Source organism: Trichosurus vulpecula, chromosome 1 (genome assembly GCF_011100635.1).
Source record: "Trichosurus vulpecula isolate mTriVul1 chromosome 1, mTriVul1.pri, whole genome shotgun sequence".
Classification (NCBI taxonomy): Eukaryota; Metazoa; Chordata; class Mammalia; order Diprotodontia; family Phalangeridae; genus Trichosurus; species Trichosurus vulpecula.
Genome location: NC_050573.1, coordinates 67,693,098 through 67,837,276, shown reverse-complemented (window position 1 = coordinate 67,837,276; position 144,179 = coordinate 67,693,098). Strand labels below are relative to the sequence as shown.

At 42.3% G+C, this 144,179-nt stretch overlaps 3 protein-coding genes across 3 annotated transcripts; 1 reads left to right on the top strand and 2 right to left on the bottom strand.

Annotated features, from left to right (window-relative positions):
- The first annotated feature begins 31,157 nt into the window (after nt 1-31,157).
- Nucleotides 31,158-48,772, top strand: MFSD12 (major facilitator superfamily domain containing 12). The gene is made up of 10 exons (XM_036742528.1): nt 31,158-31,707; nt 41,835-42,045; nt 43,150-43,288; nt 43,972-44,160; nt 44,425-44,517; nt 44,876-44,968; nt 45,689-45,859; nt 45,968-46,062; nt 46,287-46,417; nt 47,198-48,772. Exons 1-10 carry the CDS (start codon nt 31,443-31,445, stop codon nt 47,275-47,277), a joined length of 1,467 nt encoding a protein of 488 aa, XP_036598423.1. The 5' UTR covers nt 31,158-31,442; the 3' UTR covers nt 47,278-48,772.
- Nucleotides 48,773-49,473: 701 nt separating this feature from the next.
- On the bottom strand, nt 49,474-53,243 carry C1H19orf71 (chromosome 1 C19orf71 homolog). Its single transcript, XM_036737546.1, has 4 exons — nt 53,161-53,243; nt 50,430-50,659; nt 49,957-50,082; nt 49,474-49,649 (listed from the first exon to the last, which is right to left on the bottom strand). The coding sequence occupies exons 1-4, from the start codon at nt 53,241-53,243 to the stop codon at nt 49,474-49,476; spliced, it is 615 nt and encodes a 204-aa protein (XP_036593441.1).
- Nucleotides 53,244-69,686: 16,443 nt separating this feature from the next.
- FZR1 (fizzy and cell division cycle 20 related 1) lies at nt 69,687-141,905 on the bottom strand. The gene is made up of 14 exons (XM_036759323.1): nt 141,684-141,905; nt 107,630-107,773; nt 100,914-101,039; nt 100,432-100,495; nt 100,117-100,244; nt 97,902-97,984; nt 92,769-92,952; nt 91,133-91,198; nt 89,678-89,780; nt 85,206-85,390; nt 82,757-82,990; nt 81,727-81,831; nt 78,578-78,670; nt 69,687-73,292 (listed from the first exon to the last, which is right to left on the bottom strand). The coding sequence occupies exons 2-14, from the start codon at nt 107,696-107,698 to the stop codon at nt 73,251-73,253; spliced, it is 1,482 nt and encodes a 493-aa protein (XP_036615218.1). The 5' UTR covers nt 107,699-107,773; nt 141,684-141,905; the 3' UTR covers nt 69,687-73,250.
- Nucleotides 141,906-144,179: the final 2,274 nt, after the last annotated feature.

The window sequence follows — 144,179 nt, the reverse complement described above, 5'->3', positions numbered from 1 at the left end:
ATTTATGTGCACTTAAGGTTTAATAAACTATTATTTTCACAACAAAAAAAATTATCATGCTATTGAAGTATTACATACACTAATAATGGTGTTATTGTCATTTTTTTGGTAAAAAAATTTTTACACTTAAATACAAAATGAGAAAAGAAAAAAATCACCACATACAAAGCCGATGTACAATATAAAATAATACATCTCCATTTCAAGAAAACCTATATAGTAAAGAGCCATAAGGTTTGAGCTAATTCATTATTTGACATGGTTATTGGCAAAGTAAATTTAAAATTGTGTTAAGACCAATGTCATAGAAGATTTTTAGCAGAGAAGAGGATCTCTCCAAGTGACCTGAACCAGAGAAGAGCTGCTCTGAGACCACACCCAAACCACAAGACTGCATCAGATGTTTCCAGAGGAACAGAAGGCTGAACAGTATGAGACTTAAGAAACGCACAATTTTATTACAGTTTCCTTTTTCCTTTTGCACTTTTTTTCTGTAAGGCCTACTTGTCAAAGCCATTCTCTGTCTCATTTCTTACTTAGCCTTAATCACTGAATGGGCGTCTTCTCCAAACTGAGCCCTCTGAAAGACCTTAGCTTAAAAAGGCCAAGGTCCCCCACTGGGTTATTGCTGTTGACCTTTAATGATTCTGGCTTTTGTTTGTATGGGGCAGATAAAGTGGGATGTTTTTGTATTTCTCAGCACTGAGACCATTGGGAGCCATTGATTTGTATCTGATGTGATATTGGCGGTGGGGAACTTCTCCACCCAGCCTAGGTGAGGTCAGGGCCTGGAGGGCCCTGAACAGGATGTATAAGCTCAGAGGTTAGCGTTCTCTCTAGGAGCTCTGAGCCCCAGCAGGAGTGTCCTGTGACTCTGGGCCAGCCATTCTAATGAGCTCCCCAGCTGTACACCCAGATATTGAAAACTACAAATTGTATTTGGTTTGTAATTCAGGGTGCTGGCTTTTTCCCCTGAACTAGGTGGATGTTGTTTGTATGTTGGATTAGAGTGAGATTGTTAACCCCTTGATGTTGCTTTCCTTGAGTAAAGCAGATCAAAAGGACCTGTGTTGGCAGCTTTCTGGGTGCTGGTTGTTGGTGGATCTTACACCCCCACGGAAGCTGCTAGCCGGATTGTTGAAACACTGGGCCATCTCCAGTCGTGATCTATATCTTGCCACTGGACCTGGAGGAGAAAGTGAGGCTGGTGGCTCTGCACAGCCCTCCTTCACTTTAGTCCAATTCACTTGCATGTCATGGCATCATGTCTCTGAGGCCATGGTCCTCTTCAAGAACGAAGGACAAACAACAACTTGTCGGTTTCCTTTTGTTCTCTGATGTGCACTTTTTACTTTATTTTTTCCTCTCTGTACCCTTCCCTGCCCTAAAGAAGGCTACAGTTATCATGGATATAGATAGATAGATAGAGATATAGAGATAGAGGTAGATAGAGATATCTGTAAACATAGACATATACACACACGCATATATGACTGTACTATGCTTATTTCCTCCTGTCATGTTTCTCTGAAGGTGGATAGCATCTTTCTTCATAAGTCCAAGCCTTTCCGTGTTTTTCTAAATTAACCAGGCTCATCATTTCCTATGCCACAGCAATATTCCTTTCTGTATTCAGACAGTATCTTCCTTCATAGGATCTTTGAGGTTAATTTTGGTATTTATAATAGAATTATTTGGTTGCTCAAAGTTGTTCTTAAAACAAAATTGCTGTTACTGTATGCAGTGTTCTCTTGGTTCTGCTCATTTCGCTCTTTGTTATTTCATGGTCTCTCCATACTTCTTCTAAATTCATTGAGCTCATCATTTATTTTTTTTTATAAATTTATTTTTTATTTTTAGCTTACAGCATTCAGTTCCACAAGTTTTTGGGTTCCAAATTTCCCCTCCCTTCCTCTCCTCCCCCCTTCCCCCACCCAAAGGTGGCACATAATCCAACGTAGGTTCTACGTATACCTTCACGTGGAACTTATTTACACAAGAGTCCAGTTGTAAAGAAGAATTATAACCAATGGAATGAATCATGACAAAGAAGAAATGAAATCAAAAAAGAAGGAAAAAAAAGAGAGCAAATCGTTTGCCTCAATCTGCATTCAGACTCATAATTCTTTCTCTGGATGGGCATAGCTTTTTCTATCATGAGTCTTTTGAAGCTGTCTTTGAACCTTGCATTGATGAGAGGAGTCAAGTCTATCAAAGTTAGTCCTTACAGATACCATGTGTCTGTCACTGTACAATGATCTCCTGGTACTGTTCCCCTCACTCAGCATCAGTTCATATAGGTCTTTCCAGGTTATAATGAAGTCCATCTGTTCCTCATTTCTTATTGCACAATAGTTTTCCATTACATTCATATACCACAGCTTGTTTAGCCATTCCCCAATTGATGGGCATCCCCTTGATTTCCAGTTCTTTGCTACCATAAAAAGAGCTGCTATAAATATTTTTGTACATATGGGTCTATTTGCCACTTGCATGATCTCTTTGGGAGATAGCCCTAGAAGTGGCATTACTGGGTCAAAGGGTATGCACATTTTTATAGCACTTTGGGCATAGTTCCAAATTGCTCTCCAGAATGGCTGGATCAGTTCACAACTCCACCAACAATGTAACAATGTTTCAATTTTCCCACATCCTCTCCAGCATTTATCATTTTCCTGTTTTGTCATGTTAGCCAATCTGACAGGAAAGATGTGGTACCTAAGAGTTGTTTTGATTTGCATTTCTCTAATCAATAGTGATTTAGAGCATTTTTTCATATGACTATAGATATCTTTAATTTCTTCCTCTGAAAACTGCCTGTTCATATCCTTTGACCATTTCTCAATTGGGGAATGACTTGTATTCCTATAAATTTGGCTCAGTTCCCTGTATATTTTAGAGATGAGGCCTTTATCAGAGACACTGGTTGTGAAGATTTTTTCCCAGTTTTCTGCTTCCCTCCTAATCTTTGTTGCATTGGCTTTGTTTATACAAAGAGCTCATCATTTCTTATAGCGGAGTAATATTCCATCATGAACATATACCACAATTTGTTTAGCCATTCCCCAACTGACAAGCATCCTCACAATTCCCAGTTCTTTGCCACCACAAAGAAAGCTTCTATAAACATTTTAGAACATGTAGGTTCTTTTCCATTTTTCCTAATCCTTTTGAGAAATAGACCTAGTAGTGTGGTATGACTGGGTCAAAGGGTATAGGTAGTTTAATAAATCTTTAGGCATAATTCCAAATCTCTCTCCAAAATGGTTGGATCAGCTCACAGATCCACCAATTAATCAAGGTCTCACATCCCCTCCAACATTTGTCAGTTTCCCCTTCTATCGTTTTAGCCAATCTGATAGGGGTAATATGATATCTGATAGAGGCAATGATATCTCAATATAGTAGGGTTAATATGATATATTTTTATTTGCATGTCTCTAATCAATAATGATTTAGGGCATTTTTTCATATTACTATAAATTGTTTTGATTTCTTCATCAGAAAACTGCCTATTCATATCCTTTGACCATTTATCAATTGGGCAATGACTCATATTCTTATAGTTTTGACAAAGTTCTTTATATATTTGAGATAGGAAACCTTTAAAGATCTGAGGAATTAGCTATAAAAAAATTTTCCCCAGTTTTCTTCTTTCCTTCTGATCTTGGCTATATTTGTTGTTGTTCAGTCATATCAGACTCTTCTTGACCTCATTTGGAGTTTTCTTGGCAGAGATGCTGGAGTGGTTTGCCATTTCCTTTTCCAGCTCATTTTATAGATGAAGAAACTGAGGCAAGTGGGTTAAGTGACTTACCCAGGGTCACACAGCTAGCAAATGTCTGAGGAAGGATTTGAACTCTGGTCTTCCTGACTTCAGACCTAGCACTCTATTCACTGAGCTGTTTAGCTGCCCCAAATTTTGATTTCTTTTATGTGTCGTTAGAGACAGTGCCAAGATGGTGGAGAAAAGGCAGGGACTTGACCGAGCTTTCCCTTAAAACTCTTCAAAGAACTTTAAATAATGCCTCAAAACAAATTCTGGAGTGACAGAACCCACAAAAAGATGGAGTGAAATAAATTTCCAGCCCAAGACAGCTTAGAAGATTGACTGGAAAGGTCCATTGCAACTTGGTGAGGGTGGAGCTTAGTCCAGGGCAGGCCAGACCCCCGCAAATCAGCAGTAGGCCTTGGGGACAATTGAATCAGTGGCAGCAGTGGCAATTTCTGGACCTGTCAGCCCACAGACAACTAACTGGTCAGGAGATTACAAGGGTCCTTTTGCTGGCACCAAGGGCAGGACTCTGTTGCATTCCCCATACTTGGATATGGGTTGAAATTCTGGGACTCTTTCCTCTCTGAAAGGTAATTAAGTGCCTCTAAGTGTACCCCAGTATTGAAATACTTATAAACAGCCCTAGCAGTATATATACTAGCTCAAGAAATTTTTGATGATCGCTGTTACAATTCATTTCTAATGAAAATGTAAAAAAAAAGATGCTGCTAAAACCATATTGTACATTTAATTAAATCAAGATGGTTAATGAGATGAACTTTCACTGCTGCTCTATGTACCAATAATTTAAAGGCCACCCCCTTGTAGTTGTTTTAAGGTATATTACCAAAGGGATTGAGATGGAGGTGTCACATGTTCAAATAACTTTTTTTAGCAAATACTCATTAAGCACCATTCAGAATCTTTCTGCACTTTCATGTTGAGCACAAAAGGATAGTGAGCTTTTATCAAAATTTATTTAAATCTACACTTGACAGTGGCTGGGGTATTAAATTATACATACAAAGCTCCTGAATCATTTCTTTCCTGTACCCTTTTAGGGTTGGAGTCTACTGCAGTTTAACATAATGCAATAATAAAACATTTTGATCAGTATCAAAACTTTGATTATGCCAGGGATGACACATGCCTGTTGTAGCTGACAGCATGGGTCAGTAAGTTCTTCATTGAGTGCTTTACAATAGTTGAAAATCAAGCCCATGTAAGATATTGTGTTAGACTGTGGGATTCAGATTTAAATCATCAGCCCTCTTTTTATATATTTTATATTTATATATATATTTATTATATATTTATATATTTGAGCAAAACTCTAAAGAGCCCCGCAAGTCATTCTCCCAGATATAACCTGCACATTTTCAGAATTTCAGTGAGATCCCTTCCCTTACTCCTTCTGAACCTTAGGGCAACCCCTTTTGGAAAGTTTTCCCTTTTACCCTTTGGGGTTGTCTCTGGGTACCAGAGAGCCCCCCCTTTCACCCCACGCTGACTCCCTCACCATCAAGATGTCTCTTCTGGCCCAATGCTGGGGACTCACTCAAAACTTGAGACCTTACCCATCTTGTTTCTGGGTCATTTTCTAGTGATCCACCTCCAAACTGGTCTATTCTGCAGCTGGAACCTAGAAATTCAATCTATTGGAAAAGATAGCTGTGTAAGGACGTCCCACAGCCCAGGTAGAAAGTACCCTACCAAGTCCTCATGACCAATCTGTTGACAACTGGATACATCTGTCTCATCTAAAGAGGGCCCCAACTCCCAAGTGCACAGCCCAGCCCACTACTGGTGATTTCCAGCTCCATCTGACCGGAATGCAGATGACTGTAGTAGTGTTATGCCAGAAGCGAGTGAGACATGCCACAGAGTATAAGTTTTGAATGGAGAAGTTTATTAGCCGGCGGCCATTGGGGTCTTCCCAAATCAATGGCCACGTTTAAAGGGAGAGGGTAGTTTTTATAGAGAGTACAGGATTCAGTGCTTAATTATCTCTTGAAATGTCATTTTGCAGACTCGGCACACCTGTACCTTTTATGACCATGATCAAAGGAAACTCCTTGATAGATTGTAGATACAACATATCAGACAGCTGACTAAGTGTCAATTGGAATTACAACCCAGGATCTCTGTGTCCAGTTTGCCATACATCCCACAACATGACTCATGAGATAAGAGCTAAGAACAGTCACATAATTCATAAGAATATCTGGGGCTGAGGCTTTCATCCTTCAAGGCCATACTCCATACTCCCAGAACAGTCATGGGAGGGGGGGTGTCAAGGACACCCACTGAACGCCAAACGGCAGGAACTAAGTCTGATTTTCTTACACAAACTGGGGTTTGCAGTTAGGGGCTGGGGGCAGGGTTTTTTTAGCAATAGCTGGCTACTCAGGTATCACAGTAGGAGATGGTTTCAGAAACCAGACAGCTACATGAGAAGTCTGAGCTCCAAGATATGATGGGCTGATTAAATGGACAGTAGGAGTGAGTTCCCCTTCCCCTTCTCTTTGTCTGGGACAAGATTTTCAAATAATAGAGATATCTTTAGGAGAAACAAAGTAAATTTATTTTACAAACCTTGCAAGATTTGGGCACACCTCCATAATGGAGGAGGCCAGGTAAAAGGGAACCTCCCTTAATTTATACTCTTAATGAAAAGATTCCCACCCACCTCTATCCCTTCTCACCATTGGCTGAGAGGTGGGCTTACAGTCTAGGCACAAAAACTAGACAGAGGACCAAGGCTGATCCAGTCCATTCAGGTTTTCCCTATGGGAACTCAACTGCCTGGGTGGTGTCTGAAAGTCTAGGAGAAGAAATGGGGTGGGGGTGGGGGAGAGACCTTCCCGGAGCAGAGAACAAATAGCCCACAGGAAGTTCATTATCTTCTAACATGGGGGGGGGGGGGAAGGGCACGCCCACAGCTCCAGGCCCTGACCTTCCAGAATCACAAGGCCAAATCCCAAAACCTCTCCTACTCCATTAGACATACATACCCTGTGAAGTCTTCACAATTATCCATCCCATTCATCTTCTTTCCCACATGCTATTGTTCTTTTCAAGGCCTGCTTGCCCCTAACAGCTCCTATCAATGGGCAAGTCAATCTCTTTACCTTTTCCCTTCGCACTATCCCCATCATAGTGAGCCTCATAGTTAAAAGCCCTTGCTGATCCTACCACTTTCCCCCTTGGTGGACCGTTTTTTCGTTGGCTTGCTTTTAGTCTTGGGAATGTCCACCCTCTTCTTCAGAGACTACTGGCTCTGCTTGTCTGTACCTTGCTCCTTTTGGGAGGCAGGAAATTAAGTGTTGCCTCTGCATGCCTTCTCATATTGGGGTCCTCGTTACTGATACTTTCATGCTACAGCAGCTCATAGAACTGCTCAATGCCTACCTTGGAGGAAATGTTGAATACATATGACTATGAATGGACCTTGACTGATCTCGGAGCTCCAAATTGCCAGAGGGCAATCGAAACCAGTTGAAAAAAAAAAAAAGAAAGGAGCCACTGTTAGCACTCCCCAGACTCCCCACCCCACCCCACCCCCTTCTCTAAGGATTTTCTGTTGTTATGTAAAACAACAGCTTCCCAAGGCTATGCCTCCCATGACACCCTCCCTCCCCCCTGAAATGTATTTAACCCTGTACCCGCCAGGCATTCCAGTACTTTGGTGCTATGTGGTGGCCCTGAACTGGAATTTCCTTGCCTCTTTTAAAGATCCTAGTTTTTTGCAATTTTGGTAGTATTATTTCAGGTTGACAAGTGATTTGCCATTTCCTTCTCCAGCTCATTTTACAGGTGAGGAAATTGAGGCAAACAGGGTTAAGTGACTTGCCCAGAGTCACACAGCTAGTCTGGCCAGATTTGTACTCAGGATGATATGTCTTCCTAACTCTAGGCTCAGCTCTCTATGCACTGTGCCACGTAGCAGCCCTCATCACACAGTAATTTGGTCTTTTGTCTGTGGCCTACCCTGAGCAGTAAGCAATGGTCCTATATCTTATTTGAGCTTTTTCCTTCCTCCAGTATAGCTGAAAGTATAGGCATTCTTTCGGAATCCTCAGCATTTCTTGACAGCCTTAGTTCATTCTGAGGTTATACTTCATTCCTTCCTGGCTATTCCCAAACTACGCTGCCTTCAAGGTAACCTGATCTCCCCCCACCCACCCACCCTGCTTCCGACTCTAGTCTCCCTTTATGTATTATTGCCTTTCCCTATTAGATTATAAGCTCCTTGAGGACAAGCACTGCCTTGCTTGTTTGTATTTGTTATCCTCAGTCTTAGCACAGTGGCAGGTACACAGTAAGTGATTAATAGTTGTCTTTTTCACTTGTTCATCCATTCAAGAACTCTGAGGAATCACAGGAGCACAGATCTTCTGAGTGACCTGAGAGAGAATGAGACCGTGAGACTGGTGCTTTGGGCACATGCCACTGCTGCTGCTCAGGGGTGAAACCCCGTGAAAAGAGCATATCTGAGCCTACCAGGTTGGGGCTCCACCTGAACTATAACAACATTGATACATATTATTATAGCTTCCCCAAAGCAGAGACGAGACCAAGTGTCTCTTTGTAGTCTACATTCCAAATCATTCTAAAGAGTGTAATACAAGGAAAATTAGGAACCCCTGAGTAACGCCTAGCTACTGACGAGCCCCCTAGGATCCGGTGACTCCTTCCTGGAATGTCAATAGATAGGACCATCCCCACTGAGAGATAACCTGGCAGATCCTGTCTAGCAGATATCCCTGAGACTCCTTGGTTCCTTCCTGGAATGTCAATAGATAGGACCATCCCACTGAGAGATAACCTGGCAGATCCTGTCTAGCAGATATCCCTGAGACTCCTTGGTTCCTTCCTGGAATGTCAATAGATAGGACCATCCCACTGAGAGATAACTTGATAGACCCTTCCTGGGAGATATCCCTGGGACTCTGGGACTCCACCAAGGAATGTAAATGAGATTATCCCACTAGTACGATAACCTGACTGAATCTTTTGATCAGCCAGGACCTTTGTTCCTCTTCCCCCCTACTCTGTACCCCCATATCCTATATAAGCCAAGCCATCACCCCAACACATTTGCCATTGATTTGTGGTGCCGTACCCCGATGGCCGCCGGCTAATAAATTCTCCACTTAAAACTTATACTCTGTGGTGTGTCTCGCTCGCTTCTAGTACAACATTTTGGAAGCCCCAGCGAGATGCTGCGGTATTTCGTGTTACCGCCCTGGAGACACACACAGAATTCCGGACCTCAACAGGGAGTCTCTGCCCCCGATCCACCTTCTTTCACTTCAGAGGGCCGGCTCCTGGGGATTTCTTTTCCTAGGACTCTGATGTGGAGTGATGGTCTCGGAGAATGGACTCTTTGCTGACCTGTCCCTTTTCGGCCTACGGAGAATTCTGGTTTTGTAGACCTCTAGAGGTAAGGTTTTCTGGTTTGGTTTCTGGTTTGGGGCTAGCCATTTGGGTCTCTGATACCATGCTAAACCCTGACGAGGCTGTGGTACAGAGCTAGGAAGCTGGGACGCCACCCTTCCTATTGGGGTGTGGGAAGATTGGGGTGTTTTCCTTGAAGAGGGAACCTGGTTTATTTTCTTTCCTCTGAGGGGACCTGCTTAGCCCCAGTTAACTCATGCCATTGGTTATATGTTTTGTGTTGGGTGTGGGAAGATTGGGGTGTTTTCCTTGAAGAGGGAACCTGGTATTTTCTTCCCTCTGAGGGGACCTGCTTAGCCTCAGTTAACCCATGCTACCGGGTCTGTTTGGGTATGGGAAGATTGGGGGTGTTTTCCTTGAAGAGGAAACCTGGTTTATCTTCTTTCCTCTGAGGGGACCTGTTTAGCCTCCAATTAGCCCATGCTGTTGGTCTCTGTTTTGTGTTGGAGGTGTGAGAGAGATTGGGGGTTGTATCTTTGAGGAGGAAATCTTTCCTCTGAGGGGGCCTGCTTAGCCTTCAGTTCGATCCACACCGTGAACTTTGTTGTGTTTTGAGTTCGTCTCTGTTAGCGTGTCTGTGTCAATTGTGAAATGTCTATGTTTTGTTAAAAAAATCTGAAACATAGGCAGCCAGAGATATCAGGCTGCCACCAGGAAAAAAAAAAGACTCGCTTCCTTGTGGCTCCTGTTTGGCCAGCGTGGAACCACGGGGAATGGGTTAAAATTTGGCAAATTCTGGGTTTTAAATTGTTAAAAAGTTTGGAAATTGGTTAGTTGAATTTGGGAAGAAAGAACTCCTGAAATTGTAAATCCATTCCAGGAGCTCACTCTTGCTGGAAACATCTCCTCCCAATGAATGCCTTCTGGCTAAAACCTCAGTTAAAGTCTTCAGTGGGACTCTCGCATTTGTCCCAGTCCCTGATTCCCTTAGATTCAAGTACAAAAGAGGTTTTTGGGAGTGAGCAAGGGGGTGAAGTTTTACTTGAATTACAATCATTGAGATCTTTTCACTAGGGCTGCAGTAAAAGAGCAGTTAAATCAAACTCCTCTCCCCCCAGATCAGATTAGAAGAGAATGCTGGAGAACTGTAGGGAAAAACTTAAATCGCCTTCCCCACCGGGCAATGAGGAGAGGGATAGAAATTCACAGACTGACAGTTAGTCCTGTGCCCCTGGGTACCTTTGTAGCCCGTCCTTGTGGTAAAGTTTAAAAGGTGAATTTGTGAAAGAGAGAGATAGAAAACCTGTATAAGGAATTTAGGGGGTGGTAGAGTAGCAGCTTGAGATTACCTGAGTAACTCAGGTAATTTTACCTCAGTAACTCCTGAGTCAGGAGTCCATGTGCTCCTCTTGGCTGCCATGTGCTGCTCCTGGTCTCACCCTTCCCCCACCCTCCACACTGAAAGGTTATCAGAGCTGAAGCTAAAAGGAAACTTGTAAAGAAATAGGGCTGGTTAGTTAGTGCTTGGAAGGGTAGGCTCCTTGCCCTCAAGGGGCTGCCAGGCCCCACCTAGGGAGGAGCCCTTTAGAAAACTAAAAGGGATTTTTTTCCTGCTCTTATCTTCCTTGGGAGTCCGAAAAAAAAATCCTTTTAGGCATTTTTGTATAAGATGAAGCTTGGAAAAGTGGGTGCAAAATTAAGTTTCTCTTTCTTTCATAAGTTCATTCATGGCCAGGCAAAAGTTCCTATACCTGGGCCAGAGGTAGTGGTGCTGAAGGATATATAGCTAAATAAAGTGTATTTGGGATGTTAATGTATTAATATATGTGATACATGTATTTATATATTAATACATTAATATATAATACCAAAAGTAATAAGCTGAATAATTTCTATGTGTGGAAGTCTGGAAATGCAATAGATGTCATCTGAAAATTATTGTTTCTGTATTTCTAAACTTGCATTGTGTTCCCAAAATTCTCTTAGATTGTGAAATTTGAGAAGACCATTGTGTGGTAAGAAATGATATTATAGCAATTTTAATCTGATTTTGATATATGTGAATTGGGTTTTTTTTAAAGGGATGTGATAAAATTTGGAACTGTTATATGTGGTTATAACAAGTAATTAATAATACTAATATTTAACCATGAGAACAGACTTTCTGTGTGAAAAAAAGTTTTCTATTATGAGAATATATCTGGTGATTTAAAGTTATGCTTTCAAATAATGATATGAAAGATTCTCTGTGCAAGGAGATTTAGAAATGTGATCACCTAAATTGATAAAAGGGTTGTTTCAAGTTTTAAAATGCATAATTATGTTTAGGGCACTGGTACATTTCTAAATTGTGTAATTTGACAAACAGATGTATCAGCAATATTGAAAAATGTGGTAATCTTTTACAATGCAGAGAGTATTGGGCCTTAGAAATTAAAATGTTACCACTAGTGGTTATGAATCAGATTTGATTTGCTTATCCAACTCAGTTATGATCACTAGATTGGTAATTAATTGGAATCTGTTTCAAGTCTTAGATAAGTGCTTATAGTGTACTTATTTCTAAGTTAGTTATTATATACAAATTGGTTAATATCGCATTACCTGTGCTGTTAGAGAATAATTTCTCTTATAATCTGGATGTTGTTAGATTAAGAATCGTAGTTAATTAAGAAATTGAGGTTATTAACTGAAACAAGAACTTTTGAAACCATCTAGTCATGAATTCTTATCAATCTTGTGTGACTTTTCTGTGTAGAGGAATTCTTATGGAAAAAGCTTTTTTAAGTCCTGGTAAACCTTATTATTGTGATAAGGCTAATTAATTGAGTATATAATTTATAGAAATTAAGTGTCCTCCCATTATAACACTTTTTGATTAAGGAACTTTGTAATGTCTAGGAATTCTGTGCAACATTTGAGAGTGAGGACATTTGGCACCAACTTAGTTAATGAATTCCAGCATTTAAGGGTTAATTTGCTTTAAGGAAAAAGGAAATGTCTATCATTTTAAACCTTCTAAATAATTGTGTTCAGGAAAGTTTAGCGAGCATGCCTTTTAACATCTGGATAAAAAAAAAATCCTTATTAGAATTATTAGAATTGATGCTTATCTATAGAAGCGCCCATTCAATGTCTTATTCAAGTTTTTTTTTGAGTAAGGAGGTTCCAAAAGACACTCTGAATTCCTTACTCCTCCCCGCCCTTAGTTTAGATAAGAAGAAAAGAATTTCACCTTAGCCCACCTGTCAGAAGGGAAGGAAAGGAGAGGGGCAGCAATAAGAGGACAGTAGGGGCCTAGAAGCCTCCAACCTGGCTTTTTAAAAAAAACTGGTAAGATTAGACTAAGACTTGAGATGGGTTTGGCCTAGTAGGTTAATTAGTGAAGTCTGCCAACTGATGGAGAAGAACCCACCTTCAGGGGGAGATGAGATGGCAGATCTTTTTAATAAGTGTTCCTTCTTTTAGAATGAGTTATCACGAAAAACAAATCCCCTTTTTTTGTGTCTTTGTGGTTTAAGAAGCTGGAATGGGATTCCAGTATACACAGTTATGACAATGAAAGTACTAACTTATGAGTTGTTTTGTCTTATGGTTGAAATGTAAAGAAGACTTAGTACTAGGTTTGAAAGATTTGGAAAGGTGAATTAAGGTTGAGGGAAAATAGGAAAGGCAGATAAGAAAGTTTGGGGACAAATGGGAGTTAGCTAAGCCTCTCCTGTCCTGAGAATGATAGTTTTAGATGGTCAAAGTAAGTTGGAGATGAGTTTGAGGAAGTATTTAGAAGATGGAAAAGTTATGTAGCTTGATTTGATAATTGTTAGCTCAATAAAATTTGGGTAGTCTTATCTGAAGGATATTTATTTGCTATTTAAGATTTTATGGGACTACAATTTAATATTGTCTTAAGCTCTGATTACAGGACTAGGTCACGTGAAGCCGGTAATGGCATGGCAGGCGTTACAAGCTGAGAATTTTTTAGGTGGGTCTGCCTGGGAGCAGTCGTGAAGACGACCTTGGACACAGCCTAGGTAGGATCTTCCTGACTTTATTTCCCAACTCTGCTATTTCCTTTCTGAAAAGGAAAGTCCCCACCTGGTTACTCCTAAGCCCTGCTTTCAGCACCTGGTGACTATAAGATTGGCTATCAGATATGACTCGTGCCTGGAATCAAACAGAGCTAAGGAAGTTCTTTCCTTCTGTTAAGTTATATGACACAGTCCCTCGTTTCTTTCATAGCAAATTTAAATTGTCAAGAAGTTTTGTAAGCACTATGCTAAATCTGTTAGGTAATAGATAGATGGATATTGAAATATCTCTGAGTTATTATAATAGGATACAGGTATGAATAGCTTACAATTTTAACTTAGGTTCATGACCAATAAGACATTGAAATAATATAGGGATAACATCCTCCGAAAGGGGAAAATGATTAGGCAAAGCAAATAAGGCAAAGATGTAATGTGATAAACTAATAAAAGGAAGGGATAGCGAATTTTGAAAAAAGGCAATTGATTGATTCCCCTAAGAATTATGTACAGATGTGTATGATTGGCTCTAAAAAATTTATCAATTCTGGAAATTCGAGCTGTTAAGTGTGTTTTGGTAATAAGATCTTAAATTTGGATGCTAATACAAGAAAATTGTATAAGATAATGGTACAAGTGAAAATATATCCCCTTTGTAAAGTATCTGTAAGTTATAGTAAGTTAAAATTGTCTGAGAATTTCTAGATCTGAACCAGAGAAGCAGAACTCTCTTTTACTATCAAGGGACCAGATAACTACAATCAGGCATCTGGGATTTTAAAATACTGCTTTAAATGAACATTGTGAGGAGTGGACATCTGGGCCTATAGAAGACCTCGCCCTGCGGTTCCAAGAGCCTGGGAGGGACAGCACCGGACGCAGACGGCTTTCTCACAGGATCCGGAACCAGAACCTGAGCAAAGACCTGTTTTTTTTCCCTTCTGCGTCCTTGTGTTCCCAAGACTGTTTTTCCTGAACTTTTATTATGTTCCCTCTGCTTACTTAGAATTAGTTTACAATTCCTGCCCGTCCCTAGGGATGTCCAAATACAGAAAAGGGAAAACCTGACTCCACCTAGATAGGGATTTTAAAACTTCACCTTGTGGAAAATAGAGTTTTTTCCATACCTTTAATTGGTCTTTAGGCGAAACTTTCAGTTTGCCTTTGACCAAAAAAAAAAAAAGGGGGAAATGTGGGATGTTTTATACCATTTTTAAATTTCTGGAGTGCAGTACCCGGGGAGGCTCCTTGGACTCTCCTTGAGTCTTCCAACTAGGTCTGGCCTTCCCCTGGGGCCAACGACCTAGCGTTCCTTTTATTGTCACCCCTGCTTTGCGTTTTTGGTTGGCCTCCTAATTTTATTGCTATGCCCCATCAGGTCGTTCCTTTTTTCAAGGATTTGAAATTCCCATGAAGAAAAAAAGTGGGGAATGTAATACAAGGAAAATTAGGAACCCCTGAGTAACGCCTAGCTACTGACGAGCCCCCTAGGATCCGGTGACTCCTTCCTGGAATGTCAATAGATAGGACCATCCCCACTGAGAGATAACCTGGCAGATCCTGTCTAGCAGATATCCCTGAGACTCCTTGGTTCCTTCCTGGAATGTCAATAGATAGGACCATCCCACTGAGAGATAACCTGGCAGATCCTGTCTAGCAGATATCCCTGAGACTCCTTGGTTCCTTCCTGGAATGTCAATAGATAGGACCATCCCACTGAGAGATAACTTGATAGACCCTTCCTGGGAGATATCCCTGGGACTCTGGGACTCCACCAAGGAATGTAAATGAGATTATCCCACTAGTACGATAACCTGACTGAATCTTTTGATCAGCCAGGACCTTTGTTCCTCTTCCCCCCTACTCTGTACCCCCATATCCTATATAAGCCAAGCCATCACCCCAACACATTTGCCATTGATTTGTGGTGCCGTACCCCGATGGCCGCCGGCTAATAAATTCTCCACTTAAAACTTATACTCTGTGGTGTGTCTCGCTCGCTTCTAGTACAACAAGAGAAAGAGCCAACAGTTTTTCTGGAGAGAGAAGGCTTGGTAAGTGAGCAGGAGTTAACCAGATCTAAGCAAGCATCCTCAGGCAATTTTCCTTCCATCATATCTTCAGAGGCAGGGTTAATGAAGTCCATTCCCAGAGGAAGACTGTGAAGTTGTTGACCAAGGAGAAAAGTCTAGTCCACTGGGATGCCTGCTGGGAAGGGCTGGGAGACAGTGGCTCCACCCGAGTGAGGGTGAGGAGAGAGAGGGGATGAGGGGGGAGAAGAAAGAGGAGAGAGAGGCTGTTTCTCCTTCTCAGCCAAACACCTTCAATCCCCTACAAGAATCAGAAATTCAGGCCAGGAACAAACTTTTGTTCTTTGTTGGAGCTAACCATAGGAGTTAGTTTCTTAGAAGTCCTACTAAAGCCACGAAGGGCAGGCTCCTATCTCTATGAGAACAAACACAAAGTTAGACACAGAATCACTCAGACCTTCTCCCCCCTTTTTCCTTTGTCCTGAAAATAGAACTTAGAGCAGAGGCAACAGATAACATCTTGTTTCTCCTCCAGTAATCACCCTGGAGGCCCTGAATCAGAGCTAGAGAGCATTCCTAACATAAATCAAAGATGGGACTTTTTCCTTTACAAATGGAGAAGTCTAGAAAGCCATCTTTGGAGCTAGTATATCATGCCTCCAATCTGAATGCAGACTTGGAAGACCAATACATCCTTCTCATATCTAGTGAGTTGTAAAAAAAAATAAAAATAAATAAATCTCATTAGAACACATATGCCTTGGGTATGGATTTTCTCCTTTACCCCCCTCTCCTTCCCTCCCTGTAGACATTGGTTTATCACATTTTGCTACCAAATGTAAAAACTAAAAAAGGAACTCAGAAGCTTGTGGAACTGAGTGTTGTAAACTAAAAATAAATTAATTTTAAATTTAAAAAAAGGTTTTTTTTTTAAAAATGAAAAAGGTAGGAGAGATTAAGTTTCCTCATTTTAAAACTCCTTCAACTCACACAAATAAATCCCATTCAAATTGCTACAGTGCTACAACAATGCAAACTGAAAGAACAAAATCTACAAAACAAGATATATAAAAAATGTTGCAAAATTACAGAAAGACCATATGAGAGAAAAATTCCCCACTCATTTGCAGGGATGGGGGTCAATGGGTGTGGAACATTGCATTTAATGTTGGGTTTTTTTCCAATATGTTGATTAGCTTTGCTGTATTTTTTTATCCTCTTCTTTTTCTTTTAAAAAACTCTTTATTCGAAGAGATATCTTTCTGGGAGAGAAAAGAGGGAGGGATATGGGGGAAATTTAAGAAGTGTAAAAAATAAAAAAGATTAATTAAAATGTATTATTAAAAAATTGCTGCAACAAATGGCTCTAATTTAGTTGTTAGCTCCCTGTTAGTTGATTTCACCCTGTCTTTTCTAATCCAAAGGCCATCATTCTTGACGGGAGAAAACTAAAACAAGACTTGAGCAGTTCTGTCTTCTCTCTGTGGTCCACCCTGAGCCGTGGGCAATGCTTCTAGACCTACCCCTTTCCTCCAAGATAACTCAGAGAACAGTTTTTGTCCTTAGCATTCTTTGTCAACATCGGCTCATTCTTAGCCTCGACACTCCTGACCCTATTCTGAAATAACCGTGACATGCTCCTGTCTTCATGCTCTATTACCAGACCTTCATTCTCTCTCCTATACTTTGGAGGAAAAAAAAATTAGATTGGCTGATGAGTTCCCTATAAATCTGCATCGGTCTATTTCAACAACTCAAACATTTTGCTACTTTATTAAAAATAATGTTTCCCTTTTCATCCTCAGAATTTCATTCTTCAAAGTTCTCTTACAGAATTTTGGGCCATGAGACCCTATCAATCCTTTGAACCCTTTGAAATCTACTCTCCAAAAATCTTAGCTACTTCTCCGATTATCTCTATCTTTCCTGTTTCACGTATTGCAAGATGGGGTGGGCTCAGCTCTTTCCACCTTGGGTTCCTGTCATTTTCACTTCAAAAGTCAGTTCATCCTTGTCATTCAGGATCAAGCAGGTCCAAAATATCCATTTCCCTGTTGCTTTCTCCACCTTTTGAAGGACAAAGTTGTTAAGGCAACCAAGACACTTTTCTGGCTTGCGTTTAATTTAGTTTTGGGCAGATAAGGGGCTCTAGAAAATTTTAGATTATCGAAGTCTCCCATCACTATGATATGGTACTTTGGTGCTAAACCTGTGATCTTTTTTCTCAAACTTCTCATATATTTCCTACTTCTAAGTGGTCTGTGATAAGTTCCAATGACAATATGACTTCTTTTTTCAACGATATTTTTAAAAAACATTTTTATTTAAAGTTTTGAGTTCCAAATTCTACCCCTCCCTCCCTTCCTCCCCTCCCCCCTCCCTGAGATGGTAAGCAATAAGATATAGGTTATACATGTGCGATTATGTAAAACATTTCTATACTAGTCATTTTGTACAAGAAAACTTGAATAAAAAAATGAAAGAAAGTGAAAAATAACATGCTTCAGTCTGTAGTCAGACAACATCATTTCGTTCTCTGGAGGTGGACAAGTATGCTTCATCATTAGTCCCTTGGGATAGTCTTGGATCATTGCATTGCTGAGAATAGCCATCATTCACAATTCTTTATCAAATGACAATGATGTTACTGTGTACAACATTCTCCTGGTTCTGTTCACTTCACTATGCATCAGTTCGTGTAAGTTTTTACAGGTTTTTCTGAAATCATCCTGCTTGCCATTTCTTATAGCACAAAAAATTCCATTACAATCACATACCACAGCTTGTTTAGCCATTTCCCAGTTGATGGGCATCCCTTTGATTTCCAATCCTTAGCCACCCAGAAAGAGCTGCTATAAATATTTTTGTACAAATAGGTCCTTTTTCCTTTTTTTTGATGTCTTTGGGATATAGACTTAGCACTGGTATTGCTGGATCAAAGGATATGCACAGTTTTATAGCCCTTCAGGCATAATTCCACATTGCTCTCCAGAATGGTTGAATTGGTTCACAACTCCACCAACAATGCACTAATGTCCCAGTTTTCTCACATTCCCTCCAACATCCAACATTTTCCTTTTTTGTCATATTAGCCAATCTGATAGGTGTGAAGTATTGTTGTTTTAAGTTGCATTTCTCTACTCAATAGTGATTTAGAGCATTTTTTCATATGACCATAGATAGCTTTGATTTCTTTGTCTGAAAACTGCCTGTTCATACCCCTTGACCATTTATCCATTGGAGAATGACTTGTATCTTTATAAATTTGATTCAATTCTCAATATATGTGAGAAATGAGGCCTTTATCAGAGATATTTAGTACAAAAATTTCCCCCAGTTTTCTGCTTTCTTTATAATTTTAGTTGCATTGGTTTTGTTTGTGCAAAAACTTTTTAATTTTATATAAATAAAATTATCTATTTTACATTTTGTAATGTTCTCTATACCTTCTTGGGTCTTGAATTCTTCCCTTAGCCATAAATCTGACAGCTAAACTATTTCATGCTCTCTGAATTTACTTATGGTATCACCTCTTATGTGTAAATCATATAGCCACTTTGACCTTATTTTGGTATACAGTGTGAGATATCCTAGTTTCCACCATACTGTTTTCCATATGGCCATTTCCAGTTTTCCCAGTGGTTTTTGTCAAATATCGAGGTTTTTGTTCCAAAAGCTTAGATCTTTGGGTTTATTACATACTAGATTATAATGGTCATTTACTACAAGGTAATTTGTATCTAATCTATTCTGCTGATCCACCACTCTATTTCTTAGCTAGCACCAGATTGTTTTGATAATTACTGCTTTATAATACAGTTTGAGATCAGGTATGGCTAGACCACCTTCTTTCATATTTTTTTTCATTGATTCCCTTGAGCTTTTGTTCTTCCCGATGAATTTTGTTATTATTTTTTCTAACTCTGTAAAAAAAATTTTTTTAATACTTTGATTGGTATGCCACTAAGTAAAAAGATTAATTTAGGTAGAATTATCATTTTTATTATATTGGCTCGACCCAGGTATGAGCAATTGATCTTTTTCCAATTGTTTAGATCTGACTTTATTTGAGTGAAAAGTGTTTTGTAATTATGTTCATATAGTTCCTGGGTTTATCTTGGCAGGGAGACTCCCAAGTGTTTTATATTGTCTACGGTTATTTTAAATGTAGTTTCTCTTTCTATCTCTTACTGCTGGACTTTATTGGTAACTTATAGAAATGCTGATGATTTATGTGGGCTTATTTTGTATCCTACAACTTTGTTAAAGTTGTTAATAATTTCACATAGTCTTTTAGTTGATTCTCTAGGATTCCCTAAGCATACCATCATATCATCTGCAAAGAGTGATAGTTTTGTTTCCTTGTTGCCTATTCTAATTCCTTTAATTTTTTTTCTTCTCTTTGCTTTAGCTAACATTTCTAGTATAATGTTAAATATATTAAATAAACAGCATCCTTGCTTCTCCCCTGATTGTATTGGGGAGGCTTCTCACTTATACTCATTACAAACAATACCCGCTGATGGTTTTAAACAAACATTATTTATCATTTTAAGGTAAGATCCATTTATTCCTATGTTCTCTAGTGTTTTTAATAGGAATGGGTGCTATATTTTGTCAAAGGCTTTTTCTGCATCTATTGAGATAATCATATGATTTCTGTTGGTTTTGTTATTGACATGGTCAATTATGCTGATACTTTTCCTTATATTGAACCAGCCCTGCATTCCTGGTAAAAATCTCACCTGGCCATAGCATATGATCCCTGTGATATATTGCTATAATTTCTTTCTTAGTGTTTTATTTAAATTTTTTTTTTGCATCAACATTCATTAGGGAAATTGGTCTATAATTTTCTTTCTCTGTTTTGGGTCTTCCTGGTTTCAGTATCAGCACCATATTTATGATGTAAAAAGAATTTGGTAGGACTCCTTCACCTATTTTTTCAGATAGTTCATGTAGTATTGGGATTAATTGTTCTCTAAATGTTTGGTAGAGTTCCCTTGTGAATCCACCTGGTCCTGGGGGTTTTTTCTTAGGAAGTTCATTGATGGCTTACTCAATTTATTTTTCTAAGATTGGGTTATTTAAGTATTTTATTTCTTCTTCTGTTAATCTGGGTAATTTATATTTTTGTAGATATTTATCCATTTCATTTAGATTGTCAAATTTATTGGCATATAATTGGACAAAATAGCTCCTGACAATTGTTTTAATTTTCTCTTCACTGGTGGTGAATTTGCTCCTTTCATTTTTCATACAAGTAATTTGGTTTTCTTCTTTCCTTTTTGTAATCAAATTAATCAATGGTTTGTCCATTTTATTGGTTTTTTTCCTGTAAAACCAGCTTCTAGTTTTATTTATTGGTTCAGTGGTTTTCTTACTTTCAATTGTATTAATCTCTTCTTTGATTTTCAGGATTTCCAATTTGGTGTTTAATTGGGGATTTTTAATCTGTTCTTTTTCTTTTTTGTTTGTTTTTTTTTAATTTGCATGCCCAATTCATTAATCTACTTTTTTCTGTATTTTATTGCTATAAGCAATTAGAGATATAAATTTTCCCCTAAGTACTGCTTTGGCTGCATCCCATAAATTTCAGTATGTTGTGTCATTGTTGTCATTTTCTTTAATGAAATTATCAATTGTTTCTATGATTTGTTCTTTGACCCACTTATTTTTTAGGATTATTTAATTTCCAATTAATTTTTAATCTCTTTTCATTGTTCATTATTGAATGTAATTTTTATTGCATTATGATCTGAGAAGGCTGAACTTACTATTCCTGTTTTTCTGCATTTGATTGTGAGATTTTTATGTCCCAATGTGTGGTCAGTTTTTGTGTAGGTGCCATGTACTGCTGAGAAAAAAGGTATATTCCTTTCTTTTCCCATTCAGTTTTCTCCAGAGATCTATCACACCTAACTTTTCCAGAATTTTATTCATCTCCTTAACTTCTTCCTTGTTTATTTATTTATTTTTTTGGTAGATTTATCTAATTCTGAGAGGGGAACATTGAGGTCCCCCACTAGTATAGTTTTATTATCTATTTCCTCCTATAACTCATTCAACTTTTCCTTCAAAAATTTAGATGCTATACCTTTGGTGCATAAATGTTTAGTATTGATATGACCTCATTGTTTATGGATACTTTCAGCAAGATATAGTTTTCTTCCTTATCTCTTTTAATTAGATCTACTTTTGTTTTTCCTTTGTCTGAGATCATGATTGCTATCCCTGCTTTCTTTGCTTCAGTCTTGCATAACCTAGGTCCCTTTACCTCATCAATCTTATACCTCACTCCTTAACCTAAGCCTCTTTAGACCAGTGATACCTAGTCTCCTATCTGTTCCATGAACAAAACATTCCACATCTGAGCTCCAGGCATTTTCTCTGGCTGTCCTTCATGCCTGAAATGCTCTCCCTCCTACATTCCACCTACTGACCTCTCTGGCTAAGTCCCTGAAAACCCCTCATATTTTATGGGAAGCCTTTCTCAACCCTTCAATTCCAGTGTCTTCCTTCTGTTAATTATGTCATATTTATCTTGTATATAGCTTGCTTTGTATATATTTATTTTCATATTCTCTCCCCCATTAGATTGAAAGTTTCTTGAGAACAGGGGCTGGCTTTTGCCTCTTTTTGTAACCCCAGTCCCTACCACAGTGCCTGGCACCTAGTAGGCACTTAATAAACTTTTGTTTATTGACTGATTTTCACAAGACTATGTCTTCTTAATAAATAATCCTTATTATCCCCTTCTAACTATTCTATTCTTTTTAAAAAAAAACATACCTTTTGAGAGTTGTATTCCATTCAGGGGTCCCTTCTCAAATCTCAGAGAACCCAGTTTGCTTCCTTGTACAAGGATCTTCTAGTTCAGAGCTGTCAAACATGAAGCCCTCAGGCCCCCAACATCCCCCAATGTCCCCTAATATCCAGGAACCAGAATACATCTAATCAGGAAATATTTAACAACACTAAATGAAATACAATAAAACACAGATAATGTTACATTTTAAGGTTAAGTCAATATGTAGCCCACAGGAATCCTTATGTACAGATAAGTTGTTTTAGTTTTAGCTCACCTGCTTATTTCTCAAACTCAGTGCATTTAGTATAAACATCTGAGACCACAGGTTTTATTGCAGACTCCTTTCTTGAATATTATCTTCTGTGGATTTTAGGATGTTTCTACTTTTTTGTAGCTAGTGACTTTCTATGGTAAACTAGTTTGGTAGACATGTGTAAGCAGTTTTTTCCTCTTCCCCTTCTTTTTCAGTTTAAAGCAAGACTCCAGGCAAATATATCTTTACTAGCTCTTGTTAGGTGTATTCCATTCCTGGCCAAAAGCTTATCATTCTTATTTTCCTTTTAGCCATGGTCAAAAAATCCAAAACCTCTTCTCAGACATAATTTGCTTAACTAGCTCTTCCCTTTCCAATTTTGCCCTTCTCTTTTTAACTCCTAGACTTGAATCAGCAGCAGTGATTAAAATACAGGTTGCCAAACTCTTTCCCAAGACAATTTTCTTTCCTCCTTTTTTTTGTGTCTTATTTTCCAATTAATTGTCTTTTTTTTTTAAATAACTTTCTTGCACTGCTTTCATTTCTTTCCCAATTTTTCTTTTACCACTGTTATTTGATTTTTAAAATCTTTTTTTCTCTTTAACCTCTTTCAGGAATTTTTGCTGGGCTTGTTCCAATTTGAATTTTTCTTTGAGACTTTGCTTATAGATGTTTTCACATTGTTATCTTCTTCTGAGTTTGTGTCTTGCTCTTCCCTGTTACCATAGTACCTTTTAATGGTGAGGTTCTTTTTCGGTTGTTATTTGCTCATTTTTACAGCCTATTTCTTGACTTTGAACTTTATGTTGAAGTTGGGCTTTGCTCACCCTGGGGGTGGGGTGGGATGCTGATCCAAGTTTCAGGCTTTCTCCTCCTTCCTCACTTCCCCCCCCACCCCATGCTGTTTTCACATCTAGTTCTGGGGGTCTGTAAATCTTTGGTGCTTCCAAGGTGGTGTGATCCAGGAGGAGGTGTGGTTACTGCTGTCCTGGTCTATACTCTGGTCTTTACCTGAGAAAGGACTCTGATCCCTTGCAGCCAAAAATGCTATTGCTCCCCAGGGCCCCTGCTCCCTTGTGACTGTAAGCATTCCTTTCCACCTTGCAACTGCATACAGGTAGTATTGTAACCAAACAGCACCTGGTCCTGCGCCAGTGCTAGTATGAGGATCCCTTGTAATCTCTTTCTGACCTGCTGTCTAATCCCCTTGCTGTGTCTCTAGGCTGAGAGCTCTACAAGCTGCTGCCACCACTGCTGCTGCTACAGCTGCCCCCAAGACTTAGAGCTAGTGTTGCTGCCAAGTATGCTCCTGACCAGCCCCAACTCCAGTGTCACAGACCTCTCTCCTTTTGACCTCCTAAGTTGTCTTGGGTTGGAAAAAGGTTTCAACCCAACCTTTTGCTAGCTGTGCCAGAGTTTGATTTGAGGCGATATGTTAAAGTTGTTTGGAGGGGAATGTTGGGAGAGCTCTGCTATAAAGCTTCCTCTACCCCACCATTTTGGCTTTTCTACGACTTCTTAATTCTTGGCAATACTTTCTGAATTTCTTCCCCATGCATGATATTCCATCTCTTACCTCAATGCCTTTGCAAAGTGTTCCCCTTATCCAGAATCCACTACCTCCATCTACCTCTGCCTCATTGTGTTCTTAAAGCTTCCTTCAAAGCATAGCACAGGACCAAAGTCCTATAAGATGCTTTTACTCTTTTTTTAAATTAAATTTTATTTTATTTTCTGATATAAATTCTCTCCCACCTCCCCCTGCCACCAGTTCAGAAAGTGAGAAAAATAAAAGCCCTGTTACAAACACATATAGTCAAGTAAATCGAATTCCTGAATTGGTCATGTCCATAAAAGCATTTGTCTCTGTCTGCACTGAGTCCATCCTTGCTTTATCAGGAGGTGGGCAGTGTAAGTTTAATTCTCCTCCCCACCCCTAGGAAAAAACGTAAGCTCCTTGAGGCAGGGAGCATTTCCTTTTTGGTTTTGGATCTAGCATAGTGTAGGCACTTCATAAGTGTTTGCTAAATTGAATCCAGTTCTGGCAGTATCATTTGTGTCCTTATGAATCACCAAAAGTGGGTAGTAGTCATCTGGTCTGGGAAGTCTTCTTAGGTGGCTCTCTGTATTGCCCCAGGGAGACAGTAGATCTCTCTTTCCCATTCACATCAGGTCCGTTCTGCGTTCTAAGATCCCTTCTATCTCGGACATGTCCTGTTCTATGTCCTTTGGGCCCAACAGACTGAGGTTGAAAGGTTTCAGAATCCATGTGTGTGAAGCCCCAAAGCAGGAGGGATGGATGGAGCAGAGATGACAGGGTTCTACAGATTCTGGAACTCAAACAGGATCTGATGGTAGGAGAATAATCCTGGCATCCTGGTTCCTCCAGAAGGGTTCAGGATGGGAGTAGAAGCAGGCCATTGGAGGGTCAGAGAAATCCCTAGGTGAGACTCTCACACAGGGTACATGTTGGATTGCATCCCACCTGACCTAGGAAGAAGCATGCCTCTCATTCTCAACTACTTCTGGGGGCTGCCGAGGACAGAGGCCTGGGCTGAGCAGTAGAGGACAGAACCAGGGGCCTTTTCTGACATCAATTTAAGGCTAAGCTTTAAAAGTCTTTTGATTGCCTGATTCCCTCCCCATTTGATTGTTCCAGTTCAGCCAATGGAGCCTCCTGATCTTACCCTACCCTCCAATGAAGTCCTTGCCCTTTATATACTAGACTTTCCAGCTAGGCACATTTCTGAGATCACAGCTCCTACCCCCTCTTCAAAATCTCATCTCCTTCCCTCAACAAAATCTCAACTACTTTTTAGCTAATGTTTATATTGCATCTACTATGTGCCAAAAACTGAGTGCTTTACAATTAGCCTCTCATTTGATCCTCACAGCAACCCTGGGAGGTGGGTGCTATTATTATCCTCATTTTACAGAGGAGGAAACTGAAGCAAATAGAGTTTTTTGTGACTTGCCCAATATCACACAATTAGTAAGTGTCTGGTTGTTGTGTTTGTCCTTCATTCTCAAAGAGGACCATGACATCAGGGAAATGATGACATGACTTGCAGTTGACTTTGATTTGAGGGAGGGAGGGCTGTGCAAGGTCACCAGCCTCACTTTCCCCTCCAGAGCCATCTAGGTTCAGTGGCCTGATATTCACCAGCCATCAAAATAAAGTGAGAACCTGAAAAGACCTTAGCCTGAAAGCACCAGGGTCTTGCAATGTATCCTGGGCCATCTCCAATGGTTCCCTCCCAGTCTGATTTTTTTTTTTTGAGTTTTGATTAAAGGGGCCATCCCTGGATTAACTTCTTAAAGAGGCCTGCTCACAGTGAGAAACTGAAAAGACCTTAGTAAGTGTCTAAGGTCGAATTTGAACTCAGGTATTCTTCACTCTAGTCCTGTTACTCCAGCCACTGTACTACCTAGCTATCAGAAACCTCCCTGCTTAGCTCCTCTAGCCCAATCTGTCTCAATGAGCCTGCACAGACTACAGCTGGCCTTGGAATAGCTTTTGTTCTCCAAACGTTTCTCAACCAGGCTGGCAAGGGCAGGGTTTCTTCTCCTCTATCTCCCACAGAGACCTTTCTATGGTTAATGACAGATCATAGAAGTCATCAGTTCCAATCCTCTGATTTTATGGATGAAGAAAAGGAGGCCTTGAAAAGTTAAGTGATGTGTCCAGAGTAGCTCCTAAGTGTCCAAGGCAGGCTGGGAACACAGGTATTCCTGATTCTAGGCCAGGTACTCTATCCCCTCCTTTTACCAACTCTGCTCCCAACCTGAAGCCTTGTGGACAGCTGGGGTGCTAGGGCCAGTCTCCTGGTGGGGGATGGAGTCATGCTCAGGGACACAGCCAATCCGGGATACACAGGGGTGCACTGCCATGCAAGGACCAGCACACAGATACTTGAGGAGACATAGACAGGGACGCGTACAGAGACATACTCAGATCCTGATGCGTGCAAAACATCCCATGGTCTTAGAAGATTCTATGCTCTAGGTCCCTCTTCCAGCTTCAGTGTTCTCAGTTCTATGTCCCTTCAGGTCTGGCAGACTGAAATGATGACAATAATGATATTAAAAATTAGCATTTACGTAGCTCTTAGGGTTTACAAAGTGTTTCTGTGCATGATCTCATTGGAGCCTCATGACAGCCCTGTGAGAGAGGTGCTTTTATTATCCCCATTTTAGAGACGATGACACTGGGGCTGACAGTGACTCAATGACTTGCCTATGGTCATATGACTAACAAGTGTCTGAGGCCGGAGCTGATCTTCCTGACTCCAGGTCCAACATCTTATCCACGCCAGTTCAGAATATACAGTATATGTGTAAAACCCTCAAAGGCAGGAGATAAACGGAGCGGAGATTTGTCTTCTAAATACTGCCTTTTGTGGCAGAAGTCCATGTGTATCTGCCTCAGCATCTGAATGTCTCTTTTGGAGTGTCTCTATGTACGTGTTTGTGTGACCACGCATCCCTGTGTGCCTTTGAGCATGACTCCATTCCATACCAAGAGGGTAACCTTGGCATCCAAGCGCCTTCAGAAAGGTTCTAACAGAACCAGACCACTGAGCACAAGAGAGGCAGGGACAGCAACTATCTTTTGATTTGACTTTATGAAACTCTTGAAGTTTCCTGTCTCCTGGAAGTTGGGTACAAGACAGGCTTTCATCAGGGTCTCCATTACACTCCCCACCCCTACAATCAGACTCCAACCCATTCCCTGAAGCAATTCCTCAGATCTAAGGCAATTTCCATCTGATCTGGGCAACCTCTTACTCCAGCAGGATTTGGGTCTGAGGGGCCCGGAAGATCAAGAGAACTTGTGGCTAAGATCTGAGGAGTGGGGGTGGCAGTGGTGGAGGGGGGGAGCAGGGGAAAGATTGGTAGGAAGAGTCTATGGGATATTTGATCTTCTATGGGAAGCTACTGAGATCAGGTGTCAGGAAAGAACCCAGCTACCCAGCCAGCCTCAGGCAGAGAGGGGAAAAGGAATGAGCCAATAGGGAGGGATATTTAGAATATCAGACATCTTCAATGTCCCCAGTTTCTTCCTTCCTCTGCACCCACATTTGCTTGTCCCTGTGAAGACCAGAATACCTAGCTTCCACTTCTGGCACTCCCACTGACCTGGGGGAGGCCACTTACCCTTTTTGCACTCCAGCTTTCTCATTACTAGATAGTCCCTTCCATCTCCAACATTTGTGTTCTAAGATACACCCGAGCTCTGACATTGTGTGGTCTATGTTCTAAATTTCCTTCTAGCTCTGCCTCTCCGTTCTTGATACCCAAGCTTCTCTCCCTTTCTACTTTCCAAAGTCTTCTCTGGACCAGTCGTATCTTATCTTCACCACACCATCTAGGAGGGAAGAAGGAGGAGCAGGAATGATTACTTTCATGTTACAGATAATAAACAGAGGCTTTAGTTTTAGTGCCCTGAACATAGCAAGCACATAATAAATGCTCCTCAGTGGATTCATTATTAAAAGGTTAGAGCTGAATTATGTTCCTAACTCCTCACTGAGTGACCTTTGGCAAATTCCTATCATTTTCTGTTGCAGATCATGCCCAGGACTAGAGCAGCAGGACAAAGGCAGGATGTGGAGTCAGAGGTCCCAGATTTGGATCTCAGCCTTGCCACTCATTGCCTCTGTTACCTTGGGCAATCACATGATTTTCTGGACTTCATTTTCCTAGCCTGTAAAATGAGAAGATAGGATTAAATGACCTCTAAGGGCCCTTCCAGCTCAGAATCTATGATCTTAAGATGGGCTGGAAAAGGGCAGTATCCTGTCATATATGGATGTTAGTGTTCTAAGCATTACATTTTAGGAAAGACATTCAAAAGTTGAAAAGCACCCAGCGGATGTCAACCAGGCTAGTAAGACCATATAGGACAAAAGATCAGCTGAGGAACTGGGGAATAGTCTGGAAAAGAGAGAAGGAATAGATATAATAGCCGTGTGGAACGAGTGAAGACCTCCCATAAAAAGGACAAATTGAATAAATAGGAATAAGTAAGATAGTAAGGCCTCTCACGAAATTTAAACTTCAGCTTTCTACTTAAGTTTTTCTGTAAGACAAGTTAGTGAGTGTGGGAAGACAAGTTAGTGACCGTAGGACCCCTGAGAATAAGGATAGGACACAGGATGCTCACTTCCTGTGTATTGGCCCCAGGATAAGGGACCCTTGGCTTGGGAGAAGAATGGATGAAAAGCCGGAAAGCCAGGGGCAATGTAGACGTGCAAGACCAGTTAGGTCTAAGAATGATGGGAGACAAAATGTAAGGGTGCTGGGGGATATCCATCACAGATGTAAGAGTGATGGGAGGCATCCTTTGCAGAAGCACAGAAGCAAGGGTGGTGGGAAAGGCTAGTCTGCCACAGGTGTGAAGATGAGGTAACCAACAACTGGCTTCTGACTGTCACAGATAACCAAACCATTTGTTCATCGTCATTGTCATTAAGATAGATTTATCACTTCAGATTGATGGGAGAATGGGATAAGAATGGTGGGAAGGTTATGTCCGTCACTTGCTTGCCAAAAGTAATTAAAACTTTGTTCTTTGCCATTGTCCCTGGCATAGATTTATCGCGTCCAGATTGTACCCTCAAAGCTTACGTCCTCAAGCTGGAGGAAAGAGGTTGGGAGGGGGAATTGCAGTTAGGGGCTTATATAAACACCCCAATTCTCTGTGTCCAGTGCACTCTAACACTGAGAGGTAACTAGAGTTGCCCTTTCCCGTGGGATTGTAATAAATTTTCCTTTCTACTTTCACCTTGAGACGCCTCTGTTTTTAATTCTTTGATTCGTAAATTTGTATAACACACATAGCTGCCTTCAAGTATTCCAAAGTCAGTCTCATTGAAGAGGTTGCATTTGTACCCAGAAGATACCACTGAGAACAATGGTTGCAAGTTGAAGAGAGGCCAATTCAAGATGGAAGGGGAGGGAGCCAAGGAACCAGCATTTATTATGCATCTGCTATGTTGCAGGCACTGGGCTAAGCATGCTACAAGTATTATCTCACTTGATCCTCAGAACGTCGCTGACAGGTGCTATTATTATCCCTGTTTTACAGACGAGGAAACTGAGACAGATGGAGGTGCAGTGGCTTGCCCAGAATCACACAGCCAGCGTCTGGATCAGAACTCAGCTAGCGTTGCTAAGGGTGAGAGGTTGTTCAGTTCAGGAGGTAGTGTGTTTCTCCTACTTCAGAGCTTCAAGTAGCGGCAGAGCGAGTTGGAAATACTGTAAAAATGGAATCTTGTTCAGTTACTGGTTCGACTGGATGATCTGAGATTCCTTTTAGTACTGAGAGATTCGACTTCCTGATTTCTGACCCTCGAGTTCTCTCCCTTAGTAATCACAAAGTCGTGGCCATGGGACGTGGAGATCCCATTCGATTTGCACAGCATAATTCCAGGTTTTAAAAATACAGTCTCTGCTAGGGGTATTGGGGTAGGTACCAAGTTCTTAATAAATGCTTGTAGATCAGGTGATTGTGGACCAGAAACAAAACGATTAGGAAAGTAAAGGTCCCTTCCAGGGTCCTTCCTGATCGAACTGGCCTTTCTTTTCCCTCCCCAAAATAATCTCCCATCTCTAGTCCCCACCCTGGCCTGGAGCTTCGGCCCCACACTCCTTTCTTGGTCAATCACTGCTACCCCATTCCTAAAGAGACAGAGAGAGGTTTAAAGATGCCAGGCTCAACTGAACGAGGTTAACAATGTAAGCGTCCACTGGGATCCCCGCGAGATTCTAGGTGCTAGGGCACAAAGATACAGTGTGAGTGTCCTGCGTGGGGTGGAGGGTGTGCTTTGCACAAAGCCAATGCTTGTTGGAGAGCGTTTAATAAATATGTGGCTGTGGAGTGAATGCATTTGTTTGTTTCTGTGTCTCGTCGCTTTTCCAGGTGCGCGTCCTTCGTAGAAGGATCTGTCTGCTCCAGAGTCTGGGGGGGTCGGGTCTGAGGCTGACCCTGGCTCCTCTTGTCCTTGGGCGTCAGTCCACGCATCCCTCCTGTGCTTCCCAGAAGGCGTCCTCCGCGGAGGTGGGGGGAGAGGAAGCAGAGGAAAGAGGAGGAGAGGACGGGAGGTGGGGACAGGAGGAGGTGGGGGACAGGAGGAGGAGGGGGAAGGGGAAGAGAAGGAGGGGAGGTAGGAAAGAAGGGGAAAGGGGAGAGGGATGAGGGGGATGGGGGAGAGAGCGGAGGGAGGCCGGGGCGCGGTCTGCACCGCTAATGCCCCGGGGCCCTGGAAAAGCCGGGGAGCTTGGAGAGGCACCAGCTAACCGCGCGGTCCCAATAAAGCATCCCAGCGCGAGCCTGGGCGTGGCTGAGTCAGCAGCGGGGTTCCCTCCTCCCTCCGCCGCTTCACAGCCCCGGACGGAGGATGGCATCTCCAGCGGCGGCCCCAGCCCGAGCCAACCCACCGCGACAGCAGCGACGCAGGATTCTGGGACCCAGCTGGGCTGGGGAGGAGCCTGGGGGCGGGGCTAACCTCCTCAGGTCCCGCCCCCTGACCTCCTAGGCGGCCTCCCGGCTCCCGAATCTGGCGCCTATTGGCCAAGGCGCCCGCCAATCGCTGGGAATCCCCTGTACTCCCTAAGCCCCGGGCGGCAGGCACAGTTCAGTCTCGAGGACCCGGGCCCGGGCTGCTACAAGTGGAATCGGCGAGGAAGCTGGCAGCTGGCTCCGAGCTCGCAGACTGGGCTCCTCCGTGCGAGCCAGGGTGGAGGCTGGCTCGGCAGGCAGGGTGTCGGCGGGCTGGGTGTAGCCGAGGAGCTCCCACGCGTGTCCACGAAAGGCAAGGGTCCCACTCCGGACAGCCAGCCCGCCCCCGGGAAGGGGCACAGCTCCTAGCCGGTCCCGCCCTGGAGCGGATGACTGGGGCCGTGTGAGCCGCGAGGCGCATTCGTGGACTGACAGCCCCCGAAGTGACCTGTTTGGAGAGGGGCCGGTCCGGAGAGACCGGTTCGGAGAGTGACCAGTCCAAAGCGAGGCCGGGCGAGAGCGATCAGACCGGGAAAGGGGCGGTCCTACAGAGGGAGGGCGGCCGAGCAGCGGGACTCCGCCCGGACAGCGCCTGGCCCGCCGGCCGGGCCGAGCTTGGTGGCGGGCGGGCGGGCCGAGCCCATGGCGGAGCCGGCGCTGCCGCTGGTGACTCGGCTCAGCTATGCCGTGGGCCACTTCCTGAACGACCTGTGCGCCTCCATGTGGTTCACGTACCTGCTGCTGTACCTGCACTCGGTGCAGGGCTACAGCTCTTGGGGCGCCGGCGTCCTACTGCTGCTGGGCCAGCTGGCCGACGGCGTGTGCACGCCCCTCGTGGGCTACGAGGCTGACCACTCCGGGGGCTGCTGCGGGGGCTACGGGCCCCGAAAGTCCTGGCACCTGGTCGGTAAGGACCCCAGCCCCCTGCTCCGCCCTCATATCCCCCCGGGGGTCCCCTAGTCCTTCCCGATTACCCCTTTTCTAGAGGGGGCGCATGGGTAGGTGCATTCCCCTTCTCCCCCGGACCTCCTCTCACTAGTGGCCCTGCCTGGGGCTTCTCTCCCTCCAGCTTAGCGTGTGCCTCCCCCCTCTCTTTCTGCCGCTTCCCCATCTTCAGTATTTCCAGTTTCCCAAGACTTAAAGCATCTGCAGAAGGGATTCTTGTCGGGAGAGTCCCCGAGTGATAGGATGTGAGGAGGCCAGCCTGAACTTCGCAGGCCAATCAGTGATGCAAGTTTGCTGACACCTGTCTGTCTGTGTTTATGTTTTGGAAGGGGTGACTGGCAGACTGTGTGTATGTGTGTGTGTGTGTGTGTGTGTGTGTGTGTGTGTGTCCAACCCACGAGTCTAGGACAGAGATGACACTCCTAAGCCAGAGAGTTGTGAAAATTACTGTCCCGTTGATCCTTCTGGGAGGTCATCCCAGCTGAAAGAGCATTGGGAGGAGCCACAGGGGCTGTAGTGCCTGCTACCTCCTTCTGTCATTTCTCCCATTTGGGGAAGAGGTATATCTTTCATAGCCTAGCGTCATGAGGGACATTTAGTCATTGACTGCAGTGGTGGAAGAGGAGGAGGAGGAGGAGGGATAGTTAGGTTCTGTTTCAGGAAGCTTGGCAAGAGGCCAGAGTGCTGGAGTTGTGGTGAAGGCAAAAGTTCAAGAAACCAAGAGGAACCTGAGTGTTGTGGGGTTGGTGACGGGTAAGAAGGTGGTAATCCTTCTGGTTGGCTCTCTGCCTTGACTCTGAATGCTGAGGGGTTATCCTGATAAGACCCAGACCTGAGCCTCCACCCATTTGAACTTCTCTCTCCCCACCTCAGATCTGAGGGGCAGCCATATAGGATGTTATTTATTTTCCTCTGTTCTCTCTCCAGCCCTTTCTTGAATCCATGTAATATTCTATAATGTTGAGAATCTTGTACAATTCAGGCTGACATTTTTATGGAATCCAGACACCATTCTAGAATTTGGGTGGTATTCTGATAATTGGGCAGGTTCCTAGAAGTCAGGTGGTGTACCCCCTTGCCCTATAGGGCAAGGACCAAAGGAGTCAGGAAGGGAAGATCCCTGCTGGGGCCTCCTATGGTCTCCCCCATCCAACCCTCTCACTTCTACCTTCTAGTCCTATCTCATGCTGTTTCATCACTGTTGGGAAAGGCTACTTGCTGTCCAAGGGTTAGATTAGTGTCTCTGAAGGCAGGGTGGAGTTAATTCTTCTGTACTGACCAGGTATCTGCCCGATTCTGTAATGCTATAGCAAAACGCTGCTGGTCCTGGAGTCAGGAGACTAGGTTCATAGCCTTATCCTCCAGTTTACTAGCTGGTTGACTTTGAAATGCTCTTCCCCCTCTCCAGAGGGTTGCCATAATCCTTGTAGTTCCTGCCTCTCCCTGGAAGGAGAAATGATCTTCCTTTCCCACCCAGTCAGGGAGTCAAGGACCAGGTCATCAGGAGGAGGTTCAGGTCGCCTCTCTTCCTTTCCTTCCTTCCTCTAAGTTTGTAGGAAAGGCCAGTGATGTCAGCCAACTTCTCCGTTTAGCACCAGTTCATTTCTGAAAAGTCATAGACTGGTTATTTCAAATATTTTCTCCTAAACATCTTTCCATCCCTTTTCTCTCACTTGACTTTCTCCACCTCCCCTGCTGATTATTTTCCCTTTGACAGACAGGAAAACCAAGTATCCAACTTGGGGAGATGCCTTGTTCAAGGTCACATAGCAAATAAGCAGCTGAACATGAAATTGAAGCCCCGTGTTTGGTTTGGGGTGCCATATTTTAGAAGGGCATCAATAAACTGGAGAGTCTTAAGGATGAGGCAGAAAGGCTTTGAATTAGAGCATAGAGTTAAAAGAACTGGCTATATTTAGCCTGGGTGAAAGAAGACCCCAGTATGATAGGGTTCAGGAGTTTGAGGGACCATGAGTAGAAAAGAGCTCAGACCCGTCCTCTTTTGCAGCAGAGGACACCATGGATGGAGCTTTCAGACAAATTCAGGCTTGATGTAAGGAAAGCCTTGCTAACAATTGGAGATGTTCAGAGGAGGGATGAGTTAGCCTCAGGAAGTGATGGCGTGTCCCCTTCCCCAGAGCTCCTTAAGCTAAGGGTTGGATGGCCACTTTTTGCCACCTGAGCTACAGAGGAGATGCTCGTGCAGAACCTCCTTTGAGGTTCCTTGTGCCATTATGAGGTAGACCCAGAAGGCCTTCTGGAAAGGGGGAGGGGGTGACCTAGGAAAGGACGGGTTTGCACAACCTGGGGGCGGGGAGGATTAAGGTTATCTTGGGTCTTGCCCTCAGCATAGCCAGCCCCAAGTGCAAGAAGTGACTAGTGCCCAAGAGCTGGGCAGATCTCCATTTCTGGAGATAAACTTTACAACTGATTTGGTTGATATCTAGAATCTGGGTCAGCTCTTCCTTCCCTTTCATTCTTAGCTCCCATTCACACACACACGCACACACACACACACACACACACACACACTCTCACCCCTTCCCTCCTCAGCTCATCCCATTTCCCTCTTCCTCCCACTCTGGCTGAGTGGGGTGTGCTCTCCATTTGGCCACCTCATTCATTCACTGGCCACCTTTTTCATTCATTCCCCAATCTGATTGACTCATTCATTCAACAAACATTTATGTGCTAAATTCTACGCTAGGTGCTAGAGTCCTGCCTAATTGAGCTGCTGCTGTCTGAGAACTCACAAAAGACCCCAAAGCAAATGTTGTGTAAAATGATGCGTTATGGCTAAGTACATTAAAGAGGGGAAGAACAAGATGCTATTTAAAGTCCAGAAGGAAGAGCTCATTACCAACTGTGGGAGGTCAGGGGAGCTTTAAAAATGGGAAGGAAGACTACAAAAGAAGGCCAAGGAGCTGAGGTGTAATTAGTATGCGTCCATTATATCTGTTCCCAGGATAATGGCATTTAGGACACCCTCATAGTGCTGGAATTACATCTGTAGTGTGGAAACAACTGCATTTTGCACCTAGTTGGCCAGACGAGTTGCAGGAAGCTATACCAAATTTCCTCCCTGGCTGCTACAATCTGGAGGAACTCCTTACAATCCTGCCTCCACTCCTTACAAGCCTGCCTCCACCAGTCAAGTTACTGCTTACTGAGATCTTCTCTTCACCCGCTTCTAACTGAATTGCTGCAAGCAACATAGTGTCTAGCTAAGTCTCTGGGAATGAGGGTGCTCCAGTTCCAAGACCAAGCATTTAGGTTGGCTGGGTAGAGGTGGGGACGGGGATGGGGATGGTGACAGGGATGCCCAGAGTCTGGGCGCAGCACAGAAGGTGTGAAGGGAAGTAATTGGAGAAAGCTGTGGAGAGTAGAGGGTCTTGAATGCCAGGCACAGGAGGCCAACTATTCCAGAAGCAAATGAGAACTGCTGGAAGAAAGACCTTTTAAGATATTATTAACCAGGGACTGGATAAGAATGGGAATAATGATAAAGGCACTCTGTTAAATTTTAGTGAACTTTATTAAATGGGTTGGAGTTTCCTTATCACCCATTTCTCCCTACATTTAAACAACTCCTTAAGGTTTCCAAAACACTATTTACCCTTGTCTCACTGATAACTCAAGGTGGGGAACAAATGTGGTTTGGGGCTGGATGTTGGGGAATTTGAGGGGGTGACAGGATATAGGATTTAGAGCTGGGAGGAGGCTTAGAAATCTAATCCAGCCCTCCTGATTTACCAAAAAAGGTAGGAAAGAGCACAACTAGGCTGGGAACCCAAGTCTGTTGACTCCAAATCCAGCCCTCATTTCCCCTTGTATCACAGTGCTCCAGTAAGAAAGGCCAGGACTAGAGAGAACATTGAGAGCCCCACCAAGGGTGCAAACATGAAAGGTCTGCCATAGACCTGAGGAGTGAGGTCAGGAGGAAGAGCAGGACTGGGGAAAAGATGAGCATGGTTTCAGTTGCATTGAGTTTGAGGTACTGGTGGGGGACATCCAGGTAGCCATGTCCTTGGCCAAGGCCATCACATGGCCACACTCTTCCGTGATTCCTTGGCTTTGAGTACTTGTTGAAACTTGAGGCATTTCCCAGGTAAAGTGACTGCTTCCTCCCCATAACACTCCCATACTCCCTCGCTCTCTCCTCCCTCTTTCCCTTCTCCCTCCTCACCTCTCTCTTTCTCTCTTCTCTTCTCTTTTTTTCTCTCTCCACTCCTTCTTTCCTCCCTCCCTCTCTCCCTCCTTCTCTCTCCTCTGTCTCTCTCATCCTCTCTCTCTCTTGTCTCTCTCTCCTCCCTCTCTCCTTTTTGTCTCTGTCTCTCCTCCCTCTCTCCTCTGTCCTCTTTGTCTCTCCTCTCACTTCTCTATTTGTCTCTGTCTCTCTCGCTTCCTCCTGTTTCTCTCTGTCTCTGCCCCTCTCCCTCCCTCTGTTTCCTCCCTCTCTCCTCTCTCTCTCCTCTTCCCTCTCTCCTTTTTGTCTCTCTTCTCTCTCTCTCTCTCTCCTCTCTGTTTCTGTCTCTCCTTTTTGTCTCTGTGTCTCCCATTTGTCTTTGTCTCCTTTCTGTTTCTCTCTTGCTCTCTCCTCTCTCTTTCCTCTGTTTCTGTCTCCCTCTCCTTCCCTCCCTCTCTCTCTCCTGTCTCTCTCCTCTTCCTCTCTCCTCTCTGTTTTTCTGTCTCCTCCCTCTCTTGTCTCTCTCCTCCTTCCTTTTACCTCTTTGTCTCTGTCTCTCCTTCCTCTCTCTTCTCTGTTTCTGTCTCTTTCCTCCCTCTCTGTCTGTCTCTATCTCTCCTCCCTCTCTCCTCTGTCTCTCCTTCCTTCCCTCTCTCCTCTGTCTATCTGTCTCTCTTTCCCTCTCTTTCTCTCTCCTCTCTGTCTCCCTCCTCCTTCTCTCTGTCTCTATCTCTCTCCTCCCTCTCTCCTCTGTCTGTCTCTCCTTCCTTCCCTCTCTCCTCTCTGTCTCTCTCTTCCCTCTCTCTCTCTTCTTCCTCTCTTCTCTGTCTCTCTTTCCCTTCCTCTCTCTCTCCTCTGTGTCTCTCCTCCCTCCCTCCTCTGTTTCTGTCTGTCTGTCTGTCTCTCTTTCTCTCCCTCTCTCCTCTGTTTCTGTCTGTCTGTCTCTCTTTCCCTCCCTCTCTCTCCTCTTTCCTCTCTCCTCTCTGTCTCCTTCCTCTCTCCTTTCTGTCTCTCTCTCCTTCCCTCCCTCTTTCCTCTCCCTTCTCTCCTCTCTGTTTCTCCCTCTCTTTGTTTCTGTCTCTCCTCTGCCTCTGTCTCTCTCCTCCCTCTATCTCTGTCTCTCCCTATCTCCTCCTCCTCTCTGTCTCTGTTGTGCTCTCTCCCCTCCCTCTCTCCTGTTTCTGTCTGTCTGTCTGTCTTTCTTTCCCTCCCCATCTCTCTCCTCTCTGTCTCCTTCCTCTCTCCTCTGTCTCTCTCTCCTCCCTCTGTCTCTGTCTCCCTCTCCTCTCTGTCTCTCTTGTGCTCTCTCTTCTCCCTCTCTCCTCTGTTTCTGTCTGTCTATCTCTCTTTCCCTCCCTCTCTCTCTCCTCTTCCCTCCCTCCTCTCTGTCTCTGTCTCCTTCCTCTCTCCTTTCTGTCTCCCTCGCCCTCTCCTATCCTGTACCCTTAAGCTGTGTTCAGGAGCCTCACACTGAGCTGTCCTAGTTGTTGTGTGTAGGGGACAAAGAGCAATTCTTCTGCCCCTGAAGGTGCCTTTGCCCAGGGCATGAAATCCAGGTCTGTCCTAGGCCCTGGTGTCTGTCTCCTTGCCCTTACTGAGCCCTTGAAGGGGACATAGCCCTTGTCTTTGAAGCCTTTTCCTGCTAGGGAATACAGATAATCTAAGGACTCCCTATAGGAGGTGATGAAGACTGAGTGTCCCTGGAGGCTGGCTACCTGGGGACCAAGCCCAACTACTTTTTGTTCTGTGGGAAAGCTTCTTGGCCTCACCCCAGCCTCCCAAGGAATCATTAACTCTGGCAGGGGGAGGTAAGGAGGGGAAGCTGGAGAGAATGAGCAGAACTGGCAATTCTACAGGGGTCCATCTGGTCAGAGTTCAAGGGCTGGGACTTCACGAGTTCTGGCACAGAAGGCCCTTGAGGACATGTTAAGGCAGAAAGGGATCATAGAATTCTGCCTACAGCTGGAAGAGCCCTTGGAAGTACAGCCCCTTTGTTTTACAGAAAGAGCCACAGAAGGGAAGTGGCTTGCCCCTAAGGGAGCTGGTCTGAAAATCTTGGGCTCCCTCCATTCCTGGGTCCTTTAACTCCTGAATTCCAGAGAAACCCAAGAGACCCAGTTTTGGTTTCACTTCCCAAATCTGAAGTCACGAGGAGGAAGTAGGGAAGGTCCTTTGGGGATGAGACAATAGATTATGTCACAGACTGGAGCAGCCAGTGGCCTGAGAAGTACCTGGCTAGTCGGAAGCTCTGGCACAGGGCCTATTCCTGAGCAAGCTGGGCAGTCGACTCTCCCTTTAAGGAGGAGGGAAAGGAATCACTTTCCCCAGAGGTTGGGGCTTGAACAAATCATAGAATGTTGGGATTGGAGAGGACCTTAGGAACTCATCTAGGCTAACTTTCCTTCCCCACACAACCGTTTTGTAGATGAGGAAACTGAGACCCAGTGAGGGCAGTGGCCCATAGTCACACAGAGTCACGGACTGATCTGATTTAGAAACCCCAGGAAGCCCTAGCCTGTTGATATTGGTTTGCTTAGGCTTGGTGGTTGAAGGGTGAAAGGGTTTGGGGTTCCCTTATCACCTACCCCCTCATCTTTCCCTCTTTCCCCCTCTCCCCTCCACTTCCTCAGTCTCTTCCTCTCTTTGCTTCTCCCTCCCTCAGGACCAAGTGGGTCCCATGCCAACCAAAGTGAGAGTCAGCTGTGGTGCTGTGGAAAGAATTCTGGGCTAGGAGTAAGAAGACCTGGGCTCTAGTCTTGGTTCTGCCACTGAGTTGGTGTGTGACCTTATCTAAATCTGTGGACTTCATTTCACCTACTGTAAAATAAGGGTGTTAGATTAGATAATCTCTAAGAGCCTTCTCAGCGCTGAGCTACGGATATTCTGTGTTCTAGTGAGCCTCCCAGCTCTGATACACTGTGTCCTAAGGGCCTTCCCGGTTCTGACACTCTGTGTCCTAAGAGCCTTCTCAGCACTGAGCTACGGATATTCTGTGTTCTAGTGAGCCTCCCAGCTCTGATACACTGTGTCCTAAGGGCCTTCCCAGCTCTGACACTCTGTGTCCTAAGGGCCTTCCCAGTTCTGACACTCTGTGTCCTAAGCACCGCACCCACCCCACCCCCCGACATTTTGTGTCCTAAGGGCCCTCCCAGCTCTGACATTCTTTGTCCTAAGAACCCACTCTGCTCTGACATTCTCTGTTCTAAGGTCTTTTTTAAATGACATTCTGTGTCCTAAGGGCCCTCCCTGCTCAGACATCCTGTGCTCTAAGGTTCCTCCCAGCTCTGATAGTCTTTGTTCTAAGGTCTTTCTTATCTCTGTGATCCTGTGCTCTAAGGGCCCTCCAAGCTCTGACACTGGATCACTGAAATCCATCTGTTGGTTTGCTCTGGTTCATTATTCCTGGGGTTGTCATTAGCATTAGCTCCCATTTCTCTCATCATTTCTGCTTCATAAAATCTCTCATCCAAAAACTTCTCCCAGTGGGCTCTGAGGTTGGAGTGGGTCGGAGCTGGGCCCAGGATCTTAACATTAGGCCCTATCAAGCTGGAGTGAAAGAACCTGGACTGGAAAGTCAGGAGACTTATTCCAGTTCAGTTCAGCAAACATGAAGTGTACTGTGTACAAAGGACATGAATCAGAGCCTTTTAAAAGGTGCTTCCATCGCCTTCTGTGGTGGGGTGGGGAATAGTGATGACAGGTACACAAGGGCAGTGGCAAAAGAGGGAGTGATGGGGTGAAAGGAGAGGCCCAGACCAGGTGTTCTGAGAGGCCCCTTTTAGCTGGGGGATCAGAGAAGGCCTCGGAGGGGAGGGAGCCACTGAGCTAAGGCTCAAAGCAAAGATCTTAAAAGTCAAAGATGAGGTGGCAAGATGTTCCAGGCATAGGGGGATGACATGATGCCCAGAAGGAAGGAAACAGGCTTATATTAGGTGCCTACTATGTGCCAGGCACTATTCTTTATTTGATCCTCAGAACAGCAAAGTAGTTATTAGTATTATCCCCACTGAGGTGTCCAGGGTCACACAGCCAGTGTCTGAAGTTAGCTTTGACCTTGGGTCTTCCTGACTTCTGTCCATTGTGGCTCCCAGCTGCCGGGAGGCAAGATAGCAGGTCAGGCTCAAAGAATGGCTCTTCCAGCAGTTTGGACTCAGTCAGATGTGTGAAGGAGAGTCATTTGAAGAACCGTGGGAAATATAAACTGAATCCAGACTGTAGAGGACCTTACACGCCAGACTAAGGAGTTCGTCTTTGGTCTCTCCTGGAGGTAGTAGGGAGCCACTGAAGGTTTTTAAGCAAGAGGGCGGGGATGATGCAGACAGGAGATTATTTTGGCAGTCATATAAAGGAAGGACCAAAGGAACTGGCCGGGAGCTCAGAGGCCATCGGGTCCAACCTCCTTGTTCTACAGGAAGGAAACTGAGGCTCAGAGAGGCTGAGGGACTTGCTCAGGTCAGAGGAAGGATTCAAGCCAGTGTCTTCCGAGTGCAAAGCCAGAGAGTTCTTTCCATTGGGCTGCAAGCCCTCCTTCCTTCAGGAGAGAGGCCAGAGGCCAGCAGGACACCAATTAGGGAGGTCTGGGGGTGATAAGGTCAGGGAACCATAAGTTTTTAGGGGTGCTCAAGACCCCAAAATGTCGATATGCTGGGTCCTGCTCGAATGAATTCAACTCAAGCCTTCTCACAGCCAAAGAAAGACAAAGTTTATTACAGATTCGCCATATTGGGCTGTCTTAAGAAATCCCACCATTTGTGACACTTGTTTTCACAAGCGGGCCAGATTCCATCTGAGGTAGATGGAGTCTGAACCCCTTCATGGAAGCAAGGTGAAACATATACACAAAGATTGTGGGAGGGACCTAGGGTGGTCCTGGGGTGATGGGAGGAGGGGTCTTGAGGAGGGGTCTAAGGAGGAGCTTGATGGGACTAGGATGAGGTCAGACTCCTGGAACCAAGGGAATGGGATTAAGGGTGGGAAGTAGCTGAAGGAGATAAGACAATGTAGGGCTAGGCTAGTTTAAGGGTAACAGATTTGGGCATCAACACTGATAGGATGAAGGGTGGGAAATAGCCAGACAATGGGGGGTTAGGCTAGGTAAAGAGTAACCTAGCCTAGAGATTTGGGCCTAGCAATAATGAAAGGCTTATGGGGTCAGGCAAAAGCCTCATCTAGTGGGAAGATTCAAGGGGGCTCCCACAGTCTAAACCCCATCAGGGGGAAAGGTGAAGAAAGCCTGAATGAACCAAGCTGTGGTCTCCATGTGAATGGAGAGAAGGGGGCTGCTAGGAAAGGTGGCCCATAGGTCTTGGTGGTGCTGGCTCCAGGGTGGAGAGAAGGGCGAAGAGTAATCCCTGATTCTCAGTGGAAATAGGGGAATTGGACTGAGAGGGGTAGATTTGGGAGAGGAGGAAGAATCCAGTTCAGGACCTATTGAGTTTGCCATGTCTGGAGATGTCCAGCATGGTTATGAGGGGCTTTGGCCCTAGAATTCAGGGGTAAAAGAAGAGGAAAACCTGGCTTTCACCTTGTCAACTCTACCAGTCCCATTAGTTTAATTCCCTTCTATCAGAACCAGTCACCTACTAGAGGCCGGCTCCAGCCTTGCCCTGGGTCCATTTTTCCCTCTGGGGGTGGGGGAAGAGGGAGTCATTTCTTTCTTTCTGTTTTTTTTTTTGGAGGGGGGAAGGCAGGACATTCGGGGTTAAGTAACTTGCCCAAGGTCACCCAGCTAGTAAGTGTGTCAAGTGTCTGAGGCTGGATTTGAACTCAGGTCCTCCTGACTCCATGGCCGGTGCTCTACTCACTGCGCCACCTAGCTGCCCCCTGAGGGAGTCTTTTCTAAGGTCCCTCCATCTCACACGGTCTAATTTGCGGTCGTGCTGCCTTCTCTTTCCCCCCTATAGGCACCATTTGCGTCCTGCTCTCTTTCCCTTTCATCTTTAATCCCTGCCTGGGGTGCACAGCCTCCACAGCAGAGTGGGCCGCCCTCATCTACTATGCACCTTTCATTGTGATCTTCCAGTTTGGCTGGGCAGCCACCCAGATCTCCCACCTGTCCCTAATCCCCGAGCTGGTCACCAATGACCACGAGAAGGTAGAACTCACCGCCTTCAGGTAATTCTGGGCACTTGAGGGAACCAGATGGGTTAGGGGTAGCGCCAGACTCTCTGGAGCCTTCCCCTCACTCCTTCACCCCATGTGAGGAGGGGCACATTCCAGCACGGTGTAAGGTGTCTAGCAATACAGAAATGCAGAAGACTCTCTCTCTGCTCTTCTGCATCTCAAGTCCCTCTAGGAAAACTAGACCAAAACAAACCCCAAGCTAGAGAATGTTAAAAATCCATGGCATCACTAGAAGAAAGCCAACATCTAGTTCTGGCTCAGCCTCTGTCTCTTTGGGGACCTGTTTCTTGAGCTTTAAAATGAAAGTTCTGTTCCATGAAAGGTTCTCAGTTAACAAGCATTTATTAAATGCCTACTGTGTGCTAGCACTGTGCTCAGTGCAAAAGTATGGTTCCTGTTCTCAGGGATATCATGGACCCTTTTGGCAATCAAACACAGAAAATACATAAAATTGCAAAGGAAACCAATTATATTGAAATAAAGATATCAAAATAACAAAAAAAAGTTCAAAGCCCCCAGGTTAAGAGCCCTCTGATGACTGGGTGATTGATCTCTAGCTCCCTCCTTTCTGGCCATAATGAGCATCGTAGTCCTAGGCGCTTTCTCCCTCTGACATTCTAGGAGCATAAGCTTTCAGGGTTGACTCCAGCCCACAGCCCACTCACTTCCTTTCCCCAAATCTACCCAGTTGTGGGGTGTTACTCTGGAGTTCCATCTGAAGCCCTCTGTTAGTAGAGGGTTAGGTTTCCCCTCACCAACTGCCTGTCCCCAGGGGCAATGTTGGGCAATGGTCAGTATTACATAACCCTGGGTATGCTGCAGGGCCCCCAGATAAAGGAACGAGCTGGGCCCTGGGGGATGGTAGCTGCCTCCTCTTTCTCAGTTTTCACCCTTAATTACAGGGGACTATTAAGACCTGGGCCTGGCTGGGCCTTGGGGGTTTAGGGGGAAGGGAAAAGATAGCCAGATAGATGTGTCAGTCTCACTTAGGCCTCAGTGTTTGGGAAATGAGTGAAAGGGCCTTGCCCAGGAGCATGCCTCCCACCCCAACCCTTGCTGATGCCTGCCTCTTTTCCTCCCACCCCATCATTCCAGGTACGCCTTCACCGTAGTAGCCAACATTGCGGTGTATGGGGCTGCCTGGCTGCTTCTCCATTTCCAGGGGTCCCACTCGGAGGTGCCTGATTCAGGCACCAGTGACCAGCTAGGCCTACAGGATGTGCCAGTGTTCAGGGTAAGCAGAGGTCCTGCAGGGACTGGGGGAAGGATTGAGGAAGTGGGTGTGAGGAGGTATAAGGGAGAAGAAGCACAGGGCTGGGGGAGATTTGGAGGAAGACTGAGAAGGGAGGCAGGGAATTACAGGGAGTTTTAATTTGTGGAACAAACTCTAGGAATCAGAAAGGACAAAGGCAATTAGAGGTGGAGAGGAGATGAGGCTGGGAGAGGGCTGGAGAGCTAACTCCAGGAGCAGCCTGGCCTGAGCTGCTGGACAGGGATTCAGAGGGTCAGCCCAGGGGCTGCAGGTGGGTGCCACCTGCTGAGCAAGCAGAAAATTCTCCCAGGGACAGACAGGTTTGGAAGGTCTGGTGACTACATCTGGGCCCTCCACCAGCTGGAGCTAGGTAAGAAAAGGACGGGGAGGTCTGCAGAAGTGGGAGGCAGGCCGAAGGCATTCGTGCCCAAGGGCTGGGAAGTTCAGGAGCCTCCACTGTGTCCATTGCTGGCCCAGGCTTCGCTGAGGAATAGGAGGGGAGCAGGGCAGGGCAAGGAGAAAGGGCAGCTCTAGGTATGTATGCCCTTGATGAGCTCTGAACCAGGATGGGAAGGGAGGGGCGGGGCTGGAGAGGAATAATCCAATGCCTTCCCAGAAGAGCAGGAGACCAAGGCAACATTAACCCTCCTCTTCTGGTCCCCCAGAACCTTTCCCTGATAGTTGTCTGTGTGGGTGCCGTCTTCTCCCTGCTCTTCCACCTGGGCACCAAAGAGCATCCTCGGAGGCTGCGGCATGGGCCTGAGGAGCCCAGTGAGCACAGCCCCCTGCTCCCGCCCACCTCCCAGCCCATGCTCCTCTGGAAACACTGGCTTCGGGAGCCCTCCTTTTACCAGGTATGAGGGGCCCGGGCCTTCCCACATACCACAAAACTACCAGGGAGCCCTCCCCTCCTTGCTCCCTTGCCACCTTTCCCATGGGGCATGCCTTCAGCTGAGTCCTGGACATCAGGGACCTCTTGGAAACCTACCCAGGGTCACCCCCCACCCCACTAGACCTCACTTCCAAAGCCTGCTCTGCCTTCCACTGACTCCCTCTGTGTTGCCACCACACACACATCTAGTGTCCATTCCGCTGACCCTCGTCTATCCGTTCCTAAGGTGGGCATGCTGTATATGAGCACACGGCTCATTGTGAACCTGTCACAGACGTACATGGCTATGTATCTGACCTACTCCCTTAACCTGCCCAAGGTGAGGCCCAGAAGAGGCTGGCCATCAGACTCCAGAATGGGAAAGAGTCTTAGAGAAAGGTGGAATGTCAGGGCTGCAGAGGTGACCTTAGAACAGGGAACAGCTGTTCTGTGGCTGTGAAGAGTCTCACAGAGTCAGTGTCCTCACTTTACAGGTGAGGACACTGAGGCCCAGGAGTGGGGGGAGGGGGGAGGAAGAAAGTAATGTTTCCAGGGTCACAGGCTGACGAGACTTAGAGCTGTCTAGGAGACTGGGGTATGGAGGTGGGGAGTGGGGGCTTGGCGGGGTGGGCAGTGGTGAGCAAATGGGACTGCAGGAGAACCCTGTAACCTGCCATACCCATTAATCCCCCCAACAGAAGTTCATTGCGACCATCCCCCTTGTGATGTATGTCAGCGGCTTCTTCTCCTCTTTCTTCATGAAGCCAGTGAACAAGTGCATTGGTCGAAATGTGAGTGAGATGTTGAGTCCAACCAAGAGATGGTAGTAGCAGGAGAGTCTTTAAACCTTACAGTGTTAGAGGTGGGTCCTCCCTTAGACACACTAGGCAGCCGAGGCCCAGAGAAGGTAAGGGAATCATTCCAGGTTCACGTGGGGAGCAGCTGTCAGAATTAGAAATGCCTGAGGTCCGAGAATCCCAGCCTCATCTAATCCCCCCACACTTGACCCATAACCCCAGCTAAGAAGGACGTTCCTGAGCAGTGGTCGGCTAGCCTCTCCCTGAGGATCTCCCAGGAAAGGGAAACCTGCCTCCTCATGAAGCAGCCTGCTTCACTTTGGGCCAGCTCTCATCCTCCTTAGCAAGTTTTTTCTGGCTTCCAGCCTCAGTTGGTCTTATTGCAGCTTTCTACCCACTGCTCCTAATTGTGCCCTCTGGGGCCAAGTAGAACAAATGTCATCTCCAGAGCTCTTCTGGCTGCACCCGTTGCCTCTGTCATCTTGGAAAGAAAGGGGTCCTGGGAGAAGTGGTTAATTTTTGGGGGAGCTACAGAAAAGAAGGGATGGCCTGTAGATGACAGCCCTTACCACCATGTGGTGGTGCGGATGTGTATACACACACTTACTATATACATCTATAGACATACATTTTATAAAGATATATTTTATAATATGCAAACGTGTATCTTAGCATGTGTGTATGTTTGTCACATTTTTTCTTGTTCTCCACCAGCTGACATACTTTGCAGGACTCTTGGTCATCCTGGCCTTTGCCTCCTGGGTGGCGCTGGCCAACACGCTAGGTGTAGCCGTGTATGGAGCGGCGGTACTCCTGGGTGTTGGCTCGGCCACCATCCTCGTTATGTCCCTGTCCATGACAGCCGACCTCATTGGCAGCCACACAGTAAGGCCTGGGCTGGGCTGGGAAGAGCTTACGGGAGCCGCCTCTGCCTATCTGCCCAGCAGCATCTAGTACAAGGGGATGTGCTGACGGACCTCTTATCCCTTCCAGAACAGCGGAGCCTTTGTGTACGGGGCCATGAGCTTCACAGACAAGGTAGCCAATGGGCTAGCTGTGATGGCCATCCAGAGTCTATACCCCTGCTTGTGAGTCTGAGGAGGCAGTCTCGTTGTCTGGGGAGGGGACATTTTTGGGCCTGGGGGTGGTGGTGTACCCGAGTGGAGAAGGGGTACTGTGTCAAGTTGTAGCATGGGTGGCTATATGATGGTGATGGTCCCTCTGGGTTTGGGGCCCCCCGGTCTGTCTCAGCTCTTTGTCTGGGGCAGGCAGGTTGGTGGACGGGGAGACTCACAGGCTGGCATCTCTCTAGCTCAGACCTGTGCTGTGCAGCCTGCGTGGGCTTCTACCATTGGGTGATGGTGGCCGTGACCGGAGGTGTGGGCGTGGCTGCTGCCCTCTGTCTCTGTAGCATCTTTCTCTGGCCCATCCAAGTTCGATTCTGTGAGTTGCTCCTAGCCCCTCCCACTCCTCAGCCCATGTCTTCTCCCCTGGATCAAAGGCAGGGTCATTTTGCCCCAGATAGGGTAAGGGGGTACGGGGTAGGGAATGGAGGTGGAGGGAGGTCTTTCCCTTCTGCTGAGTTAGCTGTCTCCCTTCCTCTCCCCCCTTCTCTCTCAGGAGATGATGGTTAGCCTTAAATCAGGCTAGCAGGGGGTAGGGGACAGGGCCCTATGCACAGGCTCCATGGGAGAACAGAGCTGGGTATGCCCTCAAAAGCCCATAAAATATATGCAGATCTATGTAAATTTGAACCTGAAACCTGGTCTACAAGCCTCAAAATAGAGCTTTTCCCTATACCCTTTGCCTGTTCTCTGCCTCCCCCATCCCAGCCCAGTTCTCTTCCCCAGGGGCCTCCTTGGAGGATGAGGATCCTGATGTGGATCCCATTAGTGGGTCAAAGGGAGGCCGTGTTAAACCCTATCCTTGTGGCCCTTTTCCATGCCCCTCTACTGGGGTGCTTAGGAGCTAGGTTGGGGGAGGGGGGAGGGGGGGATTCCTTTGCAAAGGGATTTCCCCTGCACCCTGGCATTCCTGAGGGGTGGGGCTTGTCGGCTGAGGATTGAGGGAAGGCTGGCTCCCAGTCTCTCCAGTCTCTGGGATCTCCAGGACCTTCCCTGGTGAACTTGTAGGGTGATTAGGTAAGGGATTAGGGTTTCAGAGGGGGAGGGTAAGTGGCCCTGAGTTCTGAGCCCCTTTTGCTGTCTCTCCTCTGACCCCTAGATGATACAGCTGTGGCTGGCCCAGATGAAGTTGCTGCTAGACCAAACTCTGGAGCCTCCCAGGACATTACAGTCAACTGAACACTCAGGATAGATCAGATGTCTGTGCAAATGGACCCTCCTCCTCCCCCTTCCCTGGATCCTAGGACTCAGATACAAGTGTCTCCTGCAATGGACCATCCCCAGCTGGTCTGGGAATCCTAGTCTGTCTCTCTGGCCCATATCTCTGACCAGGGATCTCTGGGCTGGTAGCTGTTTACAAAGAATGTTGGACTAATGAATAAAAGTCCCACTGTGACTGTGGGAATTCTACACTTGGATCCGGTGTGCACACACTGAAGGGTGACCAGGAGAGGGTGATGGAAATTCTAGCCTCCTGGACCCCAGTATCTTCTTCTCTCATCTCATCCTTACCTCTGAGCTTCTGGGGATTATTGGCTTCAGGATGGAGGGGACCCAGAAGGGAAGGAGGAGCAAAGTCTCCTGTCCTTTGCCCCCTTCCACTTCTGGAGCATAGCTGTGTTAGGGTGGGTGACATTGTGGGTACTGAGGAGATCTCCATCCCCCACTGAAGACTTGGGTAGGTCAGAGGTCAACTGAATCACTCTGACCTTAGAAAATCACTTCTTTCTGGGCCTCATTTTTCCTATCTGCAAAATGGGCACGATTTTTTTGCCTTTCACAAGGGATCTTTGTGTGTCCTATGCATATGCTATGTTTGCCATGCTGTGATTAATACCTGGGATCTGGCTTTTAGGCCCTCCTGAATGCCTCCAGTCTTGGGGAACTCACTACCTCCCTGTAAGCTTTTCTCCCCTCCCCCTCCTGGCCTCCCCTTCCTTTCCTCCCCTTCCCTCCCTCCCCCCACCACTGTTCCTGTGCCGTCTGGTGCCAAATAAACCAAGTTTTATCCCTCTATTCCATGACACCACCTAACAATTTTAAGAAAGCTTTCCTATCCACCTCAGTGTGGGCTCAACACTCCCAGTTTCTTTAACACTGTACGGTATGGTTTTCTTCACTCTCCCCACCCCAGCCACTCTTCCCTGTCCACAATCCAGTCCTGCTTGTCAGCTTTCCTCCTAGATCCGGCCTCCAGACAGAGCATGGGCCTCCCACCACAGCTGTGTGGTCTGACCAGGGGAGAGCACAGAGGAGATTCGAGCTCTCTCCCCTCCCCAGACATTAGGGCTTTTCTTCAGCATAACACAAGATGGCTTTGGGCTGGACCCACACCGAGATCTTTTAACCAAGAAACATTGTGTAGTCACATCTGCCTCATCCTATACTTGGGCAGTGGATCATTTGAACCCAAGCATCAGACTTCACTTTCATTGCTAATGAGTTTTGTTCTGTTAGATTTAGCTCCTTCCCTTGGCCTGTGGGAAAGTGACCCATGACCATGACCTGCGTGCACACAGATGTCCAGGTGTGTGTATTTGGGTGGCATATGTATTTACATGTGTAGATCAAAGTTCTTTGGGTTTTTTTAACCATTTTTATATCATGGATCCCTTTGACAGTCTGGCAAAGTTACAGACCTCTTGTCTAAATAAAGTTTGTTTCCTATATTTAATGAAGGAAATGCTAGATTTCAGTTAGATACGTTAAATTGCAGATGCATTTTTTTCCCTGCCCAAGTTCAGGTCTTGACATCTGTCTCAGGTTGAGCCCCTAATGTAGGTGTATGTCTGTGGCAAATGAGATTAGCTAAAGCACTTAGTTTCTTCATCCTGTGTGGATTTAGATGTCCAGGTAACGGTATGTATACATAAAGGCTATCTACAGCCTGGAGTGAGTGAAAAGAATGCTAGGCCAGCCACATCTCACCTGATACCGGCCATGTGAGCAGCCCCCGTGCATCCTGGTGTCCTTACTGTCCACTACAACCTCATTCCTAGTTTTCCCTCCCTGCCCAACCCCTGTATAACCTGTGCCTCAAGAGTCTCCATCTGCAAAATGGAGGTAATGCCTTACTACCTACCTCACGGGGTTATAAGGCTCAAACGTGATACAGAATGCACTTTGTCGGCAGTTATGAGTTAGGCGTGTGCTTGACCATTTGGGATTGTATAGCTAAAGGGTTCCAAATGGAGCTGTGAGTCTGCCCCTCAGGCTGTTCCACCTTTCCCCTTAGTCCCATCCCACCAGCTGGATAGACAGTGCCCTAGAAGGACCAGCCCTAGAGAGAATGGGGGGAAGGGTGAGTGGGAGGGCTGGCGCCAACTCCTCCCCAAGGCTATAGGAGAAGGGGTCATCCACAGTGTTATACCTTTATTAGTGTTTGGGTCTGTGAACAGGTGGGGGCCGTTGGTTGGTGGATGGGCAGTAGGGCTCTAGGTTCCATAGTCGGAAGTTCTGGGTGGTATAACGTGGCCGATTGGGCACAGACAGAAAGGGGACATAGTTGGAGCCTTTGCCAGCTGGAGTCCCAAAGCGATTCCGGTTAACAACTGGGGAAAGGTGGGAGTGGGGAGGGCCAATGTCACTTAAGGTCTGGGCAACTTCCCTCTTTTTGAGAGGGGCCTTGGAGACACAGGTTCACCTGAGCCTGGACCAGGACAGGGTTTGGCCTTACCAGATGGGGAGGTAGGGCAAAGACTGGCAATGACCTTCTCCCATCTACCTAGCCCCTGTCTTTTCCCTCTAGTCAACCCTCCCACCTTTGACCCTCCAAACCCAGATGCAACCTTGCCCCCTGCTGTCCCCTACATCCTGTCCATCCCCACATCCTCCCACCCCTGCTTAGCTCCTACTCACCAAACTCCTTGCCCGGGATGAGCTTGTCCTGCCATAGAAGGTTCCCCCAGCGGGTACTGGGCTCCATGTACTGGGCAGGGACTATAGGATCATACCAGTAGCTTTCTCGAAGATGCTGGGTATAGGCTATCGGGGAGGAAGATGTCAGGTTCTGAGTGAGGCCCCTTCCTTCCCCAGTCTTTTTCCCTTTCTTGTCCCAAGGATGAGCCTCCCACTTTGCCCTCTGTCCCCAGGGAGAAAATGAGGGTGGTTCCTTCCACTATGGACCCAGGCATAGACTCCCCTTGCAGACACAGCATTAGGGGTAATGGAAAGAACTCTGGAGAATTAAGAGACTTGGATACTAGTCTCAACTCTGTCGCTAACTTCATGATGTGGTCTTGGGTGAGTCTCACTCATTCTTTGTAAAGTAGCTAGATGCCTACCCAGCCCAGCTCAGAATGTCCAAGTGGAGAGAGGGCCCCAGGCCTTACCAGGGGCGAAGGTCCGCTCCCGCAGGTTGTAGGATTGTTGCCATCGGCTGTAGGCTGGGCGGCTGATAGGATCAGTTAGATGGTACCAGACATTTGGGTTGTAGTTATCGGTCAAGCCTGTGTGCCACCACTGTCCTATGGCATCGTGTCCCATGGGAGTGAATTTCCATCGGACACTCTGCTTGATGATGGGTACCCATTTAGGGCCCGGAAGACTGAGGTACTCATCGCTATCAGGAAGAAGAGAAGAGCCATTAGGGCTGGGCTGGGCTGGGAGTGCTGGGAGCCCTCAGCTTCCTCCAGGGGTATGTTGAGGCCTCAGGGGGCCTCAGCCAGAGGAGGTGAAGTCTACGAACTCCTCAGAATAATGCTGTTGAATGCATAAAATACAAACAAAACAAATTATATTGAAAGATAATTTAAAAAAAATGTAAGTTCATGCACTCCAGGTTAAGAATTCCTGCTTTTGGGGTGGGGGAGCAGGGAATGGGGAGAGAAGAGGGACATTGAGTTTGCAAATTTTTTCCAAAGTCAGGTTAGCTATGAAGGGATGGGAAGGCTATGAAGAAATCTGGGGCAGGGATCCCTGTGGATTCGTTAGGGGATTGGGGAGGAGGAGACATGGGCTTTGAATGTTTATATGACCACATCAGGTATTTTGAAGGCAACTCTAAGAAACTCATCGGGCCAGGAGAGAGGAAGACAGACAAAGAGAACTCAGTCTAGTTGGGGGTGACATTGCAGCAGCTGGTGACTGCTAGGACCATGTGAGCACCCATTGGGTGATGGTGGTCCTGACTTCTGCTCCCAGCTTTCTTCCTGAATCCCTGTGTAGCCTTGACCAAACCCCGCTCACTGCCTTGTCCTGCACCTTCATTTCTTCATCTTGGATAAACCTTAAAGTGGTACATAATTGTTACCTAGATAAAGAGAATGATTCTTGAATTCCCTATTCCACAGGGTAGCTATTGTGAGGATCACATACAAGGCTTCATAATAAAAAAGAACTATAAAGGTAACCACAGTAATGACAATCCCCAATAATGATGATCAGAAACCCTCTGCAGGGGGTTATTCCTTTGGGCGTTGTAAAACAGTCAACTTTTATTAAATGCATACTATGTGCCGGACCCTGGGTTAAGCACTGGGGATACAAAGAAGAGCAAAAATAATTCCTGCCCTCAAGGAACTTGGAGTCTAATGGAGTTAGATAATGTCCAATGCAAATAACTAAACAAACCTCGAAGACTCTGTAGATAATGTTGAGCCTGGAGTCAGAGGACCTGAGTTCAAATCCAGCCACAAACATTTATTAGCTATGCGACCATGGGCAAATCACTTAACCCTTATTTGCCTCAGTTTCCCCAACTGTAAAAATGAGGATACCAAAAGAAGCTACTTCTCAGGACTGTTCTGATGACCAGATAAGATATTCCTAAATTGATCAACACTACGTAGGTGCTATATAAAGTGCTTGTTAACACACTCTAGGCGCTATATAAATGCTTATTCCCTTTTTATTGTTGAATCCTTTCAGTCCTGTCCAATTCTTCGTGACCCCATTTGGGGTTTTCTCGGCAGAGATGCTGGAGTGATTTGCCATTTCCTTTTCTGGCTCATAGACAGATGAGGAAACTAAGGCAAACGGGGTTAAGTGACTTGTCCAGGGTCACACAGCTAGTAAGCATCTGAGGCTGGATTTGAACTCAAGAAGGTGATTCTTCCTGACTCTAGACCTGGAACTTTCCCTTCCCCATATGTGCATAGCAAGGAGGCTAGAGGAGTTGGATCTGGTTTGGGGCTTTAATGGGAGGTAAATCTATGGAGATTGCAAAGGAAGGAAGAGCCTGAAGGTGAGAAACTGAGGGTTTGGTCACTATTTGTTATAGGAAACTAGAAATAAAAAATGTGAATGAGACTACATCTAGTTGTCTTCTCCATTAGAATATAAGCTCCCTGAGGGCCTGGACAGTGCTTTTGCTTTTTCAAAGCTTTGTGTCACCAGTGATTGTTTAGAGATAGATTCTGAGGAGATAAAAAGTGATCTAAGAAGTGAAAGTACTAGCTTTGGCAAAGAAGAGGGGAACCATAAACCAGGGCTGTGCAGAAGGTGAGATTTGAGCTGAGCCTTGACAGGAGCCGGAGAAGTGGGGCCGTGATGAGGAAGAGCCAGAGGAGCATGGGGCTAGCCTGATGGCCAGTGCAGAGGCCAGAGAGGAGGGAGAGGACTCCAAGAGGAGCTAACTGCAAGGAGGCCAGAGGAGTTGAATCTGGTTTGGGGCTTAAATGGGAAGTAAATCTATGGAGACTGCAAAGGAAGGAAGAGCCTGAAGGTGAGAAACTGAAAGCTTGATAACTATTTGTTATAGGAAACTAGAAATAAAAAGTGTGAATGGGACTTTTTGACCTGTAAGGGCCCTTTTCAGTTCTAATAGTCTCTGTCCTCTGACCCAAGGTCCCTCCCTGCTGATACAGTTTTCTATGTTCTAAGGTACATTTGTAGTTCTGGTAGATTATGTTCTAAGGTCTTTTCCTTGCTCTAATCTTCAGTGTTCTAAGGTCCCTTTTGGCATCAGCTGTTTGGGGGGTTGGAATCAAGTAGCTCCCCATTTCCCAATCTAAACCCATTCCAGCTCCATGAGACCTCTGATGTCTTCAGCCCTGAGGTGGACCCAGATGGTAGGGGGAAGCAGGTGGGGGGCGGTGCCCATCCTCCATCCTAGAGACTCACCTATAGAGAGGTGTGGGGAAATCAGTTTCCAGAGTCCCCTTAGGGACATAGGGCCGATCGTGCTCCCACTTAGGACCCCCCATGGTAGCTTGTCTGGTTAGAACTGCTGCCAATGTCTTCTTTGTAGAGAGGAGAGGTCTATTGTTGCTAACAACAAAGAAAAGACAAGCGGCAAGGCCCTAGCAACAAATGAAGGTGGGGGCTAGGAGGGCTGGGGGCGGGGCTGGGGTGGGAGCCCTGGGTGCTCCCCTGCTTGGCTTGTAGGTTCTGCCTACAGGCAGAGGAATCTGGTCACACATGGGGGAGTCTGTGTCTGACGGGAGGAATTGGAAGAGCTCTAATTTCAATCTGACCCTGAGTCAGTTTCTTGGGGGACAATCTCTGCAGAGGTAAACTAATCCCATAGGCCTTTTATTGATTGGTTCCATATAAAATAGATACAGAATAGATAGAAGGTAATCTCAAAGGAGAAAGGCCTAGCCCGGGACCAGGGGATGGGACTAGGAAATACTTCCTGCAGAAGGTAGGAGCTGAGCTCAATCTTAAAGGCCAGAGGAGCCAGGAGGTAGAGAGGAGGAAGGGACAGCATTCTAGGCATCGGGGAACAGACAGAGCAAAAGCAGGGAGAGGGGAAACTGGAGTGTGGTGGCATAAGAATTACTTTGGCCTTAGGGCTTTTGTCTTTCTCTGCTTTTACAAAGTGTTTTGTTGATTCCCACTCTCCCCCCAGTAAAACCCTTCATCATACTGATAAAGCAATTTAGTTAAGGACAAATCGACCTAGTGGAATGCCTGACAAAGAATGCCTCTTCCGGACATACCCGACCGCCTCTCACACAGGAGGCAGGAACAGAATCAGAGTGAACCCCACCATCCATTCTCTGACATCACAACTGGGCATCTCAGCAGTCAGAGTTCTAGTGTCCTTTGTTGGTATTCTCTTTTACCCAACTGCTTTAGCTGTTCTCAAACTACTCAAGGCACAGAATCCCCTGACCTTTCTGGTCCCTGAGGCTGGTTGGGCCTTAGTTTTAGCTATCAGCTGGGTGCAATTACTAATTGACGTTTCCCTTCTCCTGCTGCCGACACCGTAAGTAGATAGCCGGGTTTGGCATCTGCTCCCTCTTCCCCCTTTCTATCCTTACCCCCACCCTAGACAACCCAGCCCATAAAAGTGCTTTTCCTGAGCTCATTCAGTAAATATTTAAGCACTGTGTGCCTTTGAACACCATGATCTTCGTGGGGATACAAAGGCTACTATGAAATTGCCACTTCCCTCATTCTACTGGAGAGATAGAACGTGCACATATGTAAGTAAGTTCAAAATACATAAATATGAGGGTTTTTTTTCCTTAGGGGGAGGAGGCATTTGCAGCTAAGGGGATCAGGGAAAATTACACATAGAAGGCATTTCATTGACAGAACTTTGACAGAAACTAAGGATTCTTAAGAGGGCTGCTAGTGGCACAGTGAATAGAGTACCGGACCTGGAATCAGGAAGAACCAAGTTCCAATGCAGCCTCAGACACTTACTAGCTGTGTGACCCTGGGCAAGTCACTTAACCCTGTTTGCCTCAGTTTCTTCATCTCTAAATGAGCTGGAGAAGGAAATGGCAAACCACCCTAGTATCTTTGCCAAGTAAACCCCCAATTGGGTCATGAAGAGACACAGCTGAAAAAACTGAACAACAACAGAGAGAGAGGTAATTGAGTGATACCTTCCAGAACACAGGGGGCTTGTTTTCCTTTGGCCCCTCCAACACTTGCCAGTCTGATAGGTGTGCAGTTATTTTAGTAATATGCATTTCTCTTAATTAGTAGTGATTTTCATGCGCTGAGGATTATTCAGATATGGGGTTGACTTGATGTCCCTGAGATCCCTTCCAACTCGGAGATTGTGTAGGGTGTTCCTGTGTTCTGGAAGCCATCCATGACCCATTCACCTTTCTCTCTAAGAATCTCTTTGTTGTTTTTGTTGTTCAGTCATTTCATTTGTGTCTGACTTTTCGTGACCCGATTTGGGATTTTCTTGGCAAAGACACTGGAGTGAGTGCTTTGCCATTTCTTTCTCCAGCTCACTTTACAAATGAGGAAACTGAGGCAAATGGGGTTAAATGACTCACCCAGAGTCATACAACTAGTAAGCATCTGAGGCCGAATTTGAACTCGGTTCTTCCTGACTCCAGGTCTGGTCCTTGGGGTATAGAGGATATTCAGGGAGGAGTGAGGGTTTACCAAGCTCTTTTCAGGGCTGCTCATCCACCTTTGGTGTCCACCTTCACCCAGTTCTCACCTGTGGCTCCAATAAGCTGTAGCATGTGCAGCAGTGGCCACACCCTAGTAAACTATCTCAGCAGATGGCTAAACCAGGTTGAGGGTAACCAACAGGTCTCAAACCTCCAATCTGTTGCTAAATCCTGGTGATTTTTACCTCTGTGCCATCTCCCCTATATGCTTCTTTCTCTCCTCTGACTTTGCCACCACCCTGGTGCAGACCCTTATCACCTCACGCCTGGACTAGGCAATAGATTACTGATGGCTCTCTGGGCCACAAGTCTCTCTCCACTGCAGTCCATCCTCTACTCAACTGTCAAAGCCATCTATCTAAAGCAGTCTGGCCATGTCATTGTTTAATCAATAAACACTAGTGGCTTCCTGTCATCTCCAGGATCAAATATAAAATCCTCTGGCACTCAAAGACTTTCATGACCTGGGTCTTCTTACCTTGCCAATCTTATTAAACCTTACACAACGTCCTTGTCCCCAGGACTCTGCAATCCACTGGCACTGGACACTTCGCTGTTCTTCAAAGAAAATACTTCATCTTCCAACTCTGGGGATTTTCACCAGGTGTTCTTCTGTGCCTGGGATGTTCTCCCTACTCATCTCCACCTTCTGGCTTCCCTGGCTTTCTCCAAGTTCCACCGAAAATCCCACCTACAGGAAGCCTTTCTCAACAGCTCTTAATTCCAACGCCTTTCCTCTGTTATTTCCTGCTTATCTTGTACATAGTTTGTTTTGTAATCACTTGTCTGCAGGTTGTCCCTCCCATTAAGCTCTTTGAGAGCAAAAACTGTCTTTTGCGTCTTTTTCAATCCCCACAACTTAGTCACAGTGCTTTGCACATAGTAGGTGCTTAATAAATGTTTATTGATTGATTGAGAAATATCATCCCAAATGGAAGCCTACAGTTTTGTAACTTCGAATCAGCAGAACTTTCCGCCTGACTTATAGTGACTCAGTGCAGCAGCAGTTTACTGGAACTTCAAATGAGGCAAGCGTACAGGTATGTTGCTCAGACCCAAACCTAGGTCAGGAATTTGCAGAGTTCAGACTTGGGGGCAGTAAGAAAACTTTGCTCTGGATCAGAGCACTTCAGGAGGATTGGAAAATTATAGATCCCTAACCTGGGCTGTCCCTGGAGTTACACAACATTCAGTACCCTAATCAAGCAGCAACAGAACTAGCCTAGACATCTCCTCTAGAAGGGCACAGAGCAAAACCTAACATGAAATACATAGTTAGGAAGCATGCTGGAAGAATGCATCAAAAGATTGAAAAAATAGAAGAAAATGTAAGATATTTCATAGTAAAAAACAACTGACCTGGAAAACAGATTGAAGAGAGAGAGTTTAAGAAGCATTAGACTACTTGAAAGCCATAACCAAGGGAAAAAAAGAGCCTAGACATCATATTTCAACAAATTATCAAGGAAAATTGCCCAGGTCTCTTAAAACCAGAGGGCAAAATGAAGATCAAAAGAACTCACTGGTCACTTCCTGAAAGAAACTCTATGATGAAAACTCCCAAGAATACTATAGCCAAAATTCAGAGTTCCCAGGTAAAAGACAAAATACTGTAAAGAACCAGAGGGGCAGCTAGGTGGTGCGGTGAGCAGAACACCAGCCCTGGAGTCAGGAGGACCTGAGTTCAAATTCAGCCTCAGACACTTGACACACTTACTAGCTGTGTGCCTTAGGCAAGTCACTTAACCCCAATTGCCCTGCCTTCCCCCCTCAAAAAAAAAAACCAGAAAGAAAGAACTCAAGCACTAAGGAACCACTACTATAAAAGAGCAGAGGGTTTGGAATGAGATATTCCAGATAGGTTCCTTTAATGAAACAGAAAACTTCCAAGCATTCCTGATGAAAAGATCAGACCAGACAATTTGAAGTGCAAACACAGGAGTCAAGAGAAACACCAAAAAGAAAAACACAAGTGAACAATCATAAGGGACTAAACACAGATAAGTTCTTTATATTCTAATACAGGGAGATGATACATGCATTCCCTTGGAAGGCTACTATCATCAGGGGTCAACTAGGTGGCACAGTGGATAGAGTGCCATGCCTGAAGTCAGGAAGACTCATCTCCCTGAATTCAAATACAACCTCAGACACTTACTAGCTTTGTGACCCTGGGATAGTCACTTGAGCCTCTTTGCCTCAGTTCCCTCATCTTTAAAATGAGCTAGAGAAGGAAATGGCAAATTAGTATCTCTGTCAAGAAAACCTCAAATGCAGCCATGACAAAACAAATGAACAACGACATCATCAAGGCTCATAGAGGTAATTTAATAAGATACAAGTTCTGTATTGTCTTAATTATCTTAAAAGAAGATGGGAAAGGGAAAGGAAGAGGAATACACTGGGGAAAAAGGAAGGTTAGTGAAGATTATCTTACCTAATCTAGGTGTCCAAGTCAAAGTCTATACAAAGGAGGAGAAAGGGATGGGAGGAAAAGCTGACAGGTGAATCTCATTGTCATCTGAACTGCTCAAAAAAAGGAGGAAAATCTGTATACGTAGTTTGTTACAAGGAAAAGGAAGGGAGAAGGAGGAATAAGAAAGATGTTGGATTAAGGGAGGGATTAGCAAAACAAATTCTAATTAAGGACGTGCAAAAATATTTATAGCCACTCTGTTTTTCAGTGGCAAAGAACTGGACGTTAAAGTGGTGCTCTCCAATTGGGAAATGACTGAGTCATGTTATGAATATAGGAATACATGTTATGGAATGGAAGGCTATTGTGCTGTGAGAAATGAAGGGAATGGTTTCAGAGAAACCTGAAAAGACTTGTAAGAACTGATGTAGAGTGAAGTGAGCAGAATCAAGAGAACGATTTATACAATGACAATATTTTAAAGACAAAAGACTTTGAAAGACTTAGGAATTCTGATGAGCATAATGACCAACTATGATTCCAGAGGACTCGTGATGAAACACGCTACTCATCTCTTGATAGGTGAAAGATTCAGAGTACAGAATGAGAAATAGTTTTTTTGGAAATGGCTGTTGGGAAAATTTGCTTTGCTTGACAATACATGTTTGTAATAGTTTTGTTTTTCTTTTTCATTTGGAAGAAAAGTATGGGTGGAAAGGAAAGGGGTGGATTTTTTTCTGACTGAAAAGAAAATTTTAATTTAACAAATAAAAATAATGTAAAAAATTTAGGAATGGTGATAATTGGCATCCTTGCTTTATCCCTAATATTATTGGAAAGTTTTAATTTTTCTCCATTACATATAATGTTTGCTCTTGCATTTATGTAGATTTTATTTACCATATTAGAGAAAGATCCACTTATTCCCCTGTTTTCTAGAGTTTTTAACAGAAATATATGCTGGATATTGTCAGAAGCCCTTTCAGCATCTATTGACACGATAATATGGTTTTTATTACCTATATTTATAGTGTTTCCGATGTTGAACCAATCCTTCCTTTCTGGTAGAAACATGTTTTAGTATGTTTTAGTAACCTGCTTGCTAATATTTTATTAATTTATTTGTATGAATGTTCATTAGATTTATTGGTTTGTAGTTTTATGTTTTGTCTTCCTTGCTGCCTAGGTATCAAGATCATATTTGTAATATAACGAGATTAGAGTGGTGCCTTCTTTTCTTGTGGTTAAACAGGTAATTGTTCTTTGAATGTTTGATAATAATTGACTTGTAAAACCATCTGGCCTTAGGACTTTTTCTTTGGGAGTTCATTTATGGCTTTTTCAATCTGTTTTTTTTGATACTGGATTATTTTAGTCATCTATTTCTTCTTTTGTTAATATGGATTTCCTCTAAGTTAATCTGTCTTGTTATTTGGGCAAAATAGTTTTTGATAACTTCATTTTTTTCTAGTTGAGAGCTCTCCTTTTTTTTTTTTTGCAGGGGGGAAGGCAGGGCAATTGGGGTTAAGTGACTTGCCCAAGGTCACACAGCTAGTAAGTGTATCAAGTGTCTGAGGCTGGATTTGAACTCAGGTCCTCCTGACTCCAGGGCCAGTGCTGCACTTACTATGCCACCTAGCTGTCCCGAGAACTCTCCTTTTTAATTTTTGACATGAACAATTTAGTTAAATCAAATTAACTAACTTTTTATCTACTTTATTAGTTTTTTCCATAAAACCAGTTTCTAGGTTTTCTTAAAAAAATCAATTCAATGATCTTTTTGCTGTCAATTTTATTAATCTTTTCTTTAATTTTCAAAATTTCTACTTTGTTGTGGGAATTTTTTATTTGTTGTTCAAGTGTTTTTTTAGTTGCACATAAACTTTTATTAAGTACCTACTAATTGCCAGGCACTGCGCTAAATGCTGGAAGAAAAAAAGAAGAAAAAGCATTCAGAGATATAAAAATTTCCCTAAGAAATAGCTGCGTAGTTTTGGAATGTTGTTTCATACCTGTTATTTTCTTTTATGAAATTCCCTATTGTTTCTACAATTTGTTTTTTCATCCACCAATTCTTCAGAATTGTGTTATTTAGCCTCCAATTACTTTTTCTTTTTCTTTTTTTACTTTTTAATTCTTTTAAAGGCTTCTTATTGAATATAATTTTTATTGCATTGTGATTGGCTGATGACATATTTAGTATTTGTCTTTTGCTGTATTTTTTGAGAGGCATTTATGCCCCAATACAGGGCTGTCCAACCTTAGGTTTTTATTGAAACAATAGACAATATATTTTGGTTTGCCATTTTAGTGAAAGCTCTGTGGTAGCTTCATTTACTAAAGCATTTATGTAAATTTCTATGCTTGTAGGTGGGCTGCATAAATCCCACTGCAGGCCACATTTTGGACAGCCCTGCCCCAATATATGGTCAGTTCTTATAAAGCTAACCTGTAACAGCTCCTTTATATTCCCATTCAATAAGGCCCAGAACTCTATCATTTCCAATTTTCAAAGTTCTATTGAGGTCCTTATTTCTTGATTATTTTTTGGTTAGATTTATCTATACCTGAAAGAGGTACATTAAGGTCCCTCACTATTATGGCTTTTGCTTCTCCTAATTCAATTAACTTTATCTTTAAGCATTTAAATGCTATGCTATTATCTGTGGCACTCTTAGGCACAATAGATATGATAGATAAATGCAATCTTACTTCTCTTTTATCTCACTTATTAGTTTATCACATCTATATTTACTGTAGCCTTATCTGAAATCACGATTGCCATGGCTGGTTTTTTTTAGTTCAGCTGAAACATATTGGATTTTGCTCCAGTTCCTCATTTTAATTTATATGTTTAAAGTATTTCTTGTTAAGTGACACATTGTCAGATTCAATTTTATTCTGTTTCATTCTGCTATTCTCTTCTATTTTATGGGTGAATTCTTTCAAATCATAACAAATCAACAATCATTTAATAATATCCTATTATATGCCAGGCACTGTGCAAAGCACTGGGGATAAAAAAAAATCCTACCCTTTGTTTGCTGTTACTGTCTACTGGGGGAAGACAACATGCAAATATCTATATACAAATAGGGTATGTGCAGGATAAATAGGAGCCAATCTTAAAGGGATGGCACTAACATAAAGGGGGACTGGCAAAAGGCTTCTTGCAGCAGATATTTTACCTGGAACTTAAAGAAATTCAAGAGGCAGCTAGGTGGCACGGAAGATAGAACACTACACCTGGAGTCAGGAAGACTCATCTTCCTGAGTTCAAATGTGGCCTCAGACACTAGCTGGGTGACCCTGGAATAGTCACTTAACCCTGTTTGCCTCAGTTTTCTCATCTGTAAAATGAGTTGGAGAAAGAAATGGCAAACCGCTCCAGTATCTCTGCCAAGAAAATCCCAAATGGGGTCCTGAAGAGTCTGACATGACTGAAAAACGACTCAGCAAGAAAAGGGAATCCAAGGAAGACAGGAGATGGAGATAAGGAAAGAGAGAATTCCAGGCACATGGGACAGCCTGTGAAAATGTCCAGAGTCAGGAGATGGAATGTCATGTTTGAGGAATAGCAAGGAGGCTGGTGTCACTGGACTTTAGAGTAATGAGGAGGGGAGTGAGGTATAAAACGACTGGGAAGGCAGGATAGGTTATGATGCACTTTGAAAGACAAACAGGATTTTGTCTGATATTGATCACAAGATGTGTACTTCTCTCCATCTATCCTCTTTTCCTTTGTCCTCTCTCTTTACAAATAAGAAGGTGGTAGAAAAGAGGGAGTTTGTCCACATGTGATCTAAAAACATAAAGGCTTGTTTCCTCTGCCTTGTAGCTCTTCTCTTCCCATTCCTGTCCCTGACGCTGTTTCCTCTTTCTTCCTTCTCTTATCATTCTCCTTCATGTTCCTCTTCCCAACATCTGAGTTTGTTTCACTTAGGACTTTTTCTTTACCTATCCCGCTCATGAGGGCTAACCAAACCATCTCTGGTGTCCACCTCATCCAACTCTCAGCTGCAGCTCCAAGAACCGTAGCATGTGCAGCAGCAGACACACCCCAGTAAAATCATCTTGGCAGACGGGCTAAAACTAGGCTGATGGTAATCAAAAGGCCTCAGACCCTTCGGTGAGTTAGAAGGCTATCTACCCCAAGCATGTGAAGATTTCCTCTGCTGGAATGGGTGCATGACAATGATTTGTTCCAACTGTCATGAAGGTGGCTGATGCTGTGGAGCATTAGAGCTTGGTCAGACATCAAAGACATCCACTGCATTCCAGGCCATCCCCAGTTATCCTGTTTTGTCTTGACGCTGGACTTCAGTGACTCTGGGAGAGCAAGAGGCTGATGACTTTATGCAACTCTGCCTCACTTAAATCCAATTCATACATGAGTCGAGACAACAAGCACCCTTCCATGTCATTGGTCCCCTTCAAAAACAAGGGATGAACAACTGCCAGTCCCACCTTTGTCCTTGTTGCTTCCTATTTCTCTTTTGAATTTAATGTATTTCTGTCAAAATCTTTATGGGTAGTGTGTGTATGTGGTAATAATTATGTTCACTCTTATCTAGTTCAGCTAAAAGGGAGGTTCATGAAATAACATTCCATTCCTGCACTCTTTTCTCCATTATCATATACTTTTAAAAATTTTACTTATTTATTTATTTTTAGTTTACAACATTAAGTTCCACAAGCTTTTGAGTTCCAAATTTTCTCCTCCTCCCTCCCCCCACTCCCCAAGATGGCATGCAATCCAATATAGGCTCTACATGTACATTCACATTAAACATATTTTCACATTAGTCATGTTGCAAAGAAGAATTAGAACCAATGGAATGAACCATGAGAAAGAAGAAACAAAACAAAAGAGAGAGAGAGAGCGAATAGTATACTTCGATCTTCATTCAGACTCCACAGTTCTTTCTCTGGATGTGGAGAGCATTTTCCATCATGAGTCTTTTGGAATTGTCGTAGAACCTTGCATTGCTGAGAAGAGCCAAGTCTATCAAAGTTAGTCATTACACAATGTAGCTGTAACTACGTACAGTGTTCTACTGGTTTTGCTCCCCTCACTCAGAATCAGTTCATATAAGTCTTTCCAGGTTTTTCTGAAGTCTGCGTGTCTATCATTTCTTATAGCACAATAGTATTCCACTACATTCATATACCACAGCTTGTTCAGCCATTCTCCAATTGATGGGCATCCCCTCAATTTTCAATTCTTCACCACCACATTATTATATACTCTTAATTTTAGATACTTCTATTATATGATAATGATTTCTTCCCCCTTCCTTCTTTCTTCCCCAGTATATTTCCCTATGCCTTTCATTTATACCTTTCTCCTTAGACCATCAAAACTACTAATAAGGTCTGTTATTTTTACCTTTCTCTATGACCCTTAAAATATTAGGGTTTTGAGAAGAATTTATTTCTTTTTCCCCTAAAAATATGTTAAACAATTTATCCACACATATTCTCTTCTAATTACAACACAAATATGTGTACCTTTCTATGCTTCTCTTAGTGCCAATATTTTCATTTTAAAATGTTTATTCATTTCAAGCTTTTTCATTAGGAATGCTTAGACATTCTCTATTCCATTAACAATCCATTTCCCTCTCCCCATCCTCTTCCCCAGTAGAATTATACTTACTTTTGCTGGATAGGTTATTTTTGATTGTAAGACTTTCTTTTGACTTTTGGAATATTATATTCCAAGCTCCCCTTCTTTATGGTGGCAGCTGCCATGTCATGTGTGATTCTCAGTTGAGAATCTTGCCTCATATTTTGAAGCCTTTTACCAAGAGCTATCTCTTCTCTCACTGTCCTCATCTCATATAGAGATGCCTTCTATCGCTTCAATTTCTCCCTGTATACTGGTTCCTTCCCTACTACCTAAAAATATACTCCTATTTTCCCCATCCTCAAAAAATCTTCATTTGATCCTTCTGTCTTTGCTATCATCCTATATTTTTTCTGCCCTTTGTGACTGAACTTGAGAAGCTGTCTACAATACATGCATCCACTTCCTCTCCTCCTACTTTCTTCTTAACTGCCCATAATCTGGCTTTCAACCTTATCATTCCACCAAAACTGCTCTCTCCAAAATTATTAATGATCTCTTAATTATAAAACCCAATGACCTTTTCTCAATTCTCATTCTCCTTGACCTCTCTGAAACTGTTGACACCGCTGACCACCCTCTTCTTGATACTCTCTTCTCTCTACGTTTTTGGGACACCACTCTTTCCTCGTTCTCCTACCTATCCAACCATTCCTCTTAAGTTTCCTTTACTGGAATCTCATTAAGGTCATGCCCACTAACCATGAGTGTTCCAAAGGGTTCTATTTTGGGTCCTCTTCTTTCTCCCTTTATACTACTTCATTTGTTGATATCATCAGCTTTTATGGATTTAATTATCATCTCTATGCTAATGATTCCCAAATCCACTTATCCAGCCCTAACTTCTCTTCTTATCTCCAGTCTTATATTTCCAATTGCCTATCAGATAACTCAAACTGGACATCCAGAAGACAGCTTAAACTCAATATTTCAAAACGGAACTCATTGCCTTTCTCCCTAAACCTTCTCCCCTCTCAAACTTCCCTGTTATTGGGAAGGGTATTACCATTCATTCCCCCAGTCACCCAGGCTGATAACCTTGACATCATCCTCACTATCTAACATTCCCCTCCCATATCCAAACTGCTGCCAAAGCCTATTGATTTCACCCTTGCAACAGTCTCTCACATTATGTCCCCTTCTCTCTGACACTGCCACCACCATAGTATAGGCCCTCATCACCTCATGGCTGGACTCTTCTAATAGCCTACTGGTGTGTCTGCCTGCCACAAGTCTCTTCCCCACTTCAGGCCATCCTCCATCCAACTGCCAAAGTGATTTTCCTACAGAATATGTCTGACCACATCACCCTCATACTTAAACTCCCATGGCTCCCTATCACCTCCAGGATCAAATACAAAGTCATATTTTTCACATTCAAAGCCTTTCATAACCTAGCCCCACCCCTTCTCCCTACCTTTCTAGTCTTCTAGACCCCTACCATGTACTCTCAATACACTGGCTTCCTTCTTTGTTGTTCCTGGAACAAGACTCCACCTCTGGGCTCTGACCATTTTCTTTGGTTGCCACCGAGCCTGGAAGGGTCACATTCCTCATCCTTGTCTACTGGCTTCCCTGGCTTCCTTCATATGGCAGCTAAAATCCCATCTACAGGAAGTCTTTCCAGTCTCTCTTAATTCTAGTGCCTTCCCCATGTCAACTATTTCCTATTTATTCTGTGTACAGCTTGTTTGTATATATTTATTTGCTTGCGGTCTCCTGTGACTGTGAGCTCCCTGAGGACAAGGAATGTTTTTTGCCTTTCTTTGTAACCTAGCCAAGGGTGTTTAGGAAGTACAAGCACCTCTAGTGTGAGGGCTTGCCGAGCCCCAAATGACTCTTCATCCACCTTTACCCAACTCTCACTTGTGGCTCTAAGAAGTAATAGCATGCATAGCAGCAAAACCAGGTTGAGGAGTACCAACAGGCCTCAAACCTGTCAGTGAGACAGAGGGACGTCTACCACAAGCATTGAAGATTTCCTCTGGCAGAATGGATGGATGAGAACAATTTGTTCCAATGATCATAAAAGCAATTAAAAGCAGGGGCTGTGGAATGCTTAGAGCTTAGTCAGATGTTGAAGATGCCATGGTCATCTACTGCATCTCAGGGCATCCCCAGTCATTCTGATTTTGTCTTGCCACTGAACTTAGATGACTCTGGAATAGTGAGGCTAAGGACTTTGTGCAACTGTACCTCAGTTAAATCCACTTCATGTGCAAATCAAGACATCACCTTCTGATGTTACCGGTTGTCTTCAAAAATGAAGGATGAAAACTAACAGCAATCCTAGCCCTTAGCACAGTGCCTGGTACCCAATAGGTCCCTAGTAAAATGTTTATTGACTGCCTATAAACCTTATTACCCTCAGGCAATCAGGAAGCTTCCAGGTCACTGGATGGCTTTAGTGTGTTCCCATTCCTACCCTAATAATCAACTCCCCTCTCCAGTACCAAGGGAAAGACCAGGAACTCCAAATGCACCTTCCCCATCACTTAAAGACCATTCCCATAGGATGATACTTGTGGTTGTCTGTGGCCCCATCTACATGGATGCTCCATTCCTCTGGTGGCTTCATAACGAATCTTACACACTTGCCCATTTTGGGTAATGGTCACTGTCTTTCTGTAAATCCTTCAGAGATGATTCATTCGACACGCTGCTCCTCCTCTGGTTGTTCCACCAGTCTTATGAGCTTAGCATACCTATGGTTGTGGCCATATCTGTGACCTCATTAATCGTAGGGAATCCCCACAGAGTCAACTCTTTACTCCAAGGCAGTTGTTCAGTCATCTCAGCTGTGTCTGACTCTCCATGAAAACCTCATTTGGGGTTTTCTTGGCAAAAATACTGGTTTGCCGTTTCCTTTTCTGGCTCATTGTACAGAGGAGGAGACTGAGGCAAACAGGATTAAGTGAACTGTCCAGGGTGACTACTCAGGAAGATGTTTTCTAGACTCCAGGCCCAATGTTCTATCCACTTCACCACCTAGCTGCTCCAAGGCAGACCTCCAACTTTTTTGCAATTAATTGTCTTTGAGAGTTGCCTGGGGGCAGAAAGTTTAGTGACTTGCTTTTAGGTCCTAAAACCAGTAAGACTTAAAAAGCTAGGCCTTCCTCTCTCCCAGGCTCCAATCTTCATAAATCAGACTCTGTTTGCACAGTGTAGGTACTTAGTACTTATTGGATTGAGTAAGATGGAGGTACCCCAGGTGCTCCAAGGCTCAAAACACAAGCTCTGGGAGGACCTACCAGGCTAGGCAGCTTTCAGTACAGTTTTGAGCTGGACTATGTCTATTATCTGAGGATTTGCCTCGCTAAGAGTGAAGCTTATCCCTACAGGGTTATCCCATTTGGGGAAGAGACCTAGTAAGAGTGAAAATTTGGCAACAGATATCTAACAATCATAAAAATGTAACTACATTCATCCCTGTCCCTAAACATTTCCCTCCTTTGTTTTCCCTGCCTAGAATGCCCTTCTCCTTTCCCTGGACCCAAGTCTCAATTCTTCAAGGCTCAGCTTTTCAACAGTTATTAAATGTACATATGGAAACTTCTACGTAGTGCTGGGGACCAGGTCCTTGCCCTCACAGTCACATTCTAGTAAAGAGATGATATCCACAGTTACTTATACATAGTAAAACATAAAAAAGGGATGAGGTTGACAAACGAGTAGTTAGGGATGGTGCTGGGGGACTAGTCATTACTGACTACGGTGATCAGGGAAGGCTTTTTGGAAGAGGTTACATTTGATTTGGGCTTTAAAGAATGGGTAAGGTATCAAAAGACTGATATGAGGGTTATGGCATTCTAGAAACAGGAAAGAGCTGAAAAAGGTACAGAGAATATAAACCATGTACAGAGATCAAGCACTAAGTTTGGCTGAGGCATTAAGGGTAGATGAAATAGCATGAAATAAGCCTGAAGAGAGGTGGTTATGGAAGGACTTAAAAACCAGCCTGTAAATTGTGCCTGTGTGATCTTTGCTCCTATGGGTTCCTACAGCCTTAAACTTATTCAGAGTGCTGAAGCAAGCTAATTCAAGTACAACCCCGAGCCCTAAAGAGTCTCCTTCAAAGGAAAAGAAATTGATAGGTATTCAAGCAAAACGGGTGTGTGCATGTGTGTGGGGTCTCAATACTGGGACCAACCAATACATATTTTCATCTTGAATTTTTGCTTAAATCATAAAACAATTACCCTCCTCACACCAATGCCACCTTCTTCAGGAAGCTTTCCCTGGTCCCTCCCTAACAACCATCCCATTCAGCTTTCGTACAGTACTTTGTCCTATGCCTTTCTAAGTCACCTATGTGATGCTGTGTAGTTATAGTTATCTGTCAGTCACTAAACATGCATTAAGCACCTACTGTGAGCCAGGCATTGTGCTAAACACTGTATTTTGTCCCCTTATGAAATTACAGTTTTATTGTAACTTTGTTCTCACCCATTAAGTAGTAACCAACTTTGCACATTTGGTGCTTAATGTTTGTTGAATTTTAAACGCAAAAGCCTTGAATGTCCCCTCTCAATTATTAGATTTCTTTAATCTTCCTTCCCTTATCCTAAAAACAAGCATCGCCATCCCTGGGAGGTGGAAGATCCTTGAAGACACTCCTCTGTGAATCTAGAGGGGGGAGGGAGGGAAAATGTTCTATCTGTATCCTTTGCTGATCTAATAGGATTCTCCTATGACAAATGCAAGAACATTGGAGTTGGAGACAGAGAATCTGGTTTTGAATACCTGCTGTGCCACTTAATATCTGTCTGCGAGTCACTTTATGGGCCTAAGTCTCTTTCTCTGTAAAATGAGTGCATTTGACTAGATAATTTGGTGGCATTTAAATATGAGGCAACTTGGCATGGTGGATAGACTGCTGGGCTTGAGATCAGGAAATTCCTGATATGTACTAGCTTTCTGACTATGGGCCAACTCATTTAACTGACCTGCATTGGTAGGCGTTTCTCCACCTGGTGATTCCCTACAAAGATGTAATCACAGGCCCAGGCAAATATACCTAATTTGTGAAGCACTTTACATGTCATCTCACAAAGAGTGTTGACTTTGGGTCCAAATCCCACCTTTAACACTGTGTCAACATGGTAGCCAGGGAGGAAGTTGTTGGGAGATAAAGCAGTGGGGCAAAGCATGGCCAGGGCTTTCTATGTGGAAGCGCCTAAAGGAATTTCCTCCCTTCTGGTGAAGGCAGTAGAGCTGCTGTGGAAAAAGTGGCACTTATCAATGTCTGGACCTGGCACACAGCAGGAACTGAATGTTGGCTGATTAATCATATGATCCTCTGAAATTTAGTTTTCACTCTAGTTAAAAAAAAAAAAACAAAACTCTGGTTAGATGGAAGACTTTCCTTCAGTGATATCTATAACAGATTTTCTTGGTATGGTACATAGTGGAGGAAAAAATCCTTGATCAGACTTGGATCATCTGGCTCTGCCCCCTTGGATAAATCCTATCAGCTCCTGGCTCTGCTATTTGGGCAGCCATCCACCTTCTCTGGGCCTTAGTCTTTCTTACCTGAAATGGGTAGGATATTTACACTACCAATTTCATTGATACTGAGATATCTGCTGCTGCTACCAGATAAACTCCCTGAAGCTGAAATACAAACTTATTTGTCATCTTTAAACTCTTTCTTCATTATCTAAGCCACTGCCTGGCTCCAATTTGTGTTTCCAAGAACATACTTCTTCCTTACCACTGCCTCTCAGAAGCCCTACTTTCCCTCACAGTCCAGTCCAACAATTTTTACAACCACCTCCCCAACCCCAATTATCTGTGAATTGGCATGTGTTTTGAATGTACTCATATGAGTACACTTCGAAGAAGATGAGTTTTCTGAGGACAGAAGCAGTTTCCTGTGCAGCCCCTGGCACCCAGTGCTTGCTCAATGATTGTGGATTATAAATGACAGATTTCCCCTGCTCATGTCTGGGCTGAAGTGGGTATAACTTTGCTGGGAGACAAGAGCTAGACTAGATAATCTCTCAAGGTCAGAGATTAAGGAGCTAGGGACCCAGGGCATACTCCCTGAGGGACACAGCATTGGCTTTGCATTAAGGTTGTCAGCCCATCTCATAAAAAGCCAGTGCACCAATCTGTTTAACTGCTGGGGGTCATCCAGAAATGAGGAAGGGTGGGGATAAGGAGTCAGTGTCATGGAAGTGTCAGGGTGATAAGACTCACATGTCAAGCTTCTGACAAAGAGACAGGGTCAAGCTTAAAGTTACAACTTGTTTAATGCCAGTTACATTGCTTTACATGAAAAACTTACACTGTTCTCTCAATATATACTCTCCACCTTTTGATGCAATATGTGGGATAAGCCTCCGGCTCTGTGGACTGGCCTGTATTCTTCCCCAAACCACCTCAAAACTGTACAACTTAGTAATATCACAGATCATACATGGAAAATACAATATTTCACTTTTTTGTTGTCTCATTTACAAGGTGAATTCGGCAGACACCGGACAGCCAATTGTTTCGCACGATCAATGACACAAGATTCTATGCACAGATCTAGGCATGCATACAGCTCCCCCTCCCGCCCCCAAACACGCACATGTAACCAATGAGATACCTTTTCTGAGGGCAGTTCCCTGAACTTGTTGAATTCCTTTGGCAACTGCACAGGGCAGGGGACTGGGACAAGGCGGGAGTTGGTTTTATCATCGAAAAAAACAAAACAAAAACTAAAATATATATATATATGTATACACACACACATACACTCACACACACATATATACACACATAGTTCTTCTCCCAGCAAAGTCTCTTTGGTGCCCCTGGGCAGTCCGATAAACTTCCCTAAGGATTCTTGACTATGAATGACAACTGTGCCTAGAATAGAACTCACGGGCTTCAATGGCCTTTCTTCCCAAGGCAGTGAGGCTTGGGTGAGGGATTAATTCCACTGGAAAGATGCTCTTTCTGCCTCTAGTTAGGTGTGGGATGAAATTCAGCTACTCAGCTGTCCAGTTTAATCACGTTTGATTTTAAAAATAAAAATTTTAAGAGGCATGAAAATAATGTACACATTCATCGGCCATTAAAAAAAGTAACAACCTGGAAAACTCTGGAGACTTGGCTGGTTATTCCCCTTTACTATCCTCCTCTCAAGCTTTTCTGAGGCTGAGTTTTATGAAAATCATGAGTTGATTTTCAGCACATGAAACAAAAAAAACCCCACCACAAACAAATACATATATACACACATAGACATACATACGGGAGGACTCAAGGAAAGTCACAGGGCAAAGGAAACATTATTTCAAAAAGCAGAGTTTTCCAATAAATCCAAATAAAATTCTCACCTGTGCTTTGAATAGTCTTTTTTTAGCTTAGAAGAAGCTACACAGTGTAGACCTAAGAGAAAGGTGAGGCCTGGTTGGGCATTTCAACTGTAAGCTAAGGCATTGAGGATTGGTTTTTCGGTTAGGAAGCCAAGAAAACCTTGGCATGTTGGCAAGACTCATCTTTTTCTCTCCCTCAGTGTTGTTTCCTACCAGCTCACTGCTCTACTCAATAAAGAATGTTTACAGTTGCCCTGTCACAATCTTTCCAATGGCACAACTGGGTAGTGGAGCATCTGAACCCCTGAGGGAATGGGTGGCTTTCTGGTTTCTCCCATCTTTTTCAACCTGGGGTTTTCAGAGTACCATGCAATTCAGGGCAGGGGTAGGGATGGTCCTCACACGTGACCAGCATGAAAGGCATCAAGTCTCTCCTGGATATTCATCAGCTGCCTTTCCCCAAACTCTTCCCACCCAGGCTCAGGGCTCTTTCCTACTCCAAAGAACAGGCCTCACTGGCTTAAACCTCTGAGGTAGGGACTGCTGTGACAGGCTGCTAATTTCTACATGAGTCACAGAAGTCTAGGCCATGTCATTCCAGCTTAAAAGGTAGATATGAGAGGGCATGGAAGTGGAAGGCAAAAGACTGAAAGGCTCAAATGGTAGTTTGGCTTCAACAGCTCTTACAGGCTACAACAGGCACACCTAGGTTGGCCAAAGAACTGTCAAAAGGGTTAAGGGGGGAAGAAGAGCCAGGCACTGGGTTTAAAGATCTTCTTGCCTAAAGCTCTAAGGAACGCACATTAACTACAATTTGTCAGGTCCAAATTGTCCAATTCTTTCTTCAGGAGACTGCTCTTCACCGGGGTCACTGTGCCGTTGTTGTTAATCCCAGACTGTCCTGACTGACCTCTTTACTCAGAACCCACATGTTCCACACGGTAGGGCAGAGTCTACTGAAAGAATAACCGAAACAAGGAAAACAAGAGACAGAACAGACTGACGTCCAGTTACAGTGGGGAAAGGGAACAGGGATGAAGGCAAAATGTACAGCAGGATGGAGGATTAGCACATAGATAGGAGTAAAGGACTGCAGGGAGTGGAAGCCACAACTGCCCTTCCCAAGGTTCCCTACACTGTACCACTCAAAGCACCAAGAACCCCACTTGTCCAGTAGGAAACAAAAGAATTAAGATTTCACTCTGAAAAGTAAAAATGCTTTTCTGAAAAGCTTTGATCTAATAAAGATAAAAAAAAAGCTGGTGTCCAGATTCATAAACACATGATGCCCTCTTTTTCCATTCAAAAGAATGACAATTTGAAATAACTTGTTTTCTTTGATAGCAAATCCAACCCAGTATTACCTCATCCTTAAAAAAAAAAAACCAAAAAACAAAACCAACCAACCCCCCACCCTTTTTTATGACCCACGTGGTGCTATGACCTACATGGCAGTAGATATGGTTAGATCAAACATTCCTTGGTTCTGCTAGAACTTTCACACACTGGTCATTTCTCCACATAAGGCTAAGACATAGAGAGATGAGTTTTGAATGGGTCACATTCTCAATGATACTGTTCCCTTAAAAAGTCATTTTAATTGAGCTGCAATGAAATCCTTTCTTCTGCTGTATCCATGGAGGCCTTCGTGGCTGTTAAACTACAAACAATTTAAGTGCTGGATGTCACCATTTTGTTTTAAACTGGGTGGTTAAATCTGCCAGTATAAGCTGTCCCACCTACACAAATCACCACACTCAAGTACAGTAGAGCTGTTTGGCCTTTTGGAATTATAGTTTAAGAGTGTGTGGCATGCACTGGAGAACACAGAGTACGGCATTTCACTTTCTTTCTGGATGGTCACTCCCAGCTTTGGCACCTTCTGGGGGCTGGAAATCCCAAATCCCAGCTGTGAATCCCTTGAAAGGTTACTGTTCCTAATTCCCGTCCCATTTTACATGAGAAAGTTTGGCCCCAAAGGGCCTTGGCTGCTAGAGCAGCCCATTTAAACAGAGGGTGTGGGGCTGCCATGACTTTAAGGTCACATACAGTCTGACTTTTCCCCTGACCCCCAGTCCCCATTTCCCCCAGACTACGACGACAAAAAAAGGAAGTTTGTTCGTCTCTTCCCAGAGATGATGGAGCCGAAGAGGTAACCTTGTTCTCAAGCTGAGCTGATCCTGGCCACACCAATCCTGTCTGGTGTGAAATGGAGATGCTGCCCATTTTGGTTCTCTTCTGTTTGCCCATTTGTGAAGAATGGGCTCCTTCTAAAATCTGAGTGGTTTCCCCCATCCTTGTCCCCTTCCCAAATACTGTTCAACAGAGTTCACAATCAGGTATTTAATAAGAATCTTGAAGGTTTCTCCAGGTCCACCTACCCGCCCTACCCCTTTTATCTTCTAGCTGATAACTGGGGTTCCATGCACGTTGATTAGTGGTTTTTCCCTGTACAACGTAGTGTGGTCCTGGTGTGCGGGCTTGGGGAGTTACCGGATTCTAGTGAAGAGATTTAGGACAGATACAGATTCCTAAAAATAGAGGAGAAAAGGGTGTTGAACAAGCAATAATTAGCATTTGTTAAGCATCAGTGAAACACATTTGGGCTTAAGGTAAGCAGACACTTCCAGACAACTGGAGTTGTCCAACAGTGAAGCAGAGATTAGACCGAGATGCCTACATTGAAGAAAGGGGGTTGAGGATGAGAGAAGAATCCAGGAAAGAGATCAGATGACCTCTGAAGTCCTCTCCAGGGCACGGAAACAAGGATTTCATATATAGTGCTTGCTACTTTTCTAGGCAGTTTCATATTCACAAAGAAATGATTTCCTTTAGACCTTACAACCCTATGTACATCTGTATAGTGCTTTCCAGTCTGTATGGTCTGAAACACCCATTATATCTCATATCACTGTGGCAAAGCAAGCATTATTATCCTCATCTCACAAATAAGGAAACAGAGCCTCTAGAGAGGTGAAATGCTTTATAGTGATTGAATCCAAGGTCACACAACTAGTTAGTCATAGATCTGGAACTGAATTCAAGAATGTTAAGAGGTGGAGAGAACTTTAGAGGTTATTTAGACTATCCAATTAATGTTTAGGTCCCTTAAGTCAATCTCTTTGCACACCAAACCTTACCTTCCTTAATCCCAGACAGCAACCCTGTCTTTATTTTTTACTCTCCCAGACAGTAACCCAGTAACTTTATAGCAGAGGAACCAATTTATTTAACTATAGCCATAACTTTTTCATTAGAGAAGATTTTTAGGTGTGGGAAAAATATAAAAGTAGAATGAAGACAAGGAATTCAGAAAAGAAAGAGTGAAGAGCTAGTTAAGAAAATGGTGCCAGGCAATGGGGTTTGGTTTTCTGGTCCTTATCTTAAAAGTGTAGTCAGGATAGGCTTGTGGCCAGGATAGAGATATCATAAGTTCACAGAATACAAAATTCAAGTCAGAAGCCAGCAATGAAAGTCATAGCCTTAGCTGTCTATAAACAAATGCACCAAGTATGGATAAGAAACAAGATGAAGCAGTGATCCAGTTGTGAGGAGGAAAATTTTATGTGATAATTACCAGTAAGATCTGACTGAATGAAATCCAAGACTATGGTAGGATGTGAGATATATATACACACGCACACACACACATATATATGTCATCAAAAGGACAGGTAAAGAGGTATGTGTGTTCATGATGAGTGGAATAGCACTATTATACATTAAGAAGACAGACTCATGTGAGGAAACTGAGGAACAAGAACGGGGAGGCATGGTAGAAAACATCTGGGTGAAGATGAAGGCAAGCAGAAATAGAAGCAACACTCAAAATGGAGAACAGTATAGACAACCCAGACAGGAGGAAGAAGTATAAATGAGGAGTTTGGGAAATGGATTACAAGTCTGTCAGATGCATGATGTCATAGTGTTGGAGGGGGTAAATTACCTAGATATCTGCTGAGTTCCTGACAAAAACAGATGTAATAATTTCTTGATTTGTCTTATTGTTAATTTCTACTTTCAAAAGGTAGCGGAAGAAACAAGGGGAAATTCTATTCTGAATCTTAATAGGGAACAGGGAAAAAGTAGTTGCTGAGGTAAGAAATGATGGGAACCTTGGGAGGCAGTGATCACCCCATCTTGGAGATCGAGAAGTATAATCCCAAGGACTAAAAAACAGGGGAAAAGTCAGCCCAGGAAAGATGTAAAGCTCTCTCTCATGAGTGAAATTCCGAAGACAGAGAGAAACAATCATGAAGAAAAAGTTTAAGTTGAAAGGAAACAAAAATGAAACCACAGATAATTCACCATCAACTTGGCTTTTAGAAGAATATGTACAGAAGATAGAGGCAAAAGCAGGTAAAAGACAGAGGCAAAAGCAGGTAAAAGATGATGACTATAAAAACCATAGCATGGTAATGTAAGAATAATGTCAGGAGTGTTAAAGGTAGGAAGGCTGAGGTTCTCAAGAAAATCAAAGGAAAATAAATGAGAAAAGAAAAGCAGCAAGACTGAGATAGGATTACTCCTTGATAAAGGATGACAACAGATACAGTTTCTCAATGTTTATTTTGATTGTTTTTCCCCGCCCAAGAAGAATGAACTTCATACTGGAAAGCTTTAAACAATAATGCCTAATAGAGAATTAGTACCTAGATAACTAAGGAGATAGTGAGAGAGAACACCAAGCTGATCTTGATGAATTTTAAGCTGACAGGTTCAGAGGAACCACCTCCTTAGATACTGAAAGAATTGGAAGATGTGACTGATGAACTACTGTCAGTAACCTTTGAAAGACTGTGGAAGATTGGGAGAGGTACTTGAAATGTTAGAGAAGAGTACATGTTCTGATTTTCAAAAAAGAGAAGAAAACAGTCTTGAAACAAAACAGACCTCCTTTCAAAGTGTGTGCTGTATCTGACATACTAGCTCTGCAACCCTGGGCAAGTGAACTAATTTCTGGGAGATTAACTCTCTAAGACTCTATAAGGTACAGAGAAAGTGCTGACCTATGTTGGTAGTGAAGTTTTTGTCACCCAGGAATCCCCTGGCAAAATTCAAGAATATATTATTAAAGGTATGACTGACTAGTGAACATCTAAAAAGATAAACTATAATCACAAAGAACCATCATGGCTTCATCAAAAGATCATGAGAGACTAATTTTATTTCTTTTTTGATAGAGTTACAAGATGGTAAATAAAGTGAATGCTTTAGATACAGTGTACCTAGGTTTTAATGGAAAAGATAGAGAAATGTGGGCTAAATGATAGTACAATTAGGAGGAGCTGGCTGAATTGCTGGATCCCAGAAGTAGAAATTAATGGTGTGATGTCCCACTGTAAGGCAGGCTTTAGAGGAGTGCTACAGGGACCTGTGTTTGGCCTTCTGTTATTTAATGCTGTTATCAATGAATCAGATAAAGGCAAAGATGGTGAGCTTATTACATTTTCACATAGCACAAAATTGGAAGGAATAGCTACCACCATTGGATACAAGGGAAAGGATTCAAAAAGATTTTGATAGTTTAAAACATGGATGTACATCTTATGGGATGAAGTTTACCAGGGATTTGTTAATGTCCTATATAGAGATGAAAAAAAAATCAACTTCATAGGTTTAAGATAGGAGACTGAGGGGTAGTTAGATCACAGACAGAAAATGCGATGTGAGTTTAACCAAGAAAGTTAAAGTGATCTAAGGAAAGGAAGGGGGTCTAGACTTGAAATTTTGTTAGTATAAGGGAACTTGTGGGTAAAAATCTCAATGTCAACATAGGTCAGCACCTTCTCTGTGCCTTGTGGAGTTAAGAGTGTTGCCCAGTACCGTGAGAGATTGACTTACTTGCCCAGGATAGCACAGCTAGTATGTCAGAAACAGGACACACTCTGAAAGGAGGTCTTCCTTAGTTCAAAGTTGGCTCTCTGTCTGTTACATTATGTTCTCTCATTAAGAAATGCCTGTTTTTTAGTGTGTCCTGGTCAGCCTATAAATGGAGTACTGTATTCCATTCTAGGCACTACATTTTAGAAGAAGACATAAAGTAACTAATATTGCAGAGGATCATTTGAAAGAACTGGGGTTATTTAGCCTGGAGAATAGAAGATTTTTTTGGGGGGGGCGGAGAACAGGATAGGTGTCTTCCTAAAGGGCTAATATTATCCATAAGAGGTATGAGACTTATTCTGTTCATCCCCAGAAATGAGAAGTAGGAGAAATAGGTGAAATATGAAAAAAGGGAATGCCCACATTGTACAGAACAGGAAGCTAAGGCTCGAAGAGAGGAAGGAACCACAGAACCCAAAATGTGAATGTCAACTAAATAAATTCCCTCATTTTACAGATGGGAAAATTGAAGCCCAGTTTTTCATAACTTCTTCACTTATTCCTAAACTTCTGAATCTTCATGTTCTCTAAAAATAAATGTTCTTTTGGCTTCTTTTTTTGCTTTTTAACAATCCTCCCCTTTCCTTGTCCAGCATTTCTACCTTCCAGGATGACTCAGAAACGGTCAAGTTCATTTTCTAAGTCTGCCTTCTGACAAACACCAGCAGGTCTCCAACCTAATTCTGAACTGTACATTCTCAATCCACTGCATAGGCATATTTAATCACATACACTTCAAAGTGTAGTAATATAGACATGTAGGAGATCAAGAATACATAACATGTTTATGTATGCAAATAATAATATACTTTATATTTCTGATGTGGGTCTGGACGAGGGTAGGGGAAGAAAATAACCCTGCCTTAAATTAAACTGAATAAATTAAGATGTGGCTCTGCAACCCTGGTCTAAATCAGTTACTTGCTTTCTAAAAAGGGACAGAAATACTTTCCAACCTCCCTTGGTCCACTGTTTCAGCAAATTCATGTTATGTTTAATATCTAGCCTGACATAAACCATAAGGACGGAATAAAAGCCAAGAAGAGGCATTCTGTCCCACAGCCAGGCAAGTCTGTGAAAATCCAAAGGAAATCGCTGCAAGTCAAGCATTGTTCCACCACCACCTATTGAAATTCTACCCATCCTTCAGGACCCAGATCTCAGGCTACTTCTTCCAAGAAGCCTTCTTTGATTCCCCCAGCTGAAAATGCTCTCCTCTTCCTAAGAAAGCTCACCATACTCTCTTCCCTTCTTTTATATGGCACTTGATGAGACACATAACAGCTATCTGTATACATGATCTATTTCCTTTTCTTGACGGTGAACTTCTTGAAGGCAGGGATGGTGTCTTATTTACCTTCCTCTCTCCTCTAGTCCTTTCACTTAATGTTTGTAGAATAAGCAGCACATACATAATTCAGTCATTCAAAAATTACTAAGCACCCACAATGCATTGTTAGGCACTTATGGAAAATAATTAGTAAGTAATAACTACTGTTTATGCCATACTTTTGTGATTTATAAAAACCCTTCACAAATACCCTTTGAGGCATACAAGTCTATTATCCCTACTTTACAAATAAAAGATGAAATAATCTATGGCAGCACCAAACTTTGTAGCTCCAACGACAGCAATTTTTCTATTGCACCCCATACTCTTATAGAGAGCACTGCTTAATAGAGGATACACCCACATACCCATTCACACACACTACAGCAAGAAGACAAAGGATGTAAAAGTAGTAAAAAGCTGAACAAGTGAAGACACAGACATCAGACAGTATCTACATTCAGACTACATGGAGAGGGACCTAGGCAAGCTCAGATACAGCTTTCTTTAGCTGGATGCATCATGACTCTTGGACACCTTAGGGAGCTCATGAGCCTGACAAGGAGAACACCCAGACCATTCTATCACAATATACTTTACCTTTGTTGAACGGGTTTTGCTAAAAACATTCCAAAATCTCAGAGTCTCATCTCCAGCACCTGTAACTATGGCCTCTCCATCGGGAGACATTGCCTGAGAGAGGAAAGGAAAACACATTGCTATCAATTTATTCTTGTTAGCTATTCTACTCCTGTCAACTGTTAGATGTGGGCAAGAATTCCACCCAAATAAATCTCTTCCTTGGGGCTAGGTACAGGCTTAAATACCGAGATATCAAGGGGGGATTAACTCATAGTACTATAGCTATAACTTTCCCTTCCTACATCTTATACTGAGACCTCAAGGGAGAATTATTGCTCCCTCTACAATAGCTATACAGCTATAACTTTCCCCCATTATGTCTAAATCTCCTATAGGGAAGAAATGTACAGGATTCTAGAAGCCCAGCTGCAGAGGATTTCCTCATAAGGTCAGATGGGTTCAGTTACCCGCCTTCAAGCAGGTGAACTTCTAAATTAGGGATGAAAGACTGCAGATGAAAAATTGTTATTTCAAGTGTTGCTCAAGGCAGCCGTTGAATTCTGAAAATGTTCAATGTCAAACAAATCTGAAGGCAAAAAGAAGCATGGTCCTGTTCTCCAGTCTCCCAAACATGGCACATCCCTTCAACATTCACATGAACTGTTCACACAGTACAGGAAGGAGTTGAGGGGGAAAGGCAAAATACAGAGAAGGTTGTCTGGTATCCTGGTTTAGCACTTTCTACCCAATCTGTTTCAAGGAATGTTCCGTGCAGTGTGAATAGGAGCTCTGTGAGAAAATGTTGATGCGATATTCCCTGCCTTAAACTTATGAATAGAGGCAGTATGGCAGAGTGGGGACAGAGTGCTGGGAGTCAGAAAGGTCCAAGTTCAAACCCAATCTCTTACACTACTAGATGTGTTGGAGGAAATTCCCACACTGGGAGTTTGCAAACAGATCCTTTGTATATCTACATTAAATCTGCATGTATGAAATCTACCTTAAAAAAACTGGCATAGTGGATTGAGAGCTGGCCTTGGAACTAGTATCCCCAGGGTTTAAATCTTGCCTGTGACACTGGACAAGTTACTTAACTTTTCCTTTCTCTAGGCAACTCTCAAAGACGATTAGCTGCAGAGAAGGATGTTGCAGGGAGCTCCCTACACTAAAGAAACCCCAGGTCCAGTTCCTATCCCTGCCCCTATTCAAAAAAACTTATGAGAGGGAGAATTTTTTTCCCCACTATGAAAAAAGACTTTACTGTTTACTCAATTTTGTGTCAAGATTTCTCTGGCTCTTATTTGTCAAAGAAATATTCTATACCCCAAGACAAGCCGTAGAATCATAAAACCTTAAGAGCTGTAAGAGACCTAAAAAGGTCACCTAATCCACCATGCCTAAAGCATGAGACACCTCTTCTGCAATGTTTCATAACACAGTTGATATGGAGGATTTGCCAAATATCTGTTTTTATGTGTTTTTTTCTACTTGACCCAGCCTGGGTGTGGTGATTCAAGGGTCAGGAAAAAGGGAGCCAGAATGGGAGCAGGATACAGGCAACAGGAGAAGGGCTATCAATTTTCTAAAACGTCATATATCCTTTGATAGTCAAAGTTCTGAAGCCCAGGAACAATTTGCTGTAAAACGGTAGTTGGGAGACACTATTAATATAACATATCCAACAAGTGGTCATCCTGTTTTTTGTTCATTAGAACTTCTAGAAAAGGTAATTCATTACCACCCAAGGCAGGCTATTCCACTGGATGGTGAGGAAGAAAGGAAACAAGCTTTTTTAAAGTGCATACTACGTGCCAGCCATTGTAGTAAGTGCTTTATAAATATTATCTCACAATGTGACCCTCCCAACAACCCTGGGAGGTAGGTACTATTACTATCCCCATTTTACTGTTAAGGAAACTGAAGCAAGTAGAAATTAAGTGACTTGTCCAAAGCTAAGTGTCTGAGAGTGGATTTGGTTTTATATCTCCCTGACTTCGGGCCCAACGTTCTATCCACTGTGCCACCTTGATGCCTCTAAAAGTCCTGGTTGTTGGAAGTTTTCCTTATACTGCTCTTCCATCCAATTTCCCTCATTGGTCTGAGTTTTGCTTTCTGGGGTTAAGCAAAGGAAGTCTAGTCCTTCTTCCATGTGACAGCTATTCAGAAATCTAAAGACAAGCTCTCCACTCCTGTCCATGGAACAGCTTCCTATCTAGTGTCTCTTCCTTTAGTCTCTCTCCCTTTTAATCCATCCTGCATAAAGTTGCTAAAATCATCTTTCTGTGGCACAAGTCTGACCACGTTTCACACCACTGGTCAAAAACCTACAATAACACCTCCCTACACCCTCGCCTTTGGGATAAAATAGATAGTGGATAGAGTGCTGGACCTGGAGTCAGGAAGATCTGAGTTCAAAATCTGCCCCAGGAACTTAAATTCTGGCTTACTTACACTTATTTAAGTTACTTACCAGGACAAGCCACTTAAGTGCTGTCTGCCTCAGTTTCCCCATATGTTAAATGGAACTAATAATAGCACCTCCTCCCAGGGTTGTTCTAAAGAAAACCTGAAAGCACTATTTAAATGCTAGCTATCATTATTATCAGTAAAATTAAAATTCATTAGGCTGGAATTCCTTTAAATTCAAGACTCTTCACAACTGGGCTTCATCCTACCTCTTCCTGGCCCTCCTTTCACACCTTACCCTTTTCAAATACTCCAGCCAATTCTGTCCCAGAATTAATCATCATGCATCTCTAGGCATTGACACAAATCACTCCCTCCACCAGTTATGACTATGAATTATTCATTCTTTATCCCTGCCTTTTGGAATCTTTCTCTCTTTCTTCAAAGCTCACTTAAGCTAATCCTCCCATTTGCTAGTATTCTCTCTCCTCAAATTTTCCTTCAGGGTCATGTCTTCTGTCTCTCTTGCTCCCCTCCTTTACTCCCTAACTTGTATCATCCTTACTTACGTCTATTTCTGATCACCTACTCCCCTCCTTATAAGCTCCTTGACTACAGATTGTTCATTACAGTCTTGCTTTTACATGCTCAATGCCTACCACACAGTAGACAATGATTTTTAACAGAACTAAATCTATTTCAAGCCTAAAAGCACTTTGTGGCCAAAGAGGCTTGGACAACTCTGCCATTGAATGACTTACCAGATATAAAACTCGGTACGAATGTCCTGTCAGTTTGGCTACTTGTGTCAAGGAAGGGTATTTCCAGACGAGGATCTGGTTTTGTGAGTATCCGTGTGTGCTCACCTGGGAGGGAGGAGGAACACAAGACATTTCAAAACAAGGGCAGCAGGTCCAAGGATGATTGCTGTGCTGGGGTATGACTAGCAGCCAGCTCCTGGACATGGCTGAGTGTGGGAAGTACTGTTCTGGGTGGAATCTAAAGTCTACCACCTGATTTAATACTTCAGGGAACAGTTTAATTATTCATGTGTATTACTGATTTAAAGGCAATGACTGTGAATTATACTTCTTTGCTCTCTTTCATAGTGCAGAACACATCATAAGCCAGGAGTCGACAATCCTCCTCAAGTGGCATGCAAGATCCTTTATGATTCATTCTCTTGAGAGCAGGAGGTAGAGAAAGAATGTATGTGCCAGAACACATGTACTCAGAGGAAGTCCACAGACATATCATTCAAGGGGACAGAGGCAAAGAAATGAAGACTTAGAAAGGCACCTCAGAGGGTACCTAATCTGACCTGTACTTTAACAGGAAGACTACAACATTCCCAACAAATGACCAGCCAGCCTCTGACTATAGACATTTCAGTGAAGGGAAACCCATTATCTCTGGGCTCCAATTCTGAAGAGTTCCAACTGTTAGGGAGCTTTTGCTTATATCAAGGCCAAATTTCTTTCTACAATTTCCACCCCACGCCTCCGGAACCTACCCCCCTCTCCTGCCCCGACTTCACTAAACTCTAGGTTCCTGGAATTCACATACCCCAGGAGTCAAGGAGTGATGACACATGCCCAGGAGGAGAGCAAGGGCAGTAAAGGTTTTCCTCTCCTCCCCACTCCTGTTCCCCCCAAATATACCCAGCTCTTTCTGCAACCACCAACACACCAATAAGAAATATCCCATGTGAGTCTCTTTGGCACACATCCTACAGGGTGCCAAACCCTGTGACAGTTTTCAATAAACACTAGATGGCTTTCTGGTTCTTACTAGTTCATTGGCGTGTTTGGACCAGGCCAGGTTGCACACTTGAGAACCAGTATCAATACACTGCAGGGGCTGTCCTGTAAGTGTGTTCCAGAAGCGGATGCAGCGGTCAGCTGTTCCGCCACCTGATGCCAATAAGCCATGCTGGTGGGGAGACCAGGCGATTGCTTTCACAGCTGCCAGATGTTCGGTGTACTGTTGGACAGGACTTAAACTGGAGTGGTTCCAGACCAGAAGCTGGGGAAATAAAACAGAAGAGATGAAATCAACTTGTCAACCTGGGTTTTCTGGACCATGAGGCTGGTAATTTCAAACGGTAAAGTGAATGATTCCTAAACCTCAACAGCTAAAGCAGTCTTTGGAGGTCATCTCCTCTTTTACATACAGAGGAACTGAGGTCCAGCAGGGGAAATGACATGAAGGAGTTACTACTGGACTGTGACTAGAATCATAGCTATGTTTACAGGGCTTGAGGGAGAGAAAGGGTCTTACAGATGATTTTGTCTGAACATCTCATTTGACAGATGAGAAAACTCAAACCTACGGAGGGTAGGTCACATGCCCAAAGTCACACACATAGGAGGGAGCAGGGGCCAGATTCACACTGAGGTCCTCTGACTTAATCCAAGTTATCATCTCACAGACTCCCAGTCCCCTTCAACAAATGCCTTACAAGGCTGTGTGCCTGATTCTGTCAGAGAAGTCAGATTTCATATGTAAAAAAGACTGCAGGGAATGGGAAATATTTAACTCAAAAGAAATAACCATTAACAGTAGAATTTCAGGTCTCAGTGAGAAAAGGAGATGTTGGGAAAGAGGGTAGCCAAAAATCGCACCAATACCTAAAATCATCTATAAATCAACTAATCAATCAACAAGCATTTAGCATCCAAAATGTATCAGGGGCTAGGGACGATTAAAAAAAAAAAGCTGGCCCCGCCCTCAAGAAGCTTCCATCTTATTTGCCGGGCAAATGTATGAATATATAAATAGTATATATGAAATAAATACAAGGCAACTTAGAGAGAATGGCTCTAAATGCCAAGCAAAAGAGTCTGTATTGGACTCCAGAAGAAACAGGAAGCCACTAGAGCTTAATGAACAGGAGAATAACTTCATCAAACACCTGTGCTTCTGGTTGCTATGAAGGCGTCAAGGATGGATTGGAGAAGGAAGAGACTAGATATGCAGGAAAACGAGTTAGGAGGCTGCTGCGATAGCTCAGGAAAGAGGTGAAAGGGACTGAACTAAGGGGGTGGCTGTGTCAGTAGAAGCGGGGATGGATGTGAGCGATGCTGTGGGGGTGGAATTTACCAGACGTGACCTCCTCCTCCTCCTCCCACCTAAGATTCATATAGCACTCATTAAGTGTCAGGCGCTTTGCAGTTATTACTTCATTTGACCCTCACAACAACTCCTGAAGTAGGTGCTATTATTACCATTTCACAGATGAGGAAACTGAGACAATCATGGTTCAGTGACTTGCCCAGGGTCACTAAGCTAATAAATGTCTGAGGCTGGAAATGAACTCAGGTTTTCCCAACTCCAGGCCCTGTGCTCTACCCACTGCACCACCAAGCTGCCTCCTGTGAGATGAGGGAGAGTGGAGAGTTGAGGATGACTCTTGAGATGTCAAAGCTGGGTTAACTGGAAGAAGACAGTAGTGCCCTCAAAGAAACAGGGATGTTTGGAAAAGAGACAGACTGGGGGAAAGCACTTAGTTCTGTTTCTGACATGTGCAAATAGGAATTATTGTTGTATCATATTTTAGTAGCTTTAAAATTTTATTAATCTGCTTTTTCTTCAATTTGACCATAAGATTTTTTAGGGCCAGGAGTTGTAATAATGATGATGAAGATGATGGGAACTCACCTTCATCTATCATATTAATATTGACAAGTGTTTTCTTCAGACAACCCGTTAAACAGGCAGACAAATATTCTCACTCCCACTTTAAGAACAGGGAAACCAAGGCTCAGTGGGGTAAAGTTGTCCCAACTGCTCATGGTACCACAGGAATTATGTGCCAGAAATAGGATTCAAGCCAATGTCAGCTGACTCCCAGTCCTGTGCTTTTCCTACCCTACCCCATACCCTGCTGGGCCTGGGACAATGACAGAGGGAACAGAGCAGATGTTCAATCATTTCTATACCACGTCACCTTGTATTATCCTTCGAGAGAGGCAGGACTTGGCCTCCCCGGACCCCAGATGGCGAAGGAAAACCTAAGCAGCTGATAAATCGCCCCATGGCAAAGCTGAGACTATTAGTAGAGACCAGAAACCCCTACTAGACTGCCAGGTGCTTAAGGAAGAATACTGCGGTTTTTAACTTTGCATTCCTAGTTTGTAACAGGAACTTTGTTACATTGTAGATGCTGAATAATAACTGGTTAACTGAGACACAAGACTTCACCCCAGGTAATAGAGGAGGAGGTCAAACACTTCCATACCTTATTATCATTTCCACCTGATGCAAGAAGCTGGTGATCAGTGGACCACTTGAGTCCACACACCTCCTGCCGGTGACCTTGCAGCCGCCGTTCAGTCTGCACTGGGGGTGTTCGGATATCTCTCTGGAGAATCATTCTATCTCTGCTCCCTGAAGAGAGCTGGTCTGCATTCCAGGCCAATGCACCTAAGATGAAGAAACGATGACCTGAGAAAGTGTATAAGGCTGCTTGCAGGAAGCCAAACAGAGGTAACCTTGACAGATAAGCAATTGTTCTATGAAGTCTTCTTCTCTGGAGAAGGCCACAAACATGCAAAGCTTTCCTTGGAAGTGAAGTGAGCTGAAAACAGCTGTCTGCAAACTGCCAGACAAGAGAGATACTATGATTCCTAGAATTCCAGGACTGGAAGGGACACTGGAGGTCGCCAAGTTTGTGTGCCTGTTTGATGGCTAAATCTCTACACCTACCCAATAAACTGTTAACCAGTCAAGCAGGTAACCAACAAGAATTTATTAAGTGACTGTTATGTGTCCAGCACTATGCTCGGCAATGGAGATGCAAATACAATGACAAGTCCCTGACTTCAAGGAACTTGAAGTCTACAGCCAAGGGAGACAACGTGTACATATATGGGCACACGCAAGGCTTTGTGTAGAAGGGAGCACTTAAGCTGAGCGGCTGAACTTGCCCTTCAAATTATGGAGAACTCACTTTAAAAATTAATTTTTTTTTTCATGCTTTCTTTCGCCTCTCCATCCTCAAATGAGCATGAAGGAAAAACAAAACCTTTGTTACAAACATGTAGAGCCAAGCAAAACAAACTTCCACATTTGCCAGGTCCAAAAAAATATACCTCATTCTGTGCTTAAGTCTGTGCTCCTCCATCAGGAGATGCATATCATGTTTCATCATGAATCTTCTGCAAGTGTGGCTGATCATTATACTCATCAGAATTCCTAATTTGTTCAAAATTGTCTGTCTCTACTGTCGTGTTCGTATAAATTGTTTTCCTCGTTCTGCTCACCTCATTCTGTGTCAGTTCATACAAGTCTTCCCAGGTTTCTCTGAAACTATTCCCTTCATCATTTCTTTACAGCACAATAGTATTTCATCACACTTATATACTATACATTATTCAGTCATTCTCCAATTTATGAGCGCCCTCCCCTTCAGATCCCCATACTTTGTATACACACATATACACACACATACATAGAAAAGAATTTTCATATACCCTTAGGGTGTGTTCTGCTTAGGACTAACTTTGTGTTTCCTATTTCCTATTTCCATGTTGAGTGAAATGTATTTTTGTACCTAGCTCTGTGTGTATTCTTTCTTCCTTTGAACAGTTTAGATGAAAGTTCAAATGTCAGACATCCTCCCCAAAGCTCTTCTCCTTGTTTGTGTAGATGTTTACTTGTGTACCCTGATTATGTGGGAAAAATTTCCCTAACCTTCTTTTCTTCCCTCACCTAGTGTATTCCTCTTTTCCTCTCTTTCTATTTTTTTTAAAAGATCATCAATGGGGCAGCTACGTGGCTCAGTGAGTAGAGCACCAGCCCTGGAGTCAGGAGGACCTGAGTTCAAATCCAGCCTCAGACACTTGACATACTTACTACATGTGTGACCTTGCGCAAGTCACTTAACCCCAATTGTCCTGTCTTCCCCCCTCTAAAAAAAAATCATGAAGACATAACAACCACTCCCAGGCCTTATTTAAGTAGATTCCTTTCTGTGGTCTCTGATGATGACAAGGTCCAGAAAAGAAAGATATATCAATTTCCCATAGAATATAATGGGAATATATATTCTCATTAGAATATAAAGTTAATCTGAAATTAATTAATCAAGCCTTCCTTCCTTCCTTCTCATGGAGCTTCAGTGAAATGAAAAGTTAAGCCCTTTGTTCCTTTAGGAAATTTAGGTTGGGCTCATGTTGCTGGAAATTAACAGTGAAATCCCTGTTACCTTCTTCATTGTTGTCCCTTATCACTGTTCATTCATGTTTACCTTTTTATGTTTGTATTAATTCCTGTGTTTGAACTTCCAAATTTCTACACAGTTATGGTCTTTATGTCATGAAGTTATTATCTTCTATATGGTCCATTCTAATTGTCAGGGAGTTTGTTGCTTGGTTAAGGTTTCGTACCATTTGTACTAAGCTGTTAATTCTCTTTGCAATTTTTTTCTTCCACAGCTCTCATTTCTTTTCTAATGTTTTTCCCTCTAGGACTTTCATTTCATTGACAAAAAAACCTTTTCAACTCTCTCTCTCTCTTTAAATGCTTGCTTCATATCTTCCAGGAATTCTAGCTGAATTTGTGCCCAAGCTATGTTTTCCTTTGAGGCTTTGCTACATGTTTGGCGGCCATTTTCTTCTGAGCACTTCTGCCACCAGAACAACTCTTTATGATGGGATTCCTGTTTACTTATTCTTCCAGCATGACTCTGGACTTGATGCTATTAGGGCTGGACTTTGTGCACTTCTGTTGGGAAAACCTGGGCTGGTCCTGTTGCTTTCTTTGGTTACTGAATGCTGTGCTGTTCTAAGATTTCAGGGACAGCTCAGTCTGGGGTCTTGGAAGCTTTTAGTGCTCCCCAAATTGTCTGATCCAAGGCACCGACCTCCTGGTTTGAACCTGAACAGGAGTAGATTACTGCTGAACTCAGCCACTGTCAGCCAGCTAGGAAGCCCAGCTGGTTAAGAGCTACAAGGGTGCAGATTCTCTTTTGGTCTGTGACTCCCACCTTAGTTATTCCTCTGCAGACTTCAACCTAGGACGGAGGCTGGAAATGATACTCCATTCTGCTCCCAGAATCTGAGCCCTACTTTTATTGTTTGATTCTGAATTTGCTCCTGCCTATGCAAAGTGCCTAGGCGAGGGGATGGAGGGGAAAGGTCCTTTTGTCAATGCCCTTCGAATGTGTGATTCAGAATTGGGTAGTGGGCAACAAAGCTGCCAGTTTGCACTTGTCCCTCTTGAAGGGTCCTAGTACAGGTCTGGTACCCCTTCTTGCCCCAATTTACGGATTCTCACTGAGTGTTGGAATGCCTCACATGACTGTATCCTTTGCTCTAGGCCTTGTTCACAGTGACTGAAGAATTCTGTCTGTCTCCCTATGCCAACCCAGACAGGAAAAATGACTCACATTTTTTCTTAGCTATTCCCATCAGGATTCAGTCTGGTGCATTTTCTAGATCTGGATGTTTGGCGGGTTTTTTGGGGGGGTTGGGGGAAGAGTTTTTTGCTATTCTGACATCTTGGCTCCCCTGGGAACTCACTTCCTTGACAAGGTGGTAATGCGCAAAGTGCTATATTTGGAATGACAGGACTTAAGTTCAAATTTTTTGCTCACTTATAATCTGTGTAACTTTGGTCAAATCATTTAATCTCTCTAAACCTGTTTTCTTATTTATAAAGTTATGAGACTGTGCTGGAAAGACTTCTAAAGTCCCTTTAGTCTCTTATACCCACGGTCCCATGATTTAGCTCACAAGACAGCCTGTTCCAGTAATGATCATGTTTGATTATTAGGAAGTTATTTCTTATATTGAGTGAATTTCTACCCAACTGGTCCTAATTTCCAACAGAACAAATCTTCCTTCTCTTTCATAAGACTGCTTTTCAGAGATTTTCCTTGCACCTCTCTTCTCTAAGTTTCTTCAAATGATCCTTATATGACATGGTTTTGAGGACAGTGAATATCATGATGGCTGCGAAACCACCCTACTCACAAATAAGCCTTAGGAAACACAAATGCATTTTCTAGACAGCCTTCAGACGAAGATAAGTCAACATGTGTATCAACTGTTGATTTAATGAAGCCCTTCTTCCCTGTTTCCAGTTCTTAGACTTCCAAATCATCCTGGAACTTCCCTCATTGCCTGGGGTCTCCTCATCCTGGAACATCCAATCACCCTTACGGATTGTCTCAACATGGAACATCTCTCCCTCTCCTACCACTGGTGATTCCCTCTTGGAGCATCTATTTTGTGGAGGGGCCCAGGCTAGTCTTTATTTCCCTTTTGGCTCTGTTCCTGGCTTCTGGATCTCAAAACCATACCTCCTCACCATTCCCCCTCCACAGTCTTTCAGCTCCTTAATGTCTCTCTCATTAGAATATAAGCTCCCACAGTGCAGGAATTACCTTCCTTTTTGTTTATATTTGCACTTCTAACTCTTGGAAGTGCCTGGCACATAATAAGTGCTAAATAAAACAATCTGTAATAAAGAAACTACTAACTAAATAAAACAATCCTTTCATCTTCCTGATGGAGCTTTGGTAAATTAAAAATTGAAGCTTTTTGTTTCTCCCTTCAGGAAATTTAGGTTAGGCTCAAGCTTCCAGATATTAACATGGCTTCCAACTTATGGAGTGAAATCCCAGTTTAGATATTTAGGCAATCTCCCCCCACCCTCCCTTCCAGGCAGATAAAAGTGTCTCCTGTTATCTTTATTGCTGTTTCTTACCAACTCTGGCTGTGTGACCTTCCAGCATAGACAGTTTCTTCCCTGCTGCTGCATCCCAGATCTGTACAAAACCTTTGTGTGTGCCAACTGCTACCAAGTTCCCCTAAATCAGCAAAAGATATACACACAGAATAATGACTTGAGAAGGAAGGGAAAAGAAAGATGCAGAAAAAGGCAAGATCTCCAAAGAAATTTTGTTCTCTCCAAGACTTTAATAAATGCCTTTCCAGATTAGCTGAGCAACGGGCTCTGAGAATGGAGAAGATATTTTTTCATTTTCGAGCACAAAACTTGATCCTTTCCATTATCATGAATACTGGTTCTGCCTTTAACAGCTTTGATCTGGGAGCAGGATACTTTATGAATCCTTTAGGGGAGAAAGGAGACAGAGGGACCACCTTTCAAAAGTAGAATACCAAAGCTCCTACTGACAAGCTGAGGAGAGGAAGGGAACTCCTGCTAACTGTTAGAAGGGCACACAGTGCTCTGAAAGAGTTAATTCCTAATTTTCACAAGTGTAGAGGGTACTCAAAATGTTTCTGTTTGTTGTCTGTGGCACACACACAATAGGTTGCTAACCTTAACACAGGATTTCATGTCATTACTGATAATAACATGAGTCTTAGTAAAAGATGCTAGACAAATCCAAGGAAAATTATTATGAGTAATTGTAATATATATATATACAAATATTATGTTAGCAACAGGTTCACTTAGAAAGTAATCTCATGATCATGTGTCAGATATTTTACATATGAGAAAACTGAGGCCGAGGGAGGGTAAATGATCAGCCCAAGGTCATATAAGCAGCAAATGATAGACTTGGGATTCAAATTCAGGTCTTCTGATTTCAAATTCAATGCTCTTTCAACATTTCTATTGACATCTAAAGGTTATTATGGGGAAAATGTTTTGAAACTGAAGAGCTTGTGAGATTTTTTTTCACTGTACATCACCACTTTCTCTCTTAAAGATGACAATTCTAGTTGCTGCTCTTCAAGAGAGAACAACAACAAATTCTTTTTCTTTTTTAACAAATTCTTTAAAATCCCATGCATGGAACAGATATTGAAGCTGATGTTGTCATTCAGTCGTTTCAGTTGTGTCCAACTTTTTCTGACCCCATTTGGGGTTTTCCTGGCAAAGATCTTGGAATGGTTTGCCATTTCCTTCTCCAGCTCACTTTACAGATGAGGAACTGAGGCAAGCAGCATCACGCAGCTAGTAAGTGTCTGAGGCCACATCTGAATTCAGGAAGATGAATCTTTCTGACTTCAGGCCCAGCACTTTATGCACTGTGCCACCTAGCTGTCCTATTAGGGCAAAGTCATTAATTCTTAAGTTTCTCAACAACCCTTTTCAGGTTTTCAGAGCAGACAGATTAGTTGAGTACTAGTCAAACAGTTTCAGCACTAACACACGCTACAGTGCGCCTGAGAAACACATTATACTGACCCGTTCAGACCAGCCCACAGAAGTCACAGAATCTCCTTCCACAGACAGGTCACACAGCCTGGTTACCTGGAAAAAAAAGAACATTAAAAGTACTGAGGTATACATCTACTCAAGCCTTATCTCCTCCACGTAGCCAGTGACCCCCCCATTTCCGTTTAGTTTTCTCTCCTCCCTAGAGGCACCAATGGGCTCCAGCTGGATGGTCTCCTTACAGTCCCTTGCACAGCAGGCTCACTCCTGCTTCCAAAGCTTTTCTAATTCCACTTCCCCCCAGCTGGAATGTCCTTAGTTTTGTCTCCTATCAGAACCTGATGCAGCTGTCATGATTCACTTCAACTCCTGCCCTCTCCATGAAATTTGTCTGAATGCTCTGTTCCTCACTGGTCTGTTGCCTTATCAGAATTCCTATTACACTGTCAGTATCACACAATTTTGCACTTAATAATATCTGACATTTAAGAATTATGAAACACTTTACAAATATCTCATTTGATTCTCTACTCTGAGGGGTGAGTACTAACAAGTTATTCTTCTTCTCATTTTAGAAAGAAATGAAGTACAGAGAGGTTAAACAATGTGTTCCTGTTGACACAGCCAGTGTCAGTTAGGATTTGAATCCAAGTTTACTGACCGAGTCCTGTGTTCTTTCTGTTATACAGTTCCCAAGACTGTAATGTGAACATAGTAGAGATTTAATAAAAGCAGAACTGATGGAGAAAAAAAAAAAGGATCCTGACCACTAACCAGACTTCATTTGTCCTCCTGAACACTAAGATCAGGACTCATGATGATTACAGAGCAGTCAGGGCTGCTACTGTGGGCAGATGGGTTGGATGCTCAGCTAGTCTGGTAGACTGCCTTGGGTGAAGGGATTAGTGCATTGTGAAAGGCACTTTTAGCAAAAAGATCCAATGGAACCTCCAAGATTTAAAAACAAATTAATATTTAATATTTAAAAGAATATGTAAACCTTAAGATTGAAAAGCTGGAAAAGAAGGGGTAGTTCTACACAAAAGGCTAGGATCCTAAAAGCCATTTCTTGAGTCTTTCCTTACAAGCAAACATTTAAACAGTACAGTACTGAACCTAGAAGAATTAGGAGTGTGCTTTATAAACCTTACAATGCTATAAATATATAAGCTATTGACTTGCTTATATCTTAGGTCATCAGCTCTGACAGCCTGTGTTCTAAGATCTCTAACAGTCTAATAAGATCTACAATACTAAAGTCCTTTCTAGCTCAAACACTTTATGTTCTTTAAGGACCCTTTCATCATTAAAGCTCTATGTTCTAAGGTGTCTTCTATTTCAACTATCTAAGTTGTGTGTTCTATAGTCTCTTCTAGTACTAATAATCCACATTCTATAAATGTTTATTCGTGCTATTATATCTCTCTCAGTTCTAATAATTTTAAGGGACCTTTCAGCAATATTTTCTACTATATGACCTAAGGTCTTATCCAGCTGTAACATTTGATGTGCCAAAGTTCTATAGAAAGCAGAAAATTACATTCATTTATTTGCTTTAAAAAAATACCTAAAACCACTTGAGAATCTTTTGTGGCTAAGGTAGAACAGAACTATTCCCTCTTGCCCACTGCCTCCACCCTTATTCTAAAAGGCCTATCATCCATACCTGGCTAGTACACGCACTCCAGAGGTAAACACAAGTGCCCAGGCCAACACTTAGGACGTTGAGGGAAGACCAGTCTACCAGGTTCAGGTAGAAGTCATCTTGGAGCTCAGGGGCATCAAGGACTTTGAAAGGGATTTTGGAAATTTTTCTGGTAGGTTTCCGTGGAGATCTTAATAACTTCTGGCTATTTATCAAAAAAGAAAAAGATCACATGGATAGGTATGTGTGTGTATGTGTATGTGTGTCTACATAAGAGAAAAATTTCATATCACACATTTGCCACTAGAAACAATACCTTTCAATGGTAAATGATCAATAAGGATCGATGATGAAGAAAAGACCCCTTTTCCTTTCAGTCTTTTCATGTACACAGAGAGGCAAGTCATTAATTCAAACACTTATTTGGTGACTACTATTAAATTCAATTCATAGGATACGGGGTAGAAAAAGGCCATTAAAAATAATTTACTCCAAATTCAGAGAAACATGAAAAGACTGATATAAAATGACACAGTTTGAAGAAAGAAGAACCAAGAGAATAAGAGACATGTCTACAATGATGCGATGACTTTTTTGTTTGGATTTTCATCACATTTTTCCTTTTCTTATTTTTATTATTACAAAGGAACATTCAACTGAGAAGGGGGAAATAATTTCTGTTTTAAAAAAAGACATAAAAGTTATTAATTGGGGTAAGAACCTAGTCTTAACTCCCTCATCACTTTACATTTTGGGAAAGTATGACTCAGAGGGAAATGACTTGCCCAATATCACACCTGAAATAAATGGCAGAGCTGAGATTCAAACCCAAGTCTTCTAGTTCTTTGCATAAGATGCTGGCTTCATAATTCAATTCAATTTATTTCAATGTACATTTATTAGGTGCTCTTCAGAGCTTCATGCTGGCCACTGGGGATACAAAGCTGATTTTTCATCACTGTGGCATGGAATAAACCCCAGTTCCTGAAGTCTGGGCCAACAGGGCACAAACTCTATCAGGTTCTAGAAGTTCCAAAGATGCCAAATGTAGTCTCATCAATGTTTTGCTGTCCAATTAAATAGGGAGAGGCCTATCATGCATCAGGATGTCTAACATAAGGTGACAATATGGCAACAAGCCATGAAACAAAGAAAAACGCAAAATGGTCCTCAGAACTCTGGGACCCCCCTTTACTTGCTGCTGTGATAGCAGCAGAAAAGCAGGAAAAGATGTAGAGCACACTAAGAATCCCTTCAAGACTCTCTGGAATACCAATAAGCCACTGGTTCACTAGAAGTGAGATGTTTTGTCCAGTGATAAAAAGGACCAGCATATGATTAAAGAAAATGAATCTGGTTAGTACTTAAGTTCTCATTCTAAGTCCATTTAGAATGCATAAATGGGCTGCATCTCAATCTATAAGGAAGCAATTCTGCTTAGCTCTGGGGACACCAAGACAAAAGAAAAACTGTCCCTGTCCTTAAGCAGCTTACACTCCAATGGGCAAGATAACATGAACTCACAGACATTAGAAGGGAGTTCATTTCAGGCATGGGGAACAGTCAGAGCAAAGGCACAGAGAAAGGAGATGGGACTGTTGTGGGGGAGGAATAGAATAAGGCCAGGGGTGGCTGGACTGTAGAGTGTGTGGAGAGAAATGATGGATAATCAGGCTGGAAAGCTAGGACGGAGTTAGGATTCAAAAAGTTTGTAGCACTCAAGATAAACACCTGCAAAAAGAGAATCATGAAGATAATTGTGGTTCATATGTCAATATTTGTTACAAAGAAAAAAGTAAAGAAATTCTATAAAGACCTGAGATTCTCCAAACAAACAAAATCAACATATATCTTTACATTTATTAAGTCTCTACTGTGCGCCAATCACTGCACTGAGTACCAGGGATACAATAAAGGCAAAAGACAATCCCTGTTCTCAAGGAGTTCACTGTCTAATCGGGGAGCAAATAACTACATACAGCAAGATATAGACAACATAAACCGGAAATAATCAAGAGAATGAAGGTACTCGCATGAAGGGGAATCAGGAAAGGCTTCTGGCAGAAGCCAGGAGGAGGAGTTTAAGAGCAAAAGTATTCCAAACATGTTGAAGAACATCCAAAATGCATGCCTTCAGTTTGGAGATGGGAGTGTCTTGTTTGAGAAACAACAAGGAGGCCATTGTCATTGTATGGCAGAGTATATGGTGGAGGAGTAAGATGTAAGAAGACTAGGAAAGTAGGAAGGAGCCAGGTTGTGAAGAGCTTTGAATGTTAGATGATGTTTACTTGATCCTGGAGGTGACTGGGAGCCACTGGAATTGACTGAATAGGGGAGTGAGATGGCAGACCTGAGTTTTAGGAAAATCACTGATGGCTGAGTGGAGGACAGATTAGAGCAGAAAGAAATCTGTGGCCCAGAGATCAACTAGCAGGCTATAGCTCAGGCATGAGGTGATGAGGGGCCTGTACCAGGGTAGTGGCAATGTCAGAAGAAGGGAGCGTACAGCATATATGAAAATATTATGTAAATAAAATCAATAAACTTTGGCAAGATATTAGGGGGTGTGTGTGTGTGTGTGTCTGTGAGAGAGAGAGAGAGAGGAAATGAGGAATTAAAAATTATATGTAGGTTACAAGTCTAGGTGATTAGAAGGAGGGTAGTACCCTCAGTTATAACAGGGGAAGTCAAGAAGAGGGGAGGTCTTGATGGGGAAAGATAGTTCAGTTTTGGACATGCTGAGTTTAAGATGTAGATGGGGCAATCAGTTCAAGATATTTAGTGAGATTCTAACTGAAGGTCAGTAGACAGGTTACAGTTGGGTAAGTAAATGTGAGAATCACCAGCATAGAGATAATTCAATGCACAGGAACTGATGAAATCACCAAGTGAAACATATGGAGGGAAAAGAGAAGGCCCAGGACAGTGCTTTAGGGGACTCCCACCACAGTTAGTGGAAGTTATCTGGAAGAAGATCCAGTAAAGGAGACTGGGAGGTGTTCAGGTAGACAGCAGAGAACCTGGAGAGAATAGGTCACAAAAACTTAGAGTATCAAAGAGGATGATCAACATTGTCAAAGGCTGCAGAAATTAAAAAGAGTGAGGATTGAGAAAAGGGCATTAGATTTAGCAATTAAGAGATGTTTAGTAACTTTAGAGAGAGCACTTTCAGTTGAATGATGAGGTCTGAAGCCAGACTGCAAAGTTAAGAAGAGAGTGAGAAGAAAGTAGAAGCACTTACAGTAGACAGACTTCTCAAAGAGTTTGGCCACCAAAGGGAAGAGACATATGGGATGACAGCTAGCAGGGACACACAGATCAAGTGAGGGTTTGTTTGGGGTTTTTTTTTGGCAGATGGGGGAGATACAGACATGTTCCAGGCAGTAGGGAAGCAGCTAGCAGACAGGGAGAGATTGAAGATAAGTGAGAATGGGAATGATAGAGGGAGCAATCTGTTGGAGAAGACAGACTGGAATGGGATCCCTTGTGTATTTAAAATGATTTGCCTTGGCAAGAAGGACTACCTAATTATTCGAGACAGAGGTGAAGGAGGAGACAGGGCAGAAGGCACCTGAATGATGTGAAATGAGGAGGGGAGAAGGAGCTCTCTACAAATTTAATTTTTTCAGCAAAATATGAGGCAAGGTTCTTAGCTAAGAGAGTGGGGAAGGGGGGAGCCATCCATGGGAATTTCGAGGAGGGATGAAAAGATTTGGAAAAGCTGCTGTGGGAGTTAATTACAGAGGTGAAAAAAGATTGCCATGTGGCAGTGAGGGCCCAGTTAAGTTTAACATAAACTTGTAGTGGACCCAGTCAACATGGTTTTTATGTGTGTCATCACTCACAATTTGAATGTGAGCTCCTTGAGGGAAGGGACTATTTTGCCTTTCTATTTATAGAACCAGTGCTTGACACTCTGCTAAGTAAGCATTCAAATGCTTTTTCATTACAAAAGCTTCAATGTGACCTATTCAAATAAACTGCTGACACGGAAAAATGCATAAAAGTACATATGCTAATTCTGATTACCACTATTTCTAAAACAGTTTAATCAATAGAAAGTAGTCATTGTAACAAAGAAACTTTAAGAGTTACAGATGGGAAATATTTGCTCCTTAATGACAACCATAAAGACAGAACAGCCAAGACCAATTTAGAATATAAACTCATTAGAAGACTATTAAGACAATTATGAACATTATTATTTTAAAAAAAGAGAAAGGCAGTGGAAGAAAAATCAAACCAGCAGAAAGCTTGAGATGAGACCCAACTAAGCCAGATCATCTCAAAACTACTTATTAATTTAAACCAGGATTTGAAGAATAAGATGCAAAATGTAACACATTTGTCAGCCATAACTACAGTGGTCTACTATCATTATCGATGACAGTGGAAGCATCACGTTTTGACTCTAACACTTGAGAAAACACAGACAAAAGAAAAGCTAATTCCTAATAATAGAACAGAACAAAACCCTGATCTAGGTGACAATTTAGGAAGTATGAAGGAGATAATCTTCAAGATATCTCAAAGGAAGACAATTGATGAACTGGTAAAAGATCACATATGATAAACCCTCACGGTCCCCCCAAAAAAGGGCAATGAAGAGGATGGACATTAGCATCTAACATGCCACCTCTATCTTATCTCTATAAAAATCTATTCCTGCCTCATTGAAGAAAATGTGTTAAAGGAACAGGTAGACTTCTGCGCATGATTTTCTACCTCTACAGTCACACTACAGACTGACTTGTAGAGGATGTATGATGCTGCTTGCTTTTTGTTGATTAAAAAAAACAAAAATGAAACAAGCAAAAATACTCGCGACCCCACAAGTGACCTAACTGAACAAAGTGGTTTTTTAGGAGGTGTGAGAGTAATGTGTGCAACTTATCATACACTTTAAAGCAGTATGAAATAGAGACTCAGAGTTTCCTATCACTGCTGAGGACCCTCTAATGGCTCTCCTTTTGCCAACTGTTCAAGTCTAAATACTTCAGCCTGGCACTTAAGGCTCTCTGTTATGTAGTACAGTCATCAACAAACCAGTCAGTGGAATTTGGCCCCTTTGCCTAGAACCCAGGCATCACTTGGGGAATGCCTGTGGGGTGACTGATAATAACCTTACTTTCTGGATGCAGAATGGCACTGTACCTTTTGTTGCTGACTGGGGATAAAGAATATGGAGAAACTTCATTGCCATCATCAGGACTTGAGCGCTTGGTGCTGAGGGAGTACTGAAGAAGGAAATTTGAAATTAGAGAAGGAAAATATACAACAAAAAACCACCAAGTCTTACAGATCTGGAAGATTATCAAACAAACAAAACTACAAAAGAGAAACAAAGCAAATAGAAACTAAGTCCATTTCATAGAAGCTATGCTATAGCTGACAAACATACCAGTTGTTTTCAATTACTGTCAATGTAATGTGATTGAATGTAAGCATCTTGAAATCAGAAAAGGTGTTCCTATACACATCCCATAACATACAATGTCAGATGATGGCAATGCTATAACAGACCTAATAAAGGAGATCCTTACAGCCCTCTCCCATATTCTTTTGTTTTGTTTTGGCAGGGCAATTGGGGTTGAGTGACTTGCCCAAGGTCACACAGCTAGTATATGTGTCAAGTGTCTGAGGCTGGATTTGAACTCAGGTCCTCCTGACTCCAGGGCCAGTGCTCTACTCACTGTGCCACCTAGCTGCCCCCCTACCTCTCCCATATTCTAACTAACCCCCTAATTTTGCAAAGGAGGACACCAATCGGCACCAAATCATCACCTTCAGGTCTGTCAGAAGGGCAGAGAAAGAAGAAAATCCCAGAGGGGTGTGACATGACTGTGGAGTGTCAAGCCTCCTACCATAAGAGGTGTGCTACTGCAAAAAGGGCATTGGCTTGACAGTTCACGACCTGAGTGCTGGTCCTGGCTATGCCACTAACTTACCATGTGACCATTTGCAAGTCACTTCCCCATGTGGGCCTCAGCATCTCCACGTATAAAACTAAGTAACTGAATTGTATGATTTCAAAGACTTCTCCTCCTAGCTCTAACATTCTATATTCTATGACTGCAAGCAACTCTGATGCAGGAAAAGCATGCCTATATGCACTGAAGAAGAAGAGTTGGAAGTGATGCCTTTTTATTTGCTTAAGTCTGTTTCACTGCCGTGGAGACCACAGAAGATGGTGATGTCTCCTTATGAGACACAGCTGCTACATATACTCAAGATCTTGTCACTTTCCAGCTATGGGAGAATGGAATAACGCTTACTATGTCCTTCTCAGGCTCAAGAATCTCTGATGGTTTCCCACTAGCCTCTAGGAAAAGCCCCGAACCGTTCACCTAGGCTTTAAACACCCAGCCTCCTACAATGTGGTTCTAATGTGCCTTTTCAGCCTTATCTCACATTCAACATTTGAGTGAAACTGAACTCATAGCTACTCCTTAAACCTGACATTCCATCTCCCACCTCTTTGCATTTGCAGAAGTTATCTGTCTAGAATACACTGCCCCTCAGAATCCTTTTCTTCCTTCCAGGCCTCATGAACTTAGGTGCCATGTTTGCCAAGTCTCACCACCCCCCTGCCCTTTCCTCCCCAACCCCTCTCCTCAGATTATCTTGTATTTCCTTTCTGTATGCATACAGTATCATTCTTATAAAATGCAAGCACCTTGTGGGCATTGAACTGAACTGAAAAAGGTGACACTTTGCCCATTAACCCTCTGTCCTAGGGCTTCCATCTATAAGGCGAAATATGGCTCACCAACAGCTCCACTCAGCTTGGGGAGTGTGCAGACAAATTCCCTCTGGGAGGTAATCTACTAAGCTGTCTGGACTGGTATGAGTGAGTACAAGCTCACCTAAGCCAGTCTATTTAAGCTCTCTCAGTCTGTGCTTCACAGACTGAGGATGCCAGAGCTGATCTATCAGAGACATCTTGATATCTGCCATGCCACTATGGTAACCTCCACATTCTTCCCTTTCCCTCCTGTCAGTGACACCTTCCCGCCCCCCCCCCCCAATCAAATCAATTACAGGAAGGGGAATGACATTCTACTATACTTTGGTTCCATTCAAAAATCCCTGAGACTGCCTAGATCAAACTTCATTACTACTTACCTACATGGTTTTTATCTTCCTCTACTAAAATACAATCTCCTATAGGACAAAACCTATTGTACAATTGTATATATTTATATGCCCAGCACCTAGCACAGTGCCTGGCATGTGGTGGGTACTTAATAAATGGTTATTTATTCAGACATTCTACAATGTCTAAGTCTAGATTTTTTTCCCTCCTTTAACCATGGTAAAGCCATAGAGCAAGACAACAGACTTAGTCACTGCTGCTGCCTGAACTTACTGTGAATAGGCTCTTTTTCTCTGGCGTGGAGGGCTGTAGCCTTCTATCCTCTGTCTGAGGATCCTGGACTTTCTCAATCCCAGCTCCTAGTAGCTCATTCTTTAACAAGGCCGAGTAGGCTAGGCCATCTGTATAAACATAAGATGATATAAGTGCTACGGCCAAAAGTAAAGAGGAAAGAAAACCTCCCTTCCAGGGTGAAAGGCAAAACTCAAAGATTCACGATGTTTTCTTTCACTGGTGGCATATCTGCTACAGATGCTTTCTTGCACATGATGGGAACCAAAGAGCCAAGGTGAAGATTAAGTTTCTAACCTTTGCCGTTATCTGAAGTGGCATCTTTTGCTTTCCGATTCTGACTGGGTGATTTCTCATTTTCCTGAGATAGAGAAGAGGAAAAGATAATAGTGTGAATTTATCTCCCTTTTTCCATTTAATCTATTTATGCGTTGTGGTTTCTGGCTATTATTTCAGCTAATTTATTAAGAGTGAAGGATAACACTCCCAGTGGCTGTATGATTATCCAAAGGCATCCAACGCTGAAAACAGCAACAAGTGATAAAACAACTGTAAAACACCCACCAGTTCAGTCACTGAATTTTTTTTTCTGCCTCTGTCCTATTCTAGGCTATAAAGTCTATATTACAACACAGCAAATATTTAGAAGTAAATCCAAATAAAAATCCATCTTCTTTTATCCTGGTTCAACTGTTGCTTATTACTGACCCCAGGCATGCAGTAATCAATAATACCATATCTTCTGCTTGTGATTTTCCCAAAGCTCTTGTACCACTTACATTTATTCTATGGAAATTAATGCTCCAGTTGGCTCCAGCTCTAGAAGGTATAAAACGGTCTCCATGTTTGCTGGGAGAAGACATGGGCGAATTGGAAGGTGTCAAAGTTCGCCTCATCTCAGCAACCTGGAATTATGAAATCTGAGTCAGTGGGCAGAAAAATTACTATTAATAGTACTATTTCTAATTTATGAAGAGTTTTCCTCACAATCACCTTGGGAAGTAGGCTGTGTAAGCATTATCATCCCCATTAACAGATGAAACAACTGAAGCTCAGAGAGGGAAAACAGGTTGTGAGGTCAGAGTAACATGACTAGGAAGTAGAAGACACACCTAGATGAATAACTCTGGGTTGTTTCCTAAAGCACCATATTTAGGGATCTCCTTGCTTTTTCGCCTTTGCTCCCTATGAATGGAATGTTGCCCTCCCCAAGCATCTGATGAATTTTCATAGGATTAGAGGGCTAATAAAAGGCCTTAGAAGTTATCTATTTCAACACCCTTACTTCATAGGTAAGGAAACTAAAGCATGGAGAAACCAAGTTCCTTAAGGTCACAGAGGTAACAGAGAGTCAGGATTTGAATTCTGGCCCTCTGATTAAAATTAATTCAATAAAAATTCATTAGGCAGCTACACTTCCCCAACTTTCAAGGCCAAGTTCAGCTGCTACCTCATGTATGAAGTCTCCAATCATCTCAAATGGAAGTGATTTCTCTACTTTGACCTGCTATAGACTTTTTATCTATAACATACACTTGGTACATATGATATACTGCCTTGTGCTATACAGTTATATTTATTCTCTCCTCTATTTGAGTATAAGTATTTACAGGGTAAGAACCAATCTCACAAGTACTTTGTACAGTTATTTTAAAAAAATTTTGTTGAAGACTAAATGCACCATCTGTAAACTCCTTCTGAGAGGTAAGAATCATAATTTTGAATACTTTATCCATGGAGCTAACTGTATCAAAACTAAACAAATAAACCAACTAAAAAACCCCACCTCTTTCATTATGATGTAGACATTACTCCTGCCTAAAACTGTCTCTGACCATGACCACATGACTGAGAGTACATAGTTGCTGCAGTGGACTATTTAATTTAAGCAATGCTGTTTATCTGCACTGTTTTTGCAGAGGAAGCAACTTTTGAAATCCAAAAGGAAGTCTGGGGCACTGCTTAGGCTGTTGAGAGAAAAGCAGTTTTTTTCTGGTTACTTTCGATAGTTAAGAAAGCTCGTGTTGAAGATGTTGTGTGGAGAAAAAATACTTTACCTAAAACCACAAAGAAATGCTCTTCATAGCACAGATTCATAGCATGTCAGTGCTGGGACAAAAGAATCCCAGTAAGAGAAAGTAACTTTTTAAGAATGCCAAAACAATAAAAACAGCTCTCCCCATACAACCCCTTTAATGTTTCTCTTTACTCCTGGTGTTTGTATTTCAAAGTTTCTTTTCAGCATTAGGAACGCCTAATGTTCTCTATTTCAGTAAGGCTTTATTCCCCCAACCTCTACCCCTACCCCCAGATTATACTTAGTTTTGATGGATAAGTTATTCTTGGCTGTTAAGCCCATGTCTTTTGAGTTCTAGAATATCTTATCCTATACTTTCCATTTTTCTAAAGTGATGGCTGCTAAATCTTGTGTGAATCTGACTATGGCTCCTCGGTACTTGGATTCTTTTCTTCTTGGCTGCTTGTTAATTTTTGTTTGACTTGTAAGCTCTGGATTTTTGCAATGATATTCCTAGGAGTTTTCCTTTTGGGGTTTCTTTTAGGAAGTACCTGATACTAAGAAATGTGAGCAGTTTTCTTTCATAATTTCTTAAAATTTGATAGGTAGGCTTTTTTTGGGGGGGCATGGCTTTCAAATAGTATTTTGAGTTTTAAACTCTCTTTCCTTAAACTATTTCCCAGGTCAATTTTGTTTTATATGATCTACCTTTTTTTCTTTCAATCTTTTGACTTTGTTTTAATATTTCTTGTTGTCTCATGGACTGGTTTTGTACCTCCTGACCTAAGCAGTTAAATTTTCTCTTTTTAAATTTCTTCTCCTTTGCTCTTATGTTTTTTCTATTCTTTTCTATCATTCATTTCATTTATAATATTTTAAATTTAAAAAATTTCTGCATCATTTCTTCAAAGAAATTGAATTTGTCTTCAAAGAAATCTAATCTGTGTTTTTCTTTGCAGCTTTGCTTGCAAGCATTTTGGAGTTGTTCTCCTGTTGGTTTGTGCCTTAGACATCCCTAACATAACTGCTCTTTTTGTTTATCCGTTCTTCCAATGATCTCTCTGGGCAACCTAAATGTTGCTGGCCTAGCTGAGAGCTCTGGGGGGCTAAGCCTGCAATCTCAGATCCTTTGGGAGATCCCGGTGTCTCATGCTGAGGGCTCTGGACACTGATTCCTTGCTCCACACCCCCAAGGACAATTGCTGGCCTGGGACTACGAACAAGTCTGTGATCAGCTCAGGGTGTCCCCACACTGTTGGCCTAATTCAGAGTTCTGGGTTCTAAGTCCATACTCCTAGACCTTTGAAAGACCCCATGTTGCTGACTTAAGCCTGGGACTGAGCCTGTGATCAGTTCTTGTCAACTGTGCACTGCTTTCTTAGCTAGCAGCTCTGTGCACTGAGCCTGTGATCCTGGCCCAGTTGCTTCATAGTTTCTACCCTGGTCAAATGCTTATAGGTTAAAGTTGTTATCTTGGACTGGAAAGATGACCCATTGTGGTTTGTCCTTTGAATTCCCAATTACTAACTGGTCTGGTATTCTTATTAGAGATGGTGTGGAAGGTGTACTAACAATACACCAGTGTGGCTATTCCCATCTTTTGTCATCTACGCTAATTTGCAAGGTATGAGATGAAATTAGTTATCTTTTTCATTTACTACAGTGAATTGAGTGCTGGGCCTGGAGTCTGGAAGATCTGAGTTCAAATTCGTCTTGAGACACTACACTAGCTGTGTGACTCCATGCAAGTCCTCTGTTTGCCTCAGCTTTCTCAACTGCAAAATAGGGGTAATAATAACATCTACCTCATAAGGTTGTTTTGGAAATCAGATGAGATATTTGTAAAGTGCTTAGCACAGCGATGGGCACATGGTAGGTGCTTAATAAATGTTTGTTTTCTCCCCTTTCTCTCTTCTTATTCTGCCGTCTTGGCTTGGGCTCTCATTTTCCAAATCTTTCCTCAAATGTTCTCATTTCTCTTATAAAATCATTTTAAAAGCTCTTAAAAAAAAGCCTTTTGTATAATTTCTTCCAGGAATTCTGCTCTTCATGGTGGGAATCTTTTTTTATTTGGTTACTCATTCTTCTAGCCTTACTTCTTAAATTGAAATATTCTATTAGGGCCAGACGCTACACTTCTGGAAAGAATATCTAGCCTTGCTTGGTTCTAGTTTGCATTCTCTTGGGTTTTGCTGCCTTCTGTACAGATTGAAAGCTGTGTTCTCCAAAGATTTCAGGGGTGGCTCAGGCTGGGGGTCTGCAAGCTTTTAATGATCCCAAAGATATCTGATCTAGGGCAAAATGTCATCACTACTCTTCTAGTTTGAGCTCTGCAAGCTCCTGATCCCATTTTGGGAGTGGGCAAAACAACTGTGGGTTGCCTCAGTTTGAGTTCCAGTAGACTACTGCTGGCCTCAGGCACCATCAGCAAGCTAGAAGGTTTGCAGCCAAAGAAATGCAGGAATCCTTGATCGGAGGTTCCCATCTTGTTAAGCTGTAGGCTTCTGACTGGCCAGTTCCAGGAACAGAGCCAAAAAGAGTTGCTTCTTGCTTCTGTTTGTGCTCCTCGCTCAGTACAAAACTTCAGATCCACAAATGCTCCTTCCCTGATCTGTCACCTCAAGGCGCAAATCTCTTCAGTCCATGCTGATCTGTGACCCAGATCAGGGGTACAGAGTAACAGAGCTGCTAGGTGGCACCTGTTTCTGCTTCCTACACAGTGTCAGGTCTGTGTTTGCTCTGGGATCTCTTCTTGCCCTAGTGCACAGTTAAAGCCACCACACAAAAGTTTAGACACAGTCTGTTAAAAGCTGGCTGAAGAACTAGACTCATTGTACACAAAACCTTTGGCTTGAGAACTAAGATGGTGACTACAGTTTCTGAAATCAGTGTTGCCCTTTAGTCTCAGATTTAAAAGCTAAATAACTGAGAGAGAATAAGAAATTCTAATTCCCTTTTTCTATGTTGAGAACCAGTGTTTCTATAGTTAACAGAGTGGTCAAAGTTCAGGTGAGGTCCTCTCAGATATAAAGACAAATGCCCTACAAAGTCCACTACACACACACACACACACACACACACACACACACGTCAAATACTTTCAAAGCCCCTCCACTTAAGCATTTTTTCATCCATAAGAAAACAAGTTCTGATATTCTTTCTTTTCTCTATTTCTTATCTGCCCCAGCAAAAGTTAGGTATGGCTATAAAGGCCATCTTTTCTTTAGTCTCTCAAACTTTATATAGGGGCCCAATTTTGGAAAACCCTGACAAAAACCCTCAGAAAAATCAGCATGTTACATTGATGCCTTTAGGAAAGCTGGCTTCATGTACTGGCTCTGTCACTTATTCTCCATGTGAGTAGGATGTCAGCCTCAGTTTCTTCATGTTTAGCATAAGTAGAATCAGGAGAGTTCAGTAGTTAGAAAGTGGAACAAATATAGTAAATTTCCCAGAAGCAGCTGAATCACATGACAGGGACACTATAGAAGAATTTGTGTTTCATGGAGGAGATGGACTAGATGAACTCTGAGACACCTACTCTAATGGAGAATCTATGATTCAACGAGCTACCACAATACAAAGAAAACAACAATGATCTGACAAGACCTTGGAAGAAAATTATTTTCAATCATCTTTCAGGATACTATAAGGTATACTGTCACTATAAAAATTAATGCTGTTTGTGAGCCTGGAACAGACCTAGTTAATTTGAGTCAAAGCAAAGATAAGCAGCCTCTAAACTTCTTTTAAGTCACCATATGCTGCTGTGAAAATGAAAATGGGGGCAATCAAAAGCCAGAAGAAAGGCAGGAAAAAAGATTTAGGGGAAACAGGTAAGGATTTATGGGCTCTGAAAACATAAGACCACCAAAGAAACAAAGTTAAAGGAATAAGTTTAGGAATCAAAATTTTAAATGGCTCTCCAAAAATAGCCACCAGAAAGTTTCCTTGAACAAAAAAATGTACAAAATGTCATCTTCACTTCAATTTAAAAACATTTACAAAGCATCCACTGCTTATAGAGCTCCATGCTAGTTAAACACAAATTTTAGATAAAACATGGTTTTCTACTTTCCCAGATTTCTGGTAGTGCTTAAGAGATGATTCTCTAAGACATCTCCTGTATCACTCCTTTACTCTCTGTTCCCAATATCATATCACACAAGCTGTCACTACCTTACCTCTAGCTAGAGAGAGGATCATAGAATATTAGAGTTGCAAGAGCCCGGGAGAGATTATTTAATCTAACAACTCCTTCATTTCCCAAATGTTGAATCTGAAGACTAGAGAGAAGAAATTACTTGCCAAAAGGTAGTGCAATAGCCTCAGAATCACAAAATCTTTAGAGTTAGAAGAGATCTCAGAAATCATCTAGTCCAACCATACCTGAAAATGAATCATTTCTAAAACATTCTGACGGTCATTTAGTCTCTGCTTATAGAATTCCAGTGACAGAGAATCTACTTAGGTAGCACACTCTTCAGTATAGCTACCATTTTATCAAGCCAAAATCTGCCTTTCAGCAAATAGGCTGTAGCCTCTCAGATTAAAGAGAATAAGTCTAACTTTCCACATCACGACTCTTCAAATACTTGAAAAGAGCTATCATGATCCGTTCCCCTCCCCCACCCAGTTCCCCCAAATCTTTTCTTCTTTAGGCTAAGCATCTCTAGTTTGTTCAATTAGTGCTTAGATGGCCTATTCTCTAGTCCTTTCATCATTCTAAGCATCTAACTCTAGACATGCTCCAGCCTGTTAATGTCCTTTCTCAAATGAGGCTCCCAGAACTATACCTGGAACTTCAGATGGGTTAGAAGTTAAAGATATAGCTATTAATAGTTTAATGTAAGGAAAAAACTTCCTACCAATTGGCTATCCAAAAAATGAAATGGGTTGCCTCAGTGGATAGTGGTTTTCCCTCACTAAAGGTCTTCAAGGTAAGAGCAAATTTGTTTGTCAGGGATGCTATTGACAGGATTTATGTTGGCAAAGGCAAGTATAGAAAATCTGCTCAGCTATTTGACCTGTGGGGTCTCTTCTAAATCTAGGATTCTAGGCAGTCTTGGAAAGATGACATATCTTATACTGCTTATATATACCTCACTCCCACTCCCACAGTACCGAACATGACTGATAGTGTTTCATGCCATATGTTCACAGTAGTAAGTGGATGACTGATTTTCTGCCATTTCTCTACTTTCGGCAGCTATGTTGAGACCTTCCTCAGTAACTCATGAAGAAGTTTCACATGGCTCTCCTGTGGGACTCAACATTCCCACATCCCTTTCTCAACCATTTGTTTGCTTGTAGGAAATATTTTCATTGCTCGTTTCCCCTTTATATTATCCATATTAATTACTCTCCTGGATTTACTTTGTGATTTTTATGGATTTTGGTTTATGGTTTCTAGCCCAGGACCAGGTTGGTGTGCAGACATTTGGTAAAGTCAGACTGGAGTACAAATGGACAACTTACACAAGGCATTGTGTTTTCATTCTGGATGTTGATCTGTCGAAGAAGACGCCTTTCATAATCTTGGTCCATGGTGAAAAGGTGGGAGCTGTGGCAGCCTGCAGACTCAGGGCCTTTGATTCATGAGGTCCAATTGTTAAAGTTAGTCTGCAGCAGCAAGGAAGGAAAGAGAAAAATATCAAGCAACACTTGGGTTAACTTTGCCAACTGGTACCAGCACTAAGGACAGAGGATCTTCCTACAGGAGATTCAGATAACAAAAATGCTTTTTGATTGATTTATAGATCAGTGTCATTTCTATCCCATAGCCTAATGTAGCAGAAGGAAGCCTCAACTACATTACAGGTTGTTAGGAAGAAAATGCTGTGCAAATCAATAAATAGCATTTATTAAAGGCCTACTATGTGCCAGGCACTGTGCTAAATGCTAGGGATATAAAGACAAAAAAAATGAAACAATCCCTGCTTTCAAGGAGTTTATACTCTATTGGGAGGGATTACACACACACACACACACACACACAGAGAATAAATACAAGGTACATGGAAAGGGCATTAAGCATTTGGGGGAATCAAGAAAGGTTTCATGTAGAAGTTGGTGCTTGATCTGAGTCTTGAAGTCTTGAAGTATTCTTAAGGCAGAGACCTAAGGGAAGTGCACAGGTGAAAAGGGAGTGCATTCCTGGCATATGCAAAGAAATAAAGATGGGGAGATGGAGTGCCATGTGTAAGAAACAAAGAGAAAGACTATTTGGCTAGACCATAGAATGTGGGAAGGGGAATAACTTATAACAAGGTTGCAAAGACAGGGCTGGGAACAGTTCATGAAAGGCTTTAACAGCCAAACAGAGGAGTTAGTATTTCATAAATCCAAAAGCCCCATTATATTAGTGAGTTATTTTTTATGGGTCTACTGTTGTCAAGGATTCAACAACAGCTGTTTAGTTATACTATTTCGGTTGAGCTTTCTTCACTAGGCTAAGACCTGGGTGACTATTTTAGTTTTTAATCATAATTACCACTTGGCATTAAGTATCCACATTTGTGATAGGTGTTTTATCTAGTACAGAAAAAGATATCCCTACCTTTATCCAACAATCTAACAAACATTTATTAAGCACCTGCTCCATGTGAGATACTGTACTACATGCTGGGGATACAAAGACAAAATGAAAAAGTCATTGACCTTGAGGCCATACATTCTATGAGAGAACTATAAGACATAAACTGATACATACATAATAATTTTAAGAGGAAGTAAGCACAAACAACTAATGGGAGCGAGAAGAACTTCCCATAGGGAAAGGCATATGACTTAAGCTTTAAAGAAAGCTAGGGATTCTAAGAGCTAAAGCCTATGCAGACTCACAAAAACAGCAGAGACGAAATGCTGACTTTGGGGACAGCAAGCAGGTCAATAGAGGTAGAATGTAGAATGCTTTAGGAAAAATATTCATTAAGTCTGGAAAGGTTAAACTGGAGCTAGACTGTGAAGGGTTTTAAAAGCCAAGCTGAGGAGGAGGTTCAGTACTTATGCTTGAAAAAGAGGGGCAAGATGAAGATATTTAAACAAAGCTGTATCATGATTACGTCCTATGGTTTTCTACCTATATATGCTTTTGCTCTCCTCCTCTGACTTTTCCCAGTTCTGCAACCCATTTCCTAGCTAATTCTTCAAAGCTCAATGAAGAAGCAAGTCATTTCATTGAGAAGCTTTCCTAAATATTCCCGTTTAGAAAGAATCTCATCTTCCTTTGAACTAGATTATCAGTTTTCCTAAACTGTAAAATAAAGTAGAATGGACAAGATTATCTCTAAAGACCCTTCTGGCTCTAAATCCCATGACCTCATACCTTATAGTATGGTTCCTCATGCCCACTTCCCATCTTCCCTACTAGATTATGAGTTCCAAAATTTGGATACGGAATAGAGGTCCTATTTACCATTTTATTGTCCTTCTTAAACAAACAATACCAAGAATACTGCCTAGCACATAATATCTAGTAAAATCCCATTATTTGTCACTCGGTAAATATTTGTTGAATTAACTAGATCCGAATACCCACACACACACACACACACACACACACACACACACACTCTGTCACATACCAGTCTTGGAAATCTGACCATCAGTTTCCACTAATAAATAAAGTTTAAGCTATTCCCCAAACTAGATTGGCTGAAGACGTTTTTAGGTTTCTTGAAACAACCTTTTTCTCTTAACCCACACCTGAACCTTAGTACTATTTTTCATCTTATCAGACTGTGAGAGTAAAAGCTTGAAGAAAACCATGGCTCTCAAATATCTTTCTTCTATAAATCCTTCAGAGGGCTTCTGTGAGCCCCATTTGTTTCATCAACCTCCCTAAAATGAATATAAGCCTACTGTTCCTCTTTTTAGCATTTCAGTAGATCTAGGTACAGGGGTAGGAAACCAGGCTTGAGGTCACATGTGGTCTTCTAGGTCCTTGGATGCAGCCTTTTTTTTTTTAATTTTTTAAAAATTTTTATTTTATTTTTTATTTTTAGTTTATCACACACAGTTCTACATAATTTTGAGTTCCAGATTTTCTCCCCTCCCCCCTCCCTCCCCAAGACGGCATGGAATCTCATATAACTACCATGTATAACTTCTCATTGAATTAATTTATACACTAGTCAAGTTGTGGAGAAGAATTATGCCCAGTGGAATGAATCATGAGAAAGAAGATACAGAACCAAAAAAAACCAAAAAAACAACCCAGAAACAAAAACAAAAGAGAAGAAAAAAAGGCGAGCATGTAGTGCGCCTCAATCTGTACTCAAACTTCACAGTTCTTTCTCTGGATGAGGATAGCATTCTCCATCGTGAGTCCCCTGGAGTTGTCCTTGCACCTTATGTTGCTGAGAAGAGCGAAGCATGTCAGGGTTGGTCCTCACGGAATCCATATATCTGTGGTTGTGTACAATGTTCTCCTGGCTCTGCTCTGCTCACTCAGCATTATGTCGTGTAGGTTTTTCCAGGTTGTTACGAAGTCCGTATCATCCCCATTTCTTATGGCACAATAGTATTCCATTACCTTCATATACCACAGCTTGTTCAGCCATTCCCCAATTGATGGGCATCCCTTTGATTTCCAATTCTTGGCTACCACAAAAAGAGCCGCTATAAATATCCTTGTACATATGGGTCCTTTTCCCGCTTGTGTGATTTCTTTGGGATACAACCCTATTAGTGGTATTGCTGGGTCAAAGGGTATGAACATTTTTATAGCCCTTTGGGCATAGTTCCAAATTGCTCTCCAAAATGGCTGGATCAGCTCACAACTCCACCAGCAATGTAACAATATTCCAATTTCCCCACATCCTTTCCAGCATTTATCATTTTCCTGTTTTGTTATTTTAGGCAATCTGACAGGAGAGATGTGGTATCTAAGAGTTGTTTTGATTTGCATTTCTCTAATCAGTAGTGATCCAGAGCATTTTTTCATATGCCTATAGACAGCTTTAATTTCTTCCTCTGAAAACTGACTGTTCATATCCTTTGACCATTTCTCAATTGGGGAATGGCTTGTATTCCTATATATTTGGCTCAGTTCCCTGTATATTTTAGAAATAAGGCCTTTATCAGAGATACTAGTTGCAAAGATTTTCTCCCAATTTTCTGCTTCCCTCCTAATTTTTGTTGCATTGGCTTTTTTTGTACAAAAACATTTCAATTTGACATAATCAAAATTATCCATTTTGCATTTTGTAATGCTCTCTATCTCTTGTTGGGTCATGAATTCTTTACTTTTCCATAAATCTGATAAGTAAACTATTCCTTGCTTTCCCAAATTACTTGTATTATCAGCTTTTACTCCTAAATCATGAACCCATTTTGACTTTATTTTGGTATATGGTGTAAGATATTGGTCTATGCCCAGTTTCTGCCCTACCATTTTCCAATTTTCCCAACAGTTTTTGTGAAATAGTGAATTATTAGCCCAGAAGCTGACCTCTTTGGGTTTATCAAAGAGTAGATTGCTAAACTTGTTGATTTCTCCTACTTGTGTACCTATCCTATTCCACTGATCCACACCCCTGTTTCTTAACCAGTACCAGGTAGTTTTGATGACTGCTGCTCTGTAGTACAGTTCTGGTATGGCTAGACCACCTTCTCTAGCATTTTTTTTCATTAATACCCTAGATATTCTAGACCTCTTGTTTTTCCAGATGAATTTTGTTATTATTTTGTCCAGCTCAGTAAAATAATTTTTTGGTAGTTCGATTGGTATGGCACTGAATAGATAGATTAATTTAGGTAAAATTGTCATTTTTATTATACTAGCTTGGCCTAACCATGAGCAACTGATATTTTTCCATTTATTTAGATCTGATTTTATTCGCGTGAAAAGTGTGTCATAGTTATGTTCATATAGGCCCTGGGTTTGTCTTGGCAAATAGGGATGCAGCCTTTTGATTGAGTCTAAGTTTCATGAAACAAAAACTTTTATTAAGGGAATTTGTTCTGTGAAGTTTGGATTCAGTCAAAGGGCTGCACTTGAGGACCTAGAGGGACACAAGTTCCCCATCCCTGATCTAGGAGAAAGCAAAGGAGATAAACTTACTTCAAAAATTATTGCATTTGCTAAGAATACTCCTCCTCCCAATTTACTTAGGCACTCTCCTGATACTTTTAAATTGCTATTTTTTTCCTAATCGCTCTGATAGGAGCATAAGGGTTTTAAGAGGAAGGAGGATAAAGGCAAGAAAGTTTGCCTGCAAAACCAGAGCAGTTTAGAGGAGAGAGACAAAGCCAGAATGGCTCTTTCTGGGTTGGGAGTGGGGCAGAGGTGGGATTTAGGATTGAGGAGAACTGAGCCAGAATAATTGTGATTTGGGAAACAGATGACTTCGGCTTGAAGAGGACTGAAGCAGAACAGCTCAGGTGAGGGGGCAGAGAAGGCAAGGTTCAGGCTATTAGTTAAATGTCATTATAGCAAATGTTAGGAGACTACAAATACTTTTGTAGTACCCAAATTGGGTCATAGAGAATACTGCTTAAACTAATTAGGTAGGACATCAGCCAGGGCTTAGTCTTTTTTATTATACTAAGATTTCCGGTATAATGGTATTTCCATTAGCACTTGCTTAAGGCATGTAATGGAAAGGTTACTGCACTTGGAGTCATAAAACCTGGCTTTGAGAGTCAGCTGTCATGTCACATGGCTGTTTGGCCAAGAACAGGTAAGTTACGACACCTCAAGCTCAGATTCTTCATCTGTAAAATGGAAATAATAATCACACTCTTTCTCTTTCCCTAAAAAGGATGTGAGGATGACCCTCTATAGCCCATAAAGTGCTAAATAAGTAGGACCTATTATCACATAACATAGTAGAAAAAACAATAAATTTGGAGTCTAAGGACTTGAGTTCAACTCAGGTTTCTTACTGTCAATGTGCCCTTGGGAAAGTCAAGTCCCCTTTTTCAGCCTTGGGTTATCTGCCAAATAGGATTATTGTGCTGCAAAAAGAACTTTGTTTTTGACTCACTTCACTGAACCATTTACTTTCTGCACATGAAAAACACTTGTCTGCACTTTCTGGGTGAAACTTGACCTAAGGAAAGAGAATTCTGTTGTTGGGATAACCCTAAAACTACAGGTAGCAATCAAGGATAAAAGGCCAAAGATGATAAAATTAGCTCTTCTGGGACACCTCTTACCTACATGCCTGGCCTTCACATTTTATTATAACTACGACCTCCAAAGAACTGTGCTAGCGGTTAAGACAGCAACATAACTAAACAAAGGAAAGACACTAGTCCACAAAAACACTATTGCACTTTCATCTCCCTAATAGCTGGCGATGATGGGAGCACCATGTCTCAATAAGCAAAGGAGCAAGCCCTGGGGTGGACGAACTCTGGATTTAAAGTCAAGTACCACCTTTGCCACTTAACCTATTATGACCTCAAGCAACTCAAAGTCTCAGTTCTCTCACCTATAAGACGGAGATATATACTGGCACTACTGACGTTATAACACTGTAAGTGAGGATCAAGTGAAACAACTAATACAAACTTATAAAGAGCTCCAAAACCCATCGCTGGACATACTGCAGTCTCTGGGCCTTGGCCCCTTCTTCTGTACCCTGGACCTTCTCACATTTCCCTCTCCAACAATAAAGGTGTACTGTTACAACAAACTGAGTTAAGCTGAACACTTGAGTTTCTTTAAAAAGATACTATATTTAAAGGTGCCAGACATGGTACTCTCCATGCCTACCTATCTGAAGGCAGTTTTGTTTAAGTGAAAGAATCCTAGGCCTCAGGTAACCTGGGACTCAGGTAACCTGACTTCTATTCACTATCATGATACTTGAAAAACTATATGACCTTAGATAAGTCATTTAAACTCCCAAGGCCTTAAAAATTTCATCTACAGAAGAAGGAAGTTGGGTTGTGTTACCTCTAAGGACCTTTTCAGTTTAATAATCTTCCTTGTAGGCCAGAGGATGAACTACAGGACATCTCTAAGGTACTTACTTGGAGTCCTAAATTAAAGAACACTGTTAGAATTTATAACTTAACAGAAAAGGTTAGGGAGGGGCTCTGCAGTCTATATTCCAGACTACTCATTAAAAGTGCAGTGGTGTAATACTCCAGTATAGAACATGTACAAATCCATTCCACTGAGTTATTGCCTTAATGTGGCAGAAAGTGTTGGATTTTAAAATCAGGAGGTCAGAGATGCAGTTCTGTTTCTGTCACTTGTCAGCTTTGTAACCCTGGGCAAATCACTTCGCTGGGCCTCAGTTTTCTTTTCTATACAACCAGGATAATATTCCTCCAGAATCTTGTGAAGAAAACACTCAGTAAATTTTAAAATATTATAGAATTGTGAATTATCAAAAGTAGTAGTCTTCTATCTCACTTATTCATAGAGCAGAAAGAGAACATTTTAGTCCTTTAGAGATCTAGTTCAATCCCTTCATTTTATAAGGCCCAGAATGGCTAAATGACTTGCCCAAGATAACACAATTAGTTTGTGGCAGCATTGAGACCTAAACCCAGGTCTCCTGATTCTCAACACAGAATTCTTTCCCCTGTACCACAATGCCTCACTGGATCACATCCAAATTCCTTGGTCTGGTTTTCAATACCTTCCACAGAGTAGTACATACCTATGCTTCCAATCTTATCTCCCACTATTATCTAACATACAATGTTTTACTCCAGTAAGGTTGATTCACCATATCCTATGCTCATCCTTGCCATTATGAATTTTACAACCTGGTTTACAGAGATAAGTGTCTATCCATATGACCAGGGCCAGTGTATGTAGCGTGGCCCAGTAGTACAAAATGTTTTCCTTTCAAATTTTTTTTCTCTATATATGTAACACAGGACTATTGGTTAGAAAAGAGATGTTTGTATATTAGAAAAGAGATGTTTGCACATTACTAGGCCTACGTTCACATGAAATCTGGCTATGAAATTCCATACTTTCATACTTTTTCATTGTACTAGGAAAACTTACCTACTTTCTACAAGAAGCCTTTGTCAGGTCTCAATCTTAGTGCCTTCCCTCTAAGACGACTCCCATTTTATTCTAGCTATATCTCGTTTGTACATGGTTGTTTGCATGTTGTCTCTCCCATTAGACTGAGCTGCTTGAGTACAGGGGCTATTTTTTTTTTTTGCCTTTCTTGGTATCCCTGGTAGGCTCTTAACAAATGCTAATGACTCACCTGAAAGAATTGTTAGAAACAGAGTGAATGCTTTTGTCTCATGCAAGATGATCTGCAACTCTAAGGACTAACGTGAATACCACATACTACTTTGTCTAAGTACCCTATTCCTCATATGGATATATATAGTCTATTTAACACTTACATTAGGGGAGTGATGTAGAAAACCACCAGGCCTTACCACTGCCCCCTAAGGTCTTCTAGGCCTTATGATCTGCCCTATCTGTACACCCTACAGTTCCCTGGCACTGTCAACTGACCTACTTATATAACCTAAAAAACAAAACATTGGGTTTCGCCATTTCACAGCCCAGCACCAATGGCTGCATCTGGACCTTTCCATTTGCCCCTCATCTGAACTCTTTTATGTTGTCTCCTCTATTCATATGTGAGCTTCTTTAGAGTAGAAATTGTCTTGCCTTTTCTTTTTGTATCCCTAGTAAATAGCATATAAATGCTTTTTCATTTATATTCATAAGAGAAGGTACAAAGATTAAAAGACACAGTTCCTGCCCTCATGGAGCTCACAATTTGGTAAGGAAATACAATACATGATAAGTGAATTAACTTCACAAAACAAATCCCCTTAATAAAAGGATTTGTTCTATAAAACTTGGGACTCAGTCAAAAGGCTGCACCCAAGGACCTAGAAGACCACATGTGGTCTCAAAGTCACAGGTTCCCCACCCTTCTTTTAGGCAAAGGGAACAAAAACACAGAAAGACAGAACAGTTCAGTTTGGCTGAAATGTACTGTGAGGAGAAATATGAGATTCAATTTACTAAACATGTGTTGAGTCCCTAGAACCAGCTAGATCCTGGGAAAACGAAGACAAAGAGGAAAGCAGTCCTGCCCTCAAGGAACTTATATTCTACTGATGGAAAAACAATGACACTATAGAAAAGTAAGCAAATAAAAAATAGTTTGAAGGAAGGAAGCATAATTAGGGGCATCAGGAAAGGCTTGTAGGAGGTGGCATTTGAGCTAAGTCTTGAATAGAGTTAGAGATTCTAAGAGGAGGGTTGAGGAAAAAGAGAATTCCAGGCATGTGGGGCAGTGTGCAAAGGCACGGAGGCAGGAGATAGAATGTCATGTGGGAGAACAGCAAGTAATCCACTTTGCCTAGAACACAGATGAAATGAATCAAGAAAGACAGGTTGTAGTCAGATTGTAAAGGGCTTTAAGTGCCAAGCTGAGGAGTTCATTTTATCATAAAGGCAACAGCGAGCCACTGATGAAATCAGATTATAGATGATTTGAAACATCAAGCTAAAGGAACAATTCAGACCTCAGACCCCCCAAATTCTTTGTTTGCCTGTACCTCTCCTCTCTCTGCCCACTCCCAACTAAATTGTGAACTCAATGAGGGCAGCAACTTTTATCTATCCTAAAGCCCATATTATAATACTTCCCTGGCCACAGCAAATGGAAAATGAGCTGAGTTTAGAACTGGATAAGAGGTGAATACGCTGGACTGCATTTGGAAAATTGCACAATCATCACAAGCAACTTACTATAGCAGATGTTCATCTCTTTAGCACCAATATTCTCCTTGTAATGCCATATGGCTGCAGATCGTGGAACACCATGATCAAAAAGAAGGTATAGAAAGAATGTATTTCTCTATCAGTGAAGGGAAGAATATGGTACTTGCTGAATTAAAATTTAAGATAAACTCTTTCAAGTATGTCCCATTCCTCAGTTTTCACAATCTGAAAAGATTTTTTTCCCCTAGTAAATTCTTAAGTTAGACATTACCACCCTTTTCTTAACCAAATATCGTTATTACTCTATGGGTTAGTAAAAAAAAATAATTACAGTTACTTGGCTTTGGAACATGCTTTTCCCTTTCCTTCCCCCAACTCAAAGTTTTAACAGCTCTGGATTTTGGCAACAAAATAAACTAAATAATAGCAGCACACAAAACTAAGTAGTAGAAACAGTTCAACAGTCCAGGTTGTCATAAAGAAGTACAGCATTAACTGCCAGATAAAGATAAGCAACACATGCTAGAGGGGTTAAGAGAGAGGAGTGGGTACTGTTTTTGAGATTCCTTAGAAATAATTCTAGTGTTTTGCTTTTCCTTTTTTAAGACAGCATGGCGCAGTAGAAAAAATACTGGATTTGGTGTCATGGGACCTGGAGGGTTTAAATCTCAGTCCTGCCATGTATTACCGGTATAACTAAGACCAAATCACTTAAGCTTTCTAGGGCTATTTCCACATCTGTAAAATGAACAGGTTAGAGTGGATGGCTGTGAAGGTCATAGTTCAAGTATTATGACCCTCATTTTACAGATGAGTAAAAATTGAGGCTGTCTCAGCAGAGAAAGCTCATGGGCTGGGTACAATCAACAAAGGCTTCACAAACACCTCTCAAATCAATCCGGTCCATTAGAATTTTTTGTTTGTTTTGTCTTTGTTAGCAGCATGGTATAGTGAAAAAATGATATGATGTTATGGATCCTGGGTTTGATTAACTGTAACAACTGGGATTAGTCTTTTCCATTACAATAACAACTGCTTCCGGGTGGGAGGAAGGTCCAATGCAAAAATAATGTAGTCTCTACCTTCATGGAACTTACAATCTAGGGGACAAAAGGGAGGGGGTGGGGTAATTGTTCACAAAATACACAAGTGGACTGTACCATCCAATAACTGTAATGTAAAATAAGGAGAATATGAGAAAAGTGCAAAGTACTTTTTCAAGTTTAGAGAAAGGAAAAAATTTTTCTGAGATGTTAGGGAAGGCAGTTGGAGGTAGAACTGGAGAGCTGAGTCTTAAAGTAATCTAGGTAAGGTTTTTTAAAATGAAAGTGCAGGAAGAAAGGAAGGGAGAGATCATGCTAGGCATAAAGAAATAGTGTGACCAAAGGCACAAAAATAGTAATGAACTAGGTATGTACCAAGAACACAAGCAGTTTGCTTTAACGGGAGCACAGTAAGTACAAAGGCAGGGAAATAATAAGGAAAGCCTGAAAAGGCAAGCAGCTGTGAAGGTGTTGAGGATCCTAACTGACAGACTACGTAGTTTAGAGTTTATTCAATCAATGATAGAGCCATCCCTAGGACAAGTAGCCATTTAGTCTTTAGCTGAACTGATAAAGTGATCCTTATCATCCATAAGGCACTTCACCCACAATAAAGATTAGGCACACCAGCCTTTCCATTGCTCCTCCCACACATTATACCACCTCCTGTTCTCAGTGTCTGTATATTGCCTGACCCCAAGCTCGGAGCTCTCTCCTCACCTCTGCTTCTTAGAATTCCTAATTTCCTTCAAGCGTGAGCTTAGTCACCCCTCTTCTACATGAAGCCCTTCCTGACCCCTTCAGCTACTGGTGTCTTCCCATAAAAAAACCAAATGTTGTGTCTCATTCCTGCCTTGACAGAATGTTAAGCTCCTTGAGAGCAGAGGCTGACTAACTTCTATCTTTGTACCCCAGTGCCTGGCACATAGAAGACACTTAAAAAATGTTTGTTGAGGTTGGGGTTGGGGGTGGTGGCAGCGGACAGTGAAGGGCAGCGGCTGCAGCGGCTTCTGCGATCGGGATTTCAATTATGGCAGGTCCAGAATCTGACAGTCAGTATCATTTCACTGGTTTTAAGAACTACTTCAATTCATACACCCTTAATGGCAGAAAGAATTATGTACGGGCCACTTATGGAGGAATTGCTTTGCTCATACTTTACTTCAAGGCAAGGTCTAAAAAAACTCCAGCTGTGAAAGCAACAGAAATAGAGCCCAGTACGTGTGTGTGTGTATATGTGTATACTTTGTCCATCATCAAGTTCCCTGGCTAAAGGACCTGCTGTCAATCTAGCATGTAACCTATAGTTCTTGAAATAAAACATGAACTCAGAAAAAAAAATGTTTGTTGACTGAATGCCCATTTCATTACAGAAGAGCTTTAATTGGGTTAAAAGAATATGAGCATCTGATGTCAGAAGGCCTCAGTTCAAAACTCCAGTTCTACTACTCAGCTGTGTGACCTTAACCTGGCATGGCTTCATTTTCATCATCTGTAAAATGATGGGGTTGGGCTAGATCAGCAGTTCTCAAAGTGTGGCCCAGTATTTCAGGGGGTCCTCAAGGTCAAAATTTTTTATACTAAGACATTTTAATTTAAAATATGGCAAATATATGTGAAATCCTTATAAACAAACACTCTTCAAGGTCCACAATAATTTTTAAGAGTGTAAAGGGGTCCCAAGACCAAAAAGTTTGAGAACTGCTAGACTAAAACATCTCTCCCCCAGCTCTAAATTATTCCTTATATTGTGCTGAAATCTGGCTCTTTAACTCCCACTCATCAGTCCTAGTCAAGCTCCACCAGAACTAGCGCCTCTCTAGAATGCAACTGAAAAACATACATAGTCTTTGCAAAACAGTCCAGTTAGGAAAGGAAATCAAACAGAGCTCCCCAGGGCTAAATTCACACCTCTTGTCAATCAATGAAACAGCTGAATACAGCTAGGACTTCAGTTCCGGATAAGGTCTCTTTGGCAAATGGCAAGAAAGTCAAGGAGATTCATGAATGTTGTGCTGATGTGGTAATGATTATCATTCAGTACATCGAGTTCAAGGAAGCTGCTGGGGAAAAAAATAAGTACTTAGTTGCTATAGAAGCATTCTGGGCTAGAGCTGGAAATAATTTTTAAAGGCCTTGAAAAGAGATGGAAACATTCAGAGATATGTTTCTGGCCCCAGTATCCTTTTGTATCCAACTTTAACCCTGTCTGTGCCTGTAGATGCCACTGATGGAAGAGGAATAGTGTTCTGTGAACCTTAAAGAACTATAGAACATGCATTAAGATTCTAATTCTTCTCTGAAAGAAACATTAAAGGGCAACTCTGCCAGGGATGAGAATAGTAGTAACACAAGCTTACGGGCTGGGGGAGTGGCTCACAACCCACCATTTGGGCACCCCTGCAGTAGAGCACAAGGCAGCTCAGGTTTTTTCTGAATGAATGCATTTACTTAGTACCTTAAGCATAAAGGTAAGGTAAGGAGGGATACATTCCACAGATGGGAAGCAGCTTGCTCAAAGGCATAGAGAAAGGAGAAGGAATGCCATATGTAAGGTACAGAAAGAAGGCCAATTGGCTGAACCTTAAAGTGGGGGAAAAATGTACAATAAATCAGGAGATGTAGGCTGGAGCCAGATTGTGAAGAAATGTAATAGAGAAACAGAGGAATCTGTATTTTAAAACTCTGGAGGCAATATGAGGTACAAGTTGAGGTTTTTGAGAAAGGGGGTGAAATCGTCAGACTTGTGCTCTATGAATATCACTTGGGCAGTTTGGTGGAGGAGATAAGAGAAACTTGGAGGCAGAAACCCCAATTAAGGAACAGGAAGTGCCTAATGGCCAGAACCAGGGTCATGACTGTGAATAAAGAGAAACGGAAGAAATGCTGTGGAAGGAGACTCACTAAGGCTTGTTGGTAGATGGAGAGAGAAGGACTAAGGGTGACTTTGAGGTTGTGAACCTAGGTGTTGGTGAACAGAAATAGGGAAGTTAGAAAAAGAAGTGGGGGTTTAAGGAGAAAGATGATTGAGGGCTTTTTTTTTTGGACATGTTGATTTAGGGATGTCTATGGAATATCCAGTTGGAAATATTCAAAAAACATTTGGAGATACAGGACTGGAACTCTGGAGACAATACAGGGGAGATTTATATAGATCTAGAAGTTACTTGCATGGAGAAGAGAAATGAACCCTTTGGAATTGATGAGGTTAACATGAGTGTGCAGAGGCAGAGAAAAAAGAGACAAGCAAGATGCACCAGTGCTTAATGTTTGTTTAACTAAAATGCTCTACTTGCATACTTGGTAACCTTCAACAACCTCTCTACCTCAAGAGGTTGAACAAATGGATCAATAAGATGCCAGCAGTTAAGTCTGGTTGCAGCACTCCAGATTCCTCTACGTACAAAACTCTTAAACTGGAGAAAAGAAAACATGCCCTGTCCAGATTCTGGTCTTCCAATCCAAAAGAATGCAAATGGCAAGCCCCAGTCTCCCTCTCCTTGCAGAAAGAAACCCCTGACTTGTTTTGAGTTCTAGGATATTCAGTATGGATAACCCAAACCTACTAATTACTCTATTTCTCTATCCAAGAAACAACTTTCTCTTTTCTACTATTTTTTTTGTTTCTTTAGATAATCTGTCAATTATATGTCATTCATGAGTACTTAAAGTTCAGACATCTTTTCTGAGCCTTTGACTAATCTGAATCATATAGATTTTTAGTACAAGAAAGGGATCTTCTAATACAACACTCATTTCATAAAGGAGGGAACTGAGGCCCAGAAAAGATAAGGGCTATCAATGAATGAGCTGAGCTAGAAAGCAAGTTCTCATCTCCCAGGATGTTATTTCCACTGTACTATGCTTCTTTGTCTCAAGAAAGGACCTTGTTCTGAAACTCCTGGGATATTATGGAATCAAAGGAAGACTGAGCTGGAAGGGACCTAAAAGATTAACTTCCCTCGATTATAAAATGGGGAGTTGGAAATACATAACCTTTACAACACCTTCCAACTCTAAATCTATTAGCCTTATAATCTAGGATGCACTCATTTTATAGAGAAAATAAAGGCCCATAGAAAGGAAGAAACTTTCCTGAAGTTGATTAGTGGCAGAACTAGAATGGGAGCTTAGGTTTCCTAACTACTTGATCTACTTCTCTTTCTATTTCTACTTCAATGTACTGGTTTTCAAGGACTTCCCATACTTAGATTCTGTGATGTTTCAATCCCACCATATAAGAAATTACGTACTAAGAAAGCAAAAGTGTTTTAACCATTTATTGCTTCAAGAGACATGACTAGCAAGCTGTGAAATAAGAAACTCCTTCACATTAAAATAATGTGTGGTATATGGGGAAAAGAACTGGATCGGGGGGTCACAGCACCTAGGTTCAAATCTTGTATGTTTACAAGATCTGAAGAGGTTCCAAACCTTATTTTTCTGGACTTCAATTCCCTCATTTGTCAAATGAGTAAACTGGACTAGATCAGGCATTCTTACCAAACTTTCTGTGTCACAGAACCCTCTGACTAGCTAGTGAATGAAGCCTGTGGACACTTTTCCAGAATGTTTGTTTTTTTTTTTAAATCATAAGATCTATAGGATTACAAAGTAAACCAACTATACTAAAATATAATTATCAAAATATTAAAAAAAACAAAAACCAAATTCATTAACCCCAGGGTTAAGAATCTGATAAGACATTTTTAATGTCCTTTTGGGTCCTAAATCCGATGATACTACTATTTTCCAGTTTACTGGTACTCTTAAACATGTAATGTGTAGAGTATCAGGTTTCTCCTGGCCTTTAAAATGGTAGTCAGTAGGGCTTGTCAGGGCTGTAAGTCAAGAATCCATTCTTTTTGAAGAGATGTTAAAGTTTATCAGGTAATTTAGCACTTATAGATTAAAAATCTAAGTTGGTAGGGCATTAAGAATTAATCATTCTTATTAATTTTGAATCTGACGTTACACCAGATCTTCCTGCATTTCCACCATTTGAATAATTCTGCTTAGCTCCAAAGGTGAAAGCTACTACTTGTTGATATGGTATACACCAGATGTAGATCCTAAGCTAGTTTAACTACAGCCTTTATAAAAATATAATTCACTTGGGATAAAATTTATCTCAGCATTGAAGCTACAATGAAGTTTTCAAAGGTAAGTATTCAGGGTGGTCTCCAGTATAATTACATTACTATTTTAACAACATATGTGTACTTCTGTCCTATTTTCAGGAAAAACATCTGCAGGCTAAATAATCAAGAACAAAGACCAAGGAAAAAAATAGATGGTAAATTATTATTCTTTAACTAGTAATAATCATTGAATAAATTTCCTGGAATGCCAGAATATACTCAGGACTAGCAGCCTATTTCTATCTTTCTATTTACTTCATAGTAATTTTGTAACACATTTAACAGTTAAATAACTAATTTTCCCAAAGCCAGAAAGCTTCTCCTAATAGTTAAAATTGCAGGCAACTTTGTATATGTTGAATTTACTTATAACTCTGCAAGTCTCAATATTTAGACAAAGATTTCCAAACAATGTCCACCCTTCTTCATTAGGTAACTTTTTCTCTTATTATTTCTTGGACTGTCTCCATCTCATAATTGGTAGAAGCAAGAACCAAAGGAGCAGAGGACAAGATGGAGTAGCTACAGTGAGCTATAAGGTTTCAAAAGAGAGATCAGGTAGTAGAAAAATCACTGTAATTAAAAGTCAGAAAATTTTGGTTTGACTCTTGCTTTGTCCACTTAAAAGTTAAGTGATTTCCTGTTTCTGAGCTTCAGTTTCTTCATCTGTAAAATGGAAATAATATGTATACACCTTCTGTCACAGGATTGCTATCAGGATCAAACAAGACAATGGACAGGGCTACTTTTAAACTGAAATACATAGTGGTTAAGTGAATTACTAACCTCACGGATCCAATTACCTTCTCCCCAAATCCCTTATTTACTCACCCCACATACGATGAGCTGAGGACAAAATTCAAACCCCAAACTTCCAACTCAAAATCTTTGTATTTTTTCCACAGTAGTATACCCTCATATTGATGATTTCTCCACCTTCTTCCTTTCCCCACTCTGACTTGACAGCCCAATTTTTTCACCTCTACAAGGACACAGTCCCTAGAAGCCAAGGGATCCAAGCTTGAAGGAAGAAATCTGACCTAACTTGGATACCTGCTGATGTTGCTATTCAGTAGTTTCAGTCATGTGTGACTCTTCATGACTCTATTTGAGGTTTTCGTGACAAAGATACTGGAGTGGTTTGTCATTTACTTCTCTAGCTCATGTTACAGATGAGGAATTGAGGCAAATAGGGTTAGGTGACTTCCTCAGGATCACACAGCTATTAAGTGTCTGAGGATGGATCTGAACTGATGAAAAGAAGTCTTTCTGACTCCAGGCTCAGAGCTCTATCCACTGTGCCACCAGCTCATGACCAATCAGCTAAGTTCAGGAATTTCAATCCTGTCTGGTGACAGGTGGGGCCAGGTGCATAACATGGTGTCTGGAAGGTAGTGGATTTCCCCCATCACTAGAGGTCTTCAAATGGAGTCTGGATAACCATTTGCCAGGGGATCTTGTAAAAGGGATGCCTGTTCAGGCATAGGTTGCACACAATAATTTCTAAAGTCCTCAGAAGCTGTAGATTCTGAATGACTGATAAGATCTCTCTGAATATTCCCTTTTCTGGGAACAAGTTTGGCGAAGAGAGAATTAAAGGAACAAGGATAGTTTTTAAATGAAGAAACGCAAACTGAATTTCAAAAGCCATATGAAAAAAATTTTCCAGATAGATATGAAAAAAGCAAATTAAAACAATTTTGAGACTTCGCCTAATACCCATCATATGAAGAAAGATGATAAAAGATGTAAAAAAGGCAATTGTTAAAAAAGCTGTGGGAGGCAAAGATATCAATGCACTGTTGGTCGAGCCAACAATTGGTATAACCACTCTAGAAAGCAATTTGGAATTCTACCTCAAAAGTCACTAAACTGTACATACCCTATTGACTCAGTGATACCATCACTAGGTATATACTCCAAAGGGGTCAAAAACAGAAGGGAAAGACTTAGGTACAAAAAAACCCCATTTATAGCATAATTTTTGTTGTTGTTGTTGTTGTAGTTAAGAAGTTGAAACAAAGTGGGTACCTATTAATTAGGAAATTGCTGAAAAAATTGTGGTCTCTGAACACTACGGAATGTTACCGCACCATAAGAAACTACGAATTTGTAGAAAACTGGATAGATCTGTATGTGCTTATACAGATTGAAACGAGGAGAAAATGAGAACAATTTACAGAATAGTCACTATACTGGAAATAATTCTCAGAGACTTCAGGGCTGATAAACACAGTAACCAATCATGACTTCAAAAGATTTAAAATGAAACATAACTCTCCCTTTTGTTTTTAAAGGTAGTCAAAGGTAGAAGATTTATTAGAATATAGAAAATTATATAGGCCCAAACAAGAAAGGACATCAGAAGAATGTCAGAAGAATGCCCTTAGAGATCACCCATCACTCCTTTGAGAGACGGTTGAAGTGAGGTCCAGACTAGGGCTGGGGAACCTGTGGCCTTGAGGTCACATGTGGCCCTTCGGTCCTCAAGTGCAGCCCTTTGACCGAATCCAAACTTCACAGAAATCTGATTGGTTCTGTGAAGTTTGGATTCTGTCAAAAGGCCATACTTGGGGACCTAGAGGACCACAGGTTCTCCACAGGATTTGTTCTGTGAAATTTGGATTCAGTCAAAGGGCTACACTTGAGGACCTGGAGGGCCATAGGTTCCCCATCCCTAGGGTGTCCCAATCCCTTCCCCCACCCCCCCATTCTAGCTCTAGACAGTGGAGATGACTTTCCTACAGTCAGAGTGAGATCACTGTGAGGATCAGCCAAGAACCCAGGTCTCCAGGATCCCAAACCAATTACCATTCTTTTTTACTATTTTGTCCATTTTGGTGAGTGCTAAAGCTTAAATCTTCATACCTTTAGCTGAGAACTAGAGCCTGATGTCCTCTGGACTTGCGATTACGTCAGTTTTAAGTAACCATACTTAAATGGGAGACATTTGTAAATCTCTAACCTTTGTTGGTTCAGAGGGAATGCATAGTTTCATTGCCCTTTGAGTAAAGTTCCAAATTGTCCTCCAGAATGGCCGGATCAGTCCACAACTCTACCAATAGTGCATTAGTGTCTCAATTTTTCCATATTCTCTCTAGCATATCACTTTTCTCTTCTATTGTGTTAGCTAATCTGTTAGGTGTGAGGTGGTACCTCGGAGTTGTTTTAATTTGATTTTTCCAATCAATAGTAGTTTAGAGCTTTTTTTTTTGTGACTATTGGTAGCTTTATCTTCTGAAAACTGCCTGTTCATAGCCTTTGCCCATTTATCGACTGGGGAATGGCTCTTAATTTTATAAATTTGGCTCAGCTCCCTATATATTTGCAAATGAGGCCTTTATCAGAGAAATTTGCTGTAAGCCTCCTCCTCCTCCCTATTTTCCTGTTTTTCTTATACATGTGGCTGCAATGATTGGGCAAAGTCTTTTAAATTCCATATAATCAAAATTATCCATTTTATTCCTCGTGATCCTCTCTCTTATTGGGTCATAAACTTTTCTTTTATCCATAGATCTGACAGGTACATTTTTCCACGCTCCCCTAATTTCCTTATGATGTGACTCTTTAAGTCCATATCATTTTGTTTTTATCTTAGTATATGGTGTGAAGTGTTAGTCTATGCCTAGTTTCTGCCAATACGCTCTCCAGTTTCCCCAGTAGTTTTTGTCAAATGGTGGGTTCTTGACACCAAAGCCTGGATCTTTAGGTTGATCAAACACTAGGTTACTATGGTTATTTATTAACATATACTGTGTACATAATCTATTCCACTTACTCACCACTCTAATTCTGAGTTAGTACTAGATTGTTTTGATGACTGCTGCTGTTGTGGTTAAGTCGTATAGTGAATAAAGCACTGAGTCTGGAGTCAGGAAGACTGGGTGATCCCAGGCAAGCCACTTAACCCTGTTTGCTTTGCTTTCCTCCACTGTAAAATGAGCTAGAGGAGGAAATGGCAAACCACTCTAGTATCGCCAAGAAAACTCCAAATGGGGCCACAAAGATCTGGACAAAACTGCCAGATCGTCTCCTTTCACGTTTTAAAAATTGATTTCTTTGACATTCTTGACCTTTTTTTCTTCCACATGGAATTGTTAGTATTTTTTCTAGCTCTATAAACTAATTCTTTGGTAGTTTGGTATGGAACTAAAGAATTTAAGTAGAACTGTCATTTTTATTGTATTGGTTTGTCTTGCCCATGAGCAATTAATATTTCTCCAACTGTTTAGATATCTTTGTGTGAAGTGTTTCATAATTATGTGCACATAGTCCCTGGATTTATCTTGGCAGGAAGACTCCAAAGTTATTTTATTTTGTCTGCAGTGATTTTAAATGGAATTTCTTTTTATCTCTTCTTGCTGGAATTTGTTGGTAATATATAGAAATGCTAAAGTTTATGTGATTATGTATTTATAAATCAAATAATCCCTTGGGATAGCAACTGATACTGCTCTCAGGCCCCCTCCTTCCTTGGGACTAGAGTCCTCTCCTTCTTAGCAGTTAAAAGAATAAGGGTACAGAATGAGATATATACTTATTGATACAGTCAATGTGTTTCACTTGACTATACTTAAAAGAGAGGGGTTTTATTTATAAGAGATGAGTTGGTAGGCAATGAAAAAGATTTCTGAAAAGGAAAAGAGAATCAACAACATTAAAAGTACACAGAAGAAAACGAAGTTCAGAAAGAGATACAAAAGAATTCCACAAGTATTCTCATCTACAGGCTTTAAATATCTGAAGCTTCCTCAACCAACCCACATATGACACAATCTCTTACTTCCTAATTTCCAGGTCAAGTTTCTTTACACTATACAAAATGACTTCACAACTGTAGGGACAAACGTGAAATATAATTCCAACATCACCAACTTATTGACCATTTGCCATTACTGTGTGCAAATGTTGTCTTGAAATAGTACCTGCCATCCCCTTTTATTTAACTGCTTTAGTAGTCACTGCCATTTATTAAGTGCTCACTATGTGATAAGTACCGTGCTAAGCTCTGATCTTGAGGAAGCCACATTACAATGGAGGAGATAATATGCAAATAACTATGTACAAACAAGATATGTAAGTTGGAAATAACCGTGTCTTCATCAGCATTAAGAAAGATCAGGAAAAGCTTTCTTGTAGAAGGTGGGATTTTAGCAGTGACTTCAAGCCAGGTGATGAGAAGGGAAAGAAATCCAGGAATGGGTGATAGCAAGCAAAAACGCACTGAGTCAAGAAATCAAGTATCTTGTTTGAGGAACAGCAAGGAGGCCAGTATCGCTTAACTGCAGCATATCTGGGGAGGAACTGGCAAGGTGTAGAGGAAGGACAGGTCATGAAGGGCTTTCAATGGTGAATAGAGGATTTTATATCTGATCCTGGAGTTCACTATATAGGGGGTGATATGGTCAGACCTGAGCTATAGGAAGACAAATTTGACAGGCTAATGGAGAATGTACTGCAATGGGAAGAGACCTGAGACAAGGAGACCAACCTACTGAAATAGTCCAGGGGTGAGGTGATGAGAGCTTGAACCAGGGTGGTGGCAGAGTCAGAGGCAAGAAGGTGACACATACAAGAGATGTTGTGAAGGTAGAATCAACAGGATATGGCAATGGAATGGAGAGAGGAGGTGAGGATGACGCCTGGGTGAGTGGAAGCATAGGAAAGTTAGAAAGAGGGAAGGGCTGGGGGGGGGTGAGGGGGAAAGGGGAGATAAGTTTCATTTTGGATATGTTTAATTTAATATGTCTATTAGATATTCATTAGACATTCAATTAGAGATGTAAGACTGGAAGTCAGAAGAGAGGTTAGGGTCAGATAAAAATTGAGAATCATCATCACAGAGATCATAATTAAATCCATGGAAGCTGGTGAGATCACCAAACTTAAGAGTAAAGAGGGCCCAGGACAGAGTCTAAGAGGACATCCATGGTTAATGAGCACAAGATGGACTAAGATCCATGAAAGGCTTGCTTTGAGCTGATTGAGTCAACTGTCTGACAAGTAAAAGTGAATGTACCAGTCAGGACTTAGGAGCTGTAGTTTTAAGAGTGTTAATCTGGGGGCAGCTAGGTGGCCCTGGAATCAGGAGGACCTGAGTTCAAATCCGGCCTCAGACACTTGACACACTTACTAGCTATGTGACCTTGGGCAAGTCACTTAACACCAATTACCCTGCCTTCCCCCCTGCAAAGAAAAAAAAAAGATCCATGAAAAGTAACTGAAAAGGAGTAGTCCATGAGAGAAAGGAGGAAAATCAGGAGAGAGCTGTGTCATGAAAGCCTATAGAAAAGAGGGTGACTGACAGTATTGATGGAATCCTAATATAGCTTCCCCCAGCGCCACTATTCTAACTTTCTTATGAGCCTCACTGAACAGCAGGCATGTCCTGATTTGACCACACAATCTAGCTTTAACCACACCACAGGCCCCCAGACTCAATATGCTAATTTCCCCATATATGCTTCACAAGAACAGCAGGTTATGTCCATGAACTCCTGCTTCACTAGAACCACATCCATCTAATCTCAGACAGGACCAGAACAGCCAGCCAATCAGAAAGCAGCACCACTGGGATGCCTGAGCAGGATGTGGACCCCAAAGCAATAGAAGGGACTTTCTCTAAGTAGGCACCTGTGCACTAATAGCAAAAGTTGTCCTTTAGGTGATCTTATGATGTAGAGAGGATTATTGCAATATCATCATCATATACACATGACCCCCAAAAAGGTTTTTCTGTATGCATTGTGAAGAGTTACATGAGCAGTTACAGCAAGGCTGGGACCCCTCCCCTATTAGCTAATCCCCTGACAAACTCCTTCTGCCTTTTTAATATTCATATATTCTATTATGTAACTGAATCTTTTGCCCTATAAAAACCTGTCTTTTAAGGGATCAGAGGGCTTGGAATATGATATTCCAGAGGTCAAAGGCCGTAGGATTAAAACCAAGAACTACTTACCCAGCAAAACTGAGTATAATACTTCAGGGGAAAAGACAGACATTCAATGAAATAGAGGACTTTTAAGCGTTCTTGATGAAAAGACTGGAGCTAAATAGAAAATCTGACTTTCAAATATAAGAATCAAGAGAAGCATGAAAAGGTAAACAGGAAAGAGAAATCCTAAGAGACTTATTAAAGTTGAACTGTTTACATTCCTACATGGAGACGGTATTTGTGACTCATGAGACCTTTCTCAGTATCAGGATAATTGGAGGGAATACATAGTGGTGTGTGTGTGTGTGTATAAATAAATACAGACAGACAGACAAAGGGCACAGAGTGAGTTGAATATGAAGGGATGATATCCAAAAAATAAAATTAAGGGGTGAGAGAAGAATGTACTGGGAGAAGGAGAAAGGGAGAGGTAAAATGGGGTAAATTATCTCACATAAAAGAGGCAAGAAAAAGCTTTTATAATGGAGAGGAAGAGTAGGGAGGTGAGAGAGAATAAGTGAACTTTATTCTCATGAGATCTGGCTTAAGGAGGGAATAACATACACTCTTAATTGGGTATGAAAATCTATCTTACCCTACAGGAAAGTAGGGGGGAAGGGGATAAGGGGAAAGGCAACAGAAGGGAGGGTAAATGGGAGGAGGGGGTAATCAACACTTCTAAAAATTGATCTTGTATTTATTCTGCAAATATTTTAAGCATGCTTACTTATGTAGGGTCAAAGGAGAGAACAGAATAAATGTGGGGGCAAGATAGGACAGAGGGAAATATAGTCTTTCACAACATGACTGTTATGAAAGTGTTTTGCATGACTACACATCTCAATGAGGGTAGGGAGGGAGGAAGGGAAAGAATGTGGAACTCGAAGTTTTAAAAATGGATGTTAAAAATCGTTTTTACATGCAACTGAGAAATAAGATATACACAGGCAATGGGTATAGAAATCTCTCTTGCCCTACAGGAAAATAGAAGGGAAGGGGATGATAGAAGGTAAGGCAGATTGGGGGAAGGAGTAATCAGAATGTATGTCGTCTTAGCGTGGGGGGAGGGGAGAGATGGGGAGAAAATTTAGAACTCAAAATCTTGTGGAAGTGAATGTTGAAAACTAAAAATAAATTAAGGGAAAAAAAATCTGTCTTGCTTTCACTAAGCCGCCGGTTCCTTCTTGGAACTCAGCACGTTTCCTGATCCTGCATCACTCAATAAATGCCTTTGCTTAAGTTGGAGATGAGTCTGTGAATTCACTGAAGACAACCTCACAACACCATGAAACTGCAACAGTGTCAAAGGCTGCAGAGGTTGAGATGGATGAAAACTGAAAAAAAAGATCATTAGATTTAGTAATTAAGAGATCACTATTAACTTTACAGAAGTACTTCAGTTAAATACTGAGGATAACAACCAGAGTTCAGAGAGTTACAAAGAATAAAGAAAGTGGAAGCAACCATTGTGTGGACAGTGTTCTCAAGGATTTTAGATACAAAAAGAGAGGAGCTTTATGGGATGATTGGTGGCAGGGAGGGATAGATCAAAGAGGGTTTTTCAAGGTGAGGGGAGATCTGGGGGAGATCTGGATGTGTTATATGAAGTTGGGCATCAGCCAGTAGACAGGAAGAGATTGAAGATATGTGAGAAAGTAGGAATGGTAGAGGGAGCAATCTGTTGGAGAAGATAGGATGGAATGAAATAACTTGCATGTGTAGAGGGCTATGCCTAGATGAAAACAGCCATCTCTTCACATGAGATGAGTGAAGTAGTTACAGATGGCATCTGAGTGATATGAGACCAGGAGGGGAAAAAAGGGAAGTCTCTATAAATGGCCTCAATTTTTTCAGTAAAATATGAATGTTCTTAGCTGAGAGGGTGCCATGGAGTCTCTGAGGAAGGACAGTAAATGGAATAATGTAGTCAATTAGTGAGATATAAGAGGATTGCCTTGCAGTTGTAAGGGCCCAGTTGAGATTATGTAATATAACACAGACACATCAGGTATGTGGGACAGCAGATGTTTCAGGTGTTCTAAAAATGGAACTAATGGATGATTCTCTTGGGGGAATAACTTATCCTATTCTACTGACACTAAAAGAGGATAATTAAGAGCAGTTAGAGAGAGAGATTTAGGTGTAATATAAGGAAAACCCTTCACAATTAGAGCTGCCCAAAGTGGACTGCATGCCTCAGATGACCACATATATTGGAGATTCAGAAAAGATTACTAGTAAGGTGCAGGTTAACCTAAACGACAATGATGATGATAATTGTAATGATAATAATTAGCATTTATATACTGGCAACTACATATACTAGACACTGCTAAGCACTTTACAAATAATATCCTCATTTTATCCTCAACACAAATCTACAAGGTAGGTGCTATTATTAACCTTGTTTTACATTTGAGAAACTGAGGCAAACAGGTTAAGTAATTTGCAAGGTCACACAGCCTGTGTCTGAGGCCAGATTTGAACTTTGGTCTTCTTGACTCCAGGCCCTGCACCCTATCTACTGCATTACTTAGTTGCCTCTAATGATATCTGTGGTCCCTTGCAGCTCTTTAATTCTGTTTCATCTGGGGCAAAAAGAATTATGCTTATGCTGCAGGTAGAGCTAGGCAAATCATACTGGTGCCAGAATAAGTTACCATTAGCCGATTTGGGTCTAATTTGTAAAAATTTCCATTAAAATATTAGATATAAAACCACATGGCTTAAAGACTACTAAAACTGTTATTTCCCTGCCTTAGGAATCTTGAAGCTTTTATAATAGAGTGATTCCTATTTAGGCAAACAGGTACCATTAGGGCAATGCCAACAATTTTCTTGTTGCCGTCATTATCATTAACAACATTTTATTGAAAGCCAGCTGTGTATAAGGCACTGTAATAGCCTTTGTGGTGTACTAGATAAAACACCATATTAGTCAGGAGAGCTGGGTCTAGTCCAATCTCTTGTCAAAAATTTATTGTGTGGCCCTAGGTAAGTTGCTACTTTGGGGGCCTGTTCCTTCTCCTGTAAAATGATGGTGTCAAACTAAATGACTTTTTAAAGTTTCTTGTGTTTTAAAATTCTATAATTTTATAAAACATTATATCCTTGGTCTCAAGAAATTTAGAGCCCAATCAGGAAAACAGGGCACAGACATTCATAAAAAGTAGTTAGTTTTTAATGTTAGTTGCTGTGTACCACATGGATAATACAAATGGTAAATGCTAAGGGAATATCCAGTCATGTCTAATATACATACACACATGGCAAAAAAGTCAGAAATTATTATCGTTGTTAATGACAGCTGTACCAGAGCTCTGATTTGTCTTACCTTAAACACTGGTTTCCAACCTGAAGTCAAAATTCACATTCAGGATTTGTCCCAGAGAGAAGAACTAGAGCCAATGCTACGATACCGAAGAGAAGTAGATATGGATTCAATACAAAGTAGAACTTCTTAACAATTAGAGGGTTCTAACCATGGAATTGGCTGCTTCTAAAAGATTCTGTTATTACAGGCATTGAAGCAGAGGCTGACTGACTTGCCAAGGATAATAGATTTAGAAGCTGGAAGGAATCTCAGAAGACATCTAATCCACCTCCTCATTTTACAGATGGGAAAAGGGCATATTTGCTTCAGGTGGTATTTGAACCAGATGGCCTCTGAAGTTTCATCCTCTCATCCTCATCTCAGCTCTCAGTTTATGATTCTAAGTAGACTGAAAGCTGTGTTTAGCCCCACAGTCAGACAATAACAGGCTCTAAGCCCTGAAACAGGCCTTAGTGTCTCCATCTGTAATATCAGATTACCTCTAAAGGTCCCTTTTAGTTTTGACATCCTATGATTTCATTAATTTTTTTTTGGGGGGGGGGGCAGGATACAGATGTGTGATTTCATTGGTACGGCACTCCTGAGAATGAAAAATCTTTCCACCAATAAAGATAGGCAACTTCTCTGTAACTTACAACTTCTTGAAATTCTCAGAGGTCAAGTGAATTACTCATGGTCACAAAACTAGTATATGTCAGAGGCAGGATCTGAACACAAATCTTCCTGAATCCAAGGCCTACCCTCTCTCCACTATGAAATACTGATTCTAATTTTATTTTCAACTTTCCTTAACTATGCTAAAAATAAAGACCTGGATCTGCCACTGAAAATACATCTGTATGTTACAGACATGAAAAGAAAATGATATTCCCTCAAAGAACTGGAAACCAATCATTAGATAATTGGTTAAATGGCACATGAATGTAATGAAATACCAACACAGTAAGAAATAATGACTATGATGAATACACAGAAGGCTGGAAAAACTTCCATGAACTGCTGCAAAGTGACTTAAAGTACAACTCAGGAAAACAATATACATAGTAACCACAACAATTTAAAAGGAAAAAAATAACAAAATTAAAATTGAATGCTCAGCACTTAGTACAGTACTTAGCACTCAGTAAGCACTTAATAAATGCTGGTTGGCTAACAGACTATCCAAGTTTGGCCCAAAGAAAAGATATGAGAATGTATGTCCCCACTCTTTTCTCTGCAGAAAGTACTATGCAGATAGAACAATGCCTATAAAAATCAGATGCTGATATGTTGGCTGGTTTGGCTGAGCTGTTTCTTTCTCTTTTTAAAATTCCTTATATCGGGCAGCTAGGTGGCGCAGTGAGTAGAGCACCAGCCAGGAGGACCTGAGTTCAAATATGACCTCTAACACTTGACACTTACTAGCTGTGTGACCTTGGGGAAATCACTTCCTTATATCAAGGATGACAGCCTGAAAGGGAGAAGGATATAGATATTAGGAAATGAAGGTGATACAAAAACAAAAAGATTATCAATTTTTTAAAATTGTTTCCTATATTTGTCTACAGAAGTCTCTTGATACCCCAAAAAGCAGAATTTTCTGACATTCAAAATGTGTACATTTTAATTCTAATCACTACTTCCACCACTGTGCCCTAGGCAGCTGCCTTCCCTTAGCCCCAGCTTTGGTCAGTGACTAAATAATAAAACAGTAGCTGTCCCCCATTTTTCCAAGTTGGATTGAATTTAACTCTACTTTATCAAGTACCTATGTGGAAGGTCCTATACTCAGTGCTGGTAAGGAAGCTAAACGAGAGCCTCCGCACTCAAGGATTTTACAATCTAGTTTACAGGCTTCTCTGATGTGGGTATACTGGCAAATTATTTTTTGAACCTTTATCCCGGTGCACTCCTCATTAAACGATGATTTTATTGGTATCGTTTTATACACACCAAGCATCAATTTGGTAACTGCTCCCCTGATGTTTGAATTAGTTAATGTATTACAACCTTTGACCGCTTTTCAGAAAATGACAAAGCCATGTATTCTCAGAGGCAACATCCTAAGCCACCCAACTTTATATTGTTACTGTTAATTATTTTCATTTGAGAAAATGCAGCCATGGTGGAATATTCCTTTCAGAATGACTCCCCCTGAGTGCCAGGATTATTAAGCTTACTACTATAATAACACTTAGCAATCCTCACTTTCCTGGGGAGAAAAGTCTTTAAGGAACATATAAATCAAGTAAAAATCATTCTGGCATTTCTGTAATGGATTTTGATTTGTTCCTCTAAAATGATCCATAGGTTTCAATTAGTTCTATCTGGTGCGAGAGGATTACTAAATTTCCTACATCCTGTTTTGGTCAGGTAGACAAGGTTCGGATGTTTAGTTCATTAATATCCAGATTCCAAGTGAATAGTAGCAAACATTTATATAGTGTTTACTCTGTTCCAGGCACTGTGCTAAGCACTTTATAATCTTCATCTCATGGGAGGTAGATACTGTTGTTATCCTCATTTTACAGATGAGGAAACTGAGGTAAACAATGGTTTCATGACTGGCTAGTAAGTGTCTGAGGCTGGATTTGAACTTGGGTTTTCCTGACTCCAGGCTAAGTGCTCTCTCCACTTTGCCAACCAGCTGCCTAAATTTAAGAATTGATTTTAAAAGGTCTGAAAAAATAAAATTCTGATGGGTACCTTCTTCTTGAAGAAAGTAACTCGCTCAATGCAAAGGTAATTAAAATGTTTTAGTACGATTTCTGCTTGCTACCACCAAACACCCAATTACCTAGGCTTGAAATCACACTAGACCTAGAGTCAAGAAGACTCAAGTTCAAATCTAACCTCAATTACTAGCTATGTGACCTTGTTACTTCATCTGCCTCCCTCAGTTTCCTCAAATATAAAATGAAGATAATAACAGCACCCACCTTACGAGAGGGCAGGGCTCACTGGAAAAGACTCTAACGTTGAGAAAGACTAAAAGCAAAAGGAGGTGAGGACAGCAGAGGATGAGATGGATAGAGTCATGGAAGCAACCACTGGAAGACTGGCCCAACTTCGGGAAACAGTGGAGGAATAGAAGGGTCTGGTGTGCTATAGTCCATGGGGTCACAAAGGGTCAGACACGACTGAACAAGACAAACTTGTAGGGTTGTTTTAAGAACCAAATAAGATATCTGTATAGCACTTAAGCACAGTACTTGGGGCATTGAAGGTGCCTAATAATCGCTCTTTCCTTTTCATTCTTTGACTAGTCCCCTCCCCCCTCAACTACAATATCCAATCAGTTGTAAAGTCTCTTTGTTCTCCTCACTCCTACTTTAGCTACCCTAGTTTAGGCTCTTGTCACGTCTCCCTAGGACTATAACAAACATCTCCTAACTAGTTTCCTTGCTGCTAATGTGTCTTTTCTCCAATCCATCCTCCACACTGTAATACTGCCAAATGCACTGCTTCGATGGCTCTTCACTAACTCAAAAACCTTTAGTCACTTCCCAGTGTCAACCCAAATAACATACAAACTATTTCAAGCTGGTATTCAAGGCCTTCCATGATCTGCCTTCATACTACTCTCTATCATGAATTCTCATCCCATCTTCCATACTGGGAATGGGAGGGATCCCACTTCTCCCCTTCTAAAATCAAATATGCCCTTTCCTTCAGGGCCCACACCTCAGGGTTCTAAATCTCCGCCATGAAGCCTTCTTTGATTCTCCTCGTACAAAAATGATCTTCCTTCCTTAAATTTCTCATAGTACTCTGAATGGATTCCTTAGCACATACTGTCAGATTCATGTTACAGTCAGTTTGTGTTATCTCCTTTCTTTGCGTGTATGTACGCTCCTCAAGAGCAACTGGATTTCACCTTTACATCCCCAGAACCAAGTTCAGAACCTTCCATAGATGTCACTTATTTATTGAAGTTATTAAGGAAGAGAACTTTACAAGCAGGCTGAGACTCAAATGGGAAGTACTTAAAAATTAAAAAGAAAATGTCTCATAGACACCTGGGATCTAGAGATCTTTGAGGTTTATATTCTAACTCCTCATTTTACAGAAGAAACTAAGGTCCTTACCTAAGAGATTCAGGGTCAAACTAGATATGCAGAGCTCAGACAGGAAAACAGGTGCTCTGACAACAAATCTGGTGCAAGCTTTTCACTAGACAATATTGTCTTCAAAAAAACCTAAAGTCACTTGCACCTTTTCAAAAAATTTCTGTTTTCAGCCATGGCACCAAGACTTGGGATGCAAAAAGAACAACTACGGTGAAGCTGGAGAAAGAGAACTAAAGTGCAAATGAAACTGGAAATTCGTTTTTAGCGAGATTTGGTAAGGCTATCTAAAACATTTGCACAAAAATGGATTTCCTATTTCGAGTAGGTAGGCAAAAGTTAATAAATCCTAAAAGAGGCTATCTTATTTGTCATGGGTACCACTTACACACCACATTCTTCATTTCAATGTCTATAAAAATTAGTGTAGTTTTCACTGAAGGAGGATACAGTATAAAAAATATAGTAAAGTTCCCTCTCTAGTCCAAGTTGTACCACTAAATGTATTACTTTGGGCAGGTCACCTTCCCTTCTCTGGTTCTCAGTTTTCTATAATAAAGGAATTAGATTAGATGACTTCTAAAACTCTGCCAACTGTAAAACTATATGAATTTAAATTACAGGAATGGAGAAGTCATTTCTTCATATTTACATAGAATTTCGTATTTCTTCATATTTTTAACATATAAATTTTTAGTAGTCAAGGTAAAAGTGCACTGTGTTATTCGTGCTGGGGAAAGGGATGTAGCAGGAGGGAAGTGGCTGGACTCACTGAGATGTTTAGTGACCAAATGTATTTAAAGGCAATAAATATTAAGCATCTCTTGGAAAGCATTATGGTAGAGTGGAAAAGAGCAGTGGCTCTCTGTAATCAGAAGGCCTGGGTTCAAATCCCATTTCTGAATCTTCAGCACTTAAATTTGTGGCCTTGGGTTAAGTCACAGGCTCCCTGGTTTCAATTTTCTTATCTTTAAAATGAGGGTATTGGACTAGATAGTCTTTGAGGACCCTTTCAACTCTAGATCTATGATCCTACTGTGAAAAGAAATTAGGAAAAAAAAGACATCAGTCTCCATATGGTCAAGGGAAACAGGACATGCATACACATTAACAAAATAGAAAATAAAAGTCATAAAAATTATAGAGCTAGAAGGAATCATAGATAGCCTGTATCATTTTCCCAAGGTCTTACAGTGAGTTAGTGGCAGAGCTAGAACGAGACCTATGATCTGCACCACTACTTCGGGGTTGTTTTCATCATACCAAAATCATTTTCTCAAGCGCAGAAGCAAGAACAATATGCTTGTTATTACAGTTCACATTAGGAGAGAGATCACACATCAGGATGCTGAGGATCAAGGAAGGTTTCATAGAGGAGGTGTCCTCTGAGCTGGCCCTTGAAAAAGAGTAGGGCTTCAAGAAGTAACTGAAGGCGGATGGGATGTATTCCAGGCATGAGAACAAACAGTGAAAACAAAGAATAGCAGCCCAGGTGAATGTAGAATAAAGGCAGGAAGTGATGAAGAAAAAAGTTAGACAAGGTTGGTAGGAGTCTACAAAAAGAAACAAAGTGGTTTATCCTGGGATGGTTTCTCAGCCTCATCTGCACCATGTTCTGACCAAATTCAGGAAGAGACAACAGACACAAATGAAAATGGAATGTACTCTTCAGTCCTGACCTCAAATAGGTCAAGGTATTTAATAATAGAAGGATTCTCTTGAGGGCAATAGTGTGAAAAGCTGACTTGAATCCTGGCTCTGCCATTTATTATTTCTGTGATCTTGAACATTTGAGTCACTCTCCCTGTCTGGGCCTCAGTTTCTTCATAAAAATAAGGAGGGAGGGACCTCTCTCCATATGGTCCTTTCCAGGTCTAATGATCTATGAATTTATACAATTTTTAATTTGGAAGTCCTACAGATAGAATACTGGATAGATGTGAGATTTCCTTACCAATCCCCTAGGGAGCTCTAAAAATGGTTATGACTTTTTATTATAATCTATACATGTAAATATGGATGCAAAGGCTTCCATAACCAAATCATTGTCAATCTTCAGCACCAACCTATTACATAAGTCTCTTTTGTATAATATGTAGCAATTGATTAATCCAAAATGTAAATGTGGAAGCAAGGAAATACATTTTAAAAGAAAACTCAATGCCGAATGCTTCTCCCATTTTTCTTTTTCTGCCAACTTCATATTTTTTGCTTCCTGACAATCTCCTCTTCCCCACTTTAGTCCAAACAACCATCTCAAATATACATTCTCAATAACAAACATCTCAAAATGTGAAACACTCAAGACCTTTCAATGTATAGTTAAGACAGATCAAGTAACTGAACTAAGCTCCATGGAAAAACAATCTCTTGGGAGAAAAGCTGTTCCAAGATAGGAAGACAGATTAAAACTTTCTCCTTAAAATGTACCAGCAGGACTTGATATTCTTAACTAAACCTTATGAGTCCCACTTCAATCACTCAAGAGTGCCAAGCACCTGCTCAGCCCCTTTGCCTCTAACCTCTCGTAGTATCTCAAAAATTTTTGAAATTCTTGGGGTAAAGAAATGAAAACTTCTACAGCAAAATGTAGTAAGTCAGGGCACAATGTATTTTATAACTAAGCCATGACCCTCACCTGCCACATTCTCCTCACTCTCATAAAATCCATGGTACAGGAAGATGGAAAAGGGGAATCTAATCAGATTCCAAACAATATACAACTGCCTCCCCACAGGTTATCTCTCAAAGGAGAGATTCACATTTCCCAGTAATTTCAAGTTCCCTAAAGACAGCTGGTAGTATTTAAGGGTACAGGGTCCTTTATTTGGGTCTCTCCCATTAAAAGGATAAAAGTTTTAACCAATCCCTAGGGATGGATACGATGGGGAAGTATTGATTAACAAGGGATAGAAGGGATGGTCTGAGGCTAACACCTGAGTTCAGTAGAACGAACCAGTCGCTGCTCCTAGTCAACAAGTCGGTAAAGGCATTTTATCCTAATAAATAATCCAGAGAAGGGACTGTGTGTCTCTTGGACCCTTGCCCTCTGTATATCCTGAAATTCTGTGGCACAGTAGGAATCCTTAATCATTCAACTCTCAGGTGAGGTGGGGTGGAGAAGGAAGGATAACTCCCAAGGAGATCAAAAAGATTTAGTGGGGAAAGGAGATGGGTCTCAAGGAAAGGGGGTCAAAAGAAAAAAACAGGGCTGGGAATTAGAGATGGCTTCAGGGACAGAGTAAGGACTATGACAAGAAAGTCTGAGTTTTGGAGAGTGCCAAGGGGGTGGCATGGAAGAGGGCAAGCAGAGGTAAGTCCTGGGGGACAGGATGAGTTTAGGGGTACAGATCAAGTTTAGAAGCAGCAGAGGCAGGCTTGATGGGGGCTCATCCTAGAGGAGGAGAAGGGTCAGGGCAGGGGTGGACAGGCTTCAATTTGCAAGCATGCCTGTGTTTGGAGGAAGCAAAGGTAGGACAGGGGCTCAGGGGACTGATTTAGCAGACAGGTCAAAGACACTGGTTGGGGAAGGCAGGACTAGGTTTTGGAGCAGCAGCTTAAGTTTTGAGAGAAGCAGAGTTGGGTTTGGGACGGACTGATGGACTATCCCAGGATTGATGGGGCCAGGCGGAGTATAGGGAGTTTGGCTCATATTGAGGGGTGGGCACGGGTGGCATGGATGGACCCTGACGGCTGAGGACAGAATTAAGGGGGCTAGGGGAAGCAGAAGTGCATCTAGAAAGGCAGAGAGAGGCTAGGGGGATAATGGTAGATGTGGAGAGATGAGAGCGCAGGATGAGGGCAGAAATGGGGGGGGGGGGGAGTGAAGGTGGGTTTGGGAGCACAGGGGACAAGGGGTAAACAAGAGAGTCTAAGAGACAAGGACGGTCCGGAGAAGCAGAGGCGAGATGGGGGCCAGGAAAGTAGAGGGAGGCACAGATGAATCTTGGGGTGCGTTTAATTGACAGTGAGGAGGACGGCAGGACGCTTGAGTCTAGTGGAGCAGCAGAGGGCACAGGTGGGGGGCAGCAGGCCTTGGACGGGGCATGGGTCTGGGGGGACAGCAGGGAAGGGTCAGCAGAGAACACGGATGAGGGCATCAGGCCCTAGATAGTAGTGGGAGGAACAACACGGGGGTCATGGGGGGCGGGCAAGGGTCAGCAAAAGATGTGTCTGGGGGAGGGGTAGTAAAAGAGTGGTGGGAGCAGCGGTAGATGTGGGGGGCAGGGGAGCGGTGGGCCTGAGTGAGAGGGGTCAGCGGGCCCTGGACTGGGAGGTGACCCGGCGCTGCTGACAGGACAGGGGCTCTGGGCGTCCCCCATCCCGGACTCGGTCCCTCCCCGGGCCGTCTCACCTGGCTCCGCCTGCGCCCGGCCAGCCGGCCGCTCCCTCGACCGCTGGGTCTCGTTAGTCTGTCGGGCCTCACGGAGGAGGGCAGGGCACGGCAGCAGTGCCGCCGGCCGCACCGCACAGCCAGGCCCCGGCCGCTGTCAGGCTCCCGGCCTCAGCGCTCCCTCAATATGGCGGCGGCCACTCCTCCGCGGCCTCCCCTCCGCCGCCGCCGCCGCCGGCCCCCTCCCTCCCGCCCTCCCGCCCTCCAGCCCGGCCCCGGCCCGGCCCCCACCGCGCTCCCGCGCAGGCGCGCTCCCGAGCCCAGCCGCGCCGCGCCGAGTGCCCCTTCCTCCGGCCCGAGAAGCTCGCGCTGGTCTCCGGGCCTCGCGCCACCCTCACTGCAGGCGCGCGCTTGACCACGCCTTCTCCTCCTCCTCCTCCCCGCCCAATTCCGCCCTAAACACCGCCCCCTACACCAAGGTCCCCGCAGCGGAGCTGGGTGCGCCGACGCGCGAAGTGCATCTCGGGAGACAATGACGTCCCCGACGATTCGAATCAATACAGGAAGCGGCGGGCCACGCGTTGCTAAGGGCAACGGGACGGGCAGCCCAAGGTAGTCTGGGGAGGGAGCCCTGGCCTCCACTCTGGACTGCACCTTGCCCGTATGACTCTGCATGACTTAGGGCTGAGAATAGCAAGCTCTCAGGCGGAAAGAACCCTGGGCTCCAACCCTGGCCCTGCCCTGCGCTTGCTCTGAGACCTGGAACAAGTTGTCCCCTCTGGGTCCAGTTAATCTCTGTATAACCAAAGGTCAGAGTAGACACAAAATGGTTCTTAACCTGGGGTCGGTGCACTTTTTTTTTTTAAGAAAAATAATCTATAGGTAACTTTCCTCTGTAATCCTCTGTATTTTATTTTAGGAATTTAAAAACATTCTGAGAAAGGGGTCTATGTTTCATCAGACTGCCAAAGAACACAAGCAAGGTTAAGAACCCATGGGCAAGATCTGCGTTTGACTTCTGGCTCTGCCATTTCCTCGGGTGACGTTGGGCTTTACCCATGAATTCACTTCTCTATGTCTCATTTTCCTCATCTCTAAGATGAAGTGGTTGGCCTAGATCAGTGGTGTGAAACAAATAGAAACAGGCCACTAAACCACACATAAGAATCCCTGGAAGATACACATTACCTATGTTCTATGTATTTTTATTTCTTTTGTTAAATATTTCCAAATTAATTTTTACTTTAGTTCCAGCCACAAAGAGTGTTGCTGGCATTGTGTGTTGGACACCCTGGACTAGAGGACCTCTAAGGTCTCTTCTTCTTGCTCTCAATCTGTGATCTGAGGACCTCTGAGGTCCTCTTTAGCTCTAGCATTTGGTAAAGACACATACATCCCTTTGTTCATCTAGCCACGATGACTTTGTTCAGATTGTCTTCCCAGTGATGATTCGCCTAACACCGCTAAATACCCAATACCAGGTGTTCCAAAAGTCTTAGTGCAGTTTCAAGCTACAAGTTATTAAAAAGCCTTAAACATCGCTAAGATTTTGGGGACACTGTATCCTGGAGGCCTAGGGCTACTGCTGGTGCCAAAGGCAAGAAGACCACAGTTCAAAATAGCACTTCTGAATTTATTAGCTAAGTGACCACATACCAGTCACTTGCTTCTCTAAGTCTGGCTGTTATTATTGTCCATGTCATAACTCTTCATGACCCCATTTGGGGTTTTCTTGGCAAAGTTACTGGAGTGGTTTGCTATTTCCTTCTCCAACTCATTTCACAGATGAGAAAACAGGCAAACAGAGGTAAGTGACTTGCCCAGGGTCACACAGCTAGGAAGCATCTGAGGGCCAAATTTGAACTTGGGTCTTCCTGACTCCAGGCCTGCTGCTTTAGCCACTTCATCACCTACCTGCTCCCTCTGAGTCTGAAGTCCCCATAATTTATAAAATGGAAATTAAAAAAAAACCCAAGAGGATAATGTTATTTATATAATATATATATATATATATATAATAATATATATATATATATATAATATATATATAATATATAATATATATAACATAATGCAGATCAAGAGTAAAAGCCTTTTAGGGGACACTGTTGTAAAGTGACAGATTCAGGGCTGGGCAAGACCTTACAGATCATCTAGCTCTTTTATTTTATAGAAAAGGAAACCAAAGTTCTGAGAAATTAAGGAACTAAAGTATCCTTTCTTTGTACTCCACCTTCATGTGCTGGGATACACAAACATACACACACACACACACACACACACACACACACCCACCCACCCCCATCCACTCACCATGGAACATCAGTGTTAAAGATTTGCCCTTCTAGGATTGTCTTGTTGTTAATAACACCAAAAACAAATGCTGGGAGTGACTTTTACATATCAATCAGCAAATATGTATTGATTCAGTCTCCTGATATGTCTATAAAAGAGCTCATCTTTTTCTCCCAAACCCTCCCTTTCTAGTTTCTCTGTCTGTTGAGTGCACCCCTAGTT

Coding starts and splice junctions, on each gene's coding strand:
- MFSD12 (XM_036742528.1), top strand. CDS start 31,443: ATGGCGGAGCCGGCGCTGCCGCTGGTGACTCGGCTCAGCTATGCCGTG. Junction 31,708..41,834: donor AAAGTCCTGGCACCTGGTCG/GTAAGGACCCCA, acceptor TCCCCCCTATAG/GCACCATTTGCGTCCTGCTC. Junction 46,418..47,197: donor GCCCATCCAAGTTCGATTCT/GTGAGTTGCTCC, acceptor TCTGACCCCTAG/ATGATACAGCTGTGGCTGGC.
- C1H19orf71 (XM_036737546.1), bottom strand. CDS start 53,243: ATGGGGGGTCCTAAGTGGGAGCACGATCGGCCCTATGTCCCTAAGGGG. Junction 50,660..53,160: donor TTCCCCACACCTCTCTATAG/GTGAGTCTCTAG, acceptor TCTTCCTGATAG/CGATGAGTACCTCAGTCTTC. Junction 50,083..50,429: donor GGAGCGGACCTTCGCCCCTG/GTAAGGCCTGGG, acceptor CCTCCCCGATAG/CCTATACCCAGCATCTTCGA.
- FZR1 (XM_036759323.1), bottom strand. CDS start 107,698: ATGGACCAAGATTATGAAAGGCGTCTTCTTCGACAGATCAACATCCAG. Junction 97,985..100,116: donor AGAAAAAGAGCCTATTCACA/GTAAGTTCAGGC, acceptor TTCCTTCTTCAG/TACTCCCTCAGCACCAAGCG. Junction 82,991..85,205: donor CAGGTGGAAATGATAATAAG/GTATGGAAGTGT, acceptor TTATTTCCCCAG/CTTCTGGTCTGGAACCACTC.